Source organism: Tachyglossus aculeatus, chromosome 4 (assembly GCF_015852505.1).
Source record: "Tachyglossus aculeatus isolate mTacAcu1 chromosome 4, mTacAcu1.pri, whole genome shotgun sequence".
In the NCBI taxonomy this organism is placed as follows: Eukaryota; Metazoa; Chordata; class Mammalia; order Monotremata; family Tachyglossidae; genus Tachyglossus; species Tachyglossus aculeatus.
The window spans coordinates 9765565-9893329 of record NC_052069.1 but is presented as its reverse complement, the minus strand read 5'-3'; the positions used below and the strand labels follow the sequence as shown (position 1 = coordinate 9893329).

The following is a 127765-nucleotide window of genomic DNA, read 5'->3' as shown; positions in this document are numbered from 1 at the left end:
CTTGGAAGATGGGCAGAGCCAGGGTCCGCTCGATTTGACCGGATTTCCAGGCAGGAGCGAGGGATTTGGAGGCGGGAGAGGTGGAGATGGGGGACCGTGCGGAGGTGGGATTGAGGGACAGAGCGTGAGTGGATAGGTAGGATTTGGGAAGGAACGGGCAATTTTGGAGGTTTTAGGGGATTCGGGGGCCGGAGGCGGGGAGGTCTGAGAGGAGGCCCAGACGGGATTAGGAAAAAACCTCTTGGCTACCAACGATTCATCATCATCAATCGTATTTACTGAGCACTTACTGTGTGCAGAGCACTGTACTAAGCGCTTGGGAAGTACAAGTTTGCAACATATAGAGACAGTCCCTACCCAACAGTGGGCTCACAGTCTAAGAGATTCATTCATCCCATCGTATTTATTGAGCATTTACTGAGTGCGGAGCACTGTACCAAGCACTTGGTAGAGCCCAGTACAAGAGAAGCAGCGTGGTCAGTGGAAAGAGCCCGGGCTTTGGAGTCAGAGGTCATGGGTTCAAATCCCGGCTCTGCCAACTGTCAGCTGTGTGACTTTGGGCAAATCACTTCTCTGTGCCTCAGTTATCTGTAAAATGGGGATGAAAACTGTTAGCCCCCCCCCCCCACCACCACCCCGGACAACCTGATCACCTTGTAACCTCCCCAGCGCCACTAGGCCACATTGTATCTTCCCCAGTGCTTGACATATCGTAAATGCTTAATTATTATTATGATGATGAAGATTATTAAGTACGTACCCAAGTTCTGTGGGGAAGGGAGTGAAAAATCTAAATGCTCAGGTAGTGAGGACCTAAAGGCATAGATGACACAACAGAGATGGAAAATATGTCCGAAAGCATAGTAATAATAATGATAATTGTGGTTTTTGTTAAACATTTATTATGTGCCAGGCACTGTATCAAGCGCTGGGGTGGATACAAGGAAATGGGGTTGGACACAGTCCCTGTCCCACGTAGGGCATTATTATGATGATGAAGATTATTAAGTACGTACCCAAGTTCTGTGGGGAAGGGAGTGAAAAATCTAAATGCTCAGGTAGTGAGGACCTAAAGGCATAGATGACACAATACAGATGGAAAATATGTCAGAAAGCATAGTAATAATAATAATTGTGGTTTTTGTTAAGCGTTTATTATGTGCCAGGCACTGTACCAAGGGCTCACAGTTTAAATCCCCATTTTATAGATGAGGGAACTGAGGCCCAGAGAAGTGAAATGATTTACCTAAGGCCACACAGGAGCAGGCAGATGGCAGAGCTGAAATTAGAACCCATGACCTTTTGACACCCAGGCCCGGGCTCTATCCACTAGGCCATGAGATGAGTCAGAGGAGGCTTCCACCAGGAGATTTTATTTTAGGGCTTTGAGTCACGATTTGGCGGTGGACTTCCAGGTAGGCGAATGGCATGGGTAAGTATGGCTCAGTGGAAAGAGCCCGGGCTTGGGAGTCAGAGGTCGTGGGTTCTAATTCCGGCTCCGCCACTTATCAGCTGTGTGACTTGGGCAAGTCACTTAACTTCTCTGTGCCTCAGTTCTCTCATCTGTAAAATGGGGATGAAGACTGTGAGCCCCACATGGGACAACCTGGTTACCTTGCATCTCCCCCAGTGCTTGGAACAGTGCTTGGCACATAGTAAGTGCTTAACAAATACCCTCATTCCTTCCTTCCTTCCTTCCTTCATTCATTCATTCATTGGATCGTATTTATTGAGCACTTACTGTGTGCAGAGCACTGTACTAAGCGCTTGGGAAGTACAAGTTGGCAACCTATAGAGACAGTCCCTACCCAACAGTGGGCTCACAGTCTAGAAGGGGGAGACAGAGAACAAAACCAAACATTAACAAAATAAAATAAATAGAATAGATTCGTACAAGTAAAATAAATAGAGTAATAAATATGTACAAACGTATATACAGGTGCTGTGGGGAAGGGAAGGAGGTAAGGCGGGGGGGGATGGAAAAGGGGAAGAGGGGGAGAGGAAGGAGGGGGCTCTGTTGTTGGGTAGGGACCGTCTCTATATGTTGCCAACTTGTGCTTCCCAAGTGCTTAGTACAGTGCTCTGCACACAGTGCTCAATAAATGCGATTGAATGAATGATACTGTGGTGAGAGAGTCAAAATGAAGGCACAGTGAGTAGGATGGTGGGAGAGGAGCAAAGTGTGTGTGCTGGATTGGAGAGGAAGAGAGGAGAGAGAAGCAGTAAGGGAGGCAGCTGGATGAACACCCTGAAGCCGCCGACGAGGGGTTTCCGCCTGATCTAGATGCGGAGATGGAGTTTACAGCCATCTGAACTGGACGCTTGGTGTGGGCTGGGATGTTCTGTTGTACTCTCCCGAGCGCTTAGTACAGTGCTCTGCAGTCAGTCAGCGCTCAATAAATAGGATTGATGGATCAATCAGCTCACCCCTTCCTACTGTACCTCACTGACTTCGCTGCTACAGCCCAGCCCGCACACTCCACTTACTAAAATCCTGTCTCCTCCAGGAAGCCTTCCCCGACTAAGCCCTCATTTCCTCTGTTCCCTCTCCCTTCTGCATCGCCCTTGGGCTTCCATGTGAATCCTTTCAACCCACCCTCAGTCCCACAGCACTTCTACGTGCACATCTGTAATATATATATAGTGACGATGGCATTTGTTAAGCGCTTACTATGTGTGAAGAACTGTTCTAAACGCTGGGGCGGGGGTGGGGATACAAGGTGATCAGGTTGTCCCACGGGGGGCTCACAGTTTTAATCCCCATTTTACAGATGAGGGAACCGAGGCCCAGAGAAGTGAAGTGACTTGCCCAAAGTCACACAGCTGACAAGTGGCAGAGCTGGGATTAGAACCCACAACCTCTGACTCCAAAGCCCGGGCTCTTTACACTGAGCCACGCTACATATATATGTCTATACATATATATACATATGTATGTACATACATATACATATATATGTATATATAACATATATATACACATATGTCTACATACATATACATATATGTGTAGATATAACTTATAGATATATAATCTGATGATTTTGACACCTGTCTACTTGTTTTGTTGTCTGTCTCCCCCTTCTAGATTGTGAGCCCGTTGTTGGGTAGGGACCGTTCCTATATGTTGCTGACTTGTTCTTCCCAATCAATCAATCAATCAATCATATTTATTGAGCGCTTACTATGTGCAGAGCACTGTACTAAGCGCTTGGGAAGTACAAATTGGCAACATATAGAGACAGTCCCTACCCAACAGTGGGCTCACAGTTTAAAAGGGGGAGACAGAGAACAAAACCAAACATACTAACAAAATAAAATAAATAGAATAGATATGTACAAGTAAAATGAATAAATAAATAGAGTAATAAATATGTACAAACATATATACATATATAGAGGTGCTGTGGGGAAGGGAAGGAGGTAAGATGGGGGATGGAGAGGGGGACGAAGTACAGTGCTCTGCACATGGTAAGCACTCAATAGATACAATTTAATGAATGAATGAATATTTCTGTTAATGTCGGTCTCCCTTTCTAGACTGTCAGCTCCTTGTGGGCGGGAAACATTAATTAACCCGATTGTTTTGAGAAGCAGCATAGGCTAGTGGGTAGAGCCTGGACTTGGGAGTCGGAAGGTCCTGGGTTCTAACCCCGGCACCCCCACTTTTCTGCTGTGTGACTTGGGGCCAATCACTTGACTTCTCTGTGCCTCAGTTACCTCATCTGTAAAATGGGCACCATGTCCTATCTCATTTGCTGGTATCCACAGCAGTGGTTAGTACATTTCTTGCCACCTAGTATGCTCTTTAACAGATATTATTGTTATTACCATTACTGTCCTAAAGATCAATGCTTTGCACTCAGTGAGTGCTCTTCCTAAGCGCTTAGTACAGTGCTCTGCACACAGTAAGCGCGTGCTCAGTAGGAAAGAGCCCAGGCTTTGAAGTCAGAGGTCATGGGTTCAAATCCCGGCTCCCCCAATTGTCAGCTGTGTGACTTTGGGCAAGTCACAACTTCTCCGGGCCTCAGTTACCTCATCTGGAAAATGGGGATTAAATCTGTGAGCCCCACGAGGGACAACCTGATCACCTTGTAACCTCCCCAGCACTTAGAACAGTGCTTTGCACATAGTAAGCGCTTAATAAATGCCATCATTATTATTATTATTATGATTGAATGGATGAATGCTCAATAATAAGCACTGCTTTTCATGACTTTCCCATAGTGACAGAGCCGGGATTAGAACTCAGGTCTCTCGACTCCCAGTCCCGACCTCTCTCCCCGAGGACAAACCGCATCCTTCATCCCATTCTTACAGTAGGTCTGATTTATCCTGACCGTGTATTAACTGCTTACTCTGTGCTAAGTCTGTGCCCGCCCACGAGACCCTTGGGGTCCTTCTCTGTGCACGGGACCATTTAGGATAATAATAATAATCTGGTATTTGTTCATTCATTCATTCAATCATATTTATTGAGTGCTTACTGTGTTCAGAGCACTGTACTAAGCGCTTGGGAAGTACAAGTTGGCAACATATAGAGACGGTCCCTACCCAACAGCGGGCTCACAGTCTAGAAGGGGGAGACAGACAACAAAACAAGACATATTAGCAAAATAAAATAAATAGAATAAATATGTACAAATAAAATAGAGTAATAAATACGTACAAACATATATTCATTCATTCAATCGTATTTATTGAGCCCTTACTGTGTGCAGAGCACTGTACTAAGTGCTTGGGAAGTACAAGTTGGCAACACATAGAGACGGTCCCTACCCAACAACGGGCTCACAGTCTAGAAGGGGGAGACAGACAACAAAACAAAACATATAAACCAAATAAAATAAATAGAATAAATATGTACAAGTAAAATAAAGTAATAAATATGTACAAACATATATACACATATACAGGTGCTGTGGGGAGGGGAAGGAGGTAAGGCCGGAGGGACACCCGACCGGAGTTTGTCATCTGACCTTAGCTCTGCTACCCCTGGGCTACAAGAGCCAAAGTTCAGTGCTTTCCAATTTCCCAATGGGAAAAATGTGTTTTTGTTATTTTTCTTGTCTGGTGTTTGCTAAGCGTCTGTTATGTGCCAGGTACTGTAACGATAATAATAATGACGGCATTTATGAAGCGCTTACTATGTGCAAAGCACCGTTCTAAGCGCTGGGGATTCGATCCCAGGTTTTGACAGGATGGTTCTAGAAGCAGCATGGTGTACTGGTTAGAGCACGGGACCCTTGGGATCCTTGCCCACCCACGGGAAACAGCAGGAGCCGGGCCTTATGGTCAAACCATGTATCATCATCAATCGTATTTATTGAGCGCTTACTGTGTGCAGAGCACTGTACTAAGCATTCTCCCCCTTTTAGACTGTGAGCCCACTGTTGGGTAGGGACTGTCTCTATGTGTTGCCAATTTGTACTTCCCAAGCGCTTAGTACAGTGCTCTGCACATAGTAAGCGCTCAATAAATACGATTGATTGATTGATTGATTGATCCCACCCCCCCTCGCCTTACCTCCTTCCCCTCCCCACAGCACCTGTGTATATGTATATATAATAATAATAATGATGATGGTATTTGTTAAGCGCTTACTATGTGCAAAGCACTGTTCTAAGCGCTGGAGGGATACAAAGCGATCAAGTTGTCCCACGTGGGGCTCACAATCTTAATCCCCATTTTGCAAATGTGAGGCCCAGATAAGTGAAGTGAGTTGCCTGAAGTCACACAGCTGACAATTGGCGGAGCCAGGATTGGAACCCATGACCTCTGACTCCAAAGCCCGGGCTCTTTATGGCATTTATTAAGGGCTTAGTATGTTCCAAGCACTGTTCTAAGCACTGGGGAGGTTACAAGGTGATCAAGTTGTCCCTCGGGGGGCTCACAGTCTTAATCCCCATTTTACAGATGAGGTAACTGAGGCCCAGAGAAGTTAAGTGAGTTGCCCAAAGTCACACAGCTGACAGTTGGTGGGGCCGGGATTTGAACCCATGACCTCTGACTCCAAAGCCGGGCTCTTTTCCACTGAGCCACGCTGCTTCTCTATTATTATTATTCTCTATTTATTGAGCACTTACTGTGTGCAGAGCACTGTTCTAAGCACTTGGAAAGTACAATTCGGCAACAAATCATATCCAGTTGCCTAGAGAATGAGAATTCAAGTGCAGGACTGATGTGGAAGTCTACAAGTGACTGTAGGGAGAGATTTAGATTGGAAGGATGAGAGGTTAGTCAAGGAGCACGGGTATCCGGGCCTGAGAGTCAGAAGGATCTGGGTTCTAATCCCAGCTCCACCACTTGTCTGTTGGGTGACTTTGGGCAACTCACTTAACTTCTCTGTGCCTCAGTTACCTCATCTGTAAAATGGGGATTAATGTAAAATGAGAAGCATAGTGGCTCAGTGGAAAGAGCCCAGGCTTGGGAGTCAGAGGTCATGGGTTCAAATCCCGGCTCTGCCAATTGTCAGCCTTGTGACTTTGGGCAAGTCACTGAACTTCTCTGTGCCTCAGTTACCTCATCTGTAAAATGGGGATTAATAATAACATTTATTAAGTGCTTACAATGTGCAAAGCACTGTTCTAAGTGCTGGGGAGATTACAAGGTCATCAGGTTGTCCCACGGCGGCTCACAGTCTTAATCCCCATTTTACAGATGAGATAACTGAGGCCCAGAGAAGTGAAGTGACTTGCCCAAGTCACACAGCTGACAGTTGGCAGAGCTGGGATTTGAACCCATGACCTCTGACTCCAAAGCCCGGGCTCTTTCCTCTGAGCCACGCTGCTTCTCTGTGAGCCCCACGGGGGACAACCTGATCACCTTGTATCCTCCCCAGCGCTTACAACAGTGCTTTGCACATAGTAAGCGCTTAACAAATGCCATTATTGTTATTATTACCTCGTCTGCCAAAGGGGGATTAGTCAGTTGGTCAGTCAGTCGTATTTATTGAGAATTAATTGTGCGCAGAGCACTGTGCTAAGCACTTGAGAGAGTACAATAAAACAACGGACAAATTCCCTGCCCACAGTGGGTTTACAATCTAGAGGGGTAGACAGACATTCGTGTAAATAAATAAGACTGTGAGCCCCATGTGGGAAGCAAGCATTATTCCAGCGCTTACAACAGTGCGTGCTGCATAGTAAGTACTTAACAAGCACTGTTAAATAAAGGAAGATTAGATTCCTTCTACACTGTGCACCGGAAACGCGTCTAACAAACTCTGTTTCATTGTACTCTCCCAAGTGCTTACTACAGTGCTCTGTACACAGTATTAAGTGCCTTAGAGGAGCCCCGTGGCTCAGTGGAAAGAGCGCGGGCTTTGGAGTCAGAGGTCATGGGTTCAAATCCCGACTCCCCCACGTGTCTGCTGTGTGACCTTGGGCAAGTCACTTAACTTCTCTGAGCCTCAGTTACCTCATCTGTAAAATGGGGATGAAGACCGTGAGCCCCCCATGGGACAACCTGATCACCTTGTATCCTCCCCAGTGCTTAGAACAGTGCTTTGCACATAGTAAGTGCTTAACAAATGCCATTATTATTATTATTTGAGTCGTTTCTGATTCATAGCGACTCCATGGATATACTTTCTCCAGAAGGTCCTGTCCTCTATCATAATCTGCAACCTTTCTAATGGTTTTGCCATTATTGTTGTTTTGGTTTCTGTCCATCTAGCCGACAGTCTGCCTCTTTCCACGTTTTCCCTGGACTTTTCCTAGCATTAGTGTCTTCTCCAGAGAATGAGTCCTCCTGATGATGTGTCCCAAATACGCTAATCCAAGTCGAGTTATTTTGGCCTTCCAGAGACCACTTTGGCTTAATTTGCTCTAAAATCCATTTGTTTGTTTTTCGGGAAGTCCATTATTCGCGAAAGCCTTTTCCAGCACCGCATTTCAAAAGAATCGATGTTCTTTCCATCCTGTTCTTTCACTGTCCCGCTTTCGGTTCCATACATTGCCACTGGAAGCATCATTCATTCATTCATATTTATTGACCGCTTACTGTGTGCAGAGCACTGTACTAAGCGCTTGGGAAGTACAAGTTGGCAACACATAGATAACGGTCCCTACCAGAATTGACAGTTTGTATTTTTGTGGCAATTGTCCGTGACTCTTTCCAGGCTCCTCATAGTAAGTCTTCCTAACATTAATCTTACTGTACAGAGTAAGTACTCAATAAATAGGATTGATAGATTGATTGAAGGATGCCAGGGAGAGATGTGATTTTGGAAGAGCTCTGAAGATTAGGAGAACAGTGGTCTGTGAGAAGCAGCATGGTTTAGTGGCTAGAGCCCGCTCCTGGGAGTCAGATGGTCGTGGGTTCTAATCCTGGCTCTGCTACTCATTCATTCAATCGTATTTGTTGAGTGCTTACTGTGTGCAGAGCACTGTACTAAACGCTTGGGAAGTACAAGTTGGCAACATATAGAGACGGTCCCTACCCAACAGCGGGCTCACAGTCTAGACGGGCTCAAAGTCTACTCATCTGCTGTATAATAATAATAATAATAATAATAATAATAATAATAATAATCAATCAATCAATCAATCGCATTTATTGAGCGCTTACTATGTGCAGAGCACTGTACTAAGCGCTTGGGAAGTACAAATTGGCAACACATAGAGACAGTCCCTACCCAACAGTGGGCTCACAGTCTAAAAGGGGGAGACAGAGAACAGAACCAAACATTCCAACAAAATAAAATAAATAGGATAGAAATGTACAAGTAATATAAATAAATAAATAAATAAATAGAGTAATAAATATGTACAACCATATATACATATATACAGGTGCTGTGGGGAAGGGAAGGAGGTAAGATGGGGGGATGGAGAGGGGGACGAGGGGATAAATAATAGTATTTGTTAAGCGCTTACTATGTGCAAAGCACTGTTCTAAGTGCTGGGGAAGATACAAGGTTATCAGGTTGTCCCACATGGGGCTCACAGTCTTAGTCCCCATTTTACAGATGAGGGAACTGAGGCCCAGAGAAGTTAAGTGACTTGCCCAAAGCCACACAGCTGACAAGTGGCAGAGCTGGGATTCGAACCCGTGACCTCTGACTCCAAAGCCCATGATCTTTCCACTAAGCCACTAAGCCAGAGCTGCTTCTCTGTATGATCTTCTCTGTATGGTCTTGGGCAAGTCACTTCCCTTCTCTGGGCCTCAGTGACTTCATCTGCAAAATGAATACGATCGAATGAATGAAAATGAAGATTGAGACTGTGAGTCCCATGCGGGACAGGGACTGTGTCCATCCAGATTTGGTTGTATCCACCTCAGCTCTTAATACAGTGCCTGGCACACAGAAAGCGCTTAATAAATACCACTATTATTATTATTATGCAAAGGTGAGGGAGTTTCAGGGAAGGACATGAGCAAGATGTCAGTGATGAGAGACAAGAACAAGGTGCAGTGAATAGACTGGCTTGGGGAGAACAAAGTGAAGCCTTTGGGGGTTGTAGGGAGTGGACTGAGGACAGGTAAGTGAAGAGAGAGTTGATTAAGTCAGACGGTTGTATTTATTGAGCACTTTCTGCATGCAGAGCTGTACTAAGCACTTGGGAGAATGCAATCTAACAAAATAAGAGACATTCCCTGCCCACAACGAGCTTCCAGTCTGGAGTGGGAGATTGAGTCACCTTTGGAGGCAATAAGGAGTTTGTGCTTTCCATCTATCAGGCGTCAGTGATATTTATTGAGTTTTTACTGAGTACAGAGCACCGTACTAAGCACCTGAGAAAGAATTACAGAGTAGGTAGACGTGTTCACTGCTCCCAAGTAATAATAATAATAATGATGATGGCGTTTGTTAAGCGCTTACTATGTGTGAAGCACTGTTCTAAGTGCTGGATCGACTAGAGGGGGGAGACAGACATTAAAATAAATTACGGAGATGGAAATAATTACTGTGGAGCTGAAGGTGGGGTGAGTGTCAAGAGATAAAAGGGTGCAGGATAATCATCATAATAATGATGGCGTGTGTTAATGGCATTTATTAAGCACTTGCTCTGTGCAAAGCACTGTTCTAGGTGCTGGGGAGATTACAAGGTGATCAGGTTGTCCCAAGGGGGGCTCACAGTCTTAATCCCCGTTTTACAGATGAGGTAACTGAAGCACAGAGAAATAGCGTGGCTCAGTGGAAAGAGCCCGGGCTTTGGAGTCAGGGGTCATGGGTTCAAATCCCGGCTCTGCCAATTGTCAACTGTGTGACTTTGGGCAAGTCACTTCACTTCTCTGGGCCTCAGTTCCCTCATCTGTAAAATGGGGATGAAGACTGTGAGCCCCCTGTGGGACAACCTGATCTCCTTGTAACCTCCCCAGCGCTTAGAACAGTGCTTTGCACATAGTAAGCACTTAATAAATGCCATTATTATTATTATTACAGGGAAGTGAAGTGACTTGCCTAAAGTCACACAGCTGACAATTGGCAGAGCTGGGATTTGAACCCATGACTTCTGACTCCAAAACCCAGACTCTTTCCACTGGGCCATGCTGTTAAGTGCTTACTACGTGCCAAGCATTCATTCATTCAATTGTATTTATTGAGCGCTTACTGTGTGCAGAGCACTGTACTAAGCGCTTGGGAAGTACAAGTTGGCAACATATAGAGACGGTCCCTACCCAATAGTGGGCTCACTAAGCGCTGGGGGAGATACAAGGTGATCAGGTTGTCCCACGTGGGGCTCACAGTCTTCATCCCCATTTTACAGAGGAGGTAACTGCGGCACAGAGAAGTCAAGTGACTTATCCAGAGTCACACGGCTGACCAGTGGCGGAGCCGGGATTTGAACCCTCAACCTCTGATTCCCAAGCCCGGGCTCTTTCCACTGAACTGAACCTGGAGGGCCCCCTCCCTCCACTCAGGGGGTGGGAGGCAGAGGAGGAACCCGCAAAAGAGACTGAGCATGAACGACCGGAGAGATAAGAGGAGAACCAGGAGAGGACGGAGTCTGTGAAGCCAAGGTCGGATAGCGTGTTGAGGAGAAGGGGGTGGTCCACAGTGTCGAAGGCAGCTGAGAGGTCGAGGAGGATTAGGATGGAGTAGAGGCTGTTGGATTTGGCAAGAAGGAGAGCATTGGGGACCTTAGAGAGGGTGATTTCCATTCATTCATTCAATCGTATTTATTGAGCGCTTACTGTGTGCAGAGCACTGTACTAAGTGCTTGGGAAGTACAAGCTGGCAGCATAGAGAGACGGTCCCTACCCAACAGTGGGGAGCGGAAGCCAGATTGGAAGGAGTCCAGGAGAGAATTGGAGGAGAGGAAGTGAAGGAGGAAGAGAAGGAGGAGGAAGTGTAGACGACTCACGCAAGGATTTTTGAGAGGACTGGTAGGAGGGGGATGGAGTAATAGAGGGAGCGGTGGGGTCATCATCATCATCATCATCATCAATCGTATTTATTGAGCGCTTACTGTGTGCAGAGCACTGTACTAAGCGCGTGGGAAGTACAGGGTATTGATTTGTATTGATGTCGGTCTCCCCCACCTCTAGACTGTGCGCTCGTTGTGGGGAGGGATTAGCACTCTTTATTGTTGTACTATACTTTCCCAAGTGCTTAGTACAGTGCTCTGCTTAACACAGTAAGCGCTTAATAAATGTGACTGACTGACTGAATGAATGAATGAATATTTAGGATAGGGGATACATGAGCATACTTCTAGAGCATCCTTCCCCCCTTCTAGACTGTGAGCCCACTGTTGGGTAGGGACTGTCTCTATATGTTGCCAATTTGTACTTCCCAAGCGCTTAGTACCGTGCTCTGCACATAGTAAGCGCTCAATAAATACGATTGATGATGATGATGATGAAGGAGAGAATTGGAGGAGTGGAAGTGAAGGAGGAAGAGAAGGAGGAGGAAATGTAGATGACTCACGCAAGGATTTTTGAGAGGACTGGTAGGAGGGGGATGGAGTAATAGCTAGAGGGAGCGGTGGGATCAAGGGAAGGGTATTGATTTGTATTGATGTTGGTCTCCCCCACCTCTGGACTGTGTGCTCGTTGTGGGCAGGGATTAGCACTCTTTATTGTTGTACTATACTTTCCCAGGTGCTTAGTACAGTGCTCTGCACACAGTAAGCGCTTAATAAATATGACTGACTGACTGAATGAATGAATATTTAGGATAGGGGATACATGAGCATCCTTCTAGAGCATCCTTCCCCCCTTCTAGACCGTGAGCCCACTGTTGGGTAGGGACCGTCTCTATATGTTGCCAACTTGTACTTCCCAAGCGCTTAGTACAGTGCTCTGCACACAGTAAGCGCTCAATAAATACGATTGATTGATTGATTGATGAGCATGTTTGAAAGCAGTGGAGAAGAATCACTGAACCTGATACTTGCTAGAGTTTGGGGGAACTCGGGGGAAAGATACAACAATCTTGTCCCTTTCAGACTCACTGCAGCTGGATCTTATTGTTGTCCTCTGTTCAAGGTGCCTGACTAAATTGCTCTTCACCTTCGACAAATCAATCAATCAGTGGTATTTATTAAGCGCTTGTGTGCAGAACACTGTACTAAAAGCTTGGGAGAGTAATAATAATAATTATAATGGTATTTGGGAGGGCAGCGTGGCTCAGTGGAAAGAGCACGGGCTTTGGAGTCAGAGGTCATGGGTTTGAATCCCGGCTACACCACAAGTCTGCTGTGTGACCTTGGGTAAGTCACTTAACTTCTCTGAGCCTGTTACCTCATCTGTGAAAATGGAGATTAAGACTGTGAGCCCCACGTGGGACAACTTGATCACACTGTATCCCCCCCGGTGCTTAGAACAGTGCTTTGCACATAGTAAGCGCTTAACAAATGCCATCATTATTATTTGTTAAGCACTGACCGTGTGCCAAGCACTGTTCTAAGCACTGGGGTAGATATAAGGTAATCAGGTTGTCCCATGTGAGGCTCACAGTCTTCATCCCCATTTTACAGATGAGGGAACTGAGGCCCAGAGAAGTGAAGTGACTTGCCCAAAGTCACACAGCTGACAAGAGGCGGGTGGGATTAGAACCCACGACCTCTGACTCCCAATCCTGGGCTCTTTCCACTAAGACACGCTGCTTCTGAGGACGCTACAACACAGTTGGTAGACACGTTCCTTGCTCACAAACATGCGAACGGCTCTCTCCAAATGGCCGGCATTTTAAGCACCTTAAAATAGTCTCTCAGAATATTCAATACTCTTTTCTTTATTCGGAATCAAAAAGCAGATGGCGACACATGGCATTCCTTCTGTAGCTATTCTGGGAAATATTCAAATTTCTCGCAGGCCGAGATGACAACTTTTAACTTGGATTTTGAGGCTCAAGAGGAGACGGGGCATTTACGGAGGGTGAGGAGAAGAGTCACAAGGAGCTATCGGGTTAGAGAGCCACCATTTGGAGACATTTCAGCCCTGACTGGAAGCTCTCAGATCTTTTCTTTTGCCTCGAGAAGCTGAGTGTCCCACTAGGCCTGGGGGGAGGCGACAAATGTTTTAATCCCAGTTCTTCCCCTTTCCCCCTCCCCGCTAAGAATAATAATAATAATGAAGTGCTTACTATGTGCCAGACACTGTACTAAGCACTGGGGTGGATCCAAGCAAATTAAGTTGGGTACAGTCCCTGCCCCATGTGGGGCTCACAGTCTTAATCCCCATTTTGCAGATGAGGGAACTGAGGCCCGGAGAAGTGAAGTGACTTGCCCAAGGTCACACGGCAGACAAGCGGCGGAGCCTGGATTAGAACCCGTGACCTGCTGATTCCTAGGCCCGGGCTCCATCCACTACGATGTAAGCTCGTTGTGGGCAGGGAACGTGTCTATCATCATCAATCGTATTTATTGAGTGCTTACTATGTGCAGAGCACTGTGCTAAGCACTTGGGAAGTACAAATTGGCAACATATAGAGACAGTCCCTACCCAACAGTGGGCTCACAGTCTAAAAGGGGGAGACAGAGAACAAAACCAAACATACTAACAAAATAAAATAAATAGAATAGATATGTACAAGTAAAATTACTCCATTGTTTTGTACTCTCTTCAGAGCGGGACTCTGCATCCAGTAGGCGTTCAATAAATACCATTCTATTGATTGTCTTTTGTGTCACCTTGATTGAGTCACTTAACTGCCTGGGCTCTGTTTCCTCATCTGTACAAAGGGGATTCAGTACCTGTTCTCCCAATTAGACCATGAGTCCCATGTGGAACAGAGACGGTCTCTGATCCAATTGTCTTGTATCTAATACGGTGCTTAGCACGTAGTAGAGCTTAACAAACCTGCTTAGGAGAGCGCACTGCGAACAGAAACCGTCAATAAATGTGATCGATCGATTGATTGAAATGTTCGGCGATGCCGTTAAATCATCAATCATCAATCGTATTTATTGAGCGCTTACTATGTGCAGAGCACTGTACTAAGCCCTTGGGAAGTACAAATTGGCAACATATAGACAGTCCCTACCCAACAGTGGGCTCACAGTCTAAAAGGGGGAGGGGGAGAATGAATGAATTATGGAGTTATGAATTATGAATGAATGAATGGAGTTAAATGAACGCCCTGGCGTTGAGGATCGTCTCCTTGCGGTGGTCAATCTCCAGACTTGCCCCACCAGAGGGGGATTGAACTGTGAGGACCATGTTGCCACCACAAAGGGAAGGATTTGTGTTTGTGTGTGTGTCTTTGTGTGACTACAGGAGAATATACAGTCTCTGTTCCACATGGGACTCATGGTCTAATTGGGAGAACAGGTACTGGATCCCCATTGTACAGATGAGGAAACAGAGCCCAGACAGTTAAGTGACTCGACCAAGGTGACACAAAAGACAATCAATAGAATGGTATTTATTGAATATACATACACATATATGATGTGTATATAGCTATGATTCTATTTATTCTGATGGTATTCATGCCTGTCTACTTGTTTTGTTTTGTTGTCCATCTCCCCCTCCTAGATTGCGAGCCCATCGTTGGGTAGGGACCGTCTCTATATGTTGCCGACTTGTACTTCCCAAGCGCTTAGTACAGTGCTCTGCACACAGTAAGCACTCAATAAATACGATTGAATGAATGAATGAATGAATGAATGAATGGAGTTAACTTGGGGAAGGATATTTAGGAGGGGGCTACCCCTTTGTATGGAGGCTGGTTCTGGAAAGTGGGCTTGGGGTTCTGACCATGGGATCAAGATGACCCAGGGTCCTTAGTTGTATAGATGCCTCAAACCTCCCTGTGCCCACGGCCCTATCTGACTCCTGCTCACAGCTTGGGAGTCAGAGGTCGTGGGTTCTAATCCCAGCTCTGACACTTGTCAGCTGGGGGACTTTGGGCAAGTCACTTCATTTCTCTGGGCCTCAGTTACCTCATCTGGAAAATGGGGATTAAGACTGGGAGCCCCACCTGGGACAACCTGATTGCCCAGCTCCGCCAATTGTCAGCTGTGTGACTTTGGGCAAGTCACTTCACTTCTCTGGGCCTCAGTTCCCTCATCTGTAAAATGGGGATTAAGACTGTGAGCTCCACATGGGACAACCTGATCACCTTGTATCCCCCCAGCGCTTAGAACAGTGCTTTGCACATAGAAAGCGCTTAACAAACACTATCATCATTATTATTATTATTATAGCTCCCCCAGCACTTGGAACAGTGCTTGGCCCATAGTAAGTGCTTAACAAATACCATCCACATCATCATCATAATTATTATTATTATTATGAGGAGGAGGAGTGTGGATTAGGAGAAAGAGTGCAGGTAGACTGTAAGTTTGTTGTAGGCAAGGCATCTGTCATATTGTACTCTCCCAAGCGTTTAGTACAGTGCTCTGCACCCAGTAAGCGCTCGATAAATATGATTGACTGACTGGGAGTTAGAGAACCTGGGTTCTAATCCCTACTCTACCACTTGTCTGCAAAAGGACTTTGGGCAAGTCAGTTAGCTTCTCTGTGCCTCAGTCTCCTCATCTGTAAAATGGGGATCAATGCCCGTTCTCCGTCCTAGTGAGACTGCGAACCTCATGTGGGACAGGGACTGATCCAACCTGATTAACTTCAATCTACTCCAGTGCTTAGAACGGTGCCTGACACAAACTGAGCACTTAGAAGATGCCATGAAAATAACAACGGTTACAGTAACCTTTATTATTTTTCAGGTGGGTTCTCGGCCCTGAAGTTTCAGAGGCGAGAGACTCCCTCTCGCCGGGCGAGTCCGTCGTCAATCTAGGGAAATGCCCCCCTCCCAGAAAACGGCCCTTAAAAGGAGACCACACGCTGCAAGGTGGGTTACCGATCGTTTCATTGTGTTTATTTCCCAAGCTTTGAATTCAGAAACCGAGCCAAGATGAGTCGGTCGGAGGCGGAACCGGGAGTAAAAATACGGGTGATTACGAAGGAAAACTTGGTAGAAAAACTGTAAAAATCGGACTGTGACTTTGATCGTCTGGTAAGTACTCCAAAATCTCACAGCTGGCGAGGGGACTCGTGTCGGGCTAGGAAGCCCGGAACCAGGGGTACGAATTCCTGGCTGGGCCCCAAATCCAAAGATGTTGGGAGAAGAACAGAGCGGGGAAGACTTCACAGTGAGGTATGTACAGCTGCGACTGTGTCTTTCGACCCAGGAGAGGGAAGGGTGCTGGGCATCTTGGAAAAGAAGGGCCTTCTTTGCTTTTGGACCAGTTAACAATCCTACCACAGGCTTTTTTCCGAAGGCCCGCCTTCCCCTTTTTTTAATCTGTCTTCAGCTCTGATGATCTTGAGTCTAGCACAGTGCTTCACACGCAGTCGGCACTTAAATACCGTTATCGGTGCTATTCTTATTTTACGGGGCAGATGGGGAGGGGGGCATCGTTAATCTTGGCAACGTGTTCTAACAGACTCACTCACAGACTGGCATAAATAATTTAGTCACATGCAATTCACTATCCTAGTCCAAGCTACGGGTGCGGGGGCGGGCGGGGTGAAGGAACCACGATTCTTTTACGAGACAGAGGTGAAGCCGGTAGTCACGAAGGGCAATGTCGAGGCCCTCGTTTTAAGGTGACATCGGTGGAAGGACACAGAATGGTGGCGGTGAGGGTCGGAGGGGGTCATTCCAAGCAAATTTACCACACGAGCATCACTTCTTCCTAGATGAAAACAAAGGACCATTCAGGATTGGGGTGTTTTTTTTTTTTGTTGTTGTTGTTCCTTAGTACCGGACAAGACCGTGGGATCGATAACACGGAAGGGGAAGGGACGGATCCCCTCCTCGCCATCCTTCGTCCTAGCGGGTCTGGCTCGGTCACCCCGGCTCATCCCAGGCTGGTGATGTTGGAGCGGCCGCCCGGCGGAGCCACGATGCGATGTCCCGTGCGGCGGGGATTGTTGTCGTCTATCTGGGCGCCTGAAACCGGACGGTAAAAGCCAGTTAATCAATAATAATAACAATTATGATAATACTTGCTAAGCGCTTACTACGTGCCAAGTGCTGGGGTAGAGTCATTCGTTCATTCAATCGTATGTATTGAGCGCTTACTGTGAGCAGAGCACCGTACCAAGCACTCGGAAAGTACAATTCAGCAACAAAGAGAGACAATCCCTGCCCACAACGGGCTCACAGTCTGGAAGGGGGAGACATTCATTCATTCATTCATTCATTCATTCAATCGTACTTATTGAGCGCTTACTGTGAGCAGAGCACTGTACCAAGCACCTGGAAAGTACAATTCAGCAAGAAAGAGAGACAGTGCCTGCCCACAGCGGGACATCAAGACAAGTAAATGGGCATCAATATAAATAGAATTATAGTTATATGCACAGCAACACAAGTAAACGGGCATTAATATAAATAAATAGAGGTATGTACATATATACATAAGTGCTGTGGGGCGGCGGCAGGGGTGCGGGGGTAGAGCCAAGGGGTCAGTCTGGCACCTTGAACCAGTGGGTACTCAATAAATACCATGACTACTAATAATGATGACATTTATTAAGCGCTTACTATGTGCAAAGCACTGTTCTAAACGCTGGGGAGGTTACAAGGTGATCAGCAACGTGGCTCAGTGGAAAGAGCACGGGCTCACAGTCCTTTTAGACTGTGAGCCCACTGTTGGGTAGGACTATCTCTATATGTTGCCAACTTGTACTTCCCAAGCACTTAGTACAGTGCTCTGCACACAGTAAGCGTTCAATAAATACGATTGATTGATTGATTGATTGATTGGAGTCAGAGGTCATGGGTTCAAATCCCAGCTCTGCCACCTCTCAGCTGTGTGACTTTGGGCAAGTCACTTAACTTCTCTGTGCCTCAGTCACCTCATCTGTAAAATGGGGATAAAGACTGTAAGCCCTCTGTGGGACAACCTGATCACCTTGTAACCTCCCCAGTGCTTAGAACAGTGCTTTGCACATAGTAAGCGCTTAACAAATGCCATTATTATTATTATTATTATCAGGTTGTCCCATGGGGGGCTCACAGTCTTAATCCCCATTTTACAGATAAGGGAACTGAGGCACAGAGAAGTTAAGTGACTTGCCCAAAGTCACACAGCTGACAAGTGGTGGAGCCGGGATTTGAACCCATGGCCTCTGACTCCAAAGCCCGGGCTCTTTTCACTGAGCCACGCTGCTTCTGGTAACTAGTGTTACCAGTGTTACTCAAGAGCATTTATTGAACACCTACTGGGCACAGAGCCCTGGTCTGAGCCTCAGGGAAGTAGAGAATAAAAAAAATGACATGATCCCTGCCCATAAAAACTGTTACAAATTGAGCCTGTATCAAGGAACACCATGATGGCTTCTTGGAGTCAGAAAACTCCCAGGTTTTCATTTATTCATTCATTCAATTATATTTATTGAGCGCTTACTGTGTGCAGAGCACTGTACTAAGCGCTTGGAAACTACAAATCAGCAACTTATAGCGACGGTCCCTACCCAACAATGGGCTCACAGTCTAGAAGGGGGAGACAAACAACCAAACAAAACAAGTAGACAGGTGTCAATACCACCAGAATAAATAGAATTATAGATGCAAGCTAGTCAGTTTGGACACGGTCCACGTCTCGCGCGGGGCTCACAGTCTTAATTCACAGTTTACAGGGGCGGGAACTGAGGCACAGAGAAGTGAAGTGAGTTTCCCAAGGTCACACAGCAGACGAGAGGTGGAGCGGGGTTTAGAACCAAGTCCTGCTGATTCCCAGGCCCGGGCACTAGCCACTAGGCCTCGCAGCTTCTCTAAATAATAATAATAATAATAATAATAATAATAATAATAATAATAATAATAATAATAATAACAATAATAATAACAATAAAAATATAATAATAATATAATAATAATAATAATAATGGCATTTGTTAAGTGCTTACTATGTGCAAAGCACTGTTCTAAGAGCTGGGGAGGATACAAGGTGATCAGGTTGTCACAGTCTTAATCCCCATTTTACAGATGAGGTAACTGAGGCCCAGAGAAGTTAAGTGACTTGCCCAGAGTCACACAGCTGACAAAGCGTGGTGGCGGTCAAATCTATTTCCTTTCAAGCCGTGGGTTTGTGGGCGCTTCTTTTCCCCCAGACCACTGCAACACGACTCTTCATTCGCACTTGGATCTGTGACGTTTAGACATTTGATTTTCAAATATCTTCTAGCGCCAACACCACACCACTTGTGCACATCTCTTTAAATACTTATTATAAATTACTTTTTATTCATCTCGCTATGTCTCCCCCTCTGGACTGAAAGCTCATTATGGACAGGGAACGGGTCTCCTGATTCCCTTGCGTTGTACTCTCCCAAGCGCTTAGTACGGCACTCTGCACACAGTAAGCGCTCAATAAATTCCACTGATTAATGGACAGCGTAATCTAAATATACCGATTAATTCATTCATTCAATCATATTTATTGAGCGCTTACTGAGTGCAGAGCACCGTACTAAGCGCTTGGGAAGTACAAGTTGGCAACATATAAAGACAGTCCCTACCCAACAATGGATTCACAGTCTAAAAATCCTTCCCTTCCCCACAGCACCTGTATATATGTATATATGTTTGTACATATTTATAACTCTATTTTTTACTTGTACATATCTATTCTATTTATTTTATTTTGTTAATATGTTTGGTTTTGTTCTCTGTCTCGCCCTTCTAGACTGTTTGCCCACTGTTGGGTAGGGACTGTCTCTAGATGTTGCCAACTTGTACTTCCCAAGCGCTTAGTACAGTGCTCTGCACACAGTAAGCGCTCAATAAATACGATTGATTGATTGATTGATTGAGAATAACCTGTCTGTTACTGATATAACAGGTAAGCACTTGGATTTTTGGAGAAGCAGTGTGGCCTAGCGTCAAGAGCACAGGCTTGGGAAGTCAGAGGACGTGGGTTCTAATCCCGGCTCCGCCGCTTGTCTGCTGTGCGACCTAGGGCAAGTCACTTCACTTCTCTGTGCCTCAGTTCCCTCATCTGTAAAATGGGGTTTAAGACTGTGAGTCCCATGTGGGACGGAGACTCTGTCCAACCTGATGACCTTGTATCGACCCCAGTGCTTAGAACAGTGCTTGGCACATAGTAAGCGCTTAACAAAGCACCATAATTATTTCACCTCACCTGCACAGCACTTAATGTCCATATCCATCTGAAATTTATTTTAATTCCCGCCTCCCCCCTCTATTCAGTAAGGTCCTTGTGAGCAGGGATCACGTCCACCAAACTCTACTGCATTTGTCCTCTCCCAAGCATTTATCACAGTGCTCTGCACACGGTGAGAGCTCAATAAATAACACTGATGGACTGGTTGCCCTTTGTCAAAGAACAGTGTCTTACCCCACGTGCAAAGTCACTTCAGAAAGTCAATGTGGATTCACCGTCGTTTACACTTAGAAAAATTATGCAACCATTAAAATTAATTTCGTGTCTGCTGTGTGACCTTGGGCAAGTCATTTAACTTCTCTGGGCCTCAGTTACCTCAGAAGCAGTGTGGCTCAGTGGAAAGAGCACGGGCTTTGGAGTCAGAGGTCATGGGTTCAAATCCCGGCTCTGCCAATTGTCAGCTGTGTGACTTTGGGCAAGTCACTTAACTTCTCTGAGCCTCAGTTACCTCATCTGTAAAATGGGGATTAAAACTGCGAGCCCCACGTGGGACAACCTGATCACCTTGTATCCCCCCCAGCGCTTAGAACAGTGCTTTGCACATAGTAAGCGCTTAACAAATGCCATCATCATCATCATCATCAAGAGTGTGGGCCCCATGTGGGACCGGGATTATAATAATGTTAATTGTGGTATTTGTTAAGCACTTATAAGTGCTGGTGGGGATACAAGCAAATCAGGTTGGAAACAGTCCCTGTCCCACCTGGGGCTCACAGTCTTAATCCCCATTTGACAGATGAGGTAACTGAGGCCCAGAGAAGTGAATTGACTTGCCCAAGGTTACATAGCAGACAAGTGGTGGAGCCGGGATTAGAACCCATGACCTTTTGATTCCCAGGCCTGGGCTCTATCCACTATGCCACGCTGCTGTATATTTACCCCAGCGCTCAGAACGGTGCTTGGCACCTAATAAGCGCTTAGCAAGTACCATAATAATAATAAAAAAAAATTCTGGATCTTTTGTTCTTTCCTCCTCTCCATGTACCTTCCTAGTTTAAATCATCAATCGTATTTATTGAGCGCTTACTATGTGCAGAGCACTGTACCGAGCATATTTAAAGAGAGGGTGGGAGAAAGATGGGGGAGATGGGACTGAGATGTCCAGAGGGCATTCATTCATTCAGTCGTATTTATTGAGCGCTTACTGTGTGCAGAGCACTGGACTAAGCGCTTGGGAAGTACAAGTCGGCAACATATAGAGGCGGTCCCTACCCAACAGCGGGTTCACAGTCTAGAAGGGGGAGACAGACAACAAAACAAAACATGTGGACAGGTGTCAACTCATCAGAATAAATCGAAATAAAGCTAGCTGCATATCATAACAGAATAAATAGGATAGTAAATATGAGCAAGTAAAATAAATAGAGTAATAAATCTGTACATACATATATACAGGTGCTGTGGGGAGGGGAAGGAGGTAGGGCGCAGGGGAATGGGGAGGAGGGGAGGAAAAAGGGGGCTCAGTGTGGGAAGGCCTCCTGGAGGAGGTGAGCTCTCAGTAGGGCTTTGAAGGGAGGAAGGGAGCTAGTTTGGAGGATGTGCGGAGGGAGGGCATTCCGGGCCAGGGGACCCGGGTTTTAATCCTGGCTCTGCCAAATGTCTGCTGGGTGACCTTGGGCAAGTCACTTCACTTCCCAAGGAAATCTGTCTCCTGGCCAGCGGTTGGGTAGGGTCTTACCCGATAAACTGAAATTAGACTGATGAAGATTTCGGATGGGCGGAGGCTGGTGTTTGGAAGGGGAGGATTTTGCGGAAGGCGCAGGCGTCGCATATTTTGGCGCGGCCGGAATTTCAAACACGGGCCCGTCGTACATCCCTCTGGAAACCCCTTGAAATCCAGCTACCTGAAACCGGAGGAAGTTAGAGGTCAGAGGGTTGCTTTCCCCCATTCCACCCCACCCACCCTCTCTTGCAGCCACAGAAAATAATCGGTAAAAGAGCTCATTGCATTCATTCTTTCAATCATATTTATTGAGCACTTACTGTGCGTACTAAAAGCGCTTCGGAGAGTACAATATCATAATAAACAGACGCATTCACGGCCCACAGTGAGCTTACCATGTAGCATCATCAATCGTATTTATCAATCGTATTTATTGAGCGCTTACTATGTGCAGAGCACTGTACTAAGCGCAGCACGCTCTAGTGTTAACGACACAGCTCTGGAAATCAGAGGGCCTCGGTTTTAATCCTGGCTCTGCCACATGTCTGCTGGGTGACCCTGGGCAAGTCACTTCACTTTATCTCAGTTACCTCACCCATAAAATGGGGATTAAATCCTACTCCCTCCTACTTAGACTGTGAGTCCCAGGTGGGAGACAGGGACTGTATCCTAGCTGATTAACTTGTATCTACCCCAGCGCTTAGAGCAGTGCTTGGCACATAATAAGCGCTTAACAAATATAATAATAATAATGGTATTTGTTAATAATAATGGTAATGGCATTTATTAAGCGCTTACTATGTGCAAAGCACTGTTCTAAGCGCTGGGGAGGTTACAAGGTGATCAGGTTGTCCCACGGGGGGCTCACAGTCTTAATCCCTATTTTACAGATAATAATAATAATGATGATGATGGCATTTGTTAAGCACTTACTATGTGCGAAGCACTGTTCTAAGTGCTGGGGAGGTTACAAGGAGATCAGGTTGTCCCACAGCGGGCTCACAGTCTTAATCCCCATTTTGCAGATGACGGAACTGAGGACAAGAGAAGTTAAGTGACTTGCCCAAAGTCACACAGCTTTGTTTTAGTAGTTAAGCACTTACTATGTGCCAAGTACTGTTTTAAGTGCTGGTGTAGATACAAAGTAATCGGGTTGTCCCCCGTGGGGCTCACAGACTTAATCCCCTCTTACAGATGAGGTCACTGAGGCCCAGAGAAGGGAAGTGACTTGCCCAAAGTCACACAGCTGATATGTGGCAGAGCTGGGATTAGAACCCATGACCTCTGACTCCCAAGCCCAGGCTCTTTCCACTAAGGCACGCTGGTTCTCACCATTTCAAATGGTCCAGAACAATAATAATAATAATAATAACGTTGGTATTTGTTAAGTGTTTACTATGTGCAAAGCACTGTTCTAAGCGCTGGGGTAGATACAAGGTGATCAGGTTGTCCCACAGGGGGCTCACAGTCTTAATCCCCATTTTACAGATGAGGGAACTGAGGCCCAGAGAAGTGAAGCGACTTGCCCAAAGTCACACAGCTGACAAGTGGCGGAGCCGGGATTTGAACCCACGGCCTCTGACTCCAAAGCCCGGGCTCTTTCCACTGAGCCATGCTGCTTCCCCTTGCCAGAGATAACATCATACTGGGCTCCAACTAGTAGTTATTAACATGGTGGGATTTGTGCCGTGTTGAGCAAACTGTGTGCTGAGTACCTAAAGATAAATGCACCAGCCTATCATTTCCAAGTGTTTAGTACAGGGCTCTGCATACAGTAAGCGCTCAATAAGTACGACTGAATGAATTTCAAATTTGAGGTGGGACTCTAGCCTACTTATTAAAGTCACGTCTCTTCCAAGAGACCTTCCCCATTAAACCCTCTTTTCCCCAACTCCCTTTCCCTTCTGCGTCATCTACGCCCTTGGATCTGTCCCCTTTGGGCATTTAGTATTCACCCTACCAGCAGCCCCATAATTTACTAATCCATAATTTATTTCTTTATATTAATGTCTGTCTCCCCCCCTCTAGACTAAGCTAGAGAATCAGCGTGGCTCACTGGAAAGAGCCTGGGCTTGGGAGTCGGAGGTCATGAGTTCTAATCCCGCCTCCTCCGCTTGCCAGCTGTGTGACGTTGGGCAAGTCACTTAACTTATCTGTGCCTCAGTGACCTCATCTGTAAAATGGGGATGAAGACCGTGAGCCCCATGTGGGACAATCTGATTACCTTGTATCCCCCCTCCCGCTTAGAACAGTGCTTGTCTTTTAGACTGTGAGCCCACTGTTGGGTAGGGACTGTCTCTATATGTTGCCAACTTGTACTTCCCAAGCGCTTAGTACAGTGCTCTGCACACAGTAAGCGCTCAAGAAATACGATTGATGATGATGATGATGAATACTTGGCACTTGGAAGAGAATCCATCAATCAGTGGTATTTAGGGAGTGCTCACTATGTGCAGAGCACTGTACTAAGCGCATGGGAGACTAGAGAAAGAGAAGTAGAGTAGCAGTTAAAAAGCCCCATCCCCTCCCCTGCCTTCCCTCCGGGAGCTCCCCATCTCAACTCACCTGATTTCGGATTTTGACCCGCTGATAGAGGTACTCCGGGAAAGGCTTGCGAGGAATGAAGCGGCCCATGCCCTTGTTCACGTGGAGATTTCCGTCCTCGAACACGATCTTCCCCTGGCTGATGACCACCAAGGGGGACCCGTGGCATTCCAGCCCTTCAAAGATGTTGTATTCTGCAGCCTGGGAAACAACCGGGAAGACAGCTCCCACTCCAAACTCCAAACTTGGAGCCAAAGGGGAAGGGCCCTTGGGAAAGTCAGCCACTGGGGGCCGGGAAAGGCCAGAGTCACACCTGTGCCAGCCTCCTCCTCCTGCTCCCTTCCTTCTCCTCCTCCTTCTCTTCCTCTTCCCTTCTCCTCCCTCCTCCTCCTTCTCTTCATCTTCCCTTCTCCTCCTCCACCTCCTCCTCTTGTGTCCCATTTTTTAAGATGCAACCCAGGAAGCTTTTTCTGATTCACTCCGACCTAGAGACCACCCCTCGTCCCCCTCCCTTCCTCCTCCTTCTCTTCATCTTCCCTTCTCCTCCTCCTCTTCCTCCTCTTGTGTCCCATTTTTTAAGATGCAATCCAGGAAGCTTTTTCTGATTCACTCCGAACTAGAGACCACCCCTCGTCCCCCTCCCTTCCTCCTCCTCCTCCTCCCTATTTCAATCAATCGTATTTATTGAGCGCTTACTGTGTGCAGAGCACTGTACTAAGCGCTAGGGAAGTACAAGTTGGCAACATATAGAGACGGTCCCTACCCAACAGCGGGCTCACAGTCTAGAAGGGGAAGACAGAGAACAAAACCAAACATATTAACAAAATAAAATAAATAGAATAGATATGTACAAGTAAAATAAATAAATAAATAAATAAATAAATGGTGTTGATTTCCTCCTCCTCCTCTTCCTCCTCCTCCTCCACCTCCTCTTCCTCCTCCTCCTCCACCTCCTCTTGTGTCCCTCCCATTTTTTAAGATGCAACCCAGGAAGCTTTTTCTGATTCACTCCGACCTAGAGACCACCCCTCATCCCCCTCCCTTCCTCCTCCTCCTCCCTATTTCAATCAATTGTATTTATTGAGCGCTTACTGTGTGCAGAGCACTGTACTAAGCGCTTGGGAAGTACAAGTTGGCAACATATAGAGACGATCCCGACCCAACAGTGGGCTCACAGTCTAGAAGGGGGAGACAGAGAACAAAACAAAACATATTAACAAAATAAATAGAATAGATATGTACAAGTAAAATAAATAAATAAATAAATAAATAGTGTTAATTTCCTCCTCCTCCTCTTCCTCCTCCTCCTCCAACTCCTCTTCCTCCTCTTGTGTCCCTCCCATTTTTTAAGATGCAACCCAGGAAGCTTTTTCTGATTCACTCCGACCTAGAGACCACCCCTCGTCCCCCTCCCTTCCTCCTCCTCCTCCTCCCTATTTCAATCAATTGTATTTATTGAGCGCTTACTGTGTGCAGAGCACTGTACTAAGCGCTTGGGAAGTACAAGTTGGCAACATATAGAGACGGTCCCTACCCAACAGTGGGCTCACAGTCTAGAAGGGGAAGACAGAGAACAAAATCAAACATATTAACAAAATAAAATAAATAGAATAGATATGTACAAGTAAAATAAATACATAAATAGTGTTAATTCCCTCCTCCTCTTCCTCCTCCTCCTCCTCTCGTGTCCCTCCCATTTTTTAAGATGCAACACAGGAAGCTTTCTCTGATTCATTCCAACCTAGAGACCACCCCTCATCCCCCTCCATTTCTCCTCCTCCTCCCTCCCTTCCCCTCCCTATTTCTCCTCCTCCCCCTCCTTCTCCCCTTCATTCATTCATTCGTTCAATCGTATTTATTGAGCGCTTACTGTGTGCAGAACACTGTACTAAGCGCTTGGGAAGTCCAAGTTGGCAACATATAGAGACGGTCCCTACCCAAAAGCGGGCTCACAGTCTAGAAGGGGGAGACAGACAGCAAAACAGAACATGTTAACAAAATAAAATAAATAGTAAATATGTACAAGTAAAATAAATAAATTGAGCTTTCAGCTATAATGCTAAGCAGCGTGGCTCAGTGGAAAGAGCCCGGGCTTTGGAGTCAGAGGTCATGGGTTCAAATCCCGACTCCGCCAATTATCAGCTGTGACACTTTGGGCAAGTCAGTTAACTTCTCTATGCCTCAGTTACCTCATCTGTAAAATGGGGATGAACACTGTGAGCCCCCCGTGGGACAACCTGATCACCTTGTAACCTCCCCAGCGCTTAGAACAGTGCTTTGCACATAGTAAGCACTTAATAAATGCCATCATCATTATTATTATTATTATTATTAATGATGGTATTTGTTCATTCATTCATTCATTCAATCGTATTTATTGAGCGCTTACTGTGTGCAGAGCACTGTACTAAGCGCTTGGGAAGTCCAAGTTGGCAACATACAGAGACGGTCCTGACCCGACAGCGGGCTCACAGTCTAGAAGGGGGAGGCAGACAGCAAAACAGAACATATTAACAAAATAAAATAAATAGAATAGTAAATATGTACAAGTAAAATAAATAAATTGAGCTTTCCCCCTCCCTTCCTCCTCTTCCTCCTTAATAAGAATGATAACAATAATAATGGTATCTGGTTAAGCCCTTACTATGTGCCAAGCACTGTTCTAAGCACTGGAGTAGATACAAGGTAATCAGGTTGCCCCACGCAGGGCTCACAGACTTAATCCCCATTCGACAGATGAGGTCACTGAGGCACAGAGAAGTGGAGTGGCTTGCCCAAGTGGCAGAGCTGGGATTAGAACCCACAACCTCTGACTCCCAAGCCAGAGCTCTTTCCACCAAGCCACGCTGCTGCTTCTCCCCCTTCCTTCCCCTCCCCTCCTTCTCCTCTACTCCCCTCCTTGTGGGCTCAGTGGAAAGAGCCCGGGCTTTGGAGTCAGAGGTCGTGGGTTCGAATCCCGGCTCCGCCGCTTGTCGGCTGTGTGACTTTGGGCAAGTCACTTCACTTCTCTGTGCCTCAGTTCCCTCTTCTGGAAAATGGGGATGAAAACTGCGAGCCCCTCACGGGACAACCTTATCACCTTGTAACCTCCCCAGCGCTTAGAACAGTGCTTTGCACATAGTAAGCGCTTAATAAATGCCATCATTACTATTACTATTACTCTCCTTCCCTCTTCCTCCTCCTCCTCCTCCTCTCCTGCCCCCTCCCATTTTTGAAGACACAATCCAGGAAGCCCTCCCTGACTGACTGGGACCTAGAAATAGCCTGGCATAGTGGATGAAGCATGAGAACAGGAGTCAGAGGTCATGGGTTCAAATCCGGGCTCCGCCACTTGCCTGCTGTGTGACCTTGGGCAAGTCACTTCACTTCTCTGGGCCTCAGGGACCTCATCTGGAAAATGGGGATTGAGACTGTGAGCCCCACGTGGGACAGGGACAGTCTAGTCCCCTTCTAGACTGTGAGCCCATTGTTGGGTAGGGACTGTGTGCCGACTTGTACTTCTCAAGCGCTTAGTACAGTGCTCTGCACACCGTAAGTGCTCAATAAATACGATTGACTGAATGAATGAATAAATACGATTAAGTGAATGAATGAATGACAGGGACTGCATCCAACCCAATTTGCTTGTAATAATAATAATAATGATGGCATTTATTAAGCGCTTACTGGGTGCAAAGCACTGTTCTAAGCGCTAGGGAGGTTACAGGATGATCAGGTTGTCCCACGGGGGACTCACAGTCTTCACCCCCATTTTACAGATGAGGGAACTGAGGCCCAGAGAAGTGAAGTGACTTGCCCAAAGTCACACAGCTGACAAGTGGTGGAGCCGGGATTTGAACCCATGACCTCTGACTCCAAAGCCCGGCTCTCTCCACTGAGCCACGCTGCTTTTCCGCTGCTTGTACTCACCCCGGCACTTAGTGCAGTGTCTGGCACATAGCAAGCGCTTAACAAATACCATTATTATCATTATTATTATTACTAGAGACCCCAGCCTGTGAAATGACCCACGACAGGGACTGCGCCCAACCCAATTTGCTTGTACCTGCCCCGGTGCTTAGAACAGTGCTTCACACATAGTAAGTGCTTAACAAGCACCATTTTTCTCTTATTATTATTAGAGACCCCAGCCTGAGAAGCAGCATGGCTCAGTGGAAAGAGCCCGGGCTTTGGAGTCAGAGGTCATGGGTTCAAATCCCGGCTCCGCCACTTGTCAGCTGTGTGACTTTGGGCAAGTCACTTAACTTCTCTGTGCCTCAGTTACCTCATCTGTAAAATGGGGATTAAGATTGTGAGCCCCACATGGGACAACCTGATCACCTTGTAACCTCCCCAGCGCTTAGAACAGTGCTTTGCACATAGTAAGCGCTTAATAAACGCCGTCATTATTATTATTATTATTGTGACCCAAGCATCGTACCGCTACCTTCATATTCCAACCAATCAATCGTATTTATTGAGCACTTACTGTGTGCGGAGCACTGTACTAAGCGCTTGGGAAGTACAAGTTGGCAACATATAGAGACAGTCCCTACCCAACAGTGGGCTCACAGTCTAGAAGGCCCATCCAGCCCATCCACTTTCTGCTGGACTGATTTTGACAAGGAGATTTACAACTGTTTGTAATCACAACCATTTGCAGTCACTGGAACCGTCAACGGCATAATGGGCATCTACCCCAGCGCTACCAGAACGATTGCAGATGGAGAGCGGGGTGTTCTGGGAGAGATAATAATAATAATGATAATAATAATAATAATAATAATGGCATTTATTAAGCGCTTACTATGTGCAAAGCACTGTTCTAAGCGCTGGGGAGGTTACAAGGAGATCAGGTTGTCCCACGGGGGGCTCACAGTCTTCATCCCCATTTTACAGATGAGGGCACTGAGGCACAGAGAAGTTAAGTGACTTGCCCAAAGTCACACAGCTGACAATTGGCAGAGCAGGGATTCGAACCCATGAGCCCTGACTCCAAAGCCCGGGCTCTTTCCACTGAGCCACGCTGCTTCTCTAATATGTCCGAGAGATCGCTATGGGTCGGAAACGGCTCAACGGCATAAGACAAGACCCCAGCGCTCAGAACGGAGTTGGACATCTAATAAGCGCCTAACAAATCCCACCCCCCAAAACAAACTAGAAACCTACCTGCAGAAGCCAACACTGGTCCCTGGGAAAAGAAACGCCCCACCCTTCCAACTGTTGGCCTCTCGGCGATCAATCAATTGATTGTATTTATTAATAATAATAATAATGATGGCATTTCTTAAGCGCTTACTATGTGCAAAGCACTGTTCTAAGCGCTGGGGAGGTTACAAGGCGATCAGGTTGTCCCACGGGGGGCTCACAGTCTTAGTCCCCATTTTACAGATGACATAACTGAGGCACAGAGAAGTTAAGTGACTTGCCCAAAGTCACACAGCTGACAATTGGTGGAGCCGGGATTCGAACCCATGACCTCTGACTCCAAAGCCCGTGCCCTTTCCACTGAGCCACGCTGCTTCTCTTATTGAGCACTTACGGTGCGCAGAGCACTGCAGGAAGCGGAAAGGCACAAGCAGAAATGAGAAGCAGCAAGGCCTAGTGGACAGAACACCGGGCTGGGAGTCGGAAGGACTTGGGTGGGTTCTCCTCCCAGCTCTGGCCCTTGTCTGCCATGTGACCTTGGCCAAGTCACTTCCCTTCTCTGTGCCTCAGTTCCCTCCTCTGTAAAATGAGGATGAACACTGTGAGCCCCACGTGGGGCAGAGACGGTGTCCATCCTGATTACATTGTATCTACCCCAGCACTTACGAGCCCACTGTTGGGTGGGGACTGTCTCTATATGTTGCCAATTTGTACTTCCCAAGCGCTTAGTACAGTGCTCTGCACAGAGTAAGCGCTCAATAAATATGATTGATGATGATGATGATGATGATGAGAGTGCCTGGCACTTAGTAAGGGCTTAACCAAAACCATAAAAAAGGGCTTGAAAAATTGTGGACTGCTGCTTGGTTTTTTTGGGGGGGTTTGTGAACCAAAGTGTTTCTGTCTCTCCCGTTGTAGACTCTGTGCAGAGCACTGTACTAAGCACATGGGAGAGCCCAATATAACAGAGTTGGTAGACGTGATTCCTGTAAACAGCAGGATAAAGTCACTTAACTTCTTTGTACCTCAGTTTCCTCCTTCTAGACTGTATGCTCATCATGGGCAGGGGACATGGCTTTCAAATCTGTTATATCGTACCCTCCTAGGCACTTAGAACAGTGCTCTGCACAGAGTAAGTGCTCTGTTTATTTATTTTATTTGTACATATTTATTCTATTTATTTTATTTTATTGATATGTTTTGTTCTGTTGCCTGTCTCCCCCTTCTAGATTGTGAGCCCGCTGTTGGGTAGGGACCATCTCTATTTGTTGACAACTTGTACTTCGTACTTTCCTATGCACTTAGAACAGTGCTCTGCACAGAGTAAGCGCTCTATTTATTTATTTTATTTGTACATATTTATTCTATTTATTTTATTGATATGTTTTGTTCTGTTGTCTGTCTCCCTCTTCTAGATTGTGAGCCCGCTGTTGGGTAGGGACCGTCTCTATATGTTGACAACTTGTATTTCGTACTCTCCTATGCGCTTAGAACAGTGCTCTGCACAGAGGAAGCGCTCTATTTTATTTGTACATATTTATTCTATTTATTTTATTTAATTGATATGTTTTGTTCTGTTGCCTGTCTCCCCCTTCTAGATTGTGAGCCCACTGTTGGGTAGGGACCGTCTCTATATGTTGACAACTTGTACTTCGTACTCTTCTATGCACTCAGAACAGTGCTCTGCACAGAGTAAGCACTCTATTTTATTTGTACATATTTATTCTATTTATTTTATTTTATTGATGTGTTTTGTTCTGTTGTCTGTCTCCCCCTTCTAGACTGTGAGCCCGCTGTTGGGTAGGGACCGTCTCTATATGTTGCCACCTTGTACTTCCCAAGCACTTAGTACAGTGCTCTGCACACAGTAAGTGCTCAATAAATACGATTGAATGAATGAATGAATAAATACCACTGATTGATTGATTGACTGTAATCTCATGGCGTGGCTTAGTGAGAAGCAGCATGGCTTAGTGGAAAGAGCCCACGCTTGGGAGTCAGAGGTAATGGGTTCTAATTGCGACTCCGCCGCTTGTCAGCTGTGTGACTTTGGGCAAGTCACTTCACTTCTCTGTGCCTCAGTTACCTCATCTGTAAAATGGGGATGAAGACTGTGAGCCCCACGTGGGACAGCCTGATTCCCTTGTATCTACCCCAGCTCTTAGAACAGTGCTCACCACATAGTAAGCGCTTAACAAATACCAACATTATTATTATTATTAATACGTCTGCTAATTCTGTCATACTGTACCCTCCCAAGCAGTTAGCACAGCGCTCTCTGCACATAATAAATGCTCAATAAATGCCATTGATCGACCGAGCGATTGATGAGGGAGGGACCACTATCCCGAGGCGGTGGTGCGTCCGAGACTCACGGATTTGTGATTTTTGGCAGTGATGGTCTTGACCCTGTCGGGACCCCAGATAACAACGTCGGCATCGGAGCCCACGGCGATGCGCCCCTTCCTCGGGTAAAGGTTGAAGATTTTGGCGGCGTTGGTGCTGGTGACGGCCACGAACTGGTTCTCGTCCATCTTGCCGGTGGCCTGAAACCCATTCGTCTCGTGAAAAACACGTTCCAAAAATGAGAGCGAGGACTATCTGTCAAATCACAGACCGCGAAACATGCCATGCCCAATTGACAAGAAATCCCCCTGATCCAATCCGCTGGACTGATTTTCCTCAGGAATTACTCAAAAGCCATGAAGCTCGGATGGGTGCATCAATTTTCGGAACAACGGTTTGTTTCACTCTAGACTGGAAGCTCTTTGTGGGCAGGGAATGTGTCTTTTTACTGCTCTATTGGACTCTTCCAAGTGCTTAGCACAGTATTCTGCTCATAGTAAGCGCTGATACAATTGAATGAATGAGTCAGCCTTAAGGCATGCAGCCTCACACAATGGGTTCTCAATGCCAGCCACTGGGTAGATCTTTCATTCATTTATTCAGTTGTATATATTGAACGTTTACTGTGTGCAGAGCATCATCATCATCATCAATCGTATTTACTGAGCGCTTACTATGTGCAGAGCACTGTACTAAGCGCTTGGGAAGTACAAATTGGCAACATATAGAGACAGTCCCTACCCAACAGTGGGCTCACAGTCTAAAAGGGGGAGACAGAGAACAAAACCAAACATACTAACAAAATAAAATAAATAGAATAGATATGTACAAGTAAAATAAATAAATAAATAGAGTAATAAATACGTACAAACATATATACATATATACAGGTGCTGTGGGGAAGGGAAGGAGGTAAGATGGGGGGATGGAGAGGGGGATGAGGGGGAGAGGAAGGAAGGGAAGAGCACTGTACTAAGTCCTCTGAAAGTACAATTCAGCAGTAAAGAAAGGCAATCCCTCCTCACACCGGGCTTATGGTCTAGAAGGGGGGAGACAGACATCAAAACAAGTAAGCAGGCATCAATAGCATCAATATAAATAAATAGAAGTATAGATATATACACAGCAAAACAAATAAAGAGGCATCAATATAAAATCAATAGAATTCTAGATATGTACATATATACTCAAGTGCTGTGGGGCAGGGAGAGGAGGGTAGAGCGAAGGGAGGGAGTTGGGGTGATGTGGAGGGGAGCGGGAGCCGAGGGAAAGGGAGGGCTCAGTGTGGGAAGGCCTCCTGGAGGAGGTGAGCTCTCAGTAGGGCTTTGAAGGGAGGAAGAGAGCTAGCTTGGTGGATGTGTGGAGGGAGGGCATTCCGGGCCAGGGGAAGGACGTGGGCAGGGGGTCGACTGCGGGACAGGGGAGAACAAGGCCCGGTGAGGAGGTGAGCGGTGGTAGAGGAGTGGAGGGTGCGGGCTGGGCTAGACTCCCACCCCCAGATTGACCTTGAGGGGGTCTGCATCCTCCTGGAAATCGGTGGTGAGTTTAAAGACCAGAACGGTGCTTAGTACAGTGTTCTGCACACAGCGAGTGCTTCACAAATGCAATTACTCCTATCGTGTTCTTTCCAGCGGACCATACCGCCTCCAGGTAACCTTCCAGGGTTTTGACTTAAAGGGAGTCGTCACTTACCACAGCCTTGTCCCAGACCACAGTCATCCTCTCCTCAATCCCATTGACTCCTTCCGGAATCATGGTGAAATTGTCCTTCCCGACGGCCTTCTGGGCGGTGCTGTATGGACAGTGTCCACTCCCCGTCACCTGCAGGTCTCCGCTGAGAAGAGACAACACCTGCTGTGATTTTCACGCAGCGTGACCCACTCTGCCATCCCCAAGCAAATGTTTATACAGGAAAAAGTGCAAGCAGAGATTCCACACCCCAAATTGGCCTCCCGCTTCTCTGGACTTCTCTTCCAGTCTAGAGATGAGTTTATAATCTAGAGGACTTTTAGAGCATTCATTCATTCATTCAATCGTATTTATTAATAATAATAATAATGGCATATAATCAATAAATACGATTGATTGATTGATTGACTGGAAGCTTGTCACGGGCAGGGAACGTGTCGGCTAATTCTCTCATATTGTGCTCTCCCAAATGCTTAGTATGTTGCTCTGCACGCAGTAAGCGCTCAATAAATACGATTGAAGGAATGTTCTGCACATAGTAAGTGCTCAATAAATACCACTGATTGATTGCTTGATCTACTGTCACAGTATATGTTACATAATAACAATAATAATAATTGTGGTATATGATAAGGGCTTACTATGTGCCAGGCGCTGGAGCGGATACAAGCAAACCAGGTTGGACACAGACCCTGCCTCATGTGGGATTCACAATCTCTTACCCCATTTTACAGATAAGACTGTGAGCCCGTTGTTGGGTAGGGACCATCTCTATATGTTGCCAACTTGTACTTACCAAGCGCTTAGTACAGTGGTCTGCACACAGTAAGCCCTCAATAAATACGATTGATTGAATGAATCAATGAGGCCCAGAAAAGTGAAGTGACTTGCCCAAGGTCAGACAGGAGACAAATGACCATCAACTTTTAATTCCCGTGGACACTAGTCATCCAGTCTGGGGCTGTGACCCCTTAAGCCATTATTTTTCTTCTTTCTCCTTCCTATCTTTTCAGGCCTTTAATAATAATAATAATAATAATAATAATAATAATAATAATAATAATAATAATGGCATTTATAAAGCACTTACTATATGCCAAGCACTGTTCTAAGCACTGGGGAGGTCACAAGGTGATCAGGTTGTCCCACGTGGGACTCACAGTCTTCATCCCCATTTTACAGATGAGGGAACTGAGGCCCAGAGAAGTGAAGTGACTTGCCCAAAGTCACACAGCTGACAAGTGGCGGAGCTGGGATTTGAACCCGTGACCTCTGACTCCAAAGCCCGGGCTCTTTCCACTGAGCCACGCTGCCTTTCACACTGGACCATAATAATGATGGCACGCATTAAGCGCTTACTACGTGTAAAGCACTGTTCTAAGCACTGGAGAGGTTACAAGGTGATCAGGTTGTCCCACAGGGGGCTCACAGTCTTAATCCCCATTTTACAGATGAGGTAACTGAGGCACAGAGAAGTGAAGTGAGTTGCCCAAAGTCACACAGCTGACATTTGGCGGAGCCTGGATTTGAACCCATGACCTCTGACTCCAAAGCTGGTGCTCTTTCCACTGAGCCGTGCTGCTTTTCTAGTACCCCTGTGGGCAGGGAACATGGCCACAAACTCTGGTATATTGCATTCTCCTGAGCACTTAGTACAGTGCTCTGCACACGTTAAGCGCTCAGTAAATACAATTGATTGATTGATTCATTCATGCAATCATATTATATTGTCTCCCCCTTCTAGACTGTGAGCCCACTGTTGGGTAGGGACCGTCTCTCTATGTTGCCAACTTGTACTTCCCAAGCGCTTAGTACAGTGCTCTGCACACAGTAAGCGCTCAATAAATACGATTGATTGATTGATATTAATTGAGCGCTTACCCTGTGCAGAGCACTGTACGAACCGCTTGGGAAAGTACAATACAGCAATAAACCGTGACATTCCCTGCTCACAGTCTGGGCATATTCTCCAGGGTGGACAGGAGAAGGGAGAGGAGGTAAAACTTTAATTTCCCAATTTTACAATTTGTCAGGAACTCTGATCTGGGTTTATAGACAAGAGTGACAACACACTTGGCTGGAATTTCTGAATTTTCTGCCTGGATACAGCGTAGTGTGGTAGAGAAGCAGCTTGGCCTAGTGGTTAGAACACAGCCCTGGGAGTCAGAAGGACTTGGGTTCTAATCCCAGCTCTGCCACTTGTCTGCCGTGTCACCTTGGGCAAGTCACTTCAATCAATCAATCAATCAATTGTATTTATTGAGCACTTACTGTGTGCAGAGCACTGTACTAAGCGCTTGGGAAGTACAAGTTGGCAACATATAGAGATGGTCCCTACCCAACAGTGGGCTCACAGTCTTCACTTCTAGAAGTGAAGTCTTACTTCACTTCTGTAAGGCCTCAGATCCCTCATCTGTAAAATGGGGATTAAGACTGTGAGCCTCACCTGGGACAACCTGATCACCTTGTATCCCCCCCAGTGCTTCACACATAGTAAGCACTTAACAAGTGCCATCATTACCATTATTATTACTAAGTGCTCAGGATACAACAATGGAACAATAGAATGGACACAATCACTCCCCACAATGAGCTTCCAGTCTAGAGATGAGTTTATAATCTAGAGGACTTTTGGAGCATTCATTCATTCAATCGTATTTATTAATAATAAGAATAATGGCATTTATTAAGTGCTTACTATGTGCAAAGCACTGTTCTAAGCGCTGGGGAGGTTATAAGATGATCAGGTTGTCCCATGGGGGCTCACCATTTTAATCCCCATTTTACAGATGAGGGAACTGAGGCACAGAGAAGTTAAGTGACTTGCCCAGAGTCACACAGCTGACAATTGGCGGAGCCGGGATTTGAACCCACGACCTCTGACTCCAAAGCCAGCGCTCTTTCCACTGAGCCACACTGCTTCTCTAGCGCTTACTGTGTGCAGAGCACTGTACTAAGCGTTTGGGAAGAACAAGTTGCAGTGTGGCGTAGTGGCTAGAGCCTGGACCTGGGAATCAGAGGGGCCTGGGTTCTAATTCCAGCTCCACCCCTTGTCAGCTGTGTGACTTTGGGTGAGTCACTTCACTTCTCTGGGACTCAGTTCCCTCATCTGTAAAGTGGGGAGTGAGACTGTGAGCCCCATGTGGGACAGGGACTGTGTCCAAACCAATTTGCTTGTGTCCATCCCAGTGCATAGTACAATGCCTGGTACACAGTAAGCACTTACCAAACACTACATTTATTATTATTCTCTGTGCCTCAGTTCCCTCCTCTGTAAAATGGGAATTAAGACTGCGAGCCCCACCGGGACAGCAACCCGATTTGCTTGTATTCACACCAACGCTTAGTACAATACCTGGCCCACAGTAAGTACTTAACAAACACCACAATTATCATTATTATTCTCTGTGCCTCGGTTCCCTCCTCTGTAAAATGGGAATTAAGACTGCGAGCCCCACGCGGGACTGCAACCCGATTTGCTTGTATCCACCCGAGCGCTTAGTACAATACCTGGCCCACAGTAAGTACTTAACATCACAATTATCATTATTATTCTCTGTACCTCAGTTCCCTCCTCTGTAAAATGGGGATTAAGATTGAGAGCCCCACGTGGGACAGCAACCCGATTTGCTTGTATCCACCCCAGCGCTTAATACAATACCTGAACCACAGTAAGTACTTAAACACCACAATTATCATTATTATTCTCTGTACCTCAGTTCCCTCCTCTGTAAAATGGAGATTAAGATTGCGAGCCCCATGCAGGACAGCGACCCGATATGCTTGTATCCACCCGAACGCTTAGTATGGTACCTGGCCCACAGCAAGTACTTAACAAACACCACAATTATCATTATTATTCTCTGTACCTCAGTTCCCTCCTCCGTAAAATGGGAATAAAGACTGCGAGCCCCACGCGGGACTGCAACCCGATTTGCTTGTATCCACCCCAGTATTTAGTACAATACCTGGCCCACAGTAAGTACTTAACAAACACCACAATTATCATTATTATTCTCTGTACCTCAGTTCCCTCCTCTGTAAAATGGGAATTAAGACTGCGAGCCCCACGCGGGACTGCAACCTGATTTGCTCGTATCCACCCAGCGCTTAATACAATACCTGACCCACAGTAAGTACTTAACAAACACCACAATTATCATTATTATTCTCTGTACCTCAGTTCCCCCCTCTGTAAAATGGGGATTAAGATTGAGAGCCCCATGCAGGACAGCAACCCAATTTGCTTGTTATCCACCCCAACGCTTAGTACAATACCTGGCCCACAGTAAGTATTTAACAAACATCACAATTATCATTATTATTCTCTGTACCTCAGTTCCCTCCTCTGTAAAATGGGAATTAAGACTGCGAGCCCCACGCGGGACTGCAACCCGATTTGCTTGTATCCACTCCAATGCTTAATATGATACCTGGCCCACAGTAAGTACTTAACACACACCACAATTATCATTATTATTCTCTGTACCTCAGTTCCCCCCTCTGTAAAATGGGGATTAAGATTGCGAGCACCACGCAGGACAGCAACCCAATTTGCTTGTTATCCACCCCAACACTTAGTACAATACCTGGCCCACAGTAAGTACTTAACAAACACCACAATTATCATTCTTATTCTCTGTACCTCAGTTCCCTCCTCTATAAAATGGGGATTAAGATTGAGAGCCCCACGCGGGACAACAACCCAATTTGCTTGTATCCTCCCAGCGCTTAATACAATACCTGGCCCACAGTAAGTACTTGACAAACACCACAATTATCATTATTATTCTCTGTACCTCAGTTCCCTCCTCTGTAAAATGGGGATTAAGATTGAGAGCCCCACGCGGGACAGCAACCCAATTTGCTTGTATCCTCCCAGCACTTACTACAATACCTGGCCCACAGTAAGTACTTAACAAACACCACAATTGTCATTATTATTCTCTGTACCTCAGTTCCCTCTTCTGTAAAATGGGGATTAAGATTGAGATCCCCACGCAGGACAGCGACCCAATTTGCTTGTATCCACCCCAACGCTTACTACAGGGCCCGGCACAGAGTAAGCATTGCACGAGTTTTTGTTTGTTGTAGGACTCGCGGAAGACTCTTACCAGGCTAAGAGAGAGTTGAGGTGGTCCGGTGTGGTAGGGTCTGGGCTCAGAGGGGGAGAGGTGACGAATGCAGCTGCTTTAGCCCAGTTTTTGCTCCAGTAATGCGTCCCATCTGTTCCCAGGCTGGCGGTGATGGGTTCCCCCAAAACCACGGGGCCTGGGAGGGAGAGAGGAGAACCCACTTAGTTAGGCCCCCTCCTCTCGCCGCCTCTGGCAGGGCTTCAATCAATCAATCAATCAATCAATCGATCGTATTTATTGAGCACTTACTGTGTGCAGAGCACTAAGTGCTTGGGAAGTACAAGTTGGCAACATATAGAGACAGTCCCTACCCAACAGTGGGCTCACAGTCTAAAGTGGGGAGACAGAGAACAAAACCAAACATATTAACAAAATAAAATAGAATAGATATGTACAAGTAAAATAAATAAATAGAGTAATAAATATGCACACACATATATACGTATATACAGATGCTGTGGGGAAGGGAAGGAGGTAAGACGTGGGGATGGAAGGGGGATGAGGAGGAGATGAAGGAGGGAAGGCCTCCTGGAGCAGGTGACTTAGGGCTTGACTTAGGGGCTGCCACATTCATTCATTCAGTCGTATTTATTGAGCGGTTACTGTGTGCAGATCACTGTACTAAGCGCTTGGGAAGTACAAGTCGGCAACATATAGAGATGGTCCCTACCCAACAGCGGGCTCACAGTCTAGAAGGGGGAGACGGACAGCAAAAGAAAACATGGAGACAGGTGTCAAAACCGTCAGAATAAACAGAATTAAAGCTAGGTGCACATCATTAACAAAATAGCTAGAATAGTGAATATATACAAGTAAAATAAATAAATAAATCTGTACAAATATATACAAGTGCTGTGGGGAGGGGAAGGAGGTAGGGTGGGGGGATGGGGAGGAGGAGAGGAAAAAGGAGGCTCAGTCTGGTAAGGCCTCCTGGAGGAGGTGAGCTCTCAGTAGGGTTTTGAAGGGAGGCAACCCAAAGGATAATAATGATGATAATCATGGTATTTGTTAAGCTCTTTCTGTGCCAGGCACTGTACTGAGCGCTGGGGTGGATCCAGGAAAATAGGTTCGGAAGCAGTACCTGTCCCACATGGGGATCGCAGTCTCCATCCCCCCACGTTACCTCCTTCCCCTCCCCACAGCACCTGTATATATGTATATATGTTTGTATACATATATACAAACTCGTATACATATATACGAGCTCACCTCCTCCAGGAGGCCTTTTCAGATTGAGCCCCTTCCTTCCTCTCCTCCTCGACCCCCTCTCCATCCCCCCCATCTTACCTCCTTCCCTTCCCCACAGCACCTGTATATATGTATATATGTTTGTACATATTTATTACTCTATTTATTTATTTTATTTGTACATATTTATTCTCTTTATTTTATTTTGTTAATATGTTTTGTTTTGTTGTCTGTCTCCCCCTTCTAGACTGTGAGCCCACTGTTGGGTAGGGACCATCTCTATATGTTGCCAACTTGTACTTCCCAAGTGCTTAGTCCAGTGCTCTGCACACAGTAAGCGCTCAATAAATACGATTGAATGAATGAATGAATGAGGGAACTGAGGCACAGAGAAGTGATGTGACTCACCCAAGGTCACAAGGCAGCCAAGTGGCAGAGCCGGGATTAGAACCTATGACCTTCTGACTCTTAGGCCTGGGCTCTACCCACTAGTCCGTGCTGCTTCGGAGCAAACAGTGTTAATGTTGATCAGATTCTGAAAATTAATTCAATCGTATTTATTGGGCGCTGTGTTTAAAGCACTGTACTAAGCACTTAATGTAAACAAGCGCATGTTCCCCAGCAAGCTTGCTCAGGAGGAGCATGAATTACAGGAATTTTGAGCTCGTTGTGGGCAGGGAATGTATTTGTTTGTTGTTGTATTGTCCTTTCCCAAGCACTTAATACAGTGCTTTGCACACAGTAAGCACACAGTAAATATGATTGAATGAATGAATGGATAGAGCTTGGGTCTATAGAATGGATTCATTCATTCATTCATTCAATCGTATTTATTGAGCGCTTACCGTGTGCAGAGCACTGTACTGAGTGCTTGGGAAGCACAAGTTGGCAACATATAGAGACAGTCCCTACCCAACAGTGGGCTCACAGTCTAGAAGGGGGAGACAGAGAACAAAACAAAACATGTTAACAAAATAAAATGAATAGAATGAATATGTGCAAATAAAATAGAGTAATAAATACGTACAAACATATATACATATCTACAGGTGCTGTGGGGAGGGAAATAATGATGATAATAATAATAACGATGGCATTTATTATATGTTGCCAACTTGTACTTCCCAAGCGCTTAGTACAGTGCTCTGCACACAGTAAGCACTCAATAAATACGATCGATTGATTGATTTATTTATTAAGCGCTTACTATGTGCAAAGCACTGTACTAAGCACTGGGGAGGTTACAAGGTGATCAGGTTGTCCCACGGGGGGCTCACAGTCTTAATCCCCATTTTACAGATGAGGTAACTGAGGCCCAGAGAAGTGAAGTGACTTGCCTAAAGTCACACAGCTGACAATTGGTGGAGCCAGGATTTGAACCCACGACCTCTGACTCCAAAGCCCGGGCTCTTTCCACTGTGCCACGCTGCTTCTCTTAAGGCGGGGGAGAGGAAGGAGGGGGCTCAGTGTGGGAAGGCCTCCTAATGAATACAGTTAGCCCAGCTGTAGCCAGTGAGAAGCAGCATGGCCTAGTGGCTACAGCCCCAGCCTCGGAGTCAGAAGGACCTGGGTTCTAATCCTGACTCTACCACATGTCTGCTGTGCTGCCCAAGTCACTTAATTTCTGTGGGCCTCAGTTCCCTCATCTGTAAAATGGAGAATAAGACTGTGAGTCCCATGTGCGACAGGGACTGTATCCTACCTGATTACCTTGTATCTACCTCAGCCCTTAATACAGTGCCTGGTACTTTTAGACTGTGAGCCCACTGTTGGGTAGGGACTGTCTCTATATGTTGCCAATTTGTACTTCCCAAGCGCTTAGTACAGTGCTCTGCACATAGTAAGCGCTCAATAAATACGATTGATGATGATGATGGTACATAGTAAGCGCTTAACAAACACTGAAATTATTATTAGTGTATACAGCACGGGTCTCAGGGTCAGAAGTTTCATTCATTCATTCAATTGTATTTATTGAGCGCTTACTGTGTGCAGAGCACTGTACTAAGCTCTTGGGAAGTACAAGTCGGCAACATAGAGAGACGGTCCCTACCCAACAGCGGGCTCACAGTCTAGAAGATGTGAGTTCTAATCCCAGCTCTGTCCCATGTCTGCTGTATGTCCTTGGGCAAGTCACTTCATTTCTCTGGGCCTCAGTTACCTCATCTGGAAAATAGGTTTTTCATTCATTCATTCATTCATTCATTCATTCAATTGTATTTATTGAGTGCTTACTGTGCACAGAGCACTGTACTAAGCACTTGGGAAGTACAAGTTGGCCACATATAGAGACGGTCCCTACCCAACAGTGGGCTCAAAGTCTAGAACGGGGAGACAGAGAACAAAACAAAACATATTAACAAAATAAAAAAATAGAATAAATATGTACAGATAAAATAAATAAATAAATAAATAAGTAAGTAAGTAAGTAAATAAATAAATAAATAAAAGGTTTTAAGACTGTAAGCCCCATATGGGACAGGGACCGTGTCCAACCTGATTAGCTCGTATCTATCCCCAGCACTTAGAAGAGTGCTTGACCCACAGTAAGCCCTTAACAAATAATAATAACAATAACAATAATCATAATCATAATAACAATAGTATTTGTTAAGCACTTACTATGCACCACACACTGTTTAAAGCTCTGGATACCATCATTATTGTTATTATTATTATTTAAGGGCCAGATAATTGAGAGGCAGCCTTGGCTTAGTGGAAACAGGATGGAATTTGGTTATTATGAGCTGCTGATTCTTATGGCAAGGGAGCCACTGGCCTGTTGTGTGACCATGGGGAAAAGCACATAACCCCCTCTATTCCTTACTTGCCACCCCTGTAAAATAAAGTTAAGACTGTAAGTTCATTGTGGGGAGGGAATAGATCTGTTTGAGTCTTCCTAACGTTTAGTTCAGTGCTCAGTACATAATAACTCAATAAATACAATTGACTGACATCCACTCTCCCTCCTGTTTAGATACCTCAAGGAATATGTACAATCTTTGATCCAATGATCTTGTGACAGCTCCAGTGCTTTGCCTGGAGTCAGCCCTTAATAATGATAATGATAATAATAATAATGATGATGGTATTTGTTAAGGGATTGTGTTATATGTTGCCGACTTGTACTTCCCAAGCGCTTAGTACAGTGCTCTGCACACAGTAAGTTCTCAATAAATATGATTGAATGAATTGAATGAATGAATGAATGAATGAAAGGGCTCACTATGGGCCAGGCACTATGCTAAGCACTGGGGTGGACACAAGAAAATGGGGTTGGACACAGCCCAGTCCCACGTGGGGCTCACAGTGTCAATCCCCATTTTCCAGATGAGGGAACTGGGGCCCAGAGAAGTGAAGTGACTTGCTCAAGGCCACACAGCAGACAAGTGGCAGATTCAGGATTAGAACCCTTGACCCAGGCTTGGGCAAGTCTCTTAACTTCTCTGTGCCTCAGTGACCTCATCTGTAATAATAATAATAATAATGTTGGTATTTGTTAAGTGCTTACTATGTGCCAAGCACTGTTCTAAGCGCTGGGATAGATACAAGGTAATCAGGTTGTCCCATGTGGGGCTCACAGTCTTCATCCCCATTTTCCAGATGAGGGAACTGGAGGGCAGAGAGAAGTTAAGTGATGTGCCCAAAGTCACACAGCAGACAAGCAGTGGAGTCGGGATTAGAACCCATGACCTCTGACTCCCAAGCCCGGGCTCTTTCCACTATGGGGATTAAGACTGTAAGCCCCACGTGGGACAACCTGATTACCTTGTATCTACCCCAGTGCTTCAAACAGTGCTTTGCACATAGTAAGCGCTTAACAAACACCATTATTATTATTATTATTATTTATTACAGTATAACAGAGTTGGAAGACATGTTCCCTGCACACAATGAGTTTACAGACAAGAGCGGGGGACAGATTCATCCCCTCTCCCAGCCCTGAGGCACTTATGTCCACATCTCACATTTATTTATTTCTATTGATGTCTGTCTCCCTGGCTAGACTGTTAGCTCATTGTGGGCAGGGGATATGTCTGTTATATTGCCCTCTCCCAAGTGCTCAGTACAGTGCTCTCGCACTCCTTCCCCCTGTAAATAATAATAATAATAATGATGGCATTTGTTAAGCGCTTACTATGTGCAAAGCCCTGTTCTGGATACAAGGTGATCAAGTTGTCCCACGGGGGGCTCACAGTCTTAATCCCCATTTTACAGATGAGGGAACTGAGGCATAGAGAAGTTATAGTGACTTGCCCAGAGTCACATATCTTTAAATCTTTATTACTCCCCCTACTTTATTACCTCCGCTCTCTCGACCCCATCCATCTTTCTGAGCGCCTCACACCCCACCTCGCCTCCCTCTCCTCTCTACCCAATCTTGATGATCAGATTACTGCTCTCAACTCCACCCTCAATCCTCAACTCAACTCGCTCGCTCCCCTTTCCCTTCGCCGCTCTCGTACCACTAACCCACAGCCTTGGATCACTGCCACTGTCCACCTCCTTCGCTCTTATGCTCGAGCTGCTGAACGCTGCTGGTGAAAGTCTAAACACCAAGTCAACCTTGTTCACTTCAAATTTATCCTTTCCTTCCTAAACTCTGCCCTCTCCTCTGCCAGACAAAACTATTTCTCCTCCCTTATTGACACCCATGCCCATCATCCCTGTCAGCTCTTCCATTCATTTAACTCCCTTCTCAGGCCCCTTGCTCCTCCCCTTCCTCCATCCCCCACCCCTAACGATCTGGCCTCCTACTTCATTAGTAAAATTAACTCCATCAAGTCTGAGCTCCCCAAAGTCACTCCTCCCCCTTCTCCAATGCCCCTCCTCTCAACCCTCTCCACTACTCTCCCATCCTTCCCAGCTGTATCTTCAGAGGAGATCTCCTCCCTCCTCTCAAGTGCTACTCCATCCACCTGTGCTTCAGACCCCATTCCCTCTCATCTTCTCAAATCTCTCACCCCTTCCCTCCTCATTCATTCATTCAATCATATTTATTGAGCACTTACTATGTGCATAGCACTGTACTATGCCCTTGGTAAGTACAAGTTGGCAACATATAGAGACGGTCCCTACCCAACAACGGGCTCACAGTCCATCTTCAACCGCTCACTCTCCACTGGTTCCTTCCCCTCTGCCTTCAAACATGCCTACATCTCCCCCAATCTAAAAAAATCCTCTCTTGAGCCCACTGCCCCTTCTAGTTATCGCTCTGTCTCCCTCCTAACCTTCCTTTCCAAACACCTAGGAGTCATCTACACCCACTGCCTCAAATTCCTCAACTTCAACTCTCTCCTAGTCCACCTTTAATCTGGCTTCTGTCCCCTACACTCTATCAGAACTGCCCTCTCGAAAGTCACCAATGACCTCTTTCTTGCCAAATCCACTGGCTCCTACTCTATCCTAATCCTCCTCAAACTCTCCCCACCTTTTCATTCATTCATTCATTCATTCATTCATTCATTCATTCATTCATTCAATGTGTGCAGAGCACTGTACTAAGCGCTTGGGAAGTACAAGTTGGCAACATATAGAGACAGTCCCTACCCAACAGTGGGCTCACAGTCTAGCCTCTGCTCCCCTCCCCATCTTCCCCACTCCCTTCCCCTCCCCACAGCACTTGTGAATATTTGTACATATGCATTACTCTATTTATTTTATTAATTATGTGTGTATAGCTATAATTCTATTTATTCTGTTGGTACTGACACCTGTCTACTTGTTTTGTTTTGTTTTCTGTCTGCCCCCTTCTAGACTGTGAGCCCGTTGTTGGGAAGGGACCGTTTCTATATGTTGCCAACTTGTACTTCCCAAGCGCTTAGTACAGTGTTCTGCACACAGTAAGCGCTCAATAAATACGAATGAATGAATGAATGAATGAATTCTCTGCACAGAGCACAGCACCACTGGCCCACACTGCCCTCAAAGAAAGGGAGCAAGGTGATTTTGCTCATTGTAGGAAGATTAATGGAAATGGAGCATGAAGTGAAGGCCAGGGCATGATACAGACTTTGATTGTGAATTAAAGGTCACCTGAGAAGAGGCATGGCCTAATAGATAGAGCCCGGGCCTGGGAGTTAGAAGGTCATGGTTTCTAATCCCAGCTCCACCCCTTCATTCATTCAATCGTATTTATTGAGCGCTTACTGTGTGCAGAGCACTGTACTAAGGACTTGGGAAGTACAAGTCGGCAACATATAGAGACGGTCCCTACCCAACAACGGGCTCACAGTCGAGAAGGGGGAGACAGACAACAAAACAAGAGCCCGGGCTTTGGAGTCAGAGGTCAGGGGTTCAAATCCCGGCTCTGCCAATTGTCAGCTGTGTGACTTTGGGCACGTCACTTAACTTCTCTGTGCCTCAGTTACCTCATCTGGAAAATGGGGATTAAGACTCTGAGCCCCCTGTGGGACAATATGATCACCTTGTAATCTCCCCAGCGCTTAGAACAGTGCTGTGCACATAGTAAGCGCTTTATAAGTGCTATCATTATTATTTATTATTTATGTAGACAGGCGTCAAAATCGTCAAAACAAATAGAATTAAAGCTCTATGCACATCATTAACAAAATCAATAGAATAGTAAATATGTACAAGTAAAATGAATAGAGTAATAGATCTGTACAAATATATATACAAGTGCTTTGGGGAGGGGAAGGAGGTAGGGTGGAGGGGATGGGGAGGAGGAAAGGAAAAAGGGGGCTCAGTGTGGGAAGGCCTCCTGGAGGAGGTGAGCTCTCAGTAGGGCTTTGAAGGGAGGAAGAGAGCTAGCTTGGCGGATGTGCGTAGGGAGGGCATTCCAGGCCAGAGGGAGGACGTGGGCCGGGGGTCGATGGAGGACAGGTGAGAGCAATCAATCAATCAGTAGTATTTATTGAGCGCTTACTGTGTGCAGAGCACTGTACTAAGCGCTTGGGAAGTACAAGTTGGCAACATATAGAGACGGTCCCTACCCAACAGTGGGCTCACAGTCTAGAAGACTAGAAGACAGTCTAGAAGTCTAGAAGTTTAGAAGTGGCGGAGCCAGGGTAGTAGATAGAGCACCTGCCTGGGAGTAAGAAAGTCATGGGTTCTAATCCCAGCTCTGCCACTTGTCTGCTGTGTGACCTTGGGCAAGTCACTTTACTTCTCAGCGTGGCTCAGTGGAAACAGCCCGGGCTTTTGAGTCGGAAGTCATGGGTTCAAATCCCTGCTCCGCCAATTGTCAGCTGTGTGACTTTGGGCAAGTCACTTATCTTCTCTGGGCCTCAGTTACCTCATCTGTAAAATGGGGATAGAGACTGTGACCCCAGGTGGGACGGGGGCTGCGTCCAACCCGATTTGCTTGTATTCACTCCAGGGCTCAGTACAGTGCCTGGCTCATAGGAAGGGCTTCACAAATACCACAATTATTATTATTATTATTATTATTATGTCCTTGGACAGATCTCATTCTCCTGGACCATTGCAGATTCCCCCCAGGCTCCCTCCCCCCGGCTCCAGCGGCACAACCATGGAACCGGCCGGGGAGCGAGTGATACCTTTCTTCCGCGCCTGGGCGATGATGTCGGCGGCACTCTTGCTCATCACCTTGGTGATGTAGACGGGGCAGTTGATCCGGCCGGCGATGGTTATGGCGCGGAAAACTGCCTCTGCTTCCAGCTGAGGAAGAATCACACACATATTTCAGTCGTTCATTCATTCAGTTGTATCTATTGAGCGCTTACTGTGTGCAGGGCACTGTACTAAGCGCTTGGAAAGTACAGTACAGCAACGGAGAGGGACAATCCCTGCCCACAGCGGGCTCACAGTCTAGAGGCGGAGAGACAGACATCAGATCAAGTAAACGGGTGTTTCAATCAATCGTATTTATTGAGTGCTTACTGTGTGCAGAGCACTGTACTAAGCGCTTGGGAAGTACAAGTTGGCAACATATAGAGACAGTTCCTACCCAACAGTGGGCTCACAGTCTAAAAGGGGGAGACAGAGAAGAAAACCAAACATACAAAATAAAATAAATAGAATAGATATGTACAGGAAAAATAAATAAATAGAGTAATAAATATGTACAAACATATATACATATATACAGGTGCTGTGGGGAAGGGAAGGAGGTAAGATGGGGGGGATGGAGAGGGGGGCGAGGGGGAGAGGAAGGAAGGGGCTCAGTCTGGGAAGGCCTCCTGGAGGGGGTGAGCTCTCAGTAGGGCCTTGAAGGGAGGAAGAGAGCTAGCTTGGCGGATGGGCAGAGGGAGGGCATTCCAGGCCAGGGGGATGACGTGGGCCGGGGGTCGACGGTGGGACAGGCGAGAACGAGGCCCAGTTAGCAGCAGCAGAGGAGCGGAGGGTGCGGGCTGGGCTGAAGAAGGAGAGAAGGGAGGTGAGGTAGGAGGGGGTGTGGGGATGGACAGCCTTGAAGCCCAGGGTGAGGAGTTTCTGCCTGACGCATAGGTTGATTGGTAACCACGGGAGATTTTTGAGGAGGGGAGTAATATGCCCAGAGCATTTCTGGACAAAGACAATCCGGGCAGCAGCATGAAGTATGGATTGAAGGGGGAGAGACACGAGGATGGGAGATCAGAGAGAAGGCTGATGCAGTAGTCCAGACGGGATAGGATGAGAGCTTGAACGAGCAGGGTAGCGGTTGGGATGGAGAGGAAAGGGCGGATCTTGGAAACATTGCGGAGCTGAGACCGGCAGGTTTTGGTGACGGCTTGGATGTGAGGGGTGAATGAGAGAGCGGAGTCGAGGATGACACCAAGGTTGCGGGCTTGTGAGACGGGAAGGATGGTAGTGCCGTCAACAGAGATGGGAAAGTCAGGGAGAGGGCAGGGTTTGGGAGGGAAGACAAGGAGTTCAGTCTTGGACATGTTGAGTTTTAGGTGGCGGGCAGACATCCAGGTGGAGATGTCCTGAAGGCAGGAGGAGATGCGAGCCTGGAGGGAGGGGGAGAGAGCAGGGGCAGTTTCCCATCCAGACACTGCGTGACGCTTCTCTGGACTGCTAGGCCCCGTCTGATTCCCCTCTATCTAGCCCTGAAGCTCCCGATGGGCAGGGGACATGTCCACTAATTCTTCATATTGCCCTCTCCCAAGAGCTTAGTACAATGCCCTGCATATAGTAAGCACTCAATAAATGCCACAATATATACGTTTCTGCGTATTTATTACTCCATTTATTTTACTCGTACATATTTATTCTATTTATTTTATTTTGTTAATATGTTTTGTTTAGTTGTCTGTCTCCCCCTTTTAGACTGTGAGCCCGCTGCTGGGGAAGGATTGTCTCTCTTTGTTGCTGAATTGCACTTTCAAAGCGCTTAGTACAGTGGTCTGCACATAGTAAATGCTCAATAAATACAACTGAATGAATGAACACGATTCATTCATTCATTCAATTGTACTTATTTATTTATTTTATTTGTACATATTTATTCTATTTATTTTATTTTGTTAATATGTTGTTTTGTTCTCTGTCGTCAGAACAAATAGAATTAAAGCTAAATGCACATCATTAACAAAATAAATAGAATAGTAAATCTGTACAAGTAAAATAGAGTATTTTACTTGTACAGATTTACTATTCTATTTATTTTGTTAATGATGTGCATCCAGCCTTTCTTTATAGTTAGGAGATCACAGAGGAAATTTCTGGAGAAAGAAGGGAAGAAGTGTGGGGCACATGGAGAGTCAGAAGGATGTGGGTTCTAATCCCACCAACTGTCTGCTGTGTAACCTTGGGCAAGTCAGTTCACGTCTCTGTGCCTCAGTTTCTTCATCTTTAAGATAGGGATTAAGCTCCATGTGGACATGGACTGTGTCCAACTTGGTTATCTTGTATCTACCCCAGCATTCAATACAGTGCCTGACACTTAGTGCTTAACAAATACCATAAGTCAAAAAGAATGGACAGATTTGGAAATGAGACACAGAGTGCAGAGATGAGGAGAACACTTGAAGCAATTGGAAGGAGGGAGAAAGAAATGGCAGAGGTGAGGGTGAATCTCCGAAGCTCGGCTCTCTGAGCCTGGGGCTTCTGAGGGATTTGTGCCCAGAGTGTTTGGCCTAGATGCTGAATCACAGGAGAACACGGAAAACGGGAACGGTTCAGATCTCAACGTGAGCAAAGTGCCATCCAGTTACCTCTTCTGGTCTGCTCAGAGCGTGGCCCTCGGGGCCTGTGATGCCCATCTCCAAGATCCGCTTCTGTTCCTGAAAAAGAAAAGAGCTACGGTTTCAACTGGGAAAGAACAGCCTCACTGTCGCCCGTTTTCCCCACTCAGCGAGACTTGAAACCCTATGTCGATAAATTAAAGCCAAATCCCGTTTCCGGGGCCTGCGCCTCTTTAGCCACTCCCATTTTGAGAATTTTTCTGTTTATCGTTCTACTGTTCTCTCCCAAGTGCTTAGTACAGTGCTCTGCACGCAGTAAGCGCTCGATAAATACTATTGAATTGACAGACAATTGAATTTTGAGGGTGAGGTGACCTGAAGGAATCGCAACAAGGGCGTCGTGTAACCCCTACCAGAAAATGAAAGAGGAAAATTGGGGGCAAATTGTGGGGAGGGGAGGTCAGGCAGAGCATGTTGTTGAGGAGGGCATTGGGCCGAAAGAGACTGTCCACATTTTCCCACACCTGTCACATCTTCTTGGCCACCACAAGCCCCCTAAAGAGACCACCACCAGTCATGGGGCATCAGCCTTCTCTCTGATCTCCCATCCTCGTGTCTCTCTCCACTTCAATCCATACTTCATGCTGCTGCCCAGATTATCTTTGTCCAGAAACGCTCTAGGCATATTACTCCCCTCCTCAAAAATCTCCAGTGGCTACCAATCAATCTGTGCATCGGGCAGAAACTCCTCACCCTGGGCTTCAAGGCTGTCCATCCCCTCGCCCCCTCCTCCCTCACCTCCCTTCTCTCCTTCTCCAGCCCAGCCCGCACCCTCCGCTCCTCTGCCGCTAATCTCCTCACCGTAGCTCGTTCTCGCCTGTCCCGCCATCGACCCCCAGCCCACGTCATCCCCCGGGCCTGGAATGCCTTCCCTCTGCCCATCCGCCAAGCTAGCTCTCTTTCTCCCTTCAAGGCCCTACTGAGAGCTCACCTCCTCCAGGAGGCCTTCCCAGACTGAGCCCCCTCCTTTCTTTCTCCCTTGTCCCCCTCTCCATTCCCCCGTCTTACCTCCTTCCCTTCCCCACAGCACCTGTATATATGAAGATATGTTTGAACATATTTATCACTCTATTTATTTATTTATTTATTTATTTTACTTGTACATATCTATTCTATTTATTTTATTTTGTTAGTATGTTTGGTTTTGTTCACTGTCTCCCCCTTCTAGACTGTAAGCCCACTGTTGGGTAGGGACTGTCTCTATATGTTGCCAATTTGTACTTCCCAAGCACTTAGTACAGTGCTCTGCACACAGTAAGTGCTCAATAAATACGATTGATGATGATGATGGGGCAAGTATTTTGAAGACTATTGGCCCCCGTAAACCGTACTGAATGTCCCCAAATCCTCGCACCTGAGATCAGACTTTGGAAGAGGAAATGTTCTCCGAGAATCTGTGTGGCCAAGTAGAAAGACCACAGCCTTCAAGTCAGAGGACCTGGTTTCTTGTAATGGTATTTCTTAAGCGCTTACTCTGTACCAAGCACTGCACTAAGCGCTACAGAGTAGAAGGGGCATGGCCTGGTGGCTAGAGCAAGGGCCTGATAGTCAGAAGGGCTGAGTTCTAATCCCGGCTCCACCACTTGTCTGCTGTGTGTGACCTCAGCCAAGCCACTTCACTTAGAGAAGCAGCGTGGCTCAGTGGAACGAGCACGGGCTTGTGAGCCAGAGGTCATGGGTTCTAATCCCGGCTCTGCCACTTGTCAGCTGTGTGACTTTGGGCAAGTCACTTAGCTTCTCTGGGCCTCTGTTACCTCATCTGTCAAATGGGGACTAAAACTGTGAGCCCCACATGGGACAACCTGATCACCTTGTAATCCCCCCAGCGCTTAGGACAGTGCTTCGCACATAGTAAGCGCTTAACAGATGCCATCATTATTACTATTATTATTATTCACTTCTCTATGCCTCAGTTTCCTCATCTCTAAAATGGAGATTAAGGGTGTGAGTCCTGGCTGTGTTCAAACAGTGTGGCTCCGTGGAAGGAGCCCGGGTTTGGGAGTCAGAGGTTATGGGTTCAAATTCCGACTCCACCACTTGTCAGCTGTGTGACCTTGGGCAAGCCACTTAACTTCTCTGGGCCTCAGTTCCCTCATCTGTAAAATGGGGATTAAAACTGTGAGTGCCTCGTGGGACCACCTGATCACCCTGTATCCTCCCCACCGCTTAGAACAGTGCTTTGCACATAGTAAGTGCTTAATAAATACCATCATTATTATTATTATTATATTATTATTCACTTCTCTATGCCTCAGTTTCCTCATGTCTAAAATGGGGATCAAGGGTGTGAGCCCCAACTGTGTTCAAACTGATTAGCTTTTATTAAAAACAGTATTTGTGAAGCACTTACTATGCGCTAGGCACTGTACTCAATACTGGGGTAGATATGAACTAATCAGGTTGGACACAGTCCTCGTCCCACGTGGGGCTCACGGCCTCAATCTCCATTTTACAGCGAGGGAACTGAGGCCCAGAGAAGTGAAGCGACTTGCCCAAGTTCACACAGCAGGCAAGGAGAAGAGCTGGGACTAGAATCCAAGTCCTTCTGATGCCCAGGCTCCTGCTCTACCCACTAGGCCACACCATTCCTTCCCCAGAACTTAGTAAATTGCTTGGTACAGAGTAAGCACTTGTTTGATGCCTGTCTCCCCGCTTCTAGACTGTGAGCCCATTGTGGGCAGGGCTGGTCTTTATCTGTCACTCAACTGTACTTCCCAAGCGCTTAGTACAGTGCTCTGCACACAGTAAGTGTTCAATAAATACGATTGAACGAATGAATGAATGAAAAAATATGATTTAATGAATGAATGAATAAATTTAATTTAATGAATGAATGAACAAATACCATTACCGAAAGAAATGAAATGTCAGGAGATTTCTAAGCTTCTCTTCTGGGAGTCATGACCTTTTCACAGCTGGATGATGGACATTACTTTATGCTCTTAGCCACTTTAGCCCTCAATCCTAGCTTTTTTCCTTCTTTATAGCTGCCCTTCATATTCGAAGACTCAACTGACGGTGAATTTCACCCTATGAGGACGTGTCTCTTCCTCCCTTCAAAGCCCTACTGAGAGCTCACCTCCTCCAGGAGGCCTTCCCAGACTGAGCCCCCTCCTTCCCCTCCGCCTCCTCCCCCTCCCCACAACACCTGTATATATGTTTGTACGTATTTATTACTCTATTTATTTATTTTATTTGTATATATTTATTCTATTTATTTTATTTTGTTAATATGTTTTGTTTCGTGCTCTGTCTCCCACTTCTAGACTGTGAGCCCGTTGTTGGGTAGGGACCTTCTCTATATGTTGCCAACTTGTACTTCCAAGCACTTAGTACAGTGCTCTGCACACAGTAAGCGCTCAATAAATATGATTGAATGAATGAAGTGTGACTGAAATGGCCAATGTAAGCCAGACTGCATGCACAAAAAGGCAGTCTCTCATTACACTGTTGCTCATTTCCTACAAATAGTACAGTGCTCGGCACACAGTAAATCCTCAGTAAATATCAGCGGTTCATGGTTGTCCTTAAAGTCCGTAGGTCCTGGCACTGAATTCTCTTCTGCCTCCTGGTCTCTCTTTCCATAAGAAGCTTTTTCACAGAGTACCACGTTCGGCCTAGTAGAATAAGAACGGGCCATCTGCCAGTTGTCCGCTGTGTGACCTTGGGCAAGTCACAACTTCTCTGTACCTCAGTTTCATCATCTGTAAAATGGGGATTAAGACTGTGAACCCCATGTGGGCCAGGGACTGTACCCAACCTGATTACCTTGCATCTACCCCAGCAGTTAGAACAGTGCTTGACACAAAGTAAGCGCTTAATACCACGATGATGATCATTCTTTCATTCATTCATTCAATCCTATTTATTGAGCACTTCCTGTGTGCAGAGCACTGTACTAAGTTCTTGGGAAGTACAAGTTGGCAACATATTCTTGACGGCGGGCCGGGTTTCAGCTGGGATCCAACATTCCTCATTGCTCATTGTTGCCAATTTGTACTTCCCAAGCGCTTAGTACAGTGCTCTGCACATAGTAAGCGCTCAATAAATACGATTGATGATGATGATGATGATTGCTAAATTCCAGTCCTCCAGATAATTGGAATTCAAACAGACCCCAGCATAGCTTAGACTGTAAGCCCCCTGTGAATCATAGATGCCGACTCTTCCACTTACACCGACCCTATCCTGCTGCTCAGTACTGTGCTTGGCACAAAGTGAGTGTTTAACAAATACCGCAACTATCATCATAAATTGGCCATTTCTACTACAACAAAAATAACGCTTCATTTTCCAGGCCTTAAAGTTACCCAGTGTAGAAAGGAGTCAATTAGGCAATACTCGATAGTTAAAAATGCAACTGGCATATATAACAGAAAATCCTAGCCTCTATTTAAAGATGCTGGCACCAGTAAAAATCCGTTAGTTGGACGAAAGCCCAGGAAGGTGAAACAAATGGAAGGGGCTGGTTATTAGCAAGAGGGAGAACAAGTCTCGCTCATGAACTAGAACACAGATTCAACAATGAAAATGAAGGTTACCACTTTGTCACTGCAACCGATTCCCAAAATAGAAACCAAAGGCGTAGTCTTCTTTCAACAAGATTTATTCCCTACAGAAGAGCCGATTTTTCCTCCCTGACCCACATGGTTTGGACAAGGCTGGTTTGGGCCTGTCCCTTCTGTGTCACCCTGACTTGCTCCCTTTATTCATCCCCTCGACTTGCTCCCTTACTCATCGCCCTCCCAGCCCCAAAGCACTTATGTCCGTATCTGTCATGTATTTATTTCTATTAATGTTAGCCTCCTCCTCTACCAATCAATCAATCGTATTTATTGAGCACTTACTATGTGCAGAGGACTGTACTAAGCGCTTGGGAAGTACAAATTGGCAACATATAGAGACAGTCCCTACCCAACAGTGGGCTCACAGTCTAAAAGATAGATAGTAAGCCCATCGTGGGCAGGGAATGGGTCTGCTTATTGTTGTGTTGAACTCTTCCAAGCACTTAGTAAAGTGTTCTGCACATGGTAAGTGCTCCATAAATATGACTGACTGACTAACTTTGAACATCCAACTGTTCTAGGGGTTCCTTGGGCTATAGAGCAACAAGCTTTCATCTCCGTCTGTCGGCATAAATTCCCCAGGAAAAGAGGGTGAAGCCATGGGGGCCACTCACCTGAGCTATTAAATCTCCATTTTCAGCATGGACCAGGATAACTGCTCCCAGACCCTTTAGATATGTGAAGGCTTCATACAGCTGTGAGAAGAACAGAAGAGGAATGAACCCAAGATAAAAATAGCACATCACTCCTTTCATATCTGGCTGGGGATTTTCTTTTCATGACATGGGCTACCTTTCACTGGGCTGGAAGCTATCTTTTGGTTCGGATAAAGATTGAGCACTGACCGTTCCTTAGAAGAAGCGCTCGGTGAAGTGCCGGGCACACAGTAAGTGCTCACTGATTGAGCGAAAGCCTCAAAGGACCACACTTTCTCATCATCAGAGTAAGCGGTCAGCAAAGATATATGTGAAGCCCACTTTTAGATAATTCATTCTATGCGCCACGTTCTGCTTTTTCCAGAAAAGTGGAGATTTTAATTCTTATAAATACCCCGTGCTGAAGGTGACTGACTTCCTGATACAAGGAAGAAATGCTTCCATTTGTTCTATGGATTGTCCTTTTTCCTCTAAAAATCATTTAAGGGTAGCAGTTGCCAAAACCAGGAAATCCAGTGTGGAAAAAAGGATTCCTATCCCAGTTACATTTCATCCTGGGAGATGAACGTGAGAGCGTACAACTGTAACAATAATAATGATGGTATTTGTTAAGCGCTTACTATGTGCAAAGCACTGTTCAAAGCGCTGGGGAGGTTACAAGGTGATCAGGTTGTCCCACGGGGGGCTCACAGTTTTAATCCCCATTTTACAGATGAGGGAACTGAGGCACAGAGAAGTTAAGTGACTTGCCCAAAGTCACACAGCTGACGATTGGCGGAGCAGGGATTTGAACCCATGACCTCGGACTCCAAAGCCTGGGCTCTTTCCACTGAGCCACGCTGCTTCTCCTTGGCTGTACCCGTCCAAGCTATTAGTACAGTGCTCAGCACATAGTAAACCCTCAAAAAATACCATCGATGGATCGATTGATTGACAAACTGGTGGATAAATACCTGGCTGTCAGACATTTGGTAAAGATCCTTATACGCCATGTAGACCTGGAAAGAATTAACACCTGTTCCAGGAGAAAACACAAGAGAATTGCAGGATAAATTGACGGGAAAATGTATTTTCTGTGATCATAATAATAATGATGGCATTTATTAAGCGCTTACTATGTGCAAAGCACTGTTCTAAGCGCTGGGGTAGAGACAAGGTAATCAAGTTGTCCCACGTGGGGCTCACAGACTTAATCCCCATTTTCCAGATGAGGGAACTGAGGCCCAGAGAAGTGAAGTGACTTGCCCAAAGTCACACAGCTGACAAGTGTACATATGTTTGTACATATTTATTACTCTATTTATTTATTTATTTTATTTGTACATATCTATTCTATTTATTTTATTTTGTTAGTATGTTTGGTTTTGTTCTCTGTCTCCCCCTTTTAGACTGTGAGCCTGCTGTTGGGTAGGGACTGTCTCTATATGTTGCCAATTTGTACTTCCCAAGCGCTTAGTACAGTGCTCTGCACATAGTAAGCGCTCAATAAATACGATTGATGATAATGAAGTGGCGGAGCTGGGATTCGAACTCATGACCTCTGACTCCAAAGCCTGGGCTCTATCCACTGAGCAACGCTGCTTCTCTGTGATGTTACTAGAAGTGGTTGAAAAAGGACACTACTTATGCGGCGATATTCCCAGCGGATAGAGCCCGGGCCTAGGAGTCAGAAGGATCTGGGTTCTAATCCCGACTCCACCATTTATCTGTTGTGTGACTGGGGCCAAGTTACTTCACTTCTCTGGGCCTTCATTTACCACATTTGGAAAATGGGGATTAAGACTGTGACGCCCACGTGGGACAGGGACTATGTCCAACCTGATTAACTTGTATCTACCCCAGCGCTTAGTATAGTGCTTGGCACATAGTAAGCACTTAATGAGTACCATAATTATTAGGTCTGAGATGGCTGGAGTCGTTCCCAAGCGGCTTGAAATATTGGCCATGAGCACATGATCACTCTCCCCCCTTCGAAGCCTTATTAAGCCCTGTATACATGTATATATGTTTGCACGTATTTATTACTCTATTTATATATTTATTTTACTTGTACATATTTATTCTATTTGTTAATATGTTCTTTTTTTTTTTCTCTTTCTCCCCCTTCTAGACTGTGAGCCCACTGTTGGGTAGGGACCGTCTCTACATGTTGCCAACTTGTACTTCCCAAGCGCTTAGTACAGTGCTCTGCACACAGTAAGCGCTCAATAAATACGATTGATTGATTGATTGATTATTAAGGGCACATCTCCTCCAAGAGGCCTTCCCTGACAAAGTGTGAGATACAAACCAAAGGACCAGCTTTATTGTAGACAGTGAGTGGAAATGGCTCTTCTCTTTCTTCATTCTCTCATGATAATAATAATAATAATAATGATTATAATACGTGTTAAGCACACACTATGGACCAAGCACTGTACTAAGCACTGGGGTAATAGTAATTATAATAATAATAATTTTGGTATTTGTTAAGTTTTTGTTATGTGCCACGCACTGTTCTAAGTACTGGGGTAGTAATAATTATCTCCCCCTGTCTCCCCCTTTTAGACTGTAAGCCCACTGTTGGGTAGGGACTGTCTCTATATGTTGCCAACTTGTACTTCCCAAGCGCTTAGTACAGTGCTCTGCACACAGTAAGCGCTCAATAAATACGATTGATTGATTGATTGATTATTAAGGGCACATCTCCTCCAAGAGGCCTTCCCTGACAAAGTGTGAGATACAAACCAAAGGACCAGCTTTATTGTAGACAGTGAGTGGAAATGGCTCTTCTCTTTCTTCATTCTCTCATGATAATAATAATAATAATAATGATTATAATACGTGTTAAGCACACACTATGGACCAAGCACTGTACTAAGCACTGGGGTAATAGTAATTATAATAATAATAATTTTGGTATTTGTTAAGTTTTTATTATGTGCCACGCACTGTTCTAAGTACTGGGGTAGTAATAATTATCTCCCCCTGTCTCCCCCTTTTAGACTGTAAGCCCACTGTTGGGTAGGGACTGGCTCTATATGTTGCCAACTTGTACTTCCCAAGCGCTTAGTACAGTGCTCTGCACACAGTAAGCGCTCAATAAATACGATTGATGATGATGATGATGATGAATTATAATAATGATTAAGGTATTTGTTAAGTGCTTATTATGTGCCAAGCTCTGTTCTAAGCACTGCGTTAGATACAAGGTAATCAGGTTGTCCCACGTGGGGCTCACAGTCTTAATCCCCATTTTACAGATGAGGTAACTGAGGCACAGAGACGTTAAGTGGCTTGCCCATGGTCACCCAGCAGACAAGTGGCAGAGGTGGGATTAGAACCCACATCTTCTGACACCCAAGCCTGGGCTCTTGCCACTTAGCCACGCCGCTTTATGTAGATACACGATGATATCGGGAAGATACCAAACGATCAGGTCCCACGTGGGGTTCAGAGTCTAAATAGGAGGGAGAACAGGTTTTGAACCCCCATTTTGCAGGTGAAGGGACTGAGGCACAGAGAAGTTAAGTGACTCATCCAAGGTCATAGAAAAGGTACCCCATCTTACCTCCTTCCCTTCCCCACAGCACCTGTATATATGTATATATGTTTGCACATATTTATTACTCTATTTATTTATTTATTTTACTTGTACATATCTATTCTATTTATTTTATTTTGTTAGTATGTTTGGTTTTGTTCTCCGTCTCCCCCTTTTAGGCTGTGAGCCCACTGTTGGGTAGGGACTGTCTCTATAAGTTGCCAATTTGTACTTCCCAAGCGCTTAGTACAGTGCTCTGCACATAGTAAGCGCTCAATAAATACGACTGATGATGATGATGATGTAGCTGGAGTCAGGATTCGAACCTAGGTCCTTCTGACTGTCAGGCCCTTGCTCTTTCCCAAGGCATGTGGCATCATCTTCTGTTACAGGGAATAACTCTGTGTCAGCTCACTGTGGGCAGGGAACACATCTACCAACTCTGTTAGAATGCACTCTCCCAAGCGCTTAGTACAGTGCGCTGCACACGATAAGAGCTCAATAAATATGATTGACTGATTGTGTACCCATGCTGATAGATAACCACGCTGACCACGTGTGGACAGCACTTTCATGTTTCTTATTCCCTTCCCTGCATAGCCAGCAGCATGGCTCAGTGGAAAGAGCCCGGGCTTTGGAGTCAGAGGTCATGGGTTCAAATCCCGGCTCCACCAACTGTCAGCTGTGTGACTTTGGGCAAGTCACTTCACTTCTCTGTGCCTCAGTTACCTCAGCTGTAAAACGGGGATTAAAACTGTGAGCCCCCAGCGGGACAACCTGATCATCTTGAGAAGCAGCGTGGCTCAGTGGAAAGAGCACGGGCTTTGGAGTCAGAGGTCATGAGTTCAAATCCCGGCTCTGCCAATTGCCAGCTGTGTGACTTTGGGCAAGTCACTTCACTTCTCTGTGCCTCAGTTACCTCATCTCTAAAATGGGGGTTAAGACTGTGAGCCCCCGTGGGACAATCTGATCACCTTGTAACCTCCCCAGTGCTTAGAACAGTGCTTTGCACGTAGTAAGTGCTTAATAAATCCTATCATTATTATTATTATTCTCAGAACAGCTGGGATATTAATCCTACCCTGACCCATTCCCTTAGTTACTTCAGATAATAATAATAATAATGATAAAATGATAATAATAATTATGGTATTTGTTAAGCTCTCACTATGTTCCAGGCACTGTACTAAGCACTGGCTTAGATACAAGAAAATCGGGTTGGACAGTGTCTACCACATGTCTATTGCCCTCACCTACTATTCCAGATCTCCAATTCCTCCTAAAACCTCCAGTGTCTCAAGCTCAACCAGATCACTTCACCAACTACTATGTTATAATAATAATAATAATAATTGTGGAATTTGTTAAGAGCTTACTATGTGCCAGGCACTGCACTAAGCCCTGGGATAGATACAAGGTAATTGGGTTGGACACAAACCCTGTCCCACATGTGGCTCAGTCTTAATCCCCATTTTCCAGATGAGGGAACTGAGGTCCAGAGAAGTCACGCATCTTGCCCAGTGTGGAGGTGGGAGAGAATAGGTGAGCGATCACTGTCACCCCCTCTAGATTGTAAGTTCCTTGTGGGCAGGGAACATGTCTACAAAGTCTGTTATACTGTCCTCACCCAAGTGCTTAGTACAGTGCCCTGCACACAGTAGCCACTCAATAAATACCTTTGACTGATCAACTAAACAACCACAAAGTTGGAGAAGCTGCGTGGCTCAGGGGAAAGAGCCCGGGCCTTGGAGTCAGAGGTCATGGGTTCTAATCCCGGCTCCGCCACTTGTCAGCTGTGTGACTTTGGGCGAGTCACTTAACTTCTCTGTGCCTCAGGTACCTCATCTGTAAAATGGGGATTAAGACTGTGAGCCCCACGTGGGACAACCTGATCACCTTGTATCCCCCCAGCGCTTAGAACAGTGCTTTGCACATAGTAAGCGCTTAACAAATACCATCATCATCATCATCAGCACAAAGAAAGAGCAGCACAACACTTGGTGGTGCCGGGACTAGATCCCAGGTCCTTCTGACCCCTAAGCTCTGGCTCTATCCACTAGACCGTGTTGCTTCTCAAACCAAAGCCATCAGGCGTGACCTCCTCAACATCCCCGCCCATCTGCTATCCCCCAGCTTTTTTGTACTTCCCAAGCGCTTAGTACAGTGCTCTGCACACAGTAAGTGCTCAATAAATACAATTGAATGAATGAATGAATTCTCACCTCCTCCTCCCCTCTCTCCTTCTTCTCAAAATCTCCCACCTGCTTTCAAAATCTACCCACTCCCCCTGCACCTCTGATTCCATCCCTCACAGATAAAAACTCCGGTGGCCTCCTCTCCTCCACCCTCCTTGACCACCATCTTTGACCATTCCCTCTGATAATAATAATAGTTATAATAATAATAACAATTATGGTATCAAACACTTACTACATGCCAAACGCTGCTCTAAGCACTGGTAGATACAAGGTAATCAGGTTGTCCCACATGAGGTTCATAGTCTTAATCCCCATTTTTTACAGATGAGGTAACTGAGGCACAGACAATGTGACAAGCAGACAAGTGGAGAAGCCAGGATTAGAACCCAGGACCTCTGACGCACAAGCTTATGGTCTTGCCACTAGGCTATGCTGATGGTGCCTTCACACAGAAACCATGGTCTCCCCCTCTAGACTGTAAATTGTTTTTGGGCAGGGAACGTGTCTGCTAATTCTCTTGCATTGTACTCTCCCAAGTGCTTAGCACACAGTCAGCGTTCAATAAATGCCACTGATTGATTCTCTTGATCCCATGATACCATTTAGCTATTGCTCCCTTCATGTCCAAACTCCTCGAATGAGTTTTATTATTATTATTATTATTATCATTATTATTATAGCAGCATGGCTTAGTGGAAAGAGCACGGGCTTTGGAGTCAGAGGTCATGGGTTCAAATCCCAGCTCTGCCAATTGTCGACAGCTGTGTGACTTTGGGCAAGTCACTTAACTTCTCTGTGCCTCAGTTCCCTCATCTGTAAAATGGGGATTAAGACTGTGAGCCCCCCGTGGGACAGCTTGATCACCTTGTAACCTCCCCAGCGCTTAGAACAGTGCCCTGCACATAGTTAGCGCTTAATAAATGCCATCATCATCATCACCAATCGTATTTATTGAGCGCTTACTATGTGCAGAGCACTGTACTAAGCGCTTGGGAAGTACAAATTGGCAACATATAGAGACAGTCCCTACCCAACAGTGGGCTCACAGTCTAAAAGAGAATAACGGTGATTGGGTTGTCCCGCATGGGGCTCACAGTCTTAATCCCCATTTTACAGATGAGGTAACTGAGGCCCAGAGAAGTGCAGTGATTTGCCCAAAGTCACATAGCTGACAATTGGAGGAGCCGGGATTTGAACCCACGAACTCTTCCTCCAAAGCCCGGGCTCTTTCCACTGAGCCACGCTGCTCATCATCAACAGTAATAATAATAATAGTGATAATAATGATAATTGTGATATATGGTAAGTCATAAGTATTTGTTGGACACCTATCTGTCCCCCCACCTTCCTCCTTGACACTCCATAATCCCGTTTTTGCCCCCTCCAGCCTGCTGATGTGACTCTCTCTCTCTCCGAGGTCTCCAATGACCTCAGCTTGGGAAGCCCTCCCTCAGCAGGAGCGGAGGATGGATGGAAATCAATGACCAGCATGGCCAAGCGGACAGCCTGAGCCTGAGCGTCAGAAGGACCTAGATTCTAATTCATTCATTCAATCGTATTTATTGAGCGCTTACTGTGTGCAGAGCACTGTACTAAGTGCTTGGGAAGTACAAGTCGGCAACATATAGACGGTCTCTAACCGACAACGGGCTCACAGTCTAGAAGGGGGAGACAAACCATGTAGACGGGGGTCAAAACCATCAGGAGAAATAGAATTATAGCTATAGGGCTTCTAATCCCAGCTCTGCCACTTGTCTGTGATGTGATCTTGGGCAAGTCGCTTCTTGTGCCTCAGTTACCTCATCTGTAAAATGGGGATTAATTCTGTGAGCCCCACGTGGGACAGGGACCGTGTCCAGCCTGATTTGCTTGTGGCCACCCCAGCGCTCAGTACAGTGGAAGCAGCCCGGGCTTTGGAGTCAGAGGTCAGGGGTTCAAATCCCGGCTCCGCCAATCGTCAGCTGTGTGACTTTGGGCAAGTCACTTAACTTCTCTGGGCCTCAGTTACCTCATCTGTAAAATGGGGATTAAGACTGTGAGCCCCTCGTGGGCCAACCTGATCACCTTGTAACCTCCCCAGCGCTTAGAACAGTGCTTTGCACATAGTAAGCGCTTAATAAATGCCATCATTATTATTATTATGTAGTAAGCACTTAACAAATACCCTGAAGAAATAAGACCGGGATGCCCAGAGACTCCAAGCCAATCATCAATCATCAATCATATTTATTGAGCGCTTACTATGTGCAGAGCACTGTACTAAGCGCTTGGGAAGTACAAATTGGCAACATATAGAGACAGTCCCTACCCAACGGTGGGCTCGCAGTCTAAAAGGGGGAAGAATCAAGATCCTGGAGTCCGCAGCATCTAGGACATGTCAGTGACCCTCATGCCACACAATGAGAGGAAAGCAGTGTGGCCTAATGGTTAGATTCTGGGCCTGGAAGAAAGAAGGACCTGGGTTCTAATCCCAGCTCCGCCACTTGTCCTCTGAGTGACCTTGGGTGAGAGGCCTAGAACAGCAAGGATGTAATATAGATAATGAAGACAATTTTATACTGAACCATTAAAAGCATCACAAGATAAAAATAACGTGGTTCACGGTGGACCTCTATGAGGGGAGGAGAGAAGGCAGACCAGGGTTCCAGAAGCCAGACCAGCTTTAAAAAAAAATTATGGTATTTGTTAAGCGCTTACTATGTGCCAGGCATAGTACTAAGCAGCGTGGCTCGGTGGAAAGAGCAGGCGCTTGGAGTCAGAGGTCATGGGTTCTAATCCCAGCTCTGCCACATGTCTGTTGTGTGACCTTGGGCAAGTCACTTAACTTCTCTGAGCCTCAGTTACCTCGTCTGTAAAATGGGGATTAAGACTGTGAGCCCCACGTGGGACAACCTGGTGACCTTGTATCCCCCCCAGTGCTTAGAACAGTGCTTTGCACATATTAAGCGCTTAACAAATGCCATCATTATTATTACTAAGCACTGACTTAGATACAAGATAGGTTGGACACATCCATGGGGGACACAGAACTAATTCGCATTTTACCGGTGAGGAAACTGAGGCCCAGAGAAGTGAAGTGACTTGCCCGAGGTCACACAGTGGACAAATAGCGGGGCCGGGATCAGAACCCAGGACCTTCTGACTCCCAAGCCTGTGCTCTTCTCCACTATGCCTTGCTTTGTGTATTTTAAGTGCATAGTAGGAGTAGTAACAATAATCATCCTTATGGTTGAAGACCATGAGGTTAGGAAGCAGCATGGTCTAGAGGATAAGAGCACAGGCTTGAGCACCAGAAGGATGTGGGTTCTAATCCTGACCCCGCCATTTGTCTGCAGTGTGACCTTCGGTAAATAATAATAATAATAATAATAATAATGACGGCATTTGTTAAGCGCTTACTATGTGCAGAGCACTGTTCTAAGCGCTGGGGGGATACAAGGTGATCAAGTTGTCCCACGTGGGGCTCACAGTCTTAATCCCCATTTTACAGATGAGGTAACTGAGGCTCAGAGAAGTTAAGGGTAAATTAAGTTAAGGTAAATTAAGTTAAGGGTAAATCACTTCACTCCTCTGTGCCTCAGTTACTTCATCTGTCAAATGGGGATTAATAATAATAATAATAATAATGGTATTTGTTAAGTGCTTACTATGTGCAAAGCACTGTTCTAAGCATTGGGGAGGTTACAAGGTGATCAGGTTGTCCCACGGGGGCTCAGAGTCTTAATCCCCATTTTACAGATGAGGGAACTGAGGCCCGGAGAAGTTAAGTGACTTGCCCAAAGTCACACAGCTGACAATTGTCTGTATATATGTCTGTACGTATTTATTACTCTATTTATTTATTTTACTTATACATATCTATTCTATTTATTTTCTTTTGTTAATATGTTTTGTTTTGTTGTCTGTCCCCCCCCCCTTCTAGACTGTGAGCCCGCTGTTGGGTAGGGACCGTCTCTTTGTGTTGCCAACTTGTAATTCCCAAGCGCTTAGTACAGTGCTCTGCACACAATAAGCGCTCAATAAATACGATTGATTGAATTGGAGGAGCTGGGATTTGAACCCATAATAATAATGGCATTTATTAAGTGCTTACTATGTGCAAAGCACTGTTCTAAGCGCTGGGGAGTTTACAAAGTGATCAGGTTGTCCCACGGGGGGCTCACAGTCTTAATCCCCATTTTACAGATGAGGGAACTGAGGCCCAGAGAAGTGAAGTGACATGCCCAAAGTCACACAGCTGACAAGTGACAGAGCCGGGATTTGAACCGATGACCTCTGACTCCAAAGCCCGGGCTCTTTCCACTGAGCCACGCTGCTTCTCTTAAGGGTTAGGATTAAGGCCATGAGCTCCACATGGGACAGGGACTGCGTCCAATCCGATTTGCTTGTATCCACCCCAGCGCTTAGGACGGTGCCTGGCACATAGTAAGTGCTTAACAAACACCCAATTAGTATTCCTCATTCTAGAAGGGAGCAGGGGGGGCGGCCATCCGCACTGTCTGGACTGACCTTTGTCCTGCACCAACACGTCCAGCTCCTCGCGGATCCCGTTGTCCCACTGGGTGATGTCCACGTGGAGGGAGTAATCGCAGCAGGACTTGTTGTCGGCCGCCTCCTGCCACTTCTCAAAGCAGGCCAGCGGGCTGGAGCCGGGTTCCGGGAAGACGTGATCGACTGCAAGAGAGGATCACACGCACTGCTTTAGGCCCGGGCCTTTGCTTCAACGCTCACTAGGCAATATAAATAATCATTCCTTTCTTCATTCACTCGATCATATTTATTGAGTGCTTAGTGTGTACAGAGAACTGTACTAAATAATAATAATAATAATAATAATAATAATAATAATAATGGCATAGGGTAGTGGAAAGAGCAAGGGCTTGGGAGTCAGAAGGTCACGGGTTCTAATCTCAGCTCCGCCACTTGTCTGTTGTGTGACCTTGCGCAAGTAATTTCCCCGCTTCAATCCATACTTCATGCTGCTGCCCGGATTATCTTTGTGCAGAAACGCACTGGGCATGTTTCTCTCCTCCTCAAAAATCTCCAGTGGCTACCAATCAATCTACACATCAGGCAAAAACTCCTCACCCTCAGCTTCAAGGCTGTCCATCAACTCGCCCCCTCCTACCTCACCTCCCTTCTCTCCTTCTCCAGCCCAGCCCGCACCCTTCGCTCCTCTGCCACTGCTAACTTCCTCACTGGACCTCGTTCTCGCCTGTCCTGCCGTCGACCCCCGGCCCACGTCCTTCCCCTGGCCTGGAATGCCCTCCCTCCGCACATCCGCCAAGCTAGCTCTCTTCCTCCCTTCAAAGCCCCACTGAGAGCTCACCTCCTCCAGGAGGCCTTCCAAGACTGAGCCCTCTTTTTCCTCTCCTCCTCTCCATCCCCCCCGCCCTACCTCCTTCCCCTCCCCACAGCACCGGTATATATGTTTGTACAGATTTATTGCTCTATTTATTTTACTTGTACATATTTACTATTCTATTTATTTTGTTAATGATGTGCATCTAGCATTATTTCTATTTATTCTGAGGCCAACTGTCCACATGTTTCGTTTTGTTGTCTGTCTCCCCCCTCTAACTGTGAGCCCACTGTTGAGTAGGGACTGTCTCTATATGTTGCCGACTTGTACTTCCCAAGCGCTTAGTGCAGTGCTCTGCACACAGTAAGCGCTTAATAAATACGATTGAATGAATGAATGAATGAATGTGAGCCCGCTGTTTGGTAGCCACCTTCTCGATATGTTGCCAACTTGTACTTCCCAAGTGCTTAGTGCTCCCAAGTGCTCTGCACACAGTAATAAATACAACTGAATGAATCAATGAATGAATTTCACTTCTGTGGGCCTCAGTTACTTCATCTGTAAAACTCCCTCCTCCTTAATAATAATAATAATAATGATAATAATATCATTTGTTAAGTGCTTATTATGTGCAAAGTACCGTTCTAAGCACTGGGGAGGATACAAGGTGATCAGGTTGTCCCACGTGGGTTTCACAGTCTTAATCCCCATTTTACAGATGAGGTAACTGAGGCACAGAGAAATGAAGCGACCTGCCGAAAGTCACACAGCTGACAATTGGCAGAGCTGCGATTCAAACCCATGACCTCTGACTCCCAAGCCCCCGCTCTTTCTACTGAGCCATGATGCTTCACACCCAGCTCTCCCCAACTCAAAAGCCCTTACTAAAATCATATTTCCTCCAAGAGGATACTTTCTTGATTTCTGTCATTTCTTCACCCTAATCACCCTCTCCTCCCTGACTCTTGGGAATGTACCCCTAAGCACTAACTCCCCCTACCCTCAGCCCCCCAGCATTTAGGTCCATATCCTTATACTCTGCAGCTTCCCCATTGGTAATTTATTTTAATATCGGCCTCCGTCAGAGGATCGTTAGCTCCTTAAGGGCAGGGACGGTGCTTACCAACTCTATTGTATAATAATAATAATAATGTTGGTATTTGTTAAGCGCTTACCATGTGCCAAGCACTGTTCTAAGTGCTGGGGAGGTTACAAGGTGATCAGATTGTCCCACGGGGGGCTCTCACAGTTTTAATCCCCATTTTACAGATGAGGTAACTGAGGCCCAGAGAAGTGAAGTGACTTGCCCAAAGTCACACAGCTGACAGTTGGAGGAGCAGGAATTTGAACCCATGACCTCTGACTCCAAAGCCTGGGCTCTTTCCACTGAGCCACGCTGCTTCTTTAATACTCCCCCAAGGGCTCAGTAGAGTGCTCTGATTGAAGTGATCAGTAAATACCTTTGATGGATTGATCAATCAATCAATCAATCAATTGTATTTATTGAGCACTTACTGTGTGCAGAGCACTGTACTAAGTGCTTGGAAAGTACAAATTGGCAACATATAGAGACGGTCCCTACCCAACAGCAGGCTCACAGTCTAGAAGAAGTCTAGAACCCTTGAACGAGTTGTCTACACGCGCTGCCTAGAATTCCTCAAAAACAACTCTCTCCTCGACCCCCTCCAGTCTGGCTTCCGTCCCCTTCATTCCACGGAAACTGCGCTCTCAAAGGTCACCAATGACCTCCTGCTTGCCAAATCCAACGGCTCATATTCTGTCCTAATCCTCCTCGACCTCTCAGCTGCCTTTGACACTGTGGACCACCCCCTTCTCCTCAACACGCTATCTGACCTTGGCTTCACAGACTCCGTCCTCTCCTGGTTCTCCTCTTATCTCTCCGGTCGTTCATTCTCAGTCTCTTTTGCAGGCTCCTCCTCCCCCTCCCATCCTCTTACTGTGGGGGTTCCCCAAGGTTCAGTGCTTGGTCACCTTCTGTTCTCAATCTACACTCACTCCCTTGGTGACCTCATTCGCTCCCACAGCTTCAACTATCATCTCTACGCTGATGACACCCAGATCTCCATCTCTGCCCCTGCTCTCTCCCCCTCCCTCCGGGCTCGCATCTCCACCTGCCTTCAGGACATCTCCATCTGGATGTCCGCCCACCACCTAAAGCTCAACATGTCGAAGACTGAGCTCCTTGTCTTCCCTCCCAAACCTTGTCCTCTCCCTGACTTTCCCATCTCTGTTGACGGCACTACCATCCTTCCCGTCTCACAAGCCCGCAACCTTGGTGTCATCCTCGACTCCGCTCTCTCATTCACCCTTCACATCCAAGCCGTCACCAAAACCTGCCGGTCTCAGCTCCGCAATGTTTCCAAGATCCGCCCTTTCCTCTCCATCCCAACCGCTACCCTGCTCGTTCAAGCTCTCATCCTATCCCGTCTGGACTACTGCACCAGCCTTCTCTCTGATCTCCCATCCTCGTGTCTCTCTCCACTTCAATCCATACTTCATGCTGCTGCCTGGATTATCTTTGTCCAGAAATGCTCTGAGCATATTACTCCCCTCCTCAAAAATCTCCAGTGGCTACCAATCAATCCGCGCATCAGGCAGAAACTCCTCACCCTGGGCTTCAAGGCTGTCCATCCCCTCGCCCCCTCCTACCTCACCTCCCTTCTCTCCTTCTACTGCCCAGCCCGCACCCTCCGCTCCTCTGCCGCTAATCTCCTCACCGTACCTCGTTCTCGCCTGTCCCGCCGTCGACCCCCGGCCCACCTCATCCCCCGGGCCTGGAATGCCCTCCCTCTGCCCATCCGCCAAGCTAGCTCTCTTCCCCCTTTCAAGGCCCTACTGAGGGCTCACCTCCTCCAGGAGGCCTTCCCAGACTGAGCCCCTTCCTTCCTCTCCCCCTCGTCCCCCTCTCCATCCCCCCCATCTTACCTCCTTCCCTTCCCCACAGCACCTGTATATATGTATATATGGTTGTACATATTTATTACTCTACTTATTTATTTTACTTGTACATTTCTATCCTACTTATTTTATTTTGTTGGTATGTTTGGTTCTGTTCTCTGTCTCCCCCTCTTAGACTGTGAGCCCACTGTTGGGTAGGGACTGTCTCTATGTATTGCCAATTTGTACTTCCCAAGCGCTTAGTACAGTGCTCTGCACATAGTAAGCGCTCAATAAATACGATTGATTGATTGATTGATTGATTAGAAGGGGGATACAGACAACAAAACTAAACAACGTGGTGGAAAGTAATGTAGGAATTTGTATCCAAGAGGGTCAGTCATTCAGTCATGGTAGGAAATTTGATTCCCTCTAGACTGTAAGCTGCTGTGGACAGGGACCACGCCTATCCACTCTGCTGTACTGTACTCTCCCAAGCGCTTAGTATAGTACTCTGAGCGTGGTAGGTGCTCAATAAATATGACTGATAGATTCAGCATTCCTTTTTCCTTTAACACCCGGTCAATCGATGCTCATCTCTAATGCAAGTCAGCCCTAACGGTAAGTACCGTGGCTCAGTGGAAAGAGCACGGGCTTTGGAGTCAGAGGTCATGGGTTCAAATCTCGGCTCCACCACTCATCAGCTGTGTGACTTTGGGCAAGTCACTTAACTTCTCTGGGCTTCAGTTACCTCATCTGTAAAATGGGGATTAAGACTGTGAGCCCCACATGGGACAACCTGATCACCTTGTAAATTCCCCAGCGCTTAGAACAGTGCTCTGCACATAATAAGCACTTAATAAATGCCATTATTATTATTATTACCATGCGGAACTGCAGACGTTCGGTCAACTCAGACCCAAGGGGTTGCCAAGGCCCTCCGTGGAGCACGACAGCTGGAAATAGCGTGCCCTAGTGAGAAAAGGGCGGGCCTTGGGGGCAGAGGACCTGGGTTCTAATGGTGGCTCCGCCACTTGCCTGCTGAACGAACTTGGACAAGTCACATTTCTTCTCTGCACCTCAGTTTCCTCATCTGAGAAATGGGTATTCAATGCCTGTCCTCCCTGAGCATCACATGGAACTGGGACTCTGTCCTGCCTGATTAACTCGTACGTACCCCAGCAATTAGAACAGTGCTTTACACATTATAGGCACTTATCAATCAATCAATCAATCGTATTTATTGAGCACTTACTGTGTGCAGAGCACTGTACTAAGTGCTTGGGAAGTACAAGTTGGCAACATATAGAGACGGTCCCTACCCAACAGTGGGCTCACAATCTAGAAGGGGGAGACAGACAACAAAACAAAACATATTAACAAAATAAAATAAATAGAATAGATATGTACAAGTAAAATAAATAAATAAATAGAGTAATAAATATGTACAAACATATATACATATATACAGGTGCTGTGGGGGAAGGGAAGGAGGTAAGGTGGGGGGATGGTGAGGGGGAGGAGGGGGGGGGAGGGGGAGGCAACAAATTAACAAATATCATTACCATCATTCTTCTTCATGTTATTATTATGAGAAGCAGCGTGGCTCAGTGGAAAGAGCACGGGCTTTGGAGCCAGAGGTCATGGGTTCAAATCCCTGCTCTGCCAATTGTCAGCTGTGTGACTTTGGGCAAGTCACTTCACTTCTCTGGGCCTCAGTTACCTCATCTGTAAAATGGGGATTAAGACTGTGAGCCCCCCGTGGGACAACCTGATCACTTTGTAACCTACCCAGTGCTTAGAACAGTGCTTTGCACATAGTAGGCGCTTAATAAATGCCACTATTATTATTATTATTAAGAATAGTAATGATAATAATCCCTTGCTTCTCACCTCCCCTACAATCATGTCGATTTACCCTCCCTTCCAAAGCTAGGAGAATCCAGCTCAGTGGATTTCCAATAGTGTCAAAGAAACTTTTTTTCCTCAGTACTCTGTCAATGACAAATCAAACGGCAAATAAGGGACCGCTTAAAAAGGGAAACTAGGTTTAGAATCTGTGTAATTGATGGTTCTGAATTCACATTTTTAAACCCCCACTGTGTTACAACCCAAAGCAAATTCTATTCTTCTTGAAATCCTAACTCTCCCCAAAGGTTTTCATTCAGATGGATTAATTTGGAGTGTCAGTCCTGCCACACTGTGAATCAACATGTGCGCAAACATAAAAATCACGTATTTGGAAACCTCTCTCCTAAAAGTAATTACATTAACAGGCGAATAATCAGCCCCTTTTCTCTCCTCAATCACACTCTTGACTTACGCAAAGCAGGAAAAGCAAATGTTTTTCTGTTCCAGCCCTCTACCAACAGGTAGCAATAGCACCACCAAGATCATTCATTCATTCATTCAATTCATTCAGTCGTACTTATTGGCATTTGTTAAGCGCTTACTATGTGCCAAGCACTGTCCTTTGTGCGAGCACTGTACTAAGTGCTTGGAAAGCACAATTCGGCAACAAATAGAGACAGTCCCTACCTAACAATGGGCTCACAGTCTAGAAGGGGGAGACAGACAACAAAACAAAACAAGTAGACAGGTGTCAATACCATCAAACACACACAATTCATGATCACAATTCACGAAGTTGAAACTGGGCATTGATGCTTTAGCAAATGGGTTGCGACTTGATCACTTAGTGGTATTTATTAAGCGCCTACTATGTGCAGGACATTGTACTAAGGGTTCGATTCATTTGATTGACTTTAGACTAAGAAATATGCTTGTTCCTTTAAAACAAGGAGGAAGACAGTTAGCCCCTTTTCCCCACTTTCCAAGAGTGAGAGTGAGTCAAAAGGATCTGGGTTCTAATCCCCGCTTCATCACTTGTCTTCTGTGTGATCTTGGACAAGCCACTTAACTTCTCTAGGCCTCAATTACCTCATCTGTAAAATGGGGATTAAGACTGTGAGCCCCAAGAGGGACAGGAACTGTGTCCAACCTGATTATTCATTCATTCAATCATATTTACTGAGCTCTTACTCTCGTGCAGAGCACTGTACTAAACACTTGGAAAGTACAATTCAGCAACAAATAGAGACAATCCCTACCCAACAACGGGCTCACAGTCTAGTTTGTATCTATCCCAGCACTTGGAACAGTGCTTGTCACATAGTAAGCACTTGACAAATGCTATCATTATTATTTATTATTATTATTTTGCCAATAGCAAGCAATCTGTGCAGCAGATGCCTGAAGTCTAGGTTTTTGCGGAAAACTCCCTTATCCTTCCCTTATACTTATATTCCAAATTCAGCAAGCTGGAATAGTTCATTCACTCATTCAATCAATTGCATTTATTGAGTGCTTACTGTATGCAGAGCACTATACTAAACACTTGGGAGAGTACAATACAACAATAAACAGACACATTCCCTGCCCGCAACGAGCTTACAGTCTAGAGCAGGGCGAGACAGACATCAATACAAATAAATAAATGACATATGGACGTAAGTGTTTTGTGGGGCTGGGAGAGAGGGAAGAATAAAGAGAGCAAGTCAGGGCGACACAGAAGGGAGTGGGAGAAGAGGAAAGGGGGGCTTAGTCTGGGAAGGCCTCTTGGAGGAGATGGGCTTTCAATAAGTCTTCGAAGGGAGGGAGGGTCATTGTCTGGAGAATTTGAGGAGGGAAGATGTAACAGACGAAGACGTAACAGACCAGAGACAGGGTTTGGGCTAGAGGTCGGCGGCAAGATAGCTGTGATGGAGGCTGATGCAGATGGGAGAAGGAGTAGAGTACTAAATGTTTGACTGAGTACAACATAATTGAGTAGAACAGAGAAGCCTCCTCCTCCTTCCCTCACCCCCAACGATCTGGCCTCCTACTTCATTAACAAAATTAAATCCAGCAGGTCCGACCTCCCCAAAGTCTCTTCCCCCCTTTCTCCAACCCCCCGGCTCTCAACACTCCCTGCTACTCTCCCATCCTTCCCAGCGGTATCCTCAGAGGAGCTCTCCTCCCTCCCCTCAAGTGCTACTCCGGCCACCTGTGCTTCTGACCCCATTCCCTCTCATCTCATGAAATCTCTCACTCCATCCCTTCTCCCCTCCTTAACTTCCATCTTCAACTGCTCACTCTCCACTGGTTCCTTCCCCTCTGCCTTCAAACATGCCCACGTCTCTCCCACCCTAAAGAAACCCTCTCTTGACCCCACCTCACCTTCTAGTTATCGTCCCATATCCCTCCTACCATTCCTTTCCAAACTCCTTGAACGAGTTGTCTACACGCACTGCCTACAATTCCTCAACAACAACTCTCTCCTCGACCCCCTCCAGTCTGGCTTCCGTCCCCTTCATTCCACGGAAACTGCCCTCTCAAAGGTCACCAATGACCTCCTGCTTGCCAAATCCAAGGGCTCATACTCTGTCCTAATCCTCCTCGACCTCTCAGCTGCCTTTGACACTGTGGACCACCCCCTTCTCCTCAACATGCTATCTGACCTTGGCTTCACAGACTCCGTCCTCTCCTGGTTCTCCTCTTATCTCTCCGGTCGTTCTTTCTCAGTCTCTTTTGCAGGCTCCTCCTCCCCCTCCCATCCTCTTACTGTGGGGGTTCCCCAAGGTTCAGTGCTTGGTCCCCTTCTGTTCTCGATCTACATGCACTCCCTTGGTGACCTCATTCACTCCCACGGCTTCAACTATCATCTCTACGCTGATGACATCCAGATCTCCATCTCTGCCCCTGCTCTCTCCCCCTCTCTCCAGGCTCGCATCTCCTCCTGCCTTCAGGACACCTCCATCTGGATGTCTGCCCGCCACCTAAAGCTCAACATGTTGAAGACTGAACTCCTTGTCTTCCCTCCCAAACCTTGTCCTCTCCCTGACTTTCCCATTTCTGTTGACGGCACTACCATCCTTCCCGTCTCACAAGCCCGCAACCTTGGTGTCATCCTCGACTCCGCCTTCTCATTCACCCCTCACATCCAAGCCGTCACCAAAACCTGCCGGTCTCATCTCCACAACATTGCCAAGATCCGCTCTTTCCTCTCCATCCAAACTGCTACCCTGCTCATTCAAGCTCTCGTCCTATCCCGTCTGGACTACTGCACTAGCCTTCTCTCTGATCTCCCATCCTCGTGTCTCTCTCCACTTCAATCCATACTTCATGCTGCTGCCCAGATTATCTTTGTCCAGAAATGCTCTGGGCATATCACTCCCCTCCTCAAAAACCTCCAGTGGCTACCAATCAATCTGCGCATCAGGCAGAAACTCCTCACCCTGGGCTTCAAGGCTGTCCATCACCTCGCCCCCTCCTACCTCACCTCCCTTCTCTCCTTCTACAGCCCACCCCGCACCCTCCGCTCCTCCGCCGCTAATCTCCTCACCGTACCTCGTTCTCGCCTGTCCCGCCATTGACCCCCAGCCCACATCATCCCCCGGGCCTGGAATGCCCTCCCTCTGCCCATCTGCCAAGCTAGCTCTCTTCCTCCCTTCAAGGCCCTGCTGAGAGCTCACCTCCTCCAGGAGGCCTTCCCAGACTGAGCCCCTTCCTTCCTCTCCCCCTCATCCCCCTCTCCATCCCCCCCATCTTACCTCCTTCCCTTCCCCACAGCACCTGTATATATGTATATATGGTTGTACATATTTATTACTCTATTTATTTATTTATTTATTTTACTTGTACATATCTATCCTATTTATTTTATTTTGTTAGTATGTTTGGTTTTGTTCTCTGTTTCCCCCTTTTAGACTGTGAGCCCACTGTTGGGTAGGGACTGTCTCTATATGTTGCCAATTTGTACTTCCCAAGTGCTTAGTCCAGTGCTCTGCACATAGTAAGCGCTCAATAAATACGATGAAGAAGAAGAAGAAGAAGAAGCAGCGTGGCTCAGTGGAAAGAGCATGGGCTTTGGAGTCAGAAGTCGTGGGTTCAAATCCTGGCTCTGCCAATTGTCAGCTCTGTGACTTTGGGAAAGTCACTTAACTTCTCTGTGCCTCAGTTACCTCATCTGTAAAATGGGGATTAAGACTGTGAGCCCCCCGTGAGACAACCTGATTTCCTTGTAACCTCCCCAGCGCTTAGAACAGTGCTTTGCACATAGTAAGCGCTTAATAAATGCCATTATTATTATTATTATTATTTTATAACAGAGTTGGTACACAAGTATACAAGTCCTCTGCCCACAGTGAGCTTACAGTCTAGAGGGGGAGATAATAATGATAATAATAATAATTACGGTACTTGTTACGGGCTTGCTACGTGCCAAGCACTGTTCTAAACTCTGGGGTAGATACGAGGTAGTCAGGTTGGACACAGCCCCTAAGGTTTCGAAGGAGGGGAGGAAAATCTGTCGAGTATGACAAATAATAATAATAATAATAATAATAATAATAATAATAGTAATGATGGTGTTTGATAAGCGCTTACTATGTGCCAAGCACTATTCTAAGCGCTGGGGTACATACAAGGTGATCAGGTTGTCCCATGTGGGGCTCACAGTCTTAATCCTCATTTTACAGATGAGGTAACTGAAGCCCAGAGAAGTTGTGACTTGCTCAAAGTCACACAGCTGATTAGTGGCAAGGAAGGTATTCCAGGCCAGAGGCAGGATGTGGGCAAGAGGTTGGCTGAGAGATAGATGAGATTGAGGAACAGTGAGAAGGTTGGCATTAGAGGAGCGACATGAACAGGCTGGGATGTAGTAAGCTCACTGAGGGCAGGTAACCTCGACCAACTCTGTTATATTTTACTCTCCCAAGTGTAAGCTTAGCACAGTGCTCTGCATATAGTCTGTCTCCCCTTTTAGAATGTAAGCTCATGGTGGGCAGGGAATGTGTCCGTTTACCGCTATATATATATTTTTTATGGCATTTATTATGCGCTTACTATGTGCAAAGCACTGTTCTAAATGCTGGGGAGGTTACAAGGTGATCCGGTTGTCCCACGGGGATATTGTACTCTACCAAGTGCTTAGTACAGTGCTCTGCACACAGCGCAAAATAAATACAAATGAATGACTGACTCAGTGAGCGCTCAATAAATATGATTGATTGATAAAATATGATGGTTGATAGTAGGAAATCGGGGAGGTAAGATAGAAGAGGGCAAGCTGATTGAGTGCCTGAAAGCCAACAGTAAGGCATTTCTGCTTAAATCTTCAGCTTCTTTCCTCCGACCACCCCTCTACTCTCCGCCCCCTGCCAAAATGTAAGCTTACTGTGGGCAGGGAATATGTTTGTTTTTTGTTGTCTTGTACTCTCCCCAGCACTTAGTACAGTAAGCAGTCAATAAATGATTGAATGAATGATGGAATGAACGATTGCCAGCCATGTTCCCACTGGGGTAGGGAGAGCAGTTGTAATAATAATAATGATAATAATAATAATAATAATAATAATAATAATAATAATAATAATAATTGTGGTATTAATTAAGCACTTACTATGTGTGTGTTAAGCACTTACTATGTGCCAGGCTCTGTACTAAGTGCTGGGGTAGATAGAAGCAAATTGAGTTGGACACAGTTCCTGTTCTACATGGGTCTCACAGTCTTAATATGAGAAGCAGCGTGGCTTAGTGGAAAGAGCACGGGCTTGGAAGTCAGATGTTGGAATCCCAGCTCTGCCATTTGTCAGTTGGGTGACTTTGGGCAAGTCACTCCACTTCTCTATGCCTCAGTTCCCTCATCTGTAAAATGGGGCTAAGACTGTGTGCCCCACATTGGGACAAACTGATAACCTTGAATCTACCACAACCCATAGAACAGTGCTTGGCACACAGTAAGTGCTTAACAAATACCATCATTACTATTATTATTAATCCCCATTTTACAGATGAGGGAACTGAGGCCAGAGTAGTGAAGTGACATGCCCAAGGTCACGCAGCAGAGAAGTGGCAGAACCGGGATTAGAACTCTTTACCTTATGACTCCCAGCCCCGTGCTCTATCCACTAATAATGATGGTGTTTGTTAAGCACTTACTATGTGCCAAGCACTGTTCTAAGCACTGGGGGACACACACATGGTGATCAGGTGGGGCTCACAGTCTTAATTCCCATTTTACAGATGAGGTAACTGAGGCCCAGAGAAGTGAGCGGCTTGCCCAAAGTCACAAAGCTGACAAGTGGCAGGGCCGGGATTAGAACCCACGACCTCTGACTCCCAAGCCCGGGCTCTTTCCACTGAGACACACTGCTTCTCTAGTCACTGTGCCTCTGTTTCCTCATCTGGAAAATGGGGATTAGGACTGTGATCCCCATGTGGGACACAGACTGTGTCCAACCTAATTAATCTGTATCAACTCCAGCGCTCAGCGCAGTGCCTGGTAGGTAGTAAGCACTTGGCAAATATTGTGAAAAAAAACCCCCAAAACAAGCCTCCAATTTGGCAATGTGAGCATTCATTCAATCGTATTTAGAGAAGCAGCATGGCTCAGTGGAAAGAGCCCGGGCTTTGGAGTCAGAGGTCACGGGTTCAAATCCCGGCTCTGCCACATGTCAGCTGTGTGACTTTGGGCAAGTCACTTAACTTCTCTGTGCCTCAGTTCCCTCATCTGTAAAATGGGGATTAAGACTGTGAGCCCCCCGTGGGACAACCTGATCAGCTTGTAACCTCCCCAGCGCTTAGAACAGTGCTTTGCACATAGTAAGCACTTAATAAATGCTATCATTATTATTATTATTTATTGAGCACTTACTGTGTGCAGAGCACTGTACTAAGCACTTGGGAAGTACAAGTTGGCAACATATAGAGACGGTCCCTACCCAACAGCGGGCTTACGGTCTAGAAGGGGGAGACGGACAACAAAACATATTAACAAAATAAAATGAATAGAATAAATATGTACCAGTAAAATAAATAAAGCTGTGAAGCAGAAGGTGCAGCACTTACTGATCATGGTTGTGCCTCCCGCCAGGGCCGCTTTAGTGCCTTGGTAGAAATCATCGATGGTGGTCACGCCGTGGGAGGGCTTCTGGAGGTAGGTGTTGACGTCGATTCCCCCCGGCATGACCATCCGGCCGTTGGCTTCGATTGTCTTCACTCCGCCCGGAACGATTAGATTCTCGCCTATTTGTCTAAACAACAACAGAACACAGGTTGCTTGAGAAGCAGTATTGCCTAATGGGTAGAGCACAGTCTTGGGAGTCAGAAGGTCATGGGTTCTAATCCCTGCTCTTTCACAGGTCTGCTGTATGACTTTGGGAAAGTCACGTTACTTCTCTGGCCCTCAATTACCTCATCTGTAAGATGGGGATGAAGACTGTGAGCCCCGTAGAGAAGCAGCGTGGCTCAATGGAAAGAGCCCGGGCTTTGGAGTCAGGGGTCATGGGTTCAAATCCCAGCTCCGCCACTTGTCAGCTGTGTGACTTTGGGCAAGTCACTTCACTTCTCCGGGCCTCAGTTCCCTCATCTGTAAAATGGGGATTAAGACTGTGAGCCCCCCATGGGACAACCTGATCACCTTGTAACATCCCCAGTGCTTAGAACAGTGCTTTGCACATAGTAAGCACTTAATAAATGCCATTATTATTATGTGGGACAACCTGATTACCTTGTATCTATCCCAGCGCTTACAACAGTGCTTGGTACATAGTAAGCATTTGACAAATACCATCATTATTATTATTCATTCATTCATTCAATCGTGTTTATTGAGCGCTTACTGTGTGCACAGCACTGTACTAAGCGGTTGGAAAGTACAATTCGGCAACAGATAGAGACAATCCCTTCATTATTACTTCACCTGGAAAACGGGGATTAAGACTGGGAGCCCCACGTGGGACAACCTGATTACCTTGTATCTATCCCAGTGCATAGAACAGTGTGTGGCACATAGTAAGCACTTAACAAATACCATCATCATTATTACTATCATTATTATTATTATTACCTCATCTGGAAAATGGGGATTAAGACTGGGAGCCCCACGTGGGACAACCTGATTACCTTGTATCTACCCCAGCGCATAGAACAGTGAGTGGCACATAGTAAGCACTTAACAAATACCATCATCATTACTATTATCATTATTATTATTATTACCTCATCTGGAAAATGGGGATTAAGAGTGTGAGCCTCTGTCTCACAAAGACTCTGTCTGACCTAATTAACTTGTATCTACCCCAGGGCTTAAAACAGTGCTCGGCACAAAGTGCTTAACAAGTACCATAATAATAATAATAACTATTTTGAATATTTTGTACTTTTGAATACAAAAGTACAAAATATTCAACTGACCAGCATGCTCCTCCGCCTCTTCTGGTGAGACTAAATGAGTCTGCTTCCCTCATTCCGAAGACAAGTCAATCATCAATCAATCGATGGGATTTATTGAGTGTTTTCTGGGTGCTGAGCGCTGGGGAGGTTACAAGGCGATCAGGTTGTCCCTTGGGTGGGCTCACAGTCTTCATCCCCATTTTACAGATGAGGTAACTGAGGCACAGAGAAGTGAAGTGACTTGCCCAAAGTCACACAGCTTATAATTGGCGGAGCCGGGATTTGAACCCATGACCAAAGCCCATGCTCTTTTCCACTGAGCCACGCACAAAGTAGACACCTAATATATATAAATATTGACTGATGTATGGCAGTTGAGAGTCACGGTCAGAGATAGAATTAAAAAAACCACTTAACACTCTTTGGGGGTGGGGTTTCCTCCTCCTTCCTTTTGATGTCAATTCCTAATAATGTGTCTTTACAGTTCCCCTAGGGACCCATACAACCCTTCAGTAAATTGCACCCACCAACACTTCCAACTGCAGTTCTGAATCAATTCTCGCAATTAAGCTTAGAGTTAAAAAAAATACAAAGTAATGAAAAATTAGCCACAGACTGAAGCCACAATTTCCTCCAGGCCCACTAGACAGTAATTCCCATTAAAATGAATGATAATAGTGATATCTGTCAAGCACTTATTAAAGGTCAAGAGAAGGGGCATGTCGTAGTGGAAGGATCACATGCCTAGGAGTCAGAGGACCTGGGTTTTAAATCTGGCTCTGTTACTTGTCTGCTGTATGACCTTGGGCAAGTCCCTTCACTTCTACATTACCCTTTCATTACCCTTACATTACCCCCATCCCCCCCATCCCCTTCTCTTCCCCATCCCCCATATCCCTTCTCTTTCCCCAGCCCCTTCTCTCAGTCATGGGTTCGAATCCCGGCTCTGCCACATGTCTGCTGTGTGACCTTGGGAAAGTCACTTCACTTCTCTGTGCCTCAGTTCCCTCATCTTTCAAATGGGGATGAAGACTGTGAGCCCCATGTGGGACAACCTGATCACCATGTATCCCTCCCCCCAGCGCTTAGGACAGTGCTTTGCACATAGTAAGCGCTTAACAAATGCAGCGTGGCTCAGTGGAAAGAGCCCGGGCTTTGGAGTCAGAGGTCATGGGTTCGAATCGCGGCTCTGCCACTTGTCAGCTGTGTGACTTTGGGCAAGTCACTCCACTTCTCTGCGCCTCAGTTACCTCATCTGTAAAGTGGGGATTAAGACTGTGAGCCCCCCAGGGGACAACCTGATCACCTTGTTACCTCCCCAGCGCTTAGAACAGTGCTTTGCACATAGTAAGTGCTTAATAAATGCTATTATTATTATTATTATTATTATTATTATTATTATTACCTCCTCTGTAAAATGAAGATCCAACACCTGATCTTCCTCCTATCTCATCTGCAATATGGGGACTGAAACTGTAAACCCCATGTGGGATATGGATCATGCCCAACCTGACTAACTTGTAACTTGAGAAGCAGCGTGGTTCAGTGGAAAGAGCCCGGGCTTTGGAGTCAGAGGTCATGGGTTCAAATCCCAGCTCCGCCAATTGTCAGCTGTGTGACTTTGGGCAAGTCACTTCACTTCTCTGGGCCTCAGTTACCTCATCTGTAAAATGGGGATTGACTGTGAGCACCCCGTGGGACAACCTGATCACCTTGTAACCTCCCCAGTGCTTAGAATAGTGCTTTGCACATAGTAAGTGCTTAATAAATGTCATAATAATAATAATTATCATTATTTAGACTGTGAGGACATATAGGACAGGGACTGTGTCCGACCTGATTAACCTATACCTACCCTAGCGTTTAGAACAGTGTTCGACACATATGAAACATGTAACAAATACTATCAGTCAACCCATCAATGGCTGACTCCACTCATTCGCTCCTCACTATTGGCTTCAAAGCTCTCCATCTGTCCTGAGTGAATGGTATTTACTGAGCACTTACTGTGTGCAGGGTACTGTACTAAGCACCTGGAAGAGCACAATATAACAGAGTTGGTAGACATGCACCAGTTATTATTATTATTATTATTATTATTATCATTATTATTTTTATTCTAAGCACCATGCTAATCACTGGAGTAAATACAAGAAAATTAGATTGGTCACTGTCCTGGTCCTTCTGGGGGGTCATAGTCTGAGAAGGAGGGAAAATGGGTTATTTTATCCTTATTTTACAGCTGCGAAAACTGAGGCCCAGAGGAGTTGAGTAAACTGCCCACCGTAGCTCTTCAGACGAAATGGGAAGATAGTAAGAATGTATGGGTCAACTCACGAAAACTAAACTTTGATTTTAAGAAGAGTGTGATGGATTTCCAGATCCAAGCCCCATCCCTTAGGTGTATCCCGATTCCTTGAGAAGCAGCATGGCATTCATTCATTCATTCATTCAATCGTATTTATTGAGCGCTTACTGTGTGCAGAGCACTGTGCAAAGCGCTTGGGAAGTACAAGTTGGCAACATAGAGAGACGGTCCCTCCCCAACAGCGGGCTCACAGTCTAGAAGGGGAAGACAGAGACCGAAACAAAACATATTAACAAAATAAAATAAATGGAATAAATATGTACAAATAAAATAAATAAATAAATAGAGTAAAAAATTAGTACAAACATATATACATAAATACAGGTGCTGTGGGGAGGGGAAGGAGGTAAGGCGTGGGGGATGGGGAAGGGGAGGAGGGGGAAAGGGAGGAGGCCTGGGAGTCAGAAGGTCATGGGTTCTAATTCCGGCTCCGCCACTTGTCTGCTGTGTGACCTTGGGCAAGTCACTTTACTTCTCTGTGCCTCAGTTCCCTCATCTGTGAAATGGGGACTGAGACTGTGAGCCCCACATGCGACGGGGACTGCGTCCAGCCTGATTTGCTTGTATCTACCCCAGTGCTTAGTACAGTGCCTGGTACATAGTAAGTGCCTAATAAATGCCATTAAAAAAAAAAGGTCACAAAGATTACAAGCCTTGGATGAGATCTTACCTTCCCTCAGAGAAACATGGCTCAAAGGATGATGGACCCACAGAAAGCAGTGACACAGTCTAATGGACAGAAGCAATGTGGCCTAGTGGAAAGAGCGCAGGCCTGGGAGCCAGAGGCCCTGGGTTCTAATCCCGGCTCTTTTACTTGTCAGCTGTGTGACTTTGGGCAAGTCACTTTACTTCTCTGTGCCTCAGTTATCTCATCTGTAAAAGGGGGATTAAGACTGAGAGTCCCACGTGGGACAACCTGATTCATTCATTCATTCAATCGTATTTATTGAGCGCTTACTGTGTGCAGAGCACTGTACTAAGTGCTTGGGAAGTACAAATTGGCAACATATAGAGATGGTACCTACCCAACCACAGGCTCACAGTCTAGAAGTGGGGGACAGAAAACAAAACAAAACATGTGGACAGGTGTCAAGTCATCAGAATAAATAAAAATAAAGCTAGATGCACATCATTAACAAAATAAATAGAATAGTAAGTATGTACAAATCTGATAACCTTGTATCTACCCCAGCACTTAGTATAGTGACTGAGTTCATCTGTAACTATTAAGGATGTTGGCAAGCACAGGTGTCTATGTCCAAAACTGAACTCCTCTTCCTCCCCAAATCAGGGAATGTGTCTGTTTATTGTTCTATTGTGCTCTCCCAAGTGCTTAGAACAGTGTTCTGCACATAGTAAGCGCTCAATAAATATGACAATGAATGAATGAATGAATGAAATCCTCTTCAGACCATGTTTCTCCACTCCTCAAGTAACTCCAGTGGTTACCCATCTACCTCCGGCTCAGTGGAAAGAGCCCGGGCTTGGGAGTTAGAGGTCATGAGTTCTAATCCCCGCTCCGCCACCTGTCTGCTGTGTGACCTTGGGCAAGTCACTTCACTTCTCTGAACCTCAGTGACCTCATCTGTAAAATGGGGATTAAGACTGTGAGTCCCACGTGGGACAACCTGATTACCTTGTATCCACCCCAGCGCTTAGAACCGTGCTTGGCACATAGTAAGAGCTTTACAAATACCGCTAAGCGCTTGGTACAGTGCTCTGCACACAGTAAGCACACGATAAATACAATTGGATGAATGAATGAATGAATACGATTGCATGAATGAATGGAATCCTTTCCTCCACACAACTTTCCTATGACAGTTGAACATAACAAATGCCATCATTATTAGTATTATAAACAAAAACTTCTCACCAGTGACCTTAATCTTTAATCTTTAATCTCCCCACTTCAATCCATACTTCATGCTGCTGCCTGGATTGTCTTTGTCCAGAAATGCTCTGGGCATATTACTCCCCTCCTCAAAAATCTCCAGTGGCTACCAATCAATCTGCGCATCAGGCAGAAACTCCTCACCCTGGGCTTCAAGGCTGTCCATCCCCTCGCCCCCTCCTACCTCACCTCCCTTCTCTCCTTCTACAGCCCACCCCGCACCCTCCGCTCCTCCACTGCTAATCTCCTCACTGTTAGGCCTTGTTCTCGCCTGTCCCGCCATCGACCCCCGGCCCACGTCATCCCCCGGGCCTGGAATGCCCTCCCTCTGCCCATCCGCCAAGCTAGCTCTCTTCCTCCTTTCAAGGCCCTACTGAGAGCTCACCTCCTCCAGGAGGCCTTCCCAGACTGAGCCCCTTCCTTCCTCTCCCCCTCGTCCCCCTCTCCATCAACCCCATCTTACCTCCTTCCCTTCCCCACAGCACCTGTATATATGTATATATGTTTGTACATATTTATTACTCTATTTATTTATTTATCTTACTTGTACATATCTATTCTATTTATTTTATTTTGCTAGTATGTTTGGTTTTGTTCTCTGTCTCCCCCTTTTAGACTGTGAGCCCACTGTTGGGTAGGGACTGTCTCTATATGTTGCCAATTTGTACTTCCCAAGCGCTTAGTACAGTGCTCTGCACATAGTAAGCGCTCAATAAATACGATTGATGATGATGATAATATCATATTCTATTTATTTTATTTTGTTAGTACATTTGGTTTTGTTCTCTGTCTCCCCCTTCTAGACTGTGAACCCGCTGTTGGGTAGGGACTGTCTCTATGTGTTGCCGACTTGTACTTCCTAAGCGCTTAGTACAGTGTTCTGCATACAGTAAGTGCTCAATAAATATGATTGATTGATTGATTGATTTAAAGCATTTCATCCCCTGGCCCTTCCTTTCTCACCTTGCTACTCTCCTTCTACCCAGCCCACACTCTGCTCCTCTAATGTTAACTCTTCACTGTCCCTCCATCTCATCTATCTTGCCGCCGACCTCTCGCCCACCTCCTACCTCTGGCCTGGTACGCCGTCCCTCCTCATAACAGGCAGATAACTGCTCTCCCCCACTTCAAAACCCATCTCCTGCAAGAAGCCTTCCCTGACTAAATCCTCCTCTCCTTTTCTCCCACTCTCTTCTGTGCCGCTCTTACTTGCTCGTTCATTCATCCTCCCTTCCTTCACCACAGCGCATATGTGAATATCTGTATACACACTTGTAATTTATTTATTTACTTATTTATATTAATATCTGCCTCCTGCTCTAGACTGTGAGCTCACTGTGGGCAGGAACGTGTCTGTTTGTTGTCATATTCATCATCATCATCATCAATCAATCGTATTTATTGAGCGCTTACTATGTGCAGAGCACTGTACTAAGCACTTGGGAAGTACAAATTGGCAACATATAGAGACAGTCCCTACCCAACAGTGGGCTCACAGTCTAAAAGGGGGTGACAGAGAACAAAACCAAACATACTAACAAAATAAAATAAATAGAAGAGATATGTACAAGTAAAATAAATAAATAAATAAATAGAGCAATAAATATGTACATACATATATACAGGTGCTGTGGGGAAGGGAAGGAGGTAAGATGGGGGGATGGAGAGGGGGACGAGGGGGAGAGGAGGAAGGAAGGGGCTCAGTGTGGGAAGGCCTCCTGGAGGAGGTGAGCTCTCAGTAGGGCCTTGAAGGGAGGAAGAGAGCGAGCTTGGCGGATGGGCAGAGGGAGGGCATTCCAGGCCCGGGGCAGGACGTGGGCCGGGGGTCGATGGCGGGACAGGCGAGAACGAGGTACGGTGATATTGTTGGCTCCACCAATTGTCAGCTGTGTGACTTTGGGCAAGTCACTTTACTTCTCTGGGTCTCAGTTACTGCATCTGCAAAATGGGGATTAAGACTCTGAGCCCCCCCATGGGACAACCTGATCACCTTGTAACCTCCCCAGTGCTTAGTACAGTGCTTTGCACATAGTAAGAGCTTAATAAATGCCATTATTATTATTATTATTATTATTATATTGTACGCTCCCAACACTTAGTGCAGTGCTCTGCACATAGTAAGTGCTTATGTAAGTGCTCAGTAAGTGCTCAGTAAGAGAAGCAGCATGGCTCAGTGGAAAGAGCATGGGCTTGGGAGTCAGAGGTCATGGGTTCAAATCCTGGCTCTGCCACTTGTCAGCTGTGTGACTTTGGGCAAGTCACTTAACTTCTCCGTGCCTCAGTTCCCTCATCTGTAAAACGGGGATTATGATTGTGAGCCCCACGTGGGACAACCTGATCACCTTGTAACCTCCCCAGTTCTATGAACAGTGCTTGGCACATAGTAAGTATTTAATAAATGCCATTATTATTATTATTATTAATAATAACATATACCATTATTATTACTATTATTATCACGTGGCTTAGTGGCAAGAGTATGGGCTTGGGAGTCAGAGGAGGTGGGGTCTAATCCGAGCTCCGCCACTTGTCTGCTGTGTGACCTTGGGCAAGCCACTTCACTTCTCTGTGCCTCAGTTCCCTCATCTGTAAAATGGGGGTGAAGACTGTGAGCCCCACGTGGGACAACCTGATCACCTTGTATCTACCCCAGCACTTAGAACCATGCTTGGCACATAGTAGGAGCTTTACAAATACTGCTAAGCGCTTAGTACAGTGCTCTGCACACAGTAAGCACACGATAAATACAATTGGATGAATGAATTGAATGAATACGATTGAATGAATGAAATCCTTTCCTCCACACAACTTTCCCGTTGCAGTTGACACTGTCATTTATTCATTCATTCATTCATTCATTCAATCGTATTTATTGAGCACTTACTGTGTGCAGAGCACTGTACTAATTCATTCAATCATTCAATTATATTTATTGAGCGCTTACTGTGTGCAGACCACTGTACTAAGCGCTTGGGAAGTACAAGTTGGCAACGTATAGAGTTGGTCCCTACCCAACAGAGGGCTCACGGTCTAGAAGGGGGAGACAGACAACAAAACAAAACCTATTAACAAAATAAAATAAATAGAATAAATATGTACAAGTAAAATAAATAAATAAATAGAGTAATAAATACTTACAAACATATATACATATATACAGGTGCTGTGGGGAAGGGAAGGAGGTAAGGCGGGGGGTATGAAGAGGAGGAGGAGGGGGAGAGGAAGGAGGGTGCTCAGTCTGGGAAGGCCTCCTGGAGGAGGTGAGCTCTCAGTAGGGCCTTACTAAGTGCTTGGGAAGTACAAGTTGGCAACATATAGAGACGGTCCCTACCCAACAGCGGGCTCACAGTCTAGTCACCACGATCCTTGGTAATCTAGGCATTTCCTCTGGTTCCTCTCCCCTTTCAACCCTCACATTTAGTCAGCTCCTTCCTCCACATCTTCCCCGCCACCCAAACTGCCACCTCTGCCGGGCTAAGAACCCAGGATATCCCGCTTTGACTACTGCATCAGCCTCCTCGCTGACCTCTTTGCCTCTAGCCTCACCTCTCTCCAATCCATATTCTACATCTACTCCACTTGGATGTCCCACTGACACCTCAAACTTAACATGTCCAAAATGGAACTTCTTATCTTCCCACCCAAACCTTTTCTCGTCACTGTAATAATAATAGTAATGATGACATTTATTAAGTGCTTACTATGTGCAAAGCACTGTTCTAAGCACTGGGGAGGTTACAAGGTGATCAGGTTGTCTCATGTGGGGCTCACAGTCTTCATCCACATTTTACAGAGGTGGTAACTGAGGCCCAGAGAAGCTAAGTGACTTGCTCAAAGTCACACAGCTGACAAGTGGCAGAGTCAGTATTAGAACCCATGACCTCTGACTCCAAAGCCCAGGCTCTTTCCACTGAGCCATGCTGCTTCTCTAGGCACCATCATCATCATCATCATCAATCGTATTTATTGAGCGCTTACTGTGTGCAGAGCACTGTACTAAGCGCTTGGGAAGTACAAGTTGGTAACATATAGAGACAGTACCTACCCAACAGTGGGCTCACAGTCTAAAAGGGGGAGACAGAGACCAAAACCAAACATACTATCACCATCACCATCATCCTTCCTGTCTCACAAGCCTGTAACCTTGGTGTCATCCTCAACTCCTCTGTCTCATTCAACCCACATATTCAATCTGTCACTAAATCCATACGGTTCAGGCTTCAGAACATCGCTAAAATCCGCTCTCTCCTCTCCATCCAAACTGCTTTCGTGTTAATCCAAACACTTATCCTATCCTGCCTTGATTATTGTATCGGTCTCCTTGCTGCCCTCCCAGCCTCCTGTCTCTCCCTATTCCAGTCCATACTTCACTTTTTCAGGCAGAAACTCCTCGCCCTCGGCTTCAAGGCTGTCCATCCCCTCGCCCCCTCCTACCTCACCTCCCTTCTCTCCTTCTCCAGCCCAGCCCGCACCCTCCGCTCCTCTGCCGCAAATCTCCTCACTGGGTCTTGTTCTCGCCTGTCCCGCCGTCGACCCCCGGTCCACGTCATCCCCCTGGCCTGGAATGCCCTCCCTCTGCCCATCCGCCAAGCTAGCTCTCTTCCTCTCTTCAAGGCCCTACTGAGAGCTCACCTCTTCCAGGAGGCCTTCCCACACTGAGCCCCCTCCTTCATCTCTCCCTCCTTCCTCTCCCCCTCCTCCCCCTCTCCATCCCCCTCGCCTTACCTCCTTCCCTTCCCCACAGCACCTGTATATATGTATATATGTTTGTACGTATTTATTACTCTATTTATTTATTTTACTTGTACATATCTATTCTATTTATTATATTTTGTTGTTAATATGTTTTGTTTTGTTCTCTGTCTCCCCCTTCTAGACTGTGAGCCCGCTGTTGGGTAGGGACTGTCCCTATATGTTGCCAACTTGTACTTCCCAAGCGCTTAGTACAGTGCTCTGTACACAGTAAGCGCTCAATAAATACAATTGATTGATTGATTGATTGATTGATTCACTCTGCTGCACGGACCATTTGTCAACAAAAACGTTCAGTCCATGTCTCCCCATTCCCCGACAACCCTCGTTTTCCCTTCTCCCGCTTCTTTCTGCATCAGCCTTTGCCCCTGGATTTGCTCCCTTCATTCACCCCTCCCTCAACACCACAGCACTTATATCCCTAAGCATAATGCCTTTATTGATATTAATGTCTGTCTCCCCCTTCAGACAGTAAGCTTGTTGTGGGCAGGGAACGTGTCTCCCAAGTGTTGAGAACATTCATTCAATCATATTTATTGAGCATTTACTGTGAGTAGAGCACTGCACTAAGTGCTTGGAAAGTACAATACTGCAATAAAGAGAGACAATCCCTGCCCAAAACGGGCTTACAGTCCTGGGGGGGGGGGGGGGGGGGGGGGAGACAGACATCAAAACAAGTGAACAGGCATCAATATAAATAAATAGAATTATAGATATATACATATATACATAAGTGCTGTGGGGCAGGGAGAGAGTGGGGAAGATCAAAGGGAGAGAATTGAGGTGATGTGGAAGAGAGAGGGAGCTGAGGAAAAGGGGGCTTAGGGCTCAATAAGAAGCAGTGTGGCTCAGTAGAAAGAGCCTGGGCCTTGGAATCAGAGATCATGGGTTCGAATCCTGACTACGCCAACTGTCAGCTGTGTGACTTTGGGCAAGTCACTTCACTTCTCTGAGCTTCAGTTACCTCATCTGTAAAATGAGGATTAAGACTGTGAGCCCCACGTGGGACAAGCTGATCACCTTGTATCCCCCCCAGTGCTTAGAACAGTTCTTCGCACATAGTAAGCACTTAACAAATGCCATCATTATTATTAATAGAATTGACCGATTGATCTATCGATCATTTTCCTAAATCATAGCTCTGTGCATGGCTTTTCTTTCTTCAAAACCCCTCGATGGTTAATAATAATAAAAATAATAATAATAGTATTTATTAAGCGCTTACTATGTGCAAAGCACTGTTCTAAGCGCTGGGGAGGTTACAAGGTGATCAGGTTGTCCCACAGAGGGCTCACAGTCAATCCCCATTTTACAGATGAGGTAACTGAGGCACAGAGAAGTTAAGTGACTTGCCCAAAGTCACACAGATGACAATTGGCAGAGCCGGTATTTGAACCCATGACCTCTGACTCCAAAGCCCAGACTCTTTCCACTGAGCCACGCTATCCTCTCTACATCGAGCACAAACTCCTGCTTATTGGCTATAAAACATTCTTTCAACTCTCTCTTTAGTGATCTCCACCGGTCTTCTACTACACCTCAACTTGTACACTTCATTCCTCTCCTCCTTGTCTCATACTTGTCTCTCTTCTCACTGGCCTCCTCACCCTCGGCTTCAAGGCTGTCCATCACCTCGCCCCCTCCTACCTCACCTCCCTTCTCTCCTTCTATAGCCCAGCCTGCACCCTCCACTCCTCTGACGCTAATCTCCTCACCGTTAGGCCTCGTTCTTGCCTGTGCCGCCGTCGACCCCCGGCCCACGTCATCCCTCAGGCCTGGAATGCCCTCCCTCTGCTCATCCGCCAAGCTAGCTCTCTTCCTCCCTTCAAGGCCCAACTGAGAGCTCACCTCCTCCAGGAGGCCTTCCCACACTGAGCCCCTTCCTTCCTCTCCCCCTCGTCCCCCTCTCCATCCCCCTCATCTTACCTCCTTCCCTTCCCCACAGCACCTGTATATATGTATATATGTTTGTATTTATTTATTACTCTATTTATTTATTTATTTTACTTGTACATATCTAACCTATTTATTTTATTTTGTTAGTATGTTTGGTTTTGTTCTCTGTCTCCCCCTTTTAGACTGTGAGCCCACTGTTGGGTAGGGACTGTCTCTATATGTTGCCAACTTGTACTTCCCAAGCACTTAGTACAGTGCTCTGCATACCGTAAGCGCTCAATAAATACGATTGATTGATTGATTGATTGATTGACCTCTTGTTCACATCCTCTCTTCTGCTCCTCTAATGCCAACCTTCTCACCGTAGCTTCATCTCGTCTATCTAACCGCCGATCCCTTACCCACAACCTGCCTCTGGCCTGGAACTCCATCCCCTTTCCTATCCAACAGACAACTGCTCTCCCCATCTTCAAAGCCTGATTAAAGTCACACCTCTTCCAAGAGGCCTTCCCTGATTAAACTCTCTTTCCACGACTCCTTCTATGTCATCTCCGCACTTGGGAACCCTTCGGGCACTTAGGATTCACCCCAATCAATCAATCAATCAATCGTATTTATTGAGCACTTACTGTATGCAGAGCACTGTACTAAGTGCTTGGGAAGTACAAGTTGGCAACATATAGAGACGGTCCCTACCCAACAGTGGGCTCACAGTCTAGAAGGGGGAGACAGAGAACAAAACCAAACATATTAACAAAATGAAATAAATAAGATATGTACAAGTAGCTCACAGCACTTTTGTACTGATCCAAAAATTATTTCTTTATATTAACGTCTGTCTTCCCCTCTAGACTGTACACTCATTGTGAGCCGGGAATATGTCTACCAGTTCTGCTGCATTGTTCATTCCCAAGCAGTTTAGTACAGTGCTCTGCACATAACAAGCGCTCAATAATAAATACCGCTGATTGATTGGCTGACTTTTAGACTGTGAGCCCACTGTTGGGTAGGGACTGTCTCTAAACGTTGCCAACTTGTACTTCCCAAGTGCTTAGTACAGTGCTCTGCACACAGTAAGCGCTCAATAAATACGATTGATTGATTGATTGATGGATCTGGTCACCCAAACCATTATATTACTAGGAGCCAAAGGGCTTTACACACTAAGAACCTAGAAAAAAATCCTGAAGGGATGGTTTTTCAGCCTTCACTTTGATGTCACATTCATAAATCAGCCAATCAATCAATCGTATTTGCCAAATTGCACTTTCCAAGAGCTTAGTACAGTGCTCTGCACACAGTAAGTGCTCAGTAAATATGACTGAATGAATGAATGAGCACTTACTGTGTGCAGAGCACTGTACTAAGTGCTTGGGGAGGACAACACAACAATATAACAGATATATCCCTGTCCACAGTGAGCTTATGGTCTAGACAGGGAGACAGACATTAATGTAATTAAATGAATAAGGGAAATGGACATGAGTGGTGTGGGGCTGGGAGGGGGATGAATAAAGGGAGCAAGTCAGGGTGATGCAGAAGAGAGTGGGAGAAGAGGAAAGGGGGGCTTAGTAAGGAAAGGCCTCTTAGGGAGATGCCTCTTCCTTCAGGAAGGCTTTGAAGGTGGGTACAGTCATTGTCTGTTGGATCTGAAATGGGAAGACAAAACCATCTCTCACACTTCTTTCAAGTGAACCATCATCAATCGTATTTATTGAGCGCTTACTGTGTGCAGAGCACTGTACTAAGCACTTGGGAAGTACAAATTGGCAACATATAGAGACGGTCCCTACCCAACAGTGGGCTCACAGTCTCAAAGGAGAACCATCTGAGCATAGGCATGGAAAGGACAGATGAAGTTGTTTGAAAGGACAAAACCCCAATCTTACCCTAACAGAATGAGGTGTCTGTAAACATCAGGGGAGCGTATTGCCTCCATCTCTCATTAAACCCCTTGAAATCTAAAAAGTTTATTACTGCCAAGAGAGATGCAGAACCAAAGTAAAGGCCCACTAGCTTCCTCCAGTAAAGGGCTTGCAACAGACCATGGGAAACATGCACACCGGGTCACTGGGGAAAATGGCACACTTTAGTTTTCCTCTGAGCCAAACCAATGGCAAACACATTTCAAAAAGGTCCCGGTTCCTGTTAATAATAATAACTGTGTTATTATTATTATGAGAAGCAGCGTGGCTCAGTGGAAAGAGCCCGGGCTTTGGAGTCAGAGGTCATGGGTTCAAATCCCGGCTCTGCCAATTGTCCGCTGTGTGACTTTGGGCCAGTCACTTGACTTCCCTGTGCCTCAGTTCCCTCATCTGTAAAATGGGGATTAAGACTGTGAGCCCCTCGTGGGACCACCTGATCACCTTGTAACCTCTCCAGCACTTAGAACAGTGCTTGGCACATAGTAAGCGCTTAATAAATGCCATTATTATTATTATTATTATTATTATTTGTTAAGCACTTATTATATGCCAGGAACTGTACTAAGAGCTGGATACAAGCAAATCGGATTGGGCACAGTCCCTGTCCCACGTGGGGCTCACAGTTTCAATCCCATTTCACAGATGGGGTAACTAAGGCATAGAGAAGTGAAATGCCTTGCCCCAGGTCACACAGCAGGTGAGTGGCGGAGCCGGGATTAGAACTCATGACCTTCTGACTCGCAGGCCCATGCTTCCTCTACAATGTCAACCTGTAACGGAGCTAGGATTAAGCTTCTGTTCCGAGTAGTCGCGATATGTTGGAGTTCTAGGGCTCACAGCCTGGAAAACAGACTATCAATCAATCAATCAATCGTATTTATTGAGCACTTACTGTGTGCAGAGCACTGTACTAAGCGCTTGGGAAGTACAAGTTGGCAACATATAGAGACAGTCCCTACCCAACAGTGGGCTCACAGTCTAGAAGACTAATCTTCTTAGAGAAACAGCGTGGCTCAGTGGAAAGAGCACGGGTTTGGGAGTCAGGTCCTGGGTTCCAATCCTGGCTCCGCCACTTGTCAGCTGTGTGACCTTGGGCAAGTCACTTCACTTCTCTGGGCCTCAGTTACCTCATCTGTAAAAGGAGGATGAAGACTGTGAGCCCAACGTGGGACAACCTGATAGCTTTGTATCTATCTTAGTGCTTAGAACAGTGCTCGGCATATAGTAAGCGCTTAACAAATGCCATTATTATTATTATTATTCAGAGATATTTTTTATTATAATAATAATAATAACAATCATGGTATTTGTTAAGTGCTTACTAGGTGCCAGAAACTGTTCTAAGCACTGGGGTGGATACAAGCAAAGCAGGTTGGACACAGTCCCCATCCCACATGGGGCTCACATCCTCAATCCCCATTTTACAGATGAGGTCTGTAAAATGAGGTCTCCCCCTTTTAGACTGTGAGCCCACTGTTGGGTAGGGTTTGTCTCTATATGTTGACAACTTGTACTTCCCAAGTGCTTAGTACAGTGCTCTGCACACAGTTAGCACTCAATAAATATGATTGATTGATTAATTGATTGATTTCCATTCATAGATAGGAGTTATTTTAAACAATCGGTACGCTCAACCAACTTTATGAGTCCATCTTCCAGGTAGATGTCTGCATAGAAGGACTGGTCATCGTTGATAATTCTTCCACCTTTGATAAGTAGTCGGTCGCTCTGAAATAGAAGAACAGAAGGAGATGGAAGCACATTACTTTTGGCGGAAGCCAACAAAATGATTTTCTCACATCCACTTGAGCTTAAAACTTTCTCCATTTGGCTTGGGCTGATCTATAGAATACAAGCACACTTAGTATTAAACAGACCTTAAATCAGAGGGTTACTTCACCCCTCAAACAGGAGGCTAAAGCATTTTTTAGGCTAGTGCCCAAAAAGTGTCCAATTGAAAATCAAGCAGAAAATCTGCATTTTATCTGCTTACTATGTGCCAAGCACTGCTCTAAGCACTGAACACTGTTCTAGTGAGTCACCCAATCCTGTCACCCAATTTCTTCTCGACATCTCCAGAATCCGCCCTTTCCTCTCCATCCAAGCTGGTGCAAACACTCTTCAAATCTGAAGTACTTCATGCTGCTGCCTGGATTGTCTTTGTCCAGAAATGCTCTGGGCATGTTACTCCCCTCCTCAAAAATCTCCAGTGGCTACCAATCAATCTGCGCATCAGGCAGAAACTCCTCACCTTGGGCTTCAAGGCTGTCCATCGCCTCGCCCCCTCCTACCTCCCCTCCCTTCTCTCCTTCTACAGCCCAGCCCGCACCCTCCTCTCCTCTACCACCGCTAACCTCCTCACGGTGCCTTGTTCTCTCCTGTCCCGCCATCGACCCCCGGCCCACGTCATCCCCCGGGCCTGGAATGCCCTCCCTCCCTCTGCCCATCCGCCAAGCTAGCTCTCTTCCTCCCTTCAAGGCCCTACTGAGAGCTCACCTCCTCCAGGAGGACTTCCCAGACTGAACCCCTTCCTTCTTTTCCCCCTCGTCCCCCTCTCCATCCCCCCCATCTTACCTCCTTCCCTTCCCCACAGCACCTGTATATATGTATATATGTTTGTACATATTTATTACTCTATTTATTTATTTATTTTACATGTACATATCTATCCTATTTATTTTATTTTGTTAGTATGCTTGGTTTTGTTCTCTGTCTCCCCCTTTTAGACTGTGAGCCCACTGTTGGGTAGGGACTGTCTCTATATGTTGCCAATTTGTACTTCCCAAGCGCTTAGTACAGTGCTCTGCACATAGTAAGCGCTCAATAAATACGATTGATGATGATGATGATGAAGTCTAGACTACTCCATCAGCCTCCTCACTGACCTCCCTGCCTCCAGCCTCGCCCCTCTTCATTCCTCACTCCGCGCTGCTGCCCAATCAATCAATCAATCAATCAATCGTATTTATTGAGCGCTTACTATGTGCAGAGCACTGTACTAAGCGCTTGGGAAGTACAAATTGGCATCACATAGAGACAGTCCCTACCCAACAGTGGGCTCACAGTCTAAAAGGGGGAGACAGAGAACAGAACCAAACATACCAACAAAATAAAATAAGTAGGATAGAAATGTACAAGTAAAATAAATAAATAAATAAATAAATAGAGTAATAAATATGTACAACCATATATACATATATACAGGTGCTGTGGGGAAGGGAAGGAGATAAGACGGGGGGATGGAGAGGGGGACGAGGGGGAGAGGAAAGAAGGGAATCAGTCTGGGAAGGCCTCCTGGAGGAGGTGAGCTCTCAGCAGGGCCTTGAAGGGAGGAAGAGAGCTAGCTTGGCGGATGGGCAGAGGGAGGGCATTCCAGGCCCGGGGGATGACGTGGGCCGGGGGTCGATGGCGGGACAGGCGAGAGCGAGGTACAGTGAGGAGATTAGTGGTGGAGGAGCGGAGGGTGCGGGCTGGGCAGTAGAAGGAGAGAAGGGAGGTGAGGTAGGAGGGGGCGAGGTGATGGACAGCCTTGAAGCCCAGGGTGAGGAGTTTCTGCCTGATGCGCAGATTGATCGGTAGCCATTGGAGGTTTTTCAGGAGGGGAGTAATATGTCCAGAGCGTTTCTGGACAAAGATAATCCGGGCAGCAGCATGAAGTATGGATTGAAGTGGAGAGAGACACGAGGATGGGAGATCAGAGAGAAGGCTAGTGCAGTAGTCCAGACGGGATAGGATGAGAGCTTGAATGAGCAGGGTAGCAGTTTGGATGGAGAGGAAAGGGCGGATCTTGGCAATGTTGCGGAGCTGAGACCGGCAGGTTTTGGTGACGGCTTGGATGTGAGGGGTGAATGAGAGAGCAGAGTCGAGGATGACACCAAGGTTGCGGGCTTGTGAGACGGGAAGGATGGTAGTGCCGTCAACAGAGATGGGAAAGTCAGGGAGAGGACAAGGTTTGGGAGGGAAGACAAGGAGCTCAGTCTTCGACATGTTGAGCTTTAGGTGGCGGGCGGACATCCAGATGGAGATGTCCTGAAGGCAGGAGGAGATGCGAGCCTGGAGGGAGGGGGGAGAGAGCAGGGGCAGAGATGTAGATCTGGGTGTCATCAGCGTAGAGGTGATAGTTGAAGCCGTGGGAGCGAATGAGGTCACCAAGGGAGTGAGTGTATATTGAGAACAGAAGGGGACCAAGCACTGAACCTTGGGGAACCCCCACCGTAAGAGGATGGGAGGGGGAGGAGGAGCCTGCAAAAGAGACTGAGAAAGAACGACCGGAGAGATAAGAGGAGAACCAGGAGAGGACGGAGTCTGTGAAGCCAAGGTCAGATAACGTGTTGAGGAGAAGGGGGTGGTCCACAGTGTCAAAGGCAGCTGAGAGGTCGAGGAGGATTAGGACAGAGTATGAGCCGTTGGATTTGGCAAGCAGGAGGTCATTGGTGACCTTTGAGAGCGCAGTTTCCATGGAATGAAGGGGACGGAAGCCAGACTGGAGGGGGTCGAGGAGAGAGTTGTTGTTGAGGAATTCTAGGCAGCGCGTGTAGACAACTCGTTCAAGGAGTTTGGAAAGGAATGCCCAGATCTAATAATAATAAGATTATTATCTCAGGCCCTACTGAGAGCTCACCTCCTCCAGGAGGCCTTCCCAGACTGAGCCCCCTCCTTCCTCTCCCCCTCCTCCCCCTCTCCATCCTCCCCACCTTACCTCCTTCCCTTCCCCACAGCACCTGTATATATGTATATATGTTTGCGCGTATTTATTACTCTATTTATTTTACTTGTACATATCTATTCCATTTATTTTATTTTGTTAATATGTTTGGTTTTGTTCTCTGTCTCCCACTTCTAGACTGTGAGCCCACTGTTGGGTAGGGACCGTCTCTATATGTCACCAACTTGTATTTCCCAAGCACTTAGTAAGTGCTCTGCACACAGTAAGCGCTCAATAAATACGATTGATTGATTGATAATAATTATGATGTTTATTAAGTGCTTACTATGTGTCAAGCACTGTTCTAAGTGCTGGGGTAGGTACAAGGTAATCAGATTGTCCCAAGTGGGGCTCAGTTTCAATCCCCATTTTACAGATGAGGTCACTAAGGCACAGAGAAGTTAAGCAGCTTGCCCAAGGTCACACAGCAGACATTCATTCAATCGTATTTATTGAGCGCTTACCGTGTGCAAAGCACTGTACTAAGCGCTTGGAAAGTACAATTCGACAACAGATAGAGACAATCCCTACCCAACAGCAGGCTCACAGTCTAGAAGTGGGGGAGACAGACATCAACAAGAAACAAGTAGACAAGCATCAGTAGCATAAAAAATAAATCAATAGAATTGGTGGAGCCAGGATTAGAACCCAAGCCCGTGCTCTTTCCATGAAGCCATGCTGTTCTGTACATGCCTTCCCACACCTCAAAAACTACCAGTGGTAGCCATCCATCATGGCATCAGACAAAACCTCCTCACTCAATCAACTGTCTCCCTACTCCACTACAAACTGTTTTCTTCTCTCAAGCCAACCTACCCACTGTGCCTTGTCTCATTCATTCATTCATTCAATCATATTTTTTGAGCACTTACTGTATGCAGAGCACTGTACTATGTGCTTGGAAAGTACAATTCAGCAACATATAGAGATGATCGCCCGCCATCACACCGAGCGGCCTTGCCGCCCCCGGAAGGCTCCTCTCCTCAGAGCGCTGCCATAGACGCCCGGGACTCCGTTCCCGAGAGGCCCGCCCGCCCACCCGCCAACGAGGCGCCCCCACGGACGCCCCCCCCTGCTTCCACCCACCCACTTAGGAGGCCTTCCGTAAAGTGCCCCTCATCCCCCCCTTTCCGGTCCGGTCCTGACTGACTCTCCCCCGCCCCCAGGTAAAAAGCCCTCGGTAGCACCATGTTACATTAACGACAACCTCATTGGCACCTCCTCAGCCCTCCCATGCTAGTTGACTGTCCGCTCCTCTCCCCAGGTATCTCTGCTCCCTGACCCCCTTAACAGGCCCACCCTACTCCAGCACTTAATAGTTTGTATCTGCTCTCTGTGACATCATTATCTGCCAATTTTATTATTGCCATAGCATATTGATTGTTTAACTACACCCTGTGATGCCATCGCCTACTTATATCATTGCTACTGTTTTACTGCTTCTGCATCTCAATTGTTAACCTCCCGCAGTACTGTCACTCGCCCTGCTGACCTCACCATGAACTTTCAGTTCCCTTGCTCCCAACTGCCATTCCCATTCCTCATCTTCCCCTTCCCCTCTCCCACCCAGCTTTTTCCCTCCCTCTCCCCCACCAAGACCACTCCCCCTCACCCCTTACCAAGGATTCCTCTGTACCAGCGCCAGCCCTCCGCTCCTCCCTCCCGGCCCCCTCCCTCCCCTTCTCCCCGCCCCCACCCCATCCCAGTTCTCCTCTCCCATCGCCACCCCTCTTCCCACTCTCCCTGCCCAGGCCCCCGCAAACTCATCCCAATCCAAACCCTCCCCACCCCTCGCACCCTTCCCCCTCCCTCCCCTCCCTCAACAGCTGCTGCCAAGTGTGGCCTCTGGAACCCCCACTCCATTTTAAGTAAGATCCCTTTCATCCTGGACCTATTCCTTTCCAGCTCTCTACTCCTCCTCGCCCTAACTGAAACTTGGCTGTCTCCAGACGACACAGTCTCTTCTGCTGCTCTCTCCAGTGGAGGCCTCTTCTTCTCCCATTCCCCCAGACTCACCGGAAAAGGAGGAGGTGTCGGTTTCCTTCTCGCCCCCCAATGTCGCTTTCGCACTATCCCTCCTCCCCCTTCCCTTTCCTTCCCTTCCTTTGAAGCCCACATTATTCGCCTCTACCACCCCCTCCAGATTCTTGTAGCCGTCATCTACCGCCCTCCCGGCCCCACTTCCAACTTCTTTAACGACTTTGACCCATTCCTCACATTCCTTCTCTCCTTCTCCATGCCCACTCTGATCCTCGGAGACTTCAATATCCACATGGATATCCCTAACGACTCCTCTGCCGCCCTCCTTCTATCTCCCCTTGACGCCGCCAACCTCTTCCTCCACCCCACCTCACCCACTCACCAACTTGGTCATACCCTCGACCTCATCATCTCCTACCGCTGCACTGTGTCCACCCTCACCAACTCTGAAATCCCTCTCTCCGATCATAATCTTCTCACCTGCCTCCTCACTCACACTCCTTTCCCCTGTAAATCTGTATTACTCCCTCACAGAGATCTCCGCTCTCTGGACCCCACCCATCTTTCGGAGCACCTCACACCCCACCTCGCCGCCCTCTCCTCTCTACCCAGTCTTGATGATGAGATTACTGCTCTCAACTCTACCCTTTCTACTCAGCTAGACTCACTCGCTCCCCTTTCCCTTTGCTGCTCTCGCACCACTAACCCACAGCCCTGGATCACTGCCACTGTCCGCCTCCTTCGCTCTTATGCTCGAGCTGCCGAACGCTGCTGGCGAAAGTCTAAACACCATGCCAACCTCGTTCACTTCAAGTTTATCCTTTCCTGCCTTAACTCAGCCCTCTCCTCTGCCAGACAAAACTATTTCTCCTCCCTTATTGACACCCATGCCCATCACCCCCGCCAGCTCTTCCATACACTCAACTCCCTTCTCAGGCCCCCGGTTCCTCCCCCTCCTCCTTCCTCACCCCCAACGATCTGGCCTCCTACTTCATTAACAAAATTAAATCCATCAGGTCCGACCTCCCCAAAGTCTCTTCCCCCCTTTCTCCATCCCCCCGGCTCTCAACACTCTCTGCTACTCTCCCATCCTTCCCAGCAGTGTCCTCAGAGGAGCTCTCCTCCCTCCTCTCAAGTGCTACTCCGGCCACCTGTGCTTCTGACCCCATTCCCTTTCATCTCATGAAATCTCTCGCTCCATCCCTTCTCCCCTCCTTAACGTCCATCTTCAACCGCTCACTCTCCACTGGTTCCTTCCCCTCTGCCTTCAAACATGCCCATGTCTCTCCCATCCTAAAAAAACCCTCTCTTGACCCCACCTCACCTTCTAGCTATCGTCCCATATCCCTCCTACCATTCCTTTCCAAACTCCTTGAACGAGTTGTCTACACTCACTGCCTAGAATTCCTCAACAACAACTCTCTCCTCGACCCCCTCCAGTCTGGCTTCCGTCCCCTACATTCCACGGAAACTGCCCTCTCAAAGGTCACCAATGACCTCCTGCTTGCCAAATCCAACGGCTCCTACTCTGTCCTAATCCTCCTCGACCTCTCAGCTGCCTTTGACACTGTGGACCACCCCCTTCTCCTCAACACGCTATCTGACCTTGGCTTCACAGACTCCGTCCTCTCCTGGTTCTCCTCTTACCTCTCCGGTCGTTCTTTCTCAGTCTCTTTTGCAGGCTCCTCCTCCCCCTCCCATTCTCTCACTGTGGGGGTTCCCCAAGGTTCAGTGCTTGGTCCCCTTCTGTTCTCGATCTACACGCACTCCCTTGGTGACCTCATTCGCTCCCACGGCTTCAACTATCATCTCTACGCTGATGACACCCAGATCTCCATCTCTGCCCCTGCTCTCTCCCCCTCTCTCCAGGCTCGCATCTCCTCCTGCCTTCAGGACACCTCCACCTGGATGTCTGCCCGCCACCTAAAACTCAACATGTCGAAGACTGAACTCCTTGTCTTCACTCCCAAACCTTCCCCTCTCCCTGACTTTCCCATCTCTGTTGACGGCACTACCATCCTTCCCGTCTCACAAGCCCGCAACCTTGGTGTCATCCTCGACTCCGCTCTCTCATTCACCCCTCACATCCAAGCCGTCACCAAAACCTGCCGGTCTCAGCTCGACAACATTGCCAAGATCTGCCCTTTCCTCTCCATCCCAACCGCTACCCTGCTCATTCAAGCTCTCATCCTATCCCGTCTGGACTACTGCATCAGTCTCCTCTCTGATCTCCCATCCTCATGTCTCTCTCCACTTCAATCCATACTTCATGCTGCTGCCCGGATTATCTTTGTCCAGAAACGCTCTGGGCATATCACTCCCCTCCTCAAAAATCTCCAGTGGCTACCAATCAATCTGCGCATCAGGCAGAAACTCCTCACCCTGGGCTTCAAGGCTGTCCATCCCCTCGCCCCCTCCTACCTCACCTCCCTTCTCTCCTTCTACAGCCCAGTCCACACCCTCCGCTCCTCCACCGCTAATCTCCTCACCGTACCTCGCTCTCGCCTGTCCTGCCATCGACCCCCGGCCCATGTCATCCCCCGGGCCTGGAATGCCCTCCCTCTGCCCATCCGCCAAGCTAGCTCTCTTCCTCCCTTCAAGGCCCTACTGAGAGCTCACCTCCTCCAGGAGGCCTTCCCAGACTGATTCCCTTCCTTCCTCTCCCCCTCGTCCCCCTCTCCATCCCCCCCATCTTACCTCCTTCCCTTCCCCACAGCACATGTATGCATGCATATATGTTTGTACATATTTTTTTACTCTATTTATTTGTTTATTTATTTATTTTATTTGTACATATCTATTCTATTTATTTTATTTTGTTAGTATGTTTGGTTTTGTTCTCTGTCTCCCCCTTTTAGACTGTGAGCCCACTGTTGGGTAGGGACTGTCTCTATATGTTGCCAATTTGTACTTCCCAAGCGCTTAGTACAGTGCTCTGCACATAGTAAGTGCTCAATAAATATGATTGATTGATTGATTGATTGATTGATCCCTACCCAACAACGGGCTCACAGTCTAGAAGGGGTAGACAGACAACAAAACAAAACAAGTAGACAGGTGACATCTCTCTCCATTGACCTCTTCTTGTGCCCTCCCTTCTCTTTCGCATCTAGCTGGTCACCCCTCTCCCTGTCTTTAAAGTCCTTCTAAAATCACATCTCCTCCAAGAGGCCTTCCCTGATTTTCTCACATTTCCCCATGCCCTAGTGCCTGTGTCACCTGTGCACTGGGATGCTTTCATTCATCCAATTGTGTTTACTGAGCTTTTACATGGGGCTCACAGTCTTAATCCCCATTTTGCAGATGAGGTAACTGAGGCCCAGAGAAGTCAGGTGACTTGCCCACGGTCACACAGCCATCAGAGCTTGGATTAGAACCCAGGTCCTTTTGACTCCCAAGCCCATGCTTGAATCACTGGGCCATGCCTTATCTGTAAAATGGGGGTTAATAATGATGATGATGATAATAGTAATAATAATAATAATAATAATAATAATAATAATAATAATAATAATAATATTTGTTAAGCGCTTACTTTGTGCCAAGCACTGTTCTTAGCACTGGAGTAGACACAGGGTAATCAGGTTGTCCCACGTTGAGCTCACACTTTAAATCCCCATTTTACAGATGAGGCAACTGAGGCCCAGAGAAGTTAAGTGACTTGCCCAAGGTCACACAGCAGACAAGTGGCAGAGGCAGGATTAGAACCCACGGCCTCTGACTCCCAAGCCCATGCTCTTTCCACTAAGCCATGCTACTTCTCAAGGGACAGGGACCGTGTCCAACCTGCTTGGCTTGTATCTACCCCAGCACTTAGTACAGTGCCTCACACTTACTATGTGCTTAAGAAATGCCAATAACAACAACAACAATAATGACAAAAGAAAACACACCCTGAAAATACTTCAGCCCTGATGGCAGAGCAAGAACCTGGGCCTTCTGACTCTGAGACCCACACACTTTTTCCACTAGACCACACTGCCTCTTGGTCCTCTCCCTCCCTTCAACACCCACCTAAATCATGCCCACTATCATCATCAATCGTATTTATTAAGCGCTTACTGTGTGCAGAGCACTGTACTAAGCGCTTGGGAAGTACAAGTCGGGAACAGATAGAGACAGTCCCTACCCAACAGTGGGCTCACAGTCTAAAAGATAATAATAATGATGACATTTGTTAAGCGCTTACTATGTGCCAAGCACTGTTCTAAGCACTGGGGAGGATACAAGGTGATCAGGTTGTCCCACTTGGGGCTCACAGTCTTAATCCCCATTTTACAGATGAAGGTAACTGAGGCCCAGAGAAGTGAAGTGACTTGCCCAAAGTCACACAGCTGACAATTGGAGGAGCCGGGATTTGAACCCATAACCTCTGACTCCAAAGCCCATGCTCTTTCCAATGAGCCACCAACTGAGACCCTAATTCTCATGAGGCCCACTAATTCTTGAACTCTCACAAGTGCTTGGTACAGTGCTCTGTACACTGAAAGCGCTCAATAAATCTCACTGATGGATTGATTTTCCCTTGAAATCCCTTCTCCCCAGGAAGAGATGCAAGTGATAATACTACTGCTAATAATAATTGTGGCATTAGTTAAGCATTTACTATGTGCCAGGCACTGTACTAAGTTCTGGGGTGGATGCAAGCAAATCAGGTTGGAGAGAATTCCTGTCCCACCTGGGGCTAACAGTCTCATCCATTCATTCAGTCACATTTATTGAATGTTTACAGTGTTCAGAACACTGTAGTAAGTGCTTGGAAAGTACAATACAGCAGTAAAGAGAGACAATCCCTGCTCACAGCAGGCTTACAGTCTAGAAGGGGGGAGTCAGACATCAAAACAAGTAAACAGGCATCAATATAAATAAAATAAATAGAATTATAGATATATACATATATATGTAAGTGCTGTGGGGTGGGGGGTGGAACAAAGTGAGCGAGTTGAGAGGATGTGGAAGGGGGGGAGTTGAGGAAAAGGGGGGTTTAGCCTGGGAAGGCCTCTTGGAGGAGGTGAGCCTTCAGTAGGGCTTTGAAGGGGGAAGAGTGATTTTTCAGGGGATTTGAGGAGGGAGGGTGTTCCAGGGCAGAAGTAGGACGTGGGCCGGGGTCGATGGCGGGACAGGTGAAAACGAGGCCCAGTGAGGAGGTTAGTGGTGGCAAAAGAGCGGAGGGTGCGGGCTGGGCTGGAGAAGGAGAGAAGGGAGGTGAGGTAGGAGGGGGCGAGGGTATGGAGAGCTTTGAAGCCAAGAGTGAGGGGTTTTTCTTTGATACGGAAGTAGATAGGCAACCACTGGAGATTTCTGCGGAGGGGGGTGAATTCCCAGAACGTTTCTGTAGAAAGATAATTCAGGCAGCAGAGTGAGGTATGGACTGAAGTGGGGATAGACAGGGGGCTGGGAGGTCAGAAAGGAGGTTGATGCAGTAATCCAGTCTTACAGATGAGGTGAGTGTGAGATAGGTAAGTGATTACTATCTGCCAGACACTGTAATAATAATAGTAATAATAATTATGGTATTTATTAAGCCCTTACTATGTGCTAGGAACTGTGCTAAGCACTGGGGTAGATAAAAGCTAATCAAGTCCCTGACCCACATGGGGCTCACAGTCTTAATCACCATTTTAAAGATAAGGGAACTGAGGCCCAGAGAAGTGAAGTGACTTGCCCTAGGCCACACAACAGAGTCGGGATCAGAAACCATGATCTTCTGAATCTCTGGCCCGGGCTCTATCTAGGCACTAGCTGCATCCCTAGCCCCAGTGTGGGAGTTTAACATTCTTGAAGCTGTAGAGTCTGCTTGAGCCAGAAACCTTGAGCTTTCTTCAATCATTCATTCAGTTGTATTTATTGAGTGCTTACTGTGTGCAGAGCACTGTACTAAACACTTGGGAAGTACAAGTTGACAACATATAGAGATGGTCCCTACCCAACATTGGGCTCACAGTCTAGAAGGGAGAGACAGACAACAAAACAAAACATGTAGACAGGTGTCAAACTGTCAGAATAAATAGAATTATAGCTATATGCACATCATTAACAAAATAAAATAGTAAATATGTACCAGTAAAACAGAGTAATAAATCTGTACAAATGTATAGAAGTGTTGTGGGGAGGGGAAGGAAATAGGGCGGGGGTCGGGGATGGGGAGGAGGAGAGGAAAAAGGGGGCTCAGTCTGGGAAGACCTCCTGGAGGAGGTGAGCTCTCAGTAGGGCTTTGAAGGGAGGAAGAGAGCTAGCTTGGCGGATGTGTGGAGGGAGGACATTCCAGGTGAGAGGTAGGACTTGGGTCAGGGGTTGACAGCGGGACAGGCGAGAACGAGGCACAGTGAGGAGGTTAGTGGCAGAGGAGCAGAGGGTGTGGGCTGGGCTGGAGAAAGAGAGAAAGGAGGTGAGGTAGGAGGGGGCGAGGGGATGGACAGCTTTGAAGCAGAGAGTGAGGAATTTTTGCTTGATGCGTAGGTTGACAGACAGCCACTGGAGATTTTTGAGGACGGGAGTGACATGCCCAGAGAGTTTCTGTACAAAGATAATCCGGACAGCAGAGTGAAGTATAGACTGAAGTGGGGAGAGACAGGAGGATGGGAGATCAGAGAGGAGGCTGATGCAGTCATCCAATCGGGATAGGATGAGCGATTGAACCAGCAAGGTAGCGGTTTGGATGGAGAGGAAAGGGCAGATCTTGGCAATGTTGCGGAGGTGAGACCGGCAGATTTTGGTGACAGATTGGATGTGTGGGGTGAATGAGATTCTTCCTGAGTCTGTCACGATTGCTCCTACTGTGACGTGTTGTGCTCATTTCAAAAGGCAGACACGGCAGGAAGGAAGCTGTTCCCTGGGCCCAAACACTATTATTATCCCCAACATGGTCATGATTGGCCCTGAATCGATCCCCAGGGAAGAAGAAACTGCTGGCAGGAATTGTTTTTTTCTTTTAAAAAATGTGATCTTATGCTAAATCTGAGTTAAAAATCACTCCTTAAGGCTGGAGGCAGATTTTATTTTTGAAAAGAAGTTGTCAGGCTTTCTTCTAAGAGGAGGAGCTGGACCTCATTCACCGCTGTGTGATAAATGGGGACTTGCTGAACAATAATAATGATAATGATAATGATAATAATAATTCTCCCTCTCTACATTGTAACCTTGTTTTGGGCAGGGGATGTGTCTCTTATTTTGGTATCTTCTACTTTCCCAAGTGTTTAGTACAGTGCTCTGCACACAGTAAGCACTCAATAAATAGGACAGACTGACTGTCTGACTGATGAAGAGAATTACTAAATCCTCCTGAGAAGAGGAAAGGTGAAGATGCTATTAGTCCAAACTTCAGTCAATCAATCAATCCTTTCTAGATATCTCATCTTAACTCCTTTCTCCAGGGTGCTGATGCCCACCCTTGAAAACCTTTCATATAGGTCTCCTGGAAGTAACAGCAAGGGTATTTATTGAGCACCTATTAAGTGGAGGGTACTAACTAAGCACGCACTAGGAAAGAATCCCCTGTTCATTCATTCATTCAATCGTATTTATTGAGCACTTACTGTGTGCAGAGCAGTGTACTAAGCACTTGGGAAGTACAAGTTGGCAACATATAGAGACGGTCCCTACCCAACAACGGGCTCACAGTTCTGGGGGAACATGTCTATCTACTCTGTTGTACTCTCCCAAGTGCTCAGAACAGTGCTCTGCATTCAGTAAGCACTCAATAAATACCACTGATTGTTTAATTGATTGATTGAATCCCCACTGATCTTTCCAAACCACCACAAATGGCTCAGAGGCAGAAGTGGGATGAGACAGTATGATGAGTTTTGACTATGTCAACACAAAATAAAAGTTCAAATCCATTCTTATTGGGAAACAGTGTGGCTAGTGGAAAGAGCATAGGCCAGAGAAGTGGTATGTTGTAATGGATAGGGCACGGGCTCGGGAGTCAGAAGGTCATGGGTTCTAATTCCAACTCTCCTACTTGCCTGCTGTGTGGCACTGAGCAAGTCATTTCACTTCTCTGTGCTTCAGTTACCTCATCTGTAAAATGGGGAGTAAGACTGTAAGCCCCATGTGGAACAGGGACTGTGTCCACCCTGATTTGCTTGCATCTGTCCCAGTGCTTAGTTCAGTGTTTGGCACATTATAAGCGCTTAACAAATTCCACAATTATTAAGTCAGATGATTTGGATTCTAATCCTAACTTTGTCACTTGCCTATTGAGTGACCTTGGGCAAGTCACTTAATTTTCCTGTGCCTCAGTTACCTCATCTGTAAATTGGTGTTCAATATGTGTTCTCCCTCCCCCTTAGATTGTGAGCCCCTTGTGGGACAGTTACCACATCTGACCTGAATAACCTGTATCATAATAATAATGATGATGATGATAATTGTGATATTTGTTAAGCACTTACTAGGTGCCAAGCACTGTTCTAAGCATTGGGATGGATACGAGTAAATCAGGTTGGACACAGTCCCTGTCCCACGTGGGGCTCCCAATCTCAATCCCCACTTTACTGATGAGGTAAGTGAGGCACAGAGAAGTGAAGCAACTTGCCCAAGATCACACGGCAAGGCAGCACACATGCTGCTTCTCTGTCTCTTTCTAGGTCCTACAAGGAGTCAGATTCCCACCCATGCACACCCTGCCCCTCATAGTAGCTTTATAATAATTATTATTATTATGTTATTTGTTAAATGCTTACTAGGCCCCAGGCACTGTACTAAGCACCTGGGTGGATTCAAGCAAATCACGATGGACACAGTCCCTGTCCCACGTGGGGCTCACAGTCTCAATCCCCAATTTACAGATGAGGTAACTGAGGCACAGAGAAGTGAAGGGATTTGCACAAGGTCACAAAGCAGACAAAAAAAATGGTGGTATTTGTTAAGCACTTACTATGTGCCAAGCACTGTTCTAAGAGCTGGAGGGGATACAAGGTAATCAGGTTGTCCCAGGAGGGCTCACAGTCTTAATCCCCATTTTTACAGATGAGGGAACTGAAGCACAGAGAAGTTAAGTGACTTGCCCGAAGTCACACAGCTGACAAGTTGTGGAACCGGGATTAGAACCCACAACCTCTGACTACCAAACCCGGGCTCTTTCCACTGAGCCACACTGCCGGGATTAACTTCCTTTTCCACCCAGCTCTACCCTCTACAGGGATGGGCCTCGAGCAGGATAACTGGCATTCTGGAAACGATGATAGACACGGCGGCTGGAAGGAGAGAGGAGGAGGAGAGTGTCAGGGAGCGAGGAGAAGCAGGAGGAGGTGGGGGAGAGAGAAAATAGTGGGAGGGAAGGAAACAAAAAAGACAGAAGAGGAGGCAGGCATAGATGATGTGGAGTCTAGCAAAGTGTGGGTATTTTTCCCCAGCGTCTGGATAAAAATCTGTGGGAGGGCAGAGAAATATGCAAGACAGTTCTGAAGGCTCAGTAGAATGAAATCGAGGAAAGAAGGTAAGGGGGTTAAATGGAGGAAACTTGTGGATGTGCTCCCTTAATTTACCCCTCCCTCAACCTGACAGCATTCACATCCCAATGCGTAATTTATTCTTTTCTATTAATGTCTGTCTTCCACTCTAGACTGTAAGCTTGTTCATTCATTCAGTCATATTTATTGAGTGCTTACTGTGTGCAGAGCACTGTACTAAGCACTTGGGAAGTACAAGTTGGCAACATATAGAGATGGTCCCTACCCAACAATGGGCTCACAGTCTAGAAGGGGAGACAGACAACAAAACAAAACATGTGGACAGTGTCAAGTCGTCAGAACAAATAGAATTAAAGTTAAATGCACATCATTAACAAAATGAATAGAATAGTAAATATGTACAAGTAAAATAAATAGAGTAATAAATCTGTACAAACATATATACAGGTGCTGTGGAGAGGGGAAGGAGGTAGGGTTGGGGGGATGGGGAGGAGGATAAGAAAAAGGGGGCTCAGTCTGGGAAGGCCTCTTGGAGGAGGTGAGCTTGTTGTGGGCAGGGGGCGTGTCTACCAATTCTATTGTAGCGTACTCTATCAAGCACTTAGCAGATTGCTCGGTACACAGAAAAGGCTGTCCATCACCTCGCCCCCTCCTACCTCACCTCCCTTCTCTCCTTTTCCAACCCAGCCCGCACCCTCCGCTCCTCTGCCGCTAATCTCCTCACCGTACCTCGTTCTTACCTGTTCCACCGTCGACCCCCGGTCCACATCCTCCCCCTGGCCTGGAATGGCCTCCCTCTGCCCATCCACCAAGCTAGCTCTCTTCCTCCCTTCAAGGCCCAATTGAGAGCTCACCTCCTCCAGGAGGCCTTCCCAGACTGAGCCCCCTCCACCCTCTCCCCCTCCTCCCCCTCTCCATCCCCCCGCCTTACCTCCTTCCCTTCCCCACAGCACCTGTATATATGTATATATGTTTGTACGTATTTATTACTCTATTTATTTATTTATTTTACTTGTTCATATTTATTCTATTTATTTTATTCTGTCAATATGTTTTGTTTTGTTCTCTGTCTCCCCCTTCAGACTGTGAGCCCACTGTTGGGTAGGGACCGTCTCTATATATTGCCAACTTGTACTTCCCAAGCGCTTAGTACAGTGCTCTGCACACAGTAAGCGCTCAATAAATACGATTGAATGAATGAATGAATTAAATACCACTGATTGATTGAGACTGGCATGTTTGTAAAGGGATTATTTGGGTAGAAAATTGACAGATAAGCCTTAGCAGGAGCAACTGCATGGTAAGACAACAAAGGAAAAATAATACAAATTATAATTACGTGGGGAATTCTCCCACTGACCCTTTCCAATCTGGCTTCCTCCACCTTCCCTCCACAGAAACAACCCTCTCAAACGTCACCAGTGATTTCCTTCTTCCCAAATTCAGTGAACTCTACCCTTAACCCCCTTGACCTCTCATCTACCTTCGACCTTGTGGATCACCCTCTTCTCCTGGAAACATTATCCTACACTGGCTTCCCTGACACTCTCCTCTCCCAGTTCTCCTCCCATCTCTCTGGCTGCTCATTCTCAGTTTCTCCCCTCTAGACTGTAAGCTCACTGTGGGCAGGAAATGTGTCCATTATATTGTTTGATTGTACTCTCCCCACGGTTGGTATAGCGCTCTGCAAACAGTAAACACTCAGTAAATGCGATTGGTTGATTGATTGATTGATTGGGAAGGATTTGGTGCTATCATCAACAAGACAGGACAGAAACAGAGTCACTGTTGACTCTTCTTTTAAATCGTCAATCCGGTGTAGAGCAAGAGACACAGAGGCCAGCCACTGTGGATAGTAATCAGTCAGTCTATTTATAATAATAATAATAATAATAATAATAATAATGGTATTTGTTAAGTGCTTACTATGTGCAAAGCACTGTTCTAAGCGCTGGGGAGGATACAAGATGATCAGGTTGCCCCAAGGGGGCTCACAGTCTTAGTCCCCATTTTACAGATGAGGTAACTGAGGCCCAGAGAAGTGAAGTGACTTGCCCAAAGTCACACAGCTTGACAATTGGTGGAGCCGGGATTTGAACCCATGACCTCGGACTCCAAAGCCCGTGCTTTTTCCATTGAGCCATTCTGGCATGTAGTAAGCACTTAATAATTGCCATTATTATTATTATTATTATTATTCTTATTATTATTGTACTCTCCTGAGCACTTAGTACAGTGGTCTGCATACAGTAAATGCTCAATAAGCATTGAGAAGCAGCGTGGCTCAGTGGAAAGAGCACGGGCTTGGGCATCAGAGGTCATGGGTTCTAATCCTGGCTCTGCCAGTTGTCAAGCTGTGTGACTTTGGGCAAGTCACTTAACTTCTCTGAGCCTCAGTTATCTCATCTGTAAAATGGGGATTAAGACTGTGAGCCCTCCCATGGGACAACTGAATGTTTACAGTTTTCAGAACACTGTAGTAAGTACTTAGAAAATACAATACAGCAATAAAGAGAGATAATCCCTGCTCACAGCAGGCTTACAGTCTAGAAGGGGGGAGTCAGACATCAAAACATGTAAACAGGCATTAATATAAATAAATAAAATTATAGATACTACATATATATGTAAGTGCTGTGGGGTGGGGAGTGGAGCAAATTGAGAGAGTTGAGGTGATGTGGAAGGGGGGGAGCTGAGGAAAAGGGGGGTTTAGCCTGGGAAGTCCTCTTGGAGGAGGTGAGCCTTCAGTAGGGCTTTGAAGGGGGAAGAGTGATGCTAAGAACAGTGCTTTGCACATAGTCAGCGCTTAATGAATGCCATTATTATTATTATTAAAGCACTGTTCTAAGCACTGGAGAGGTTACAAGGTGATCAGGTTGTCCCACGTGGGGCTCATAGTCTTAATCCCCATTTTACAGATGTGGTAACTGAGGCACAGAGAAGTTAAGTGACTGTCCAAAGTCACACAGCTGACAATTGTCGGAGCTGGGATTTGAACCCATGACCTCTGATTCCAAAGCCCGTGCTCTTTCCACTGAGCCAAGCTGCTTTTCAGTATAATACAATATAACAATAAACAGACACATTCCCTGCCCACAGCGAGTTTACATCAAGAGGGGGAGACAGACATTAATATAAATGAATAAATGATGGATATGGACATAAGTACTGTGGGGCTGGGAGGGTGGGATGAATAAAGAGGGCAGGTCAGGGGGACACAGAAGAGAGTGGGAGAAGAGGAAAGGAGGGCTTAGTCAGGGAAGGCCTTTTGGAGGAGACGGGCCTTCAATAAGGCTTTGAAGGCAGGGGAGAGTCATCGTCTGTCAGCCATGAGAGAGGGCATTCCAGGCCAGAGGTAGGATGTGGGGGAGAGTTTGGCAGAGAGACCAAGGTACAAGAAGAAGTTTAGCATTACAAGAGCAGAGCGTGTGGGCTGGGTTGTAATAGTAGTACATAGGATTGGGTGGCAGAAGATGTGGGTTCTAATCTTGGCTCCACCCCTGGATTGCTGCAAGACCTTGGGCAATTCTTTTAGCTTCTCGGGGTCTCAGTTCCCTCGTCTGTAAAATGGGGATTCAATACCTGCTTTACCATTCCCTCAAACAGTGAACCCCAACAGGGACAGGGTCCCTGATTATTCTGTATCTACCCCAGTGGCTGGCACATTGTATTTAAAAATACCAAACTGATGATTATCATTATTATCATATTAATACATTATATTATATTAATATAATATGCAGGTTGGAATAATAGAAGCAGCATGGCATAATGGATAAAGCCTAGGCCTAGGAGTCAGAAGGCAATGGGTTCTAATCCCGGCTCTGCCATTTGTCTGCTTTGTGGGTTTGGCCAAGTCACTTCACTTCTTTGGGTCTCAGTTACCCCAACTGTTAATATGAGCTCATGTGGGACAGGGATTGTGCTCAGCCTGACTTGCTTGTATCCACCCCAGCACTTGGCAGAGTGCCCGACATGTAGTAAGCACTTAATAAATAGAAGAAGGAGAAGGAGGAGAAGGAGAAGGAGAGGAAGGGGATGGGGAAGAAGAAAGAAGAAGAAGAAGAAGAAGAAGGAGAAGGAGAAGGAGAAGGAGAAGGAGGAGGAGAAGAAGAAGAAGAAGAAGAAGAAGAAGAAGAAGAAGAAGAAGAAGAAGAAGAAGAAGAAGAAGAAGAAGAAAGAAGAAAGAAGAAGAAGAAGAAAGAAGAAGAAGAAGAAGAAGAAGAAGAAGAAGAAGAAGAAGAAGAAGAAGAAGAAGAAGAATGAGAAGGAGAGAAGGAGAGGAGAAGGAGAAGGAGAAGGAGAAGAAGGAAAAGGAGAAGGAGAAGGAGGAGAATAATAATAATAACAACAGTATTTGTTAAGCACTTAACTATGTGTCAGGCACTGTACTAAGCGCTGGGGTTGATACAAGCAAATCAGGTTGGACATAGTCCCTGTCCCATGTGGGGCTCACGGTCTCAATCCCCATTTTACAGATGAGGTAACTGAGGCCCAGAGAACTGAAGAGACTTGCCCAGGGTCACACAGCAGACAATTGGCCAAGCTGAGATTAGAACCCATGACCTTCTGACTCCAGGCCTGTACTCTATCTACTATGCCAGGAGAAGAAGGGGAAGGGAAAGGGGAAGGGGAAGGAGAAGGGGAAGGGAAGGAAGGAGGAGGAGAAGAAGAAGGAGAAGGAGAAGGAGAAGAAGGAGGTGAAGGAGAGACCATCCTTCCCGTCACACAAGCCCATGTCCTTGATGTCATCCTTGACTCCTCTCTCTCATTCAATTCACATACCCAATCCGTTACCAAAACCTGCCGGTCTCACCTTCACAACATCACCAAGATCCGCCTTTTCCTCTCCATCCAAATCGCTACCACGCTTAGTACAATCACTCACCCTATCCCAACTGGATTACTGAATCAGCCTCCTTTCTGACCTCCCAACGTCCTGCCTCTTCCCACTTAAGTCCATACGTCACTCTGCTGCCTGGATTATCTTTCTGCAGAAAAGTTAAGGGCATGTCATCCCCCTCCTCAAAAATCTCCAGTGGTTGCCTAGCCACATCTGTATCAAGCAAAAATTCCTCACTATTGGCTTCAAAGCTCAGATTCTCTGAAGATCAGGATCCTCGTTGGTTCAGAGCAACGCTATATTACGTGGCCAAAGAAGACAGAGTAATAAAGAGTGAGATGAGGGTGAATGCTACTTTCAGAGAAGCAGCGTGGCTCAGTGGAAAGAGCTCGGGCTTTGGAGTCAGAGGTCATGGGTTCAAATCCCAGCTCTGCCAGTTGTCAGCTGTATGACTTTGGGCAAGTCACTTAACTTCTCTGGGCCTCAGTTACCTCATCTGTAAAAATGGGGATTAAGACGGTAAGCCCCCCGTGGGACAACCTGATCACCTTGTAATCTCCCCGGCGCTTAGAACAGTGCTTTGCACATAGTAAGCGCTTAATAAATGCTATTATTATTATTATTATTATTATTATATACTGATCCCTCTTTCCTAGAGTGAAGTATTTCTGTAACACATCAGACAGATGTGAGTCATGCTGGGTTTCCACAATTCATGGGAGCTGTCCAAAGTCTAATAAACACTGCTTTTCTGCAATCCTCCAAGGCTTTCCTCTTCTTTTTTTTTAATTTATTTTTTCTTAATTTCATTGTACATCTTCTGAGATTCCAATCACTTTCTTGTTTGGTGCATTTTAGGTACTGTTAAACTGTGTCTACCTAAATTAGATAGTGTGACCTTACAGTATGGGAAGGAGCACACAATAAATAGGCTTAAAATACTGTGTTCAGTAAATATGTTTGAATGAATCTCTCTTAAAAGGGTTCTGTAGTGGATATCACGAGAAGCAGAGAAATAATAATAATGATGGCATTTGTTAAGTGCTTACTATGTGCAAAGCACTGTTCTAAGCGCTGGGGGGATACAAGGTGATCAGGTTGTCGCATGTGGGGCTCACAGTCTTAATCCCCATTTTACACATGAGGTAACTGAGGCTCAGAGAAGTTAAGTAACTTGCCCAAGGTCACACAGCAGACATAATAATAATAATAATAATAATAATAATAATAATAATAATAATATTAATAATGGTATTTGTTATATGCTTACTATGTGCAAAGCACTGTTCTAAGTGCTGGGGGGATACAAGGTGATCAGGTTGTTCCACGTGGGGCTCACAATCTTAATCCCCATTTTACAGATGAGGTAACTGAGGCACAGAGAAGTGAAGTGACTTGTCCAAAGTCACACAGCTGACAAGTGGCGGAGCTGGGATTTGAACCCATGACCTCAGACTCCCAAGCCCGGGCTCTTTACACTGAGCCATGCTTCTCTAAATAATAATGATGGCGTTTGTTATGCTCTTACTATGTGCCAAGCACTGTTCTAAGTGCTGGGGGGTATAAAGGTGATCAGGTTGTCCCATGTGGGGCTCACAGTCTTAATCTGCATTGAGTCAGGATTAGAACCCACGACCTCTGACTCCCAAGTCCGTGCCCTCTCCACTGAGCCACAGTTTGGCCTAGTGGCCTGAGAATCAGGAAGACCTGGGTTCTAATTCCTGCTCTGCCACCGTCTGCTGTGACCTTGGGTGAGTCACTTCACTTCTCTGTGCCTCAGTTACCTCATCTGTAATATGGGGGTTAAGAGTGTGAGCCCCATGTGGGACATGATCTGTGCCCAATCTGATTATCTCATATCTATCCCAGTGCTTAGAAAGTGCCTGCCACATAGTAAGCCCTTAACAAATGCCACAAAAAGGGCACACATCCGAGATACAAATTCACCTACCCGGGGCAGGTTTTCATGGGAGTAAAAAATGATGCTTGTTTCCCTGTAATAATAATAATAATCATAATAATAATAATAATAATGATAGTAATAATAGCATTTATTAAGCACTTACTATGTGCAAAGCACTGTTCTAAGCGCTGGGGAGGCTACAAGGTGATCAGGTTGTCCCACGTGGGGCTCACAGTCTTAATCCCCATTTTACAGATGAGGTAACTGAAGCACAGAGAAGTTAAGTGACTTGCCCAAAGTCACACAGGTGACAATTGGCGGAGCCAATTTTCCCTAATGACCTGATGACTTCCAGCTTTATTTTTGAGAGGTGAAACTGCCGAGGTTATGACTAAAGCGTGGCTCAGGGAAAGAGCCCGGGCTTTGGAGTCAGCAGTCATGGGTTCAAATCCTGGCTCCGTCAATTGTCAGCTGTGTGACTTTGGGCAAGTCACTTCACTGGGCCTCAGTTACCTCATCTGTAAAATGGGGATTAAGACTGTGAGGCCCCGTGGGACAACCTGATCACCTCGTAAACTCCCCAGCACTTAGAATAGTGCTTTGCACATAGTAAGCGCTTAATAAATGCCATCATTAAAGCAGCCCTTGTTTCCTAGAGGTAGAAATATTCCTCCTCTGCCCAGCCCGCACACTCCACTCCTCTAGTGCCAGCTTCCTTACTGTGCCCCGATCTCATCTATCTCGCCGCGGACCCCTTGCCGGCTGTGTGACTTTGGGCAAGTCACTTAACTTCTCTGTGCCTCAGTTACCTCATCTGTAAAATGGGGATTAAGACTGTGAGCCCCACATGGGACAACCTGATCACCTTGTAACCCCCCAGTGCTTAGAACAGTGCTTTGCACATAGTAAGTGCTTAACAAATACCATCATTATTATTATTATTATTGTTATTATTTCCTACGTCCTCCCCCTACCCTGGAACTCCCTCCCCCTCCATGCAGACAAGACCACCACTCCCTCCACCTTCAAACCATTACTAAATTCACGCCTCCTCCAAGAGGCCTTCCCCGATGAAGCCTTCTCTTCCCCGGCTCGCTCTCCCTTCTGTGTCGTCGATGCCCTTCAGTCTTTGGACCTTTGGTATTGGCCCCACTCCCAACCCCACAGCACCTATGTATACATATTTAGAGTATATATTATAAATTATTTATTCATATTCACATCTGTCTCCCCTTTTAGACTATAAGCTCACTATGAGCAGGGAACGTCTCTGCTAATCCTGTTGTACTGTACTCTCCCAAGCAGCTAGTATGTCAGCTAGTATGTTTGCCAATTTGTTCTTCCCAAGCGCTTAGTACAGTGCTCTGCACATAGTAAGCGCTCAATAAATATGATTGATGATGATGATAGTATGTTGCTCTGCAAATAGGAAGAGCTCAATAAATACTGCCAACAATGGGGAAAGAGTTGGAGATATAGATTCATTAATTTCAACCCCTTAATTACCTACTGGTGAATTTGCTTATCTGTTTCTGTTTATCTTATAGACTGTGAGCCCACTGTTGGGTAGGGACCGTCTCTATATGTTGCCAACTTGTACTTTCCAAGCGCTTGGTACAGTGCTCTGCACACAGTAAGCACTCAATAAATACGATTGAATGAATGAATGAATGTTTCTTTTCTACACAACCTGAGCAGAGGGGGGAGGAATAAACAAAGAACCGAGTAGAGTGAATGTGTCACAAATGACCACAAACACACTGTGACTCAGTGCACTTTTCATCTCTCTCCTCATTAACTGTGTCTTGCTCAAAATGAGAGACTGGGGCCTAAACGTAATCAAGTCCCACAGATAACGACTGACTTGACTGCTAGGGCAGTCCTCACCTTCTAGCTACTGGGAAATAAATTTAGAAATCAAATGAGTTAAAATAAAATTCACTCTGCTCTCTTTTCTGTGCTTGGATAATTTGAAGACCATCAAGTCCTGCAGAAACAATCCATCTACCGTGAAAAGGAAAGGTGCCTTCCCCACTACCAATAAGGCATGTGTTTAGTGTTATCAAGAGTGAGTCCATGTCTGGGCTTTCTTCCACTATAGGAGCAATGACTCCATCCACCAAGCTTTTTCCATTCAAGTGTAAGCACCTTGATTCGGTCAGTCATTCAGTTGTATTTATTGAGCACTTGCTGTGTGCGGAGCACTGTACTGAGTGCTAAATGTCTACCTGTCTACATGATTGTTTTGTTTTGTTGTCTGTCTCCCCCTTCTAGACTGTGAGCCTGTTGTTGGGTAGGGACCGTCTCTATATGTTGCCGACTTGTACTTTCCAAGCACTTAGTACAGTGCTCTGCACACAGTAATAATAATAATAATAATGATAGCATTTATTAAGCGCTTACTACATGCACAGCACTGTTCTAAGCACTGGGGGTATACAAGGTGATCAGGTTGTCCCACAGGGGGCTCACAGTCTTAATCCCCATTTTACAGATGAGGTAACTGAGGCCCAGAGAAGTTAAGTGACTTGCCCAAAGTCACACAGCTAACAACTGGCTGAGCCAGGATTTGAACCCATGATCTCTGACTCCAAATCCCGGGCTCTTTCCACTGAGCCATGCTGCTTCTCCTAATTTATGCTTCTCCTAATTTATGCTTCTCCTAATTTATTGAGTAAGCACTCAATAAATACGATTGAATGAATGAATGCTTAGGAGAGTATCCTAAAACGATAAACAGACACAATCCCTGCCCACAACGAGCTTACAGTCTAGAGGGCAGGGTATCAATCAATCAAACAATCAAATCAATCATATTTATTGAGTGCTTACTGTGCGCAGAGCACTGTACTAAGCGCTTGGGAAGTACAAGTTGGCAACATATAGAGACAGTCCCTACCCAACAGTGGGCTCACAGTCTACAAAGGGGAGACAGACAACAAAATCAAACATATTAACAAAATAAAATAAATAGCAAAGATATGTGCAAGTAAAACAAACAAATAAATAAATAGAGTAATAAATATGTACAAACGTATATGTGTCATTTGCTTGTTTTGTACTTGCCAAGAACTTAGTCCAGTGCACTGCACCCAGCAGGCATTCAGTACACGCTATCACTACTACCACCATAGACCCCCACTGAAACTACTACTGTAAAACTGGGGGATAATAATAATAACAACAATAATAATAATAATGTTGGTATTTGTTACGCGCTTACTATGTGCAAAGCACTGTTCTAAGTGCTGGGGTAGATACAAGGTAATCAGGTTGTCCCACGAGGGGCTCACAGTCTTCATCCCCATTTTACAGATGAGGGAACTGAGGCCCAGAGAAGTGAAGTGACTTGCCCAACGTCACACAGCTGACAAGTGGCGGAGCTGGGATTTGAACCCACAACCTCTGACTCCAAAGCCCGGGTTCTTTCCACTGAGCCACACTGCTTCTCCTAATCATCATCCTAGACTGAATAGCCAGTTGCGCTTGATCAAAGATTGATGATGACCAATTGTTTCCCTTCTGTAATGTTTAGGTTTCGCTTGCTACAACAGAATCCCTTCCACATCCTTGATTTGGCCTGCCAGCTTTATGAAGATGTGAAATTTCAACAAAGGCGATTATTAGTCAAGCAAAATATGGAGATGATACGTATGACTGTGATTCAGAGCAGTGATTACTGAAAACAAGGTGGGTGAGGAATGTCCTCATCCCCCCCACCCTACCTTCTTAATAATAATAATAACAATGATGGCATTTGTTAAGTGCTTACTATGCGCAGAGCACTGTTCTAAGCGCTGGGGGGGGGATACAAGGTGATCAAGTTGCCCCCCGTGGGGCTCACAGTCTTAATCCCCTTTTTACAGATGAGATAACTGGGGTTCAGAGAAGTTAAGTGACTTGCCCAAGGTCACACAGCAGACATGTGTCTCCGTACTGTACCTCGTTCTCGCCTGTCCCGCCGTCGACCCCCGGCCCACGTCCTCCCCCGGGCCTGGAATGCCCTCCCTCTGCCCCTCCGCCAAGCTAGCTCTCTTCCTCCCTTCAAGGCCCTGCTGAGAGCTCACCTCCTCCAGGAGGCCTTCCCAGACTGAGCCCCTTCCTTCCTCTCCCCCTCATCCCCCTCTCCATCCCCCCATCTTACCTCCTTCCCTTCCCCACAGCACCTGTATATATGTATATATGGTTGTACATATTTATTACTCTATTTATTTATTTGTTTATTTATTTTACTTGTACATTTCTATCCTATTTATTTTATTTTGTTGGTATGTTTGGTTCTGTTCTCTGTCTCCCCCTTTTAGACTGTGAGCCCACTGTTGGGTAGGGACTGTCTCTATATGTTGCCAATTTGTACTTCCCAAGCGCTTAGTACAGTGCTCTGCACATAGTAAGCGCTCAATAAATACGATTGTTTGATTGATTGATTGGTGGAGCGGTATTCAAACCCATGATCTCTGACTCTAAACCCCGTGCTCTTTCTACTGAGCCACGCACACACGCTCCTTCCCCTCCCCACAGCACCTGTATATATGTTTGTAAAGATTTACTACTCTATTTATTTTACTTGTACATATTTACTATTCTATTTATTTTATTTTGTTAATATCTTTTGTTTTGTTGTCTGTCTCCCCCTTCTAGACTGTGAGCCCGCTGTTGGGTAGGGACCGTCTCTATATGTTGCCAACTTGTACTTCCCAAGCGCTTAGTACAGTGCTCTGCACACAGTAAGCGCTCAATAAATACGATTGAATGAATGAATGAACAGAAAATCCGAGGAGGAATTTAAATGAGATGGTTGGATGTGGATTTTAGCGATTGAGCATCTTTAAATTGTGCTTTGTTTTTGAGTTTCACTCATTTTCTTCTCTTCTTTCACCTCATGTTACCACTATTGGTAAAGAAAGGATGAAAGAAATCAGATTCCCATTCCTTCAATTACCTCATTATGGGCAGAAAACGTGTCTGCTAATCCTGTTGTACTGTACTCTCCCAAACGTTTAGTGCAGTGCTCTGTTGATAGGAAGAGCTCAATAAATACAATTGATCGATTGATTGTTTGATTGAAATAGGGAAGGAAAGCCATGTCTGGGTTTTCTTCCACTATAGGAGCAATGACTTCATCCATCAAGATGGCCTAGGAGTCAGAAGGTCATGAGTTCAAATTCTGACTTGCCTGTTGTGTGACCTTGGGCCAGGCACTTCACTTTTCTGTGCCTCAGTCTCCTCATCTGTCCAATGGAGATTGAGACTGTGAGCCCCATATGGGACAAGGACTGTGTCCAACACAATTTGCTTGTATTCACCCCAGTGCTTAGTACAGTGCCTGTCACATAGTAGGCACTTAACAAATACCATCATTATTGTCATCATCGTTATTATTATTGTACTCTCCCAGGCGCTTAGAACAGTGCTCTGCACATAGTAAGCACTCAATAAATATCCCCGATGATCATGATCTAAGTAGAAACAGCGTGGCTTAGTGGAAAGAGCATGGGCTTGGGAGTCAGAGGTCATGGGTTCTAATCCCGGCTCTGCCACTTGTCAGCTGTGTGATTTTGGGCAAGTTACTTAACTTCTCTGTTTCTCAGTTCTCTCACCTGTAAAATGGAGATTAAGACTGTGAGCCGCACATGGGACCATCTGATTACCTTGTATCTACCCCAGCACTTAGACCAGTCTTTGGCACATAGTAAGCGCTAACAAATACCATAATTATTATTATTATTATTACAAGGCAAATGAAAAAGCTGAAACTAAATGGACCCCAAAAATTCATTTTCATTCAAAGGCGTGTTATCACTCTGTCAGCTCATTATAGGTGGGGAACGTGTCTATTAATTTCTCTTGAAGTCGTACTCTCCCAAGAGCTTAGAACAGTGCTCTGCACATAGTAAGCACTCGATAAATACCATTGATCGATTGAGTGATTGATTGCTTCCAAACTAGTGTGCAATGTGAATGAATGAATCAATCAGTGATATTTTTTGAGCTCTTTGTTTGCAGAGCACTGTAGTAAGCGCTCAGGGAAGTACAATACGATGGAGTGGATCGGTGTGATCCCTGCCCATGAAGAAGTCAGTCGATATACAAGTAGAACATTTTGCATTAAAACAGTTCCCATAACCCATGGAAGGTTGGTTTAAAGGAAAGAAGACAGCAGGGCCTGGGTTACAAGGGATGGGTCTCCTGACATCAATCGACACCATTTGATGAGCACCTCTTTGTGGAGCACCTCTGTATGGAAGGTTGGCAGAGTAGAGGTAGAAGACATGTTGCCCTCCTTATGTCCCCATCTGTAATTTATTGCTATTAATGTCTGTTTCCCCTCCCAGAATGGCATCTCGAGAGTTTCCAGTCCTCTACCAGTCTTGGCTACAGGAGGGAGAGTCAAGTGGAGACCTACCCATTCCATTCCTAGCTTGGCCAGTGGCTACCGAGTGGAAGGCCATCTGCTACAAGTCAAAACTCCCCTGTGCTGGGCAAAGGAGGAGTCGGAGAGAGTCGAGGGCATAGACTCAAATTTACTGCGTGGAAGGAGGCAGTGGTCAACCTCTTCTGAATTTTTGCCAAGAAAACTCTCTGGATCCACCACCGGAACAATTGCAGATGGAGAGCGGGGCATTCTCAGAGAGATGTATCCATGGTGTTGTTATGGGTCGGAGACAACTCCACAGCATAAGACAATGTCTGTCTTCCCCATCTAGACCATCAGCTCTCTGTGGGCAGGAAATGTGTTCTATTGTTGCATTACACTCTCCCAAGCACTTAGTACAGTGTTCTGCACACAGTAAATGCTCCATGAATACAACTGACAGACTGAGTGCTCTCAAGGAGTTTACATGCCCTCAAGGAGTTTACAAATTGGACGACCCAGTAATGCACAGGGTTATCTGAGCCTGCTGAGAGCCTCACATCTTCCCCTAGGTGCTTCCCCTAGGTGCTTCTTTTAGACTGTGAGCCCACTGTTGGGTAGGGACTATCTCTATATGTTGCCAACTTGTACTTCCCAAGCGCTTAGTACTGTGCTCTGCACACAGTAAGCGCTCAATAAATACGATTGATTGATTGATTGATTCAGCTGACAAGGCAAGACTTGGGAACCCTCCCCCTCTTTACTGGAAGCTCCTTATTGGCAAGGAACATGTGTCCACTCATTCTGTTGTATTGGGCTCTCCCCTCCCTCAGTACAGTGCACTGCATGTACTAAGTGCTCAATAAATACCATCGATTGATTGATGGCACCAGGATGGTGGGCAGAGTCTTCAAATCAAAGGTCATCAGGGTTCTTACAATGGGCACAGAGTTGGTCTTGGAAGTTTCTTATGCCGTCATCTCCGACTCATAGAGACACCAGGGACACATCTCTCCCGGAACACCCCACCCATGTCCGCCACTGTTCTGGTAGTGGATCCACAGAGTTTTCTTGGTAAAAATCCAGAAGTGGTTTACCATCGTCTCCTTACACACAACCAACTTAAATCTCTGCCCTTGACTCTCTCCCATGCCGCCGCTGCCCAGCACAGGGGAGTTTTGACTTGTAGTAATAATAATAATAATGATGGTATTTGTTAATCAATCAATCAATCAATCAATCAATCGTATTTATTGAGCGCTTACTATGTGCAGAGCACTGTACTAAGCGCTTGGGAAGTACAAATTGGCATCACATAGAGACAGTCCCTACCCAACAGTGGGCTCACAGTCTAAAAGGGGGAGACAGAGAACAGAACCAAACATAAGCTTAACAAACATGTTAAGCGCTTACTATGTGCAAAGCACTGTTCTAGTAGATGGCCTGCCACTCACTAGCCACTGGTCAAGCTAGGAATGGAATGGATAGGCCTCTGCTTGACTCTCTCTCCCATAGTCGAGACTGGTGGAGGACTGGAAACTTTCCAGGTGCCATCCTAGTGGGGCTGTTCTCTGTAGGGCATTGAAAATCATTTCCCTCGCCTCAGCTGACAGAGTTATATTCCCGATTCTCCGTGGGACAAAGAGGTCAAGCCGGGAAGGGAAAAGGCCCTTGACTGCCAGAATGAGTTGACCGAACCAGCATGAAGCCCGTCCGCTCCTGAAGGGTGTCACATGGAGACGTGAGAAAGACATCACTAGCACAAAAATGGCCAAGTTGGACTGCGGCAAACCACGGAACCACAACCAGGAAGCAAGTCACCAGGTCTACTTCTGCTTGACTCTCCCTCCCATAGTCGAGACTGGTAGAGGACTGGAAACTCTCCAGTCACCACCCTGAGAGGGTACCTTGCTAGTTTACATCTCTCTAAAGACTCTGGAGGATCCTGTTAGCCCCCGGACAGAAGGCAGATGAATAATAACTGTGGTATTTGTTAAGCACTTAATATGTGCCAGGGACTGTACTAAGTGCTGGAGGTGTGGGGGTTACAAGCAAATCAGACTGGACACAGTCTCCATCCCACACTGGGCTCACAGAGACAAGTTGCGTCACCCTGCACTGTCTTTGAACCAATCAATTGCATTTATTGAGCACTTACTGTGTGCCGAGCAGTAAGTACCTGGGAGAATAAGAACAGAATTGGGAGTCAAATTTCCTGCCCACAACATGTTTACAGTCTAGAGGATTTGTGCTGCACAGACGATAGGAGGTATCGATGTCAACCCTGGAATGCAGGTAGATCAGTGTGCTTTTCAATAACACGGGGAATGTTTTGAACACCTGTTTAATAACCTTTGTAATCCTGGGTTTATAGTCTTCCCAATCGTACTCCCTTTTGCACTGCAAACACGATGTCCTATTAGCCCAGAACCGTGCTAGTAAGTTGGCTCTAATGAAAAAATCAACATGAGGAGAAAATGTGGGTTAAATATTGGGGGGTAAAACAGTATTTATTTCCTGAAGATGTCACATTCACGTAATGCTATTCGTGAACAATAGAAGATATCCTCTCATTATGTCAAAACACAAGGTATGAGAACACTTTATAATTACTGTATCTCTTTGCTGCTACTGGAATATCTCACGGTGACTAACTATATCTTCTACTCTAAAGAATAAAAACTATCTCATTGAGTAAAGAATTTGGCATCAAGACTTGGCCTTGAGCAGAATGGATACTTCCACTAATGGATTCTTAAATGAAATGACTGTACAATTCAACTCTATCAATAAACAAAGTGTACAAGGATTTGAAATATCTTACAAAGCTAATTCTTGTATTTCTGAAGCTGCTGTGCGTTTTACAGATTAACCGAGCAGGGAACGTGCCTTCCAACTCAATTGTCTGGTACTCTCCCAATAGTCCATTGTCCCAGCTTAGTACAATGCTCTGCACACAGTAAGCGCTCAATAAATACCATGGATTGAAATGGACCTCTTGCTCCTCCAAGGTGCAAATCTGTCTTCTTGGGGTATTTCACTTCTAGACTCTATATGTTGCCAACTTGTACTTCCCAAGCGCTTAGTACAGTGCTCTGCACACAGTAAGCGCTGAGTAAATACGATTGAGTGAATGCATTTCACAAGTTTAAACACCTGTTTCTCCAACTGAGCCCCACTCTAAACTGTCATTGAGAAGCAGCATGGCTCAATGCAAAGAGCCCGGGCTTGGGAGTCAGGGGTCAAGGGTTCAAATCCCTGCTCCACCAATTGTCAGCTGTGTGACTTTGGGCAAGTCACAACTTCTCTGTGCCTGTTACCTCATCTATAAAATGGGGATTAAGACTGTGAGCCCCATGTGGGACAACCTGATTACCTTGTATCCTCCCCAGTGCCTGAACAGTGCTTTGTACATAGTAAGTGCTTAACAAATACCATTCTTCTTCTTCTTCTTCTTATTATTATTCATTCATTCATTCAGTCATACTTATTGAACATTTATTGTGTACAAAGCACCTTTCTAAGCACTTGGGAAAGTACAACAGAACAATAAACAGACACATTCCCTGCCCTCAGCAAGCTTACAGACAGACATTAGTATTAGTAAATCAATAAATTACAGATCTGTAACACATCTCTGACAATACAGATACTGTCAGCTCAGTTGTGGGCAGGGAATATTTCTGGTTATTGTTAGAGTGTACTCTCCCAAGTGCTTAGCACAGTGCTGTGCCCTCAATAAGCACTCAATAAATATGATTGATTGATTGAGTGATTCTCCATTCAGTCTCCTGTGAGAGGTTTTCTGTCAGGGCATTGTGCTAAGGGCTTTCAGGGCCTGCAGATGCTGCCACTCTCTAAAAATCCAGCCTCTTCTAAATGCCTTGTGGGCAGGGAATGTGTCTGTTACACCCTTAGAGCACACTCTCCCAAGTGCCCTGCGAACAGTAAGCGTTCAATGAATAGGCTGGATTAATTAATTGATTGATTGCCGGATGGATGGATCGGTGGTCTTCCTGCCCCCAACAGTGGTCCCCAGCTGGGATCGGGCGGCTCAGACAGACCTACAGCACTGGTCCACGCCCTGAGCGATGGGGCTGAACAGGGGGCAAACTGTGGTTGTGAGGGGCCGCCCTGGGGTGAGGGAGAAGGGGCTACTCTTTCCCCTAGACCCCTCTGCCTCACGGACCGAAGGAAACAGCACAATCGTGGGGCTCTTTTGCACTGAATGTGGCTTCTCTTTGTTTGGGAGGATGGGTGGGTGGACGGATGAATGGATGGATGGGTGGAAGGATGGACGGGTGGATGGATGGGTGGACTGATGGACGGTGGTTGGATGAACTGATGGATGGGTGGACGGGCCTTCAGCCGGACACTGCTTAACCCTTGGCTGTCCAATCCCTCCCTATTCCCCTCCCCCCACCCCCCGGACATGCTCTCTGTCCTGGGGTCGCTCATTGCTGCATTTCTCCGCCCCCCCCCACCCCTTCCCTCCGGCCCCTCCCAACGGCCTCCTGCCTTGGGGGGCTTTTCTGCTGGCGGGAGGGGGGAAGGAGGGGGATGGGAGGAGGAGGAGGGGAGAGGGAGTTGTAAGACTGCTGCGCTTGGTGAAGCTCCCTAGTCCCCCTCCCCCCCTCCCCAGTCCCCCACCCCTCCTCCCCGTCCCCTGTTCCCCTCCCTCTTTTGTTCTGTTCCATCAATCCCCGTCCACCCCGTCCCTCCGCCCCTCCGCCTCCTGCCCAGCTTGGGGCGAGGCCCGGGAGGGGGTGGGGGGGTGGGTGGGGGGCTCCGGGGGTCCTCAGGCCTCGCCCTGACCGCTTCCAAAAGCCCCCCTCCCCATCTGCAGCCCTTCCATGCCGCCCATTCCCCGCTTCATTGTCCCTAGGGGCCCGCCCGGATTGGGGGGGCGGGGGGAGGCAAGCCGCTGGCAGCCCCTTCCCCAGCCAGCTGCAGATGGTCCCGCCGCCATGGGCGCGCTCCACAACCCCGCCCCATCCTCCGTCCCGTTTCCCATCCCCCAGCCACCTGCCTCCATCCCCCTCAGTCCAGCCCAGCCAACCATCCACACGGCCCCCAACCCCCATCTCCCGCGCGCCCACCCCCTCCCCCATCCTCACAAACCCCTCATCCATCCACCCACTCACCCACCCACCCGTCCAACCATTCATCCATCTACCCACCCACCCAACCATCCATTCCCCCCATCCCAGCCCAGCCAACCATCCACACCTCCCCCAACTCCCATGGGCCCACTCCCATCCATCCCCCTCCCCCATTTTCACCAACCCCTCATCAACCCAACCCATCCACCCACCCATCCTCCCATCCATCTATCCACCCACCCACCCACCCACCCATCCATCCATCCATCCATCCATCCATCCATCCATCCATCCATCCATCCATCCACCCATCCTCCCGTCCATCCTCCCATCCATCCACCCATCCATCCTCCCATCCATCCATCCACCCATCCATCCACCCATCCATCCATCCATCCATCCTTGCAGCCATCCTCCCCCCGTCCCCGAGGCTCTGAGCGCGCCCCCCGGGGTATTATGCCTGCCTGGCGGGGGTCTCTGTGTCCGGACCAGCGGGCCGGCCTTACCGTGATGTGAGGAATGCTCTTCTTGCCCTGATAAGACATGATGGATCCCCCTCCTCCTCCTCCTCCTCCTCCTCCTCCGCTTTCCCGTTGCTCGGGCGTTGGGGCGCAGCCCTCCCCCTCCCCCCGGGCCCCCCGCCCCCCAAAGGAGAAGGGTCTGGACAAGATGCGAGCAGGGGGAAGGAGCGGAAGTTTGGGCGGGAGCGCGCTGGGAAAGCTGCCCCCTTTTTTTTCGGCTGCAATGAAAGCGGGGCCGGGGCTTCCTGGAGCAGGGGGAGGGGGCTACGGGGCGGGGGGCGAAAGGGGTGGGGGGAGCCCTCGCCCAG

General features: G+C 46.5%; 1 protein-coding gene across 1 annotated transcript; it reads right to left on the bottom strand.

Annotated features, from left to right (window-relative positions):
• Nucleotides 1–16251: 16251 nt before the first annotated feature.
• On the bottom strand, nt 16252–127510 carry CRMP1 (collapsin response mediator protein 1). Its single transcript, XM_038745595.1, has 14 exons — nt 127443–127510; nt 94272–94360; nt 78472–78656; nt 65892–66056; nt 56615–56676; nt 55620–55700; nt 50411–50479; nt 47810–47930; nt 39078–39234; nt 33967–34108; nt 32304–32474; nt 24823–25002; nt 22273–22438; nt 16252–17353 (listed from the first exon to the last, which is right to left on the bottom strand). Exons 1-14 carry the CDS (start codon nt 127479–127481, stop codon nt 17262–17264), a joined length of 1719 nt encoding a protein of 572 aa, XP_038601523.1. The 5' UTR covers nt 127482–127510; the 3' UTR covers nt 16252–17261.
• Between the last annotated feature and the right edge of the window lie 255 nt (nt 127511–127765).

Bases quoted from the DNA above. Each gene is read 5' to 3' on its own strand.
- CRMP1 (XM_038745595.1), bottom strand. From the start codon at position 127,481: ATGTCTTATCAGGGCAAGAAGAGCATTCCTCACATCACG. The intron at 50,480-55,619 runs GTGAGTGGCCCC...TTTCTTTTTCAG, and splicing joins ATGGAGATTTAATAGCTCAG to GAACAGAAGCGGATCTTGGA. The intron at 22,439-24,822 runs GTGAGTTGAGAT...CTCCGGTTTCAG, and splicing joins GGGTCAAAATCCGAAATCAG to GTAGCTGGATTTCAAGGGGT.